Source organism: Mirounga leonina, unplaced genomic scaffold, assembly GCF_011800145.1.
Source record: "Mirounga leonina isolate KUSES-001 unplaced genomic scaffold, KU_Mleo_1.0 Mir_357, whole genome shotgun sequence".
Classification (NCBI taxonomy): domain Eukaryota; kingdom Metazoa; phylum Chordata; class Mammalia; order Carnivora; family Phocidae; genus Mirounga; species Mirounga leonina.
The window spans coordinates 6,801,083-6,945,261 of record NW_023270702.1 but is presented as its reverse complement, the minus strand read 5'-3'; the positions used below and the strand labels follow the sequence as shown (position 1 = coordinate 6,945,261).

The 144,179-nt window shown below is 40.5% G+C and overlaps 2 protein-coding genes across 4 annotated transcripts; both read left to right on the top strand.

Moving 5' to 3' along the window:
- The first annotated feature begins 34,798 nt into the window (after nt 1-34,798).
- LOC118027017 (ribosome biogenesis protein NSA2 homolog) lies at nt 34,799-35,872 on the top strand. The gene has a single exon (XM_035030140.1). The coding sequence runs from the start codon at nt 34,911-34,913 to the stop codon at nt 35,691-35,693; it is 783 nt and encodes a 260-aa protein (XP_034886031.1). The 5' UTR covers nt 34,799-34,910; the 3' UTR covers nt 35,694-35,872.
- Nucleotides 35,873-43,822: 7,950 nt separating this feature from the next.
- On the top strand, nt 43,823-142,931 carry PAPSS1 (3'-phosphoadenosine 5'-phosphosulfate synthase 1). 3 transcript variants are annotated; one of them, XM_035030240.1, is made up of 12 exons: nt 43,823-44,107; nt 55,775-55,889; nt 61,047-61,282; nt 67,194-67,332; nt 72,070-72,188; nt 86,202-86,315; nt 88,846-88,957; nt 90,607-90,812; nt 98,279-98,414; nt 112,838-113,106; nt 129,112-129,341; nt 142,198-142,931. In XM_035030240.1, exons 1-12 carry the CDS (start codon nt 44,048-44,050, stop codon nt 142,334-142,336), a joined length of 1,875 nt encoding a protein of 624 aa, XP_034886131.1. In that variant the 5' UTR covers nt 43,823-44,047; the 3' UTR covers nt 142,337-142,931. The 3 variants fall into 3 exon arrangements, with proteins under 3 accessions (XP_034886131.1, XP_034886133.1, XP_034886134.1); XM_035030242.1 differs by lacking the exon at nt 43,823-44,107 and adding an exon at nt 44,404-44,509 and having other exon boundaries at nt 142,198-142,690; XM_035030243.1 differs by lacking the exons at nt 43,823-44,107; nt 55,775-55,889 and adding an exon at nt 58,563-58,582 and having other exon boundaries at nt 142,198-142,475.
- Nucleotides 142,932-144,179: the final 1,248 nt, after the last annotated feature.

Here is a 144,179-nt window from a genome sequence, read left to right as displayed (position 1 = left end):
AGTCCCTCACTGATGGACCTGTAAGTGGTTTCTAATTTTTCTCAATTACAAACACTGGGCTACAAATAGCCTTGTGCATACTTTTGTATTTCAGTAGGTCTAAAGAAAACGTCTCTCGAAATGAAACTGCTGATTAAAGATTCATTATATTTTACATTCCTACAGCTATTTCCAAAATGCCCTTCAAAGAAGTCACAGCAATCTATACTCCTGAAATTTGTGTTTCAGAAATATTGACCCAAGAAGAAAGGCCCTGGGAAGGCAGTTATAAGCTATGTCTCTGTGTCTGTGTGTGCTGATTAGAGATGAAAGCATCCTTCATTAGATACCTCTTGAACTCAGCCTGGCATGCTGTCCATTCTCAGAGATCTGGGTTGATGGCAACTTTTATCTCTACACTCAGACTTGAGACATGGTTTCCGGGTGATTTGTTATATTGGTTTGTGTGTTTTGAAGAAATGCTTGGTTTGTCTGGTCATTTGGGTTTTGCTGCTTTTGCCAGTTTTTTTTTTTTTAAGATTTTATTTATTCATTTGAGAGACAGAGAGACAGAGAGCACATGCAGGGGGAGAGGCAGAGGGAGAGAGAGAAGCAGACTCCCCCCTGAGCTGGGAGCTTGACGCGGGGCTCGATCCCAGGACCTGGAGATCATGACCTGAGTTGAAGGCAGCCGCTTAACAGTCTGAACCACCCAGGCATCCCTTCCCAGTTGTTTGTTTGTTTGTTTGTTTGTTTGTTTTTGACAAGGGGAAGACAGGGCAGAGAGAATGATAATCATGGGGGAGGTAGGGAAGGAGATGTAACTCCTTTGCTTTTGTGTGTACTTCTACCTAGAGCATTAGGTATGGGGTGCAGAGAATGACCAGAGAACCGCTAAAGGGGCAGATTTTGAGCCCACGAAGAAGGAAGCACAGCAGGGTTGCCGAGCTCAGCACTTGAGGTCACAGGCACTGCTGGACAGGTACCACAAAACGATGGGGAGGAAACATGCAGAAAATCCTTGTACAGTTATCTTTCACGGCTATGCCTTTTCATTCTTGCCGAATATTTTAGGATTTTCCTACAGTGTGCATGTGTTATTGGGATGTATTAGATTTCCAAACTGGAAAAGAAACAGGAAAAGGAAAGGAAAACTGAAGAAGTTGGGTTTTAGTTCTGTTACATCCTAATTCTGTAACCTTGGGCAAATTTTAAAATCTTGGGTAGCCACAGTCCTCTCATTCTTAAAATATGAATAAATAAGTTAATCGTGAGGATTAAATGAGGTAATATAGAAAATGCTTAGTATGGACAAAGGACCTGGTATACAATAGGGTCCAATGAATGGTCTCATCATCAAAATCTCTATTATTACTAGCAGTGGGCATGGTAGTAAACATACATAGAAGTAGTGGACTATTCTAAAGATATCAGTTGATAAGAACTCCTTCAGATAACTCATAATTGAAAAAGCATTGCGATTCTCAGGAAATGAAGTACAAGGTGAGTAAAGATAAATTCTACAGTTTTCTCAAGAAAAAATGCTTTCTTACAGGTGGCTTTTGCATAGAGGTTAACTTTAAATCTGAGGAAAACTTGATGTATTTTTAATCAATATCTTCTAACAGGTGATATGTACTCACCAGATTTTCCTCATGAAACACAATTATTAGCTCTCACCTTGGAATCAGACCAATATATGTTACGCAGGTCATAATGCTTGCATTGATATTTATTGTTTGGGTGTTCAAATAAAGCCCAAGATATTGTTTATGCCTTTTAAGGTCACACTCTCAGCTTTTATGAAAGTGCCCCTTTATGGATCAAATTAAGGTTCTTAATTCATTTATTAATAATCTGCAGGTAATGTCACTTAACTTTGGAGTATCTTTTGCCTTTACAGTTGGATACGGATTGTTATGGGTTCCTTAGAATTTCTATACCAAGAAAAATAAAGCCACATTAAATTTCTGGTTGAGGAAGTTGGGCACTTTTCCTTAATTTTAATTGTCCCAAGTCATCTCATCACTTCAATTTTTCTCCTGATGGTAGGCAGCCTCCTCTCTCTACCAAAAAGCACTAGCCTGAATTGGTTTCTTTGCATTTTCTTGCTTTTCAGCATTTGTGATTTCCATTTCCTTTGTCTTCTGAGAGGTCTCTTGGCTTATTCATAGTTAAATGATGGACATTTTTACTGTCCGGATTTTTCATTAAAACCTGATTGTGTATAAATCTGAGAGGAGGTTTTTGGCCATCTACTTTCTACTCAGAACTCTAGTGATGACCCGAATCTTAGAGCCTCGTTTCTTATTAGTATATATTTTAGCTGTTATTGCCATTTATGTTCTTACTTTTCAAAGTCTTTCATTTTCAAATATTCTTGGATTCTTAGAGTCTAACACAGTGCCTGGCATGTGCAGGCCTTTTGTGAACATTTATTGGTGCTAAAGCAACCAGTTCCTTTGGTTAAAAATCTACCCAAGTATTTAATTGGTTAGATGTAGATCTGTGCTATCAGCCCTCTTGCACATTAAAACCATCTCGGTGATTTGAAAAATGCCAGTGCGTAGGCCCCATTGTAGGACAATTTAGTCAAAACCCCAGAGGGGTGGGACCCAGGCATTTCATCGTATTTAAAAGATTTCCAGGTGATTCTAATAGGTACTGGGGCTGAGAACCACTCATGCAGGTCACATTGTTTTTTTGCAATTTATTTTAATGTTTACCTGATTACATTTTTCCTTTTGCAGTCATTACGTTAATATCCAATAATCTAGATTTCCTATGAGATTTAATGTAGGCATTTGCCCAGCCTTTTATAAGCCAAGAAGAAAATCATTTTTCCACCTTCTCCTCCTTTCCACTTTTATTTAGTACATTTAAAAATTCAATGTGAGAAGGGCACCTGGGTGGTGCAGTCAGCTGAGTGTCCAACTCTTGGTTTCGGCCCAGCTTGTGAATTTTTTTTTTTTTAAAGATTTTTTAAATTTATTTTTTAGAGAGCGAGCGAGAGAGAAACAGCATGAGAGGGGAGAGGGTCAGAGGGAGAAGCAGGGTCCCCGCTGAGCCGGGAGCCCGATGTGGGACTCGATCCCAGGACCCTGGGATCATGACCTGAGCCGAAGGCAGTCGCTTAACCAACTGAGCCACCCAGGCGCCCCCCAGCTTTTGATCTTAAGGTTGTGATCTCAGGGTGGTAAGATGGAGCCCCATGCACTCAGTACACGGGATCTGCTTAAGACTTTCTCTCCCTCTCCCTCTGCCCCTCCCTCTGCCCCCCCCCCCAATCTGCGCTCTCTTTCTCCCCTCCTCAAATACATAAATAAATCTTTTTTAAAAAATTCAACATGAGAAAGATAGAGATCTTGAAAGCAACAGGGTTGCTCTCATAGCCTTTGTTCTATCCACTGGTGTATTATGTCCTCCCCCTTTGGTCACTAGGATGGAAATAAGCTCTAGAAATGGTATTTGGTAGGTACACATACATGGTGAGGGGCATCCCTTACAAATGTTGCTTGTAATCCAACAAATAGTGACTTTGGGACTTGAAAGCTTCAATGAGAGACTAGAGTTAACATCTAAAAACCACTTAGAGTTCAAGGAGTTTTTGCCTTCAAAGGCAAAGCAAAGTTAAATTAAGGGGTTTGAAACCATAGTTCTGAGTGTGACGTTTTTAAAAGACTTATTTTTTTGTAGCTAGTTTAGGGCATAGTTTTGTCTACGATTATAAACACTGCCTTCTAATCTTTTTTTCCTCCATAAGCCTAGGCTGTTTTTATGACACAGGGGCAAGAAGTTCCAGAATTAAAGGGCTTTTTGGTGTCCTTTTGTAGTAAAACACGGTATTCTTTCCATAATAAATGAAGCAGCCACAAAAATTATGATCCCACTCATAAGATAAATATTTGGATAATTAGAGTGGTTTTAAAAATAACTATCCCACACAAGAATATAAACAAGAAAATGTTTATTTAGTGAATAAAAATATTCTATCAGGAGAGCACAAAATAGAAGGTATTTGTTCTATAGGAATTAGCATTTTTGGAAAATCATGAAAAATAGGTCACTTCAAATTATAAACAAGTACCTTTGTACTAAGTTTACCAGCTACAAAGTGAAGAGAAAAATTGACTATTAAGGGAAAATTTAGGAGACCAAACTAGATCACTTAGATCATCCAAATTCATTCTAATTGAATTTAGTTACATTAGGCGGATAATGACCAGTTTTTAATGTATTTTTACATTTTATTTTATTTTTTAAAGATTTTATTTATTTGACAGAGAGAGAGAACAGGAGTGGGGTGGGAAGGGGTAGAGGGAGAGGGAGAAGTAGACTTCCTGCTGAGCAGGGATCCCAATGTGGGGCTCCATCCCAGGACCCCAAGATCATGACCTGAGCTGGAGGCAGACGCTTAACTGACTGAGCCACCCAGGTGCCTCAATATTTTTACATTTTATAAAATTATTGTCATTCATTTTAATTACTGTGTAGGATTATAATTTCACTACCCAGTAAATAACTGATTTCCAAAATTTTTTAAACATCTCAAACAGTACAACAACCTTATTATTTCTTTTAAGATTATAAAACTTCTAAATTAACAAATCAAACTACCTAATTGTTTGGTCAATACCTACCCATGGAAATGCTTTGAAGTAAGCAAGTCTAAAAACTAAACTGAATTAGCCTGTATACATGAATTGGTGCTTCATTCTATGTGTTCCCTCGTATTTTTCATTGTTTGTATGTGAACTAAATGGATTCAATATTTTAAAAGTTTTGGAAAGCTAACCAGAAAGCATACCTGTAATGTAGTCAAACCATTGTGATTGTACATATATATCAAAAGTATTAAATAAGTAGATTTGGAAGAACAATTAAGTTCTGTGAAACAAATAGGAGACTTCTACCCGCGAACATGAAGTTGTGGCATATTATGATTTTTTAAAAGATTTATTTATTTGAGAGAGAGAACATGCACAGAAGTGGGGGGGGGGCAGAGGGAGAGGGAGAGAGAGGATCCTCAAGCAGACTCCCCGCTGAGTGCAGAGCCTGACACGGGCTCCATCCCAGGACCCTGAGATCATGACCTGAGCGGAAATTAAGAGCTGGCTACTTAACTGAGCCACCCAGGCACCCCCATTGAGTTCCGTTTTGAAACTCCAGAGATTCCATACTAGAGTGCAAGAGAAATGAGCACTTCTCAGCTGTGAACATGGCTCAAAGGTGAAAGGGTAAAATTCAGATTACCATTTAGAGCCCAAGTGATTCCCAAAGTTTATACCATAATTTAGTTGTTAGAAAATTAATTTTTCTTTACAGTTACTTAGTTTTCAAGAAACTTAAGGACCCATTTAGGTAACATGCTAATATTTTAAGGAATGATTCCTAAAAGAGTTGGTCCAATGATTTATTTATTTATTTATTTATTTATTTATTTATTTATTTATTTATTTATTTTAAAGACTTTTTTTTTATTTATTTGACACAGAGAGAGTGAGAGAGATAGAGCACAAGCAGGGGGAGTAGCAGGCAGGCAGACGGAGAAGTTTGTTAATGTCTACAAAATAACTTTCAGGGCTTTTGATTGAGATTGCACTGAATCTATAGTTCAAATTGGGAAGAACTGACATCTTGACAATAGTGAGTCTTCTTAATGCATGTATGTGGAACATCTCTCCATTTATTTAGTTCCTTGATATCTTTCATCAGAGTTTTGTAGTTTTCCTCACATAGATCTCGTACATATTTTGTTAGATTTATTTCATTTTTGGGGTGCTAATGTAAATGGTAATGTGTTTTAAATTCAAAATCCCACTTATTCATTTCTGGCTGATCTAATTAAGCCCCTCTGATATTTAGGGTGATAACACATCAAAATACAAAGTTGATTTTCATTACCTAATGAACATACTGATGATCCAAAATGAGTTCAACTCATTTTTAGGTAGAGAGGACTGACCAGTTTTGCCAAGCCTCCTTCCTTCTGGAGCAGTTAAAAAGAGCTGCTGGAGTGGACCGTCTATGAAAATAAAGTAATAATTCCCTAATGAGTATTATTTAGATAATTTATATTTTATTTTTCAAAAATAACAAAAGTAATACATGTTTGTGGTAATTCAAATAATAGTGAAGGTTATAAAAAAAAGTAATAGTTTGTTACATAGTCTATATTAAGAGTTTGTTACATTGTCTCTATCTATTTCTTATGTATGTGCAAACATCTATGTATATCTTTATTATAAATACACCCATACAACATTTTTCCCAAAACAATGAGCTCCAACTATTTACCTAAACTCCTTTCCCACCCTCACCCCACTATTCATCAGTTTATCAACCCAAGTCAACCCAAACAGATCTAACTCATTATTTTTAAACACCATATAATATGTTATATACAGGTATACCAAAATTTATTTAGCTATTACACTATTGTGGATCATTTAGATCATCTCCAGTTTTTGCTATTAGATAATGCAGTGAATAGCACATTTATGTTTGCACACTTTTATAATTATTTCTCAAGGATTGATTCCACAAGGTAGATTTATTAGGTTAGAGGATATGCACATTTTAAATTTGATAAGTATTTTCATTGCATACGATTGCCTATTTGCTCACAGCCTACTGAAAAAAACCGGAAAGAATTATAAATGATTAATGATAGAGACACAAATAACTATGGTATTGCAATAGATAAATTCTTATATGGATATTAATACATGGATTATTGTATTAACACTAAAACGTGAAGTGCAAAGAAGGATTTACAACATGAAAATGTTTACAATGCCAAGGGTAAAAAATAGAATGCTTTGTATGTAAAATTACGTATGCATGGGGTTGAGAAATGGAAGAGTACATGAACAAGTGAAAACAGATTGAGCGATGGAAGTAGAGATAATTTTTTCCTTTCTTGTTCTTTGGTATTATTATGTTGTTTGTACAATAAATGCAATAAAAATGAGAACATTTAAATAATTAATGGAAAAGATCAATATAAAATTTTTTTGTCAGATTTATTGGCTTTTCTCAATCTAGCCTTAATTTGCTATTTATCCCTTCCAACAATGACAAATTATATGTGTGTTCATGTTGTTGGGACTGGGTGCTTTAAAAAGATGATCTTTCCTTCATATGCCATAGAATGGCATAATGCTGAAAAAAATCACTGGCACATCACATTTTGAAAATTACTGGTATGTGCCAACCCAATAGATTGAGCACAATCTCTTGAATTTGGACAAGTGTTCATTTGTTTAAATTTTCTTTTGGCCCAAGTAGGTCATAAAAGGTATCTTTCATTCAGTTTTTTTCTTCTGTAAGTTTTAATGATAAAAACCAAAGTTTCAAAGATGATAAAATAGTAGAATTATGATAAGAAATGTCTTTGCTCCTCTTGAAGCAGGTTTTGAAGGACAGGAAAACCTTGGCCAGGTCCAGAAGAGATGGGCCTAAGTATTCAAGCAAGTGCTTGACCTAAAAGATGAAAGCAAGCATGGCCCAGGGTATGTATGCCTGGTTCTGAGAGAGCCATCCAACTTTATAGGAGTTGCCCATTGTGATGTAATGGAAAATAAGGTTAGGTAGGTAGAGGGCAGGGAAGGAGAAGAACAGGCATGGAAAGCCAGAGAGAAAAGAGTTTGTATTGAATGCATTAAATTTGATTGATTGAAATAAGGAGACACTAAGATCCTTAGCCAGGAAACGAGAAAAAGTGAACAGTTGTTATCTTTGCAAGGATGGAGAGGCATGTTCTTATTTAATTCTGGAGTAGGGGCAAGAGGGGTTCAGTTTGTTGGCAAAATAGCATTTTGTCTCATTGCTTTAAATTGTTTTTAGTCACGGGCGCCTGGGTGGCTCAGTTGGTTAAGCGACTGCCTTCGGCTCAGGTCATGATCCCAGGGTCCTGGGATCGAGTCCCACATCGGGCTCCCGGCTCAGCGGGAAGCCTGCTTCTCCTTCTCCCCCTCACCCTGCTTGTGTTCCTGCTCTTGCTGTCTCTGTCTCTGTCAAATAAATAAATAAAATCTTTAAAAAAAAATTGTTTTTAGTCACAAAGTTTGTTGTATTCTAATCTCCAAATAATATTGAAAGAATACATGGATTTGGTGGTTGTTTTTTGTTTATCAGATGGAATCATAGGTTAAATTATGTTGAGAAACACAGAATGTAAGTCCATGTATTAGTACTTTTCACTAATATAATTAAAATAAGGGAATATAACAGTTTATAAGTTTTTTTGACAGTTATAATTTTTCAAAAATGACCCACCTCTCCCTGTGCCTAGTCTCACCCATCAATTTCTGATCTTTACCCTATGTCTTCCACTATTTATTTTTCTACATAAGAATTCTATATTATGATGCTATATCTTGATGTAGGCATTTTATATGTGATCGACTGATCTTTTTACATTGGTAAATAAAGATTTAGCTCTTATACAACCATTCTGCTTCCCCTCCTTCCAACTTCCCAATATAATTAAACCACAGATTTGTCTGAGTTTTATCCCATATTTACATTATTTTGACTGTCTACATATTTTTCCCTGCTGAACCTAGTAGTGTACCATGATTACACTACCTTCTTTTTCCCTGGTGTTAATAACTGTGTCAATTATTCATTTGGTAGTTATCTAAATAAGTTTACATATAACCCAATACTTGTCAGATAATCTGAATTTCATTTTTAATTTATTTACAGAAATTTTGCTCTGCTGCTCCAATCTTGACTGATTGTTTTCTAACCCCATTTTATGATTTGTCATTCTTCACTTTCTTTTGCCGTTATCCTGGGAAATTCCCCCACCCTCTTCTCTGTTGGATCCTTTGTTTTGAGAATCATGTTTTCTTCTTTACAGGTTTTCTCCCTATTTGTTTGAGACTCTGAGTGCCTAAGAATGGCTTTGAGTCTGCACAGAATGGCCATTCAGTTTCTGCACAGAAAGAGACTCAAGTCTTGTGCCTGGCTGCAGGTGTTTGGGGACCTGGATAGGGAAAGAGGGCCGGTGATGGGTGAGGATGTGTTTCTCTGATAAATACATGGACTTCTACTTAATTTACCTATTTTTTAGCCCCTCAGCTCCCCTGGAGCTTTCTGTACCTACTGTCTTTAAGCTCAGAATCTTTTTTTTTTCCTTTTCTTTTAATTTTTTATTGTTATGTTAATCCCCATACATTACATCATTAGTTTTAGATGTAGTGTTCCATGATTCATTATTTGTGCATAGCACCCAGTGCTCCATGCAGAACGTGCCCTCCTCAATACCCATCACCAGGCTAACCCATCCTCCCACCACCCTCCCCTCTAGAACCCTCAGTTTGTTTTTCAGAGTCCATCGTCTCAAGCTTAGAATCTTTTTGATTCATGCTCTATGGGAATCAATCTTAAGTCTGAGAATTTGGGAGGGAAAGTCACCAGGCTCTTTGAGATCTAAATGTCTCTTAGGCAGACTTTCAAATGATTCTCTTAATCCCAGATCTGCACCTCACATCCCCTTCTGCAAAACCCCATTCTCGAGCTTTTGCAGCTTGGTTCTCTTTCCTTTTGCTGAAGACATTCAGGTTCAGCTTCTCCTACTCTCCTAAGTCAACAGCTTTCTACCCTCCAAGGCATGTTGATATTTTCTACCCTCTATGTCTTCGCTCTGTTTTTTTTTTTTAAATCTTTTAGACCTATATATTTTAAACATGATTATTGTCATTTTAATGGGCTTTCAGGAGAGAATGGAAGTGATGCATTCTGTTCACCATATTGAATCAGAAATTCCCATTTCTATTTAAAAACGTGATAGCACGTTATTTTCTTTCTTTATCTTTCATTATGAAATTTGTTTTTCAATGATAATTTTCGCAGAAATATAAGTAATGAATTGAGTCATCCTTTTTCTGATCATGAGGATTAAAATAAGAATAACATTATCATTCTTTGAGCTGCCTTTGAAAATGTGATTTTTAGTTGTTTAGTTTTATCTGTCTCGAAAATCTTTTCCTTTCCCCAGTGCCTCCCCATGATCAGTTTATCACATGGATTCAAATAGAACATTCTTAAGTCTTAATCCCTCCCCATATTCTCCAGTTCCTCTAAAATTGCATTTCTCAGTATGTTTACATTAGTTATTGTAACTTCTCTCCTTAATTATATTTCTGGAGAATACAGTGGCTGATATAAAACTGTCAAAGTAAAAACAAGACAATGGTTGGATTACTAATTCTAGTACATGTAACTCTAAGAATTTTATAATGAATTTCTTTTAAAATCCCCAACTTTAATATTACATATGCCTGCTTTCATCTCTGGAATTATCTGTGTATTTATAGTATATAAAGCAAGGAAAGGAGAAATCATGGCTAAAACTGTGTTAATGAATATGTGTTATATCTATAAAAATAAGGTGGTAATAGTTGATATATAATTTAAATAATTAACATTTAAGAAATTAAACACCAAAGCAAGTAACCAAAAGCATCTCCTAGGTACCAGCAGCTAGGATAGTCATTCTTTGGCAATATCTCTAGTGACTTAGGGTAACAGATTATCTCTATATGCTATCTAAATGGAAAAACAGTTGGGGTTTGAGATGGCCAACAATTGATACTATTGATTTCTTCACTGAATTGACTGTTAGGAATATATAAACATTATCAATTTTGATCTACAGTTCACACTTTATGATAAATGTTACATGTGTGATGAGCTTAAGTTAGCTGTGTGTATATACATATACTCATTTTTATAAAGCCATTAATACTGAAAAATTAAAATTTAAATCAACTGTGGACTGGCTTATAACAGCTCCTCTATGATATCCCTTACAATAGAGCTATCCTTAAATGAAGTGGCTGCTCAATACATATTTGCTTGCTTTTTTGTTGTTTTTTGCAATTTGTTCAAGGTTTTTGGTATATAAAAAGTAGCTAAGCCATAAGGGAATTTGTCCAAACAGGGTGTACATATATTATGTAAGAATTATTTTTTTATGTGCTACAAAAAAAGGCAGGAATGGACTAACTTATTCTGCACTGGGAGAAGCATTTTTCTGCTAGGTGTGCTTTCATACAGAGCCTCTAATTAATCTACTAAATTATCAGCTCACTTTATATCTTCCACCTCCTATAAATAGGCTCCTTTCTCAGAATTTTAGATAAAAGAAAGCGTACTGCTTGGGCAGGATGCCCTGACCAGTTAAACCTGCCCTACTCTCAGCAGACTCTTCTGCTTCACTGACCTTCCTCTAGACCATCCAACATAAATACCTGGTTTTTTCCAAGTCTTACTTCCAGATAATGGAGGCAGTTTGGAAAAAGATACACAAAACTCATTGGCTCTGTAATTATTTGGGGCATTTCCAACATGAGCTCAGCTTTATTCCCTAGATACCCTCCTTCCCAATTGGCCATATAGATGATGCGAAACCACTATCACTTTAACCAAGCTTACGGCTATAGGTATACTCCCCCTATCTCTGCCCTATCAGAGAAAATGAAAAAGCACCTGCCACTTAATGAGCACTGACTGCCAAGCACTTTCTTTTTCTTTTTCTTTTTCTTTTTTTTTTAAAGATTTTATTTATTTGACAGAGAGAGAGAGAGAAGAGCAGGGGGAGAGGGAGAAGCAGGCTCCCCGCAAAGCAGAGAGCCCGATGCGGGACTCGATCCCAGGACCCCAGGACCATGACCTGAGCCGAAGGCAGACGCCCAACTGACTGAGCCACCCAGGCACCCCTCTTTTTCTTTTTTTTAAAGATTTTATTTATTTGAGAAAGAGAGAATGAGAGACAGAGAGCACGAGAGGGAAGAGGGCAGAGGGGGAAGCAGACCCCCCGCTGAGCAGGGAGCCTGATGCGGGACTCGATCCCAGGACTCCAGGATCATGACCTGAGCTGAAGGCAGTCGCTTAACCAACTGAGCCACCCAGGCGTCCGACTGCCAAGCACTTTCAATCAAACTGCACAGTGGGTCTTTTATTCCCTTTTTGTAGGTGAGGAAAGTGAACTTCAGGGAGGAAAAGAAGCATGCTCAAGGGCATGTGGGTCATACATACACAAAGCTCACCAGATACCTCTGATTCATGTCTTATGTTTTTTCTTTGTTTTCCCTTTTATTATCTTCTAAAAGATATTATTTGATCTGGACAAAAATATATACTATATATCATTGTTAAAGCTAAATAATAATATGAATGTCCATGACCCCATTGTTTAATTTAGGAACGGAACATAGTCAGTACTGCTGCATCTACTTGGGTTCCTCACTCCTCCTTCCCCCACTCCCTGGCCTCCCCTCCCTCCCTTCCCTTGCTGTTTTTTAGCTTTTTATTTCAAAACAATTTAAAGCACAGAAAAGTTTTAAAAATCTTACAAAAAATTCCTGTGTAACCTTCAGCAGATTCAGCAGCAATCGTTTTGCCATATTTGTTTTCTCGTTCTCTTTCTCTTACGCATATTGTTATCTCTGAAGCATTTGAGAATAAATTGCAGATAGCATGCCCCTTTGCCTCTAAGTACTTGAGTGTATGTTTTCTAAACACGAGGATTAAAAACATTCAGTTATCAAAATCGGAAAATTTAACACTGCTTACATTACTCTATAATCTACAGTCCACTTTCACATTTCACCGGTTCCCCTGATAAAATATACTTTATGCTCCACCCATCCCGTCCCTCAGCCCACACCTCCACCACACGATCCCGTCCAGGGTCACATATTACGTTGAGTTGTCTCTAGTCTCACTTGATCTGGAACAGTTCCTCAGTCTTGGTGATTTTTGACCTTCACATTTTTTAACAGTTCAGGCCAATGATTTTGTGACTGTCCCTCAGTGTGGGTTTTCTTCATAGAATGTTTCTTCATAATTAGATTTAGGTTGTGGATTTTTGGCAGGATCACTATGTAAGTGAGGTCGTGTCCTTTTCAGTGCAACACTCAGGAAGCCCATATGTCATTTTTCTCCATTTTTTTGGCAATGGCGACTTGGATCAGTTGGTTAAGATGATGTCTTCCAGGTTTATCCACTTTAAAAGCACTATTTTCCCCTTTGTAAGTAATAAGTAATTTGTGGAGAGATCTTGGAGACTGTGTAACTATCCTGTTCTTCATCAAATTTCAATTCAATAGTTTTGGCTTCCATTGACAATTTTGTCTGAGTCAATTATTACTACAGTGCTTGCCAAATGGGGATTTTCTACCTCCATCATTCCTTCTGCATGAGATTCTACTATAAGGGAAAGCTTTTCCCTCTTCTCTGTTTATTTATTTATTATCAGTAGAAACTCATCGGTTTATTTAATCTAAGCTTGAACTTTCATCACTGATCAGCATGGCCACGTCTGTCATATATCAACTTCCCATGTGTTCTTGGATCTTTCTGGGCTCTCTTGTTCAATTGGTCATTCGGTCTTCTCTTTGCCAAAGCAACACTATCAATTATCATGACTTCACCATTAGTTTCAGTGTCTGGTTGGCCAAGTTCCCTCTTTTTATTAAGGAGTGCCTTGGATATTTCCCATTGCCATATAAAATATCAGCTGTCATGTTTCACAAAAACCTCTGTTGATATTTGGAACTATGTTAGCTCTGCAGGTCAATTTGGGGAGAATTGTATTATTTATATTTACATAAATATTAATAATATTTATCATTATATTTGACCCCAAAATCACCCAGTAAGTACATTTTTGTAATTTAAGTTTTGTTGTGAGCATCTTCCATTGTCAACACTTATTTAATACATCTAATTTAATATATTTACCTATGAAACTGAATACATTTATGTATTTAATTGACTTAATTTAATATATTCCACCATATAGAATACACCATATCCCCCTCAATAAATCACCTTCTAGTAGATATTTCAGGTAGGTTTTTTGTTTTGTTATTTTGTTTATTGCTGCATTCTAAGCAATGCTTCAGTGGTAATTCTTGCTAAATTTTGTGGACCTCCTTATTATGTCCACGTGAAGAAACTGGCTCCTCAGATTTAAGTGACCCACAAACTGCTGGTGGCTGGAAAAGCAAGAAGTAGCTGAATCGGGACCTATCCTGGGTCTGTGCTTGGCAGAGTGGGAGGCGCAGGGCCCCGGGGCCTTCCAGTCCCACCTCCACAGCTCAGCGATGTGGGGCTCAGGGTAAGCTACTTCACCTCGGGTTCCTCATCTGCACAACAGGGTAGCACCTGTATCAGAGGGATGTGTTGAAGACCACAGGGTCTAATGTAATAACATATTTGGCCCTGACCATAGCACATAATTTTTTTTAATTTAAATTTTAGTTAGTGAACATACAGTGCAATATTGGTTTCTGGAGTAGAATTCAGTGATTCATCACTTACATACAATACCCTGTGCCCAGTCACAGATGCCCTCTTTAACACCCATCTAGCCCATCCCCAACCTACCTCCCTCCATCAACTCTGGGTTTATTCTCTATGATTAAGAGTCTCTTATGGTTTGTTTCTCTCTCTCCTTTTTTTCTTCTCCCCCTTTCCGTATGTTCATCTGTTTTCTTTTTTAAACTCCACATATGAGTGATATCATATGGTATTTATCTTTCTCTGACTCACTTATTTCTTAGCATAATACATTCTAGCTCTATTCACATTGTTGCAAATGGCAAGATTTCATTCTTTTTTGGTGGCTGAGTAATATTCCATTGTATATGTATACACCACCTCTTCTTTATCCATTCATCAGTCAATGGACATTTGTGCTCTTCTCCAGAGTTCAGCTATTGTTGATAATGCTGCTGTAACATTGTGGTGCATGTAGGCCTTCAAATCTGTATTTTTGTACCCTTTGGGTAAACACCCAGTAGTGCAACTGCTGGGTCATAGTGTAGCTCTATTTTTAACTTTCTGAGCAACTGCCATACTGTTCTCCAGAGTGGCTACACCAGTTTGCATCCCCACCAACAGCGTAAGAGAGTTCCTCTTTCTCTGCATCCTCATCAACATCTGTTGTTTCTTGCCTTTTTAATTTTAGCCATTCTGACAAGTGTGAGGTGGTATCTCATCATGGTTTTGATTTGTATTTCCCTGGTGCCGAGTGATGTTGAGCATTTTTTCATGTGTCTGTTGGCCATTTGTATGTCTTCTTTGGAAAAATGTCTATTTGTGTCTTCTGCCCATTTCTTAACTGGATTATTTGTTTTTTGGATGTTGAGTTTGATAAGTTCTTTATAGATTTTAGATACTAATCCTTTATCAGATATGTCATTTGCAAATATCTTCTCCCATTCCGTAGACTGCCTTTTAGTTTTGTTGATTGTTTCCTTCACTGTGCAGAAGCTTTTTATCCTGATGAAGTCCCAATAGTTCATTTTTGCTTTTGTTTCCCTTGCCTTTGGAGATGTGTCTAGCAAGATGTTGCTGTGGCTGAGCTCAAAGAGGTTTCTGCTTGTGTTCGCCTCTAGGATTTTGATGGATTCCTGTTTCACATTTAGGTCTTTCATCCATTTTGAATTTATTTTTGTGTATGGTGTGAGAAAGTGGTCCAGTTTCATTCTCCTGCATGTTGCTGTTCTAATTTTCCCCACACCATTTGTTGAAGAGATTGTCTTTTTTCCACTGGATATTCTTTCCTGCTTTGTTGAAGATTAGCTGACTGTATAGTTGTGGGTCCATTTCTTCTCGGTTTTCTATTCTGTTCCATTGATCTATGTGGCTGTTTTTGTGGCAGTACCATACTGTCTTGATGACTACAGCTTTGTAATATATCTTGAAGTCCAGAATCGTAATGCTTCCCACTTTGCTTTTCTTTTTCAGGATTTCTTTGGCTATTCAGGGTCTTTTGTGGTTCCATAAGAATTTTAGGATTGTTTGTTCTAGCTCTGAAAAATGCTGTTGATAGGGACTGCATTAAATGTGTAGATTGCTTTGGGTAGTATAGACATTTTTAAAATATTTGTTCTTCCAATCCATGAGCATGGAATTTTTTCCCCTTTCTTTGTATCCTCTTCAATTTCTTTCATAAGTGTTCTATACTTTTCAGAGTATGGATCTTTTACCTCTTGGTTAGGTTTACTCCTAGGTATCTTATTGTTTGGTGCAGTTGCAAATTGGATCAATTCCTTGAGTTCTTTTTCTGCTGCTTTGTTATTGGTGTATAGAAATGCAACAGATTTCTGCACATTGATGAAACTTCACTTTTTAAAAAAAGTTGAACTTTCTTTTCCACAAACACAGCATATTTCTCCATTTACTTAGGTCTTCCAAGTGTCTTTTTATAATATTTCATAATTTTTTTTCTGTACAGTTCTTATATATCTTTTATTAGATAGAATTTTAAACATCTTATATTTGAGCTGTTTAAATGGAATATCTTTTTATGTTTTTTATGTAATTGTTGTTATAGAAATGTTTGCTGAGTACTTACCAGATTTTATAGAAATGCAACTGAGTTTTGCATATTGATCTCCTGGTAAACTCGTGTTATTGCTAGTAAGTTGTCTTTTGGATTTTTATGGAGACTATCATATCATTTGTGAAATAATGAAGTCCTTTGTCTTCTTTTCCAAACTTTTGTCTTTGATTTATTTTCTCCTTGTCTTTCAGTGTAAGATTAATAAAATGAGTAGGAGAACCTGCTCAGTCCTGGGGCTTTAGCTTCACTATTCACATCCATCCTGGTCCCCACTGCAGTTTGGCACCATCTGGTGGTGATTATCCACTCCAGTTTACGCATTGATGGGAGCGACTCCAGGTCTGTAGCTGACTGGACTTGAGGAAAACATCAATGATTCCAGGAAATTCCTGGCTCCAACATGCCAGTTTTTTGGGTCCACTTTGGGAATAATGAGTTGGGAGATTACTGAGTAAGTAGGATTCAAACTCCACCTCCCCTCTGGGTTTCATGTTATTTTTCTGCTTGGCTCCCCCCACTCTACCTGTCCCAATCTCAGAAGGTAAGAATACCATTTCCCAATCTCAGAAGGTAAGAACTTTATCCTGTCCCAATCTCAGAAGGTAAGAGTACCATTTCCCAATCTCAGAAGGTAAGAACTTTATCCTCCTTCCTCCCTTTGTTCTATCTGTGGGGTTGGGTGGTAGATGGGAGCAAATATTCCATTTTATAATCTCAGAATTCATGAAATTTAGTGTATATTTTTACAAGGTTTTACTGTATTTATTTGTATATTTTGCTCTCTCCTTTCATTATAAAATAAGCTACAAAAGCTTGAGGATTTTTTTGTTTTATTCATAGCCATGTCACCAGTGAGTAGGACTTCCTAGCAGGTAGACACTCAAACGTATTTACTGAATAAAATGAATGGATGGATATTGAAATCTTTGATTACATGGTAGATTTGTTAATATCTTCCTGTAAGTCTATTACTTATTGCTCTATATTTTTAAGCCTGTCTTATCAGATGCATACAAAATTAAAAGTATTATATCTTCTTGATGAACTCAATCTTCCTTAATAATGTTTTGGGTTTTTTGATTTCCATTTGGTTATAAAATCTATTTCAATGCTAACATGCCACCAAGCTTTCCTTTGGCTAGTACTTGCCAAGTATGTCTTTTCACTTACTTTTACTTTTTTTTTTTAAAGATTATTTATTAATTTATGTGAGAGAGAGAATGAGATAGAGAGAGAGAGCACGAGCAGGGGGAGGGTCAGAGGGAGAAGCAGACTCCCTGCCGAGCAGGGAGCCCGATGCGGGACTCTATCCTGGGACTCCAGGATCATGACCTGAGCCGAAGGCAGCCGCTTAACCAACTGAGCCACCCAGGCGCCCCTTCACTTACTTTTACTTTTAACTTTTATATGTCCTTATGTTTTATGTCCCTCTCTTCTAAACAGTATTTGGCTGGATTTTTATTTTATTTATTTATTTGTTTATTTGTTTATTTATTTATTTATTTATTAAGATTTTTATTTATTTATTCATGAGAGACAGGGAGAGAGAGAAAGAGAGGCGGAGGCAGGGAGAAGCAGGCTCCCTGCTGAGCAGGGAGCCTGATGCGGGACTCGATCCCAGGACCCTGGGATCATGACTTGAGCCGAAAGCAGACGCTTAACCATCTGAGCCACCCAGGCGCCCTTGGCTGGATTTTTAAATACAATTGAACAATCCATCATTTAACTGGTGAGTTTAGTTCATTTATGTTTATGATGATTAATGATGTCTCTGAATTTATTTCTTTGTGTCTTAAAACCTGTTTAATTTGCTTATAGACTTTTTTCTAATTTTATTTTATTTTTTAAAATATTTTATTTATTTATTTGACAGAGAGAGACACAGCGAGAGAGGGAACACAAGCAGGGGGAATGGGAGAGGGAGAAGCAGGCTTCCCTCTGAGCAGGGAGCCAGGACCCTGGGATCATGACCTGAGCCAAAGGCAGATGCTTAACGACTGAGCCACCCAGGTGCCCCGACTTTTTTCTAATTTTAACATTACATTTCTAGAAATACTTTGCTTCTTTTTCAGGTCAGATTATTCCTGTTAGTCTTGTTTTGCCTGCTTATCTTTAATTTCATTGTTTAATTCCATTGTAATTTAAATAATTTCATTTTTTATTTCAATATTTTAAAAAAAGATTTTATTTATTTATTTGTCAGAGAGACACAGCAAGAGAGGGAACACAAGCAGGGGGAGCGGGAGAGGGAGAAGCAGGCTTCCCGATGAGCAGGGAGCCCGGAACGGGGCTCATCCCAGGACCTAGGGATCATGACCTGAGCGAAGGCAGACGCTTAACGACTGAGCCACCCAGCCGCCCCTCTTTAAAAAAATTTTAGGGGCACCTGGGTGGCTCAGTCGTTAAATGTCTGCCTTCAGCTCAGGTCATGATCCCAGGGGACTGGGATCGAGCCCTGCATCGGGCTCCCTGCTCCACGGGAGGCCTGCTTCTCCCTCTCCCACTCTCCCTGCTTGTGTTCCCTCTCTCACTGTGTCTCTCTCTGTCAAATAAATAAATAAAATCTTAAAAAAAATTTTTTTTAATAACATTTTATTTAAGCCTGTATCCCCAAAGTATTATTTCAATGAAATACTCTGTTAAGAACTTTATTTAAATGAACTCATTTAACCCTCATTTTCCTGATTAATCCTCTTTCACAGATCAGGAAATTGCAACAACGAGGTCAAAAAATTTCATCCAGGTCACATAGCAGGCAGATTCTGAACTGGGATTTAAACTCGAGCTGTCACTATATTCTAATACTCAGTATAAGAGGGAGGAAACAAAACATTCTTTTTAGATAAAGAAAATTTTACTTTTGCTTTTTTTAATGCTTGTGGTTTTCAACTTTCTTCATGTGGTAGTTGACATTTTGCATTTCTTCTTTAGTTCACTATTCATATCCATTTTTTCCTGGAGTCCTAAATGAACTTCATATTAAAAGCTCCTTTCCTTTAAAAACAATAAATGTATTTTTATTTAATAAATTTTACATTTTACAAGAGATGAAATCCCAGTTAATGTTTTAATTTCCTAAGGAAAATTAGAAGATTTATGTAATAATATCCTTTTTTTTTTAAAAGATTTTATTTATTTATTTGACAGAGAGACACAGCGAGAGAGGGAACACAAGCAGGGGGAGTGGGAGAGGGAGAAGCAGGCTTCCAGCTGAGCAGGGAGCCCGATGCAGGGCTCCATCCCAGGACCTGGGATCATGACCTGAGCCGAACGCAGACGCTTAAGTTTGCTTAACGACTGAGCCACCCAGGTGCCCCAGTAATTCCCTTTTCAAAGAAAATGTACCTCTGCTCTCTCTCATCCTCACTATGAGGAAATTCACAGCTATTGTTTTCCCATCCCGAAGCTCAACGCTCCATAAGAAAAACATAAAAAATGGAGAAAAATGTGTGTATCCTTCTGTTATGTCTATCATGTAAAATATTATTTCTGGATGCCTGTGAGATTAAATAAAAATCTACTAGTATGTCAAAGAACTAAATTTACCTAAAATTCCACAAACAGAATATGACATAACTAAAAAAATAGATACAACTTATATTTCTGTTATTTTAAGGAAAAAACCAAGCAAGATTCAAACTTTTTTTAAAAGGTAAAAATTAGTGATCATACAAGGTATAAATAGGAATAATTAATTCTCAAGAATGAGCCACTAGAGTTCCTTTATTGAGATATCCAAAGGCTTATTCTAGTTTTAAATTAGAGCCAAAATATTTAAGAAATTAAGAATTATACACTCCCATTTTGAGGCTTCGGAAACCAAGCCTTAGGAAAACAGCACAATTTAGGAATGTTGCCATCTAGTGTTCAGTTTTTGAATTGGCACCATAAAATTAGTGTAATCTGGACAGATTATTTCAAAATGTTAAGATCTTGACTCTTTGACATTGGAACCAGAGATCAAGAGAGAGTTTCCTGAGGTAACTGAGCAGTTTTTAAAATTAAGAAAGGAGGAGGTTACTAAAGATGTGTGTATTACATACATGTGAGGACAGCAACGAATGAGGATAGACAATGGGAGGAGAAAATGGCAAATACACAGGATCCTTTAGGGAGAATAAAAAAACGTGAGGAGAAGGTTGAGGGTCAAATCTTTGAAGTGGCAGGAAAATAGTGCAATTGGCCATTGAAATATATTGGATGGGAAATTAAAAAATAAAATGTATTTTATGTTTATAACTTTTGAGGGATTTTTTAGATAATAAAAGCTCCCACTTGTTGAGTGTTTAGTGAGTGCCAGCTATTCTAAGTGCTTTGCATGTAATACATATTTGACTTCTATATTTACTCTGTTAGTAATCCCCACTTAAAGATGAAAAAATTGAGGTACAAGCTGTGCTTTGTCTAAACCAACGGGCTGGCTCCAATGTCCATGCTTTTAATCCATTTGCTATTCTTCCTTTTAAAATAATTACAGGGATGCCTGGGTGGCTCAGTTGGTTAAGCAGTTGCCTTTGGCCTGGGTCATGATCCCAGGGTCCTGGGATCGAGTCCCACATCGGGCTCATTGCTCAGCAGGGAGCCTGCTTCTCCCTCTCTCTCCCTCTGCTTGTGCTCTCTCTGTCAAATAAATAAAAATTTTAAAAAATTAAATAAAATAACTACAGAACTTAGGCTGAAGTCACTATATAACATTAGATAGAAAGTTAAGTCAAATATCTAAATAATTTTGACAAAATTTTATTATTTTTATTATCTGGATCTGGGGTTAGCACTGGTAAACTCATCCAACAAGTGCTCAATTTTTCCTTTTACATCTGTTATGCTCTCAACAAACTTTAGTACATATATATGTCTTTAGTACATATATATGTTACAATGGGACACCTGGGTGGCTTAGTCGGTTGAGCATCTGCCTTCGGCTCAGGTCATGATCCCAGGGTCCTGGGATGGAGTCCTGTGTCAGGCTCCCTGCTCAGCGGGGAGCCTGCTTCTCCCTCTCCCTCTGCTTGCTGCTCCCCCTGCTTGTGCTCCCTCTTTCTGACATATTTCTGATATTTTAAAATCTTTAAAATATAAAATAAAATAAAAATGTTATAGTACTCTACTCTTGTTTGTAAAGTATGTATATTGGCTTCTTCTTTAGTAGCAGTGGTAAATTTCTTCTCAACTCGATCCTCTTTCTGATCACCAGCCCACTATGGTGACTATGATGAGTTGAGTTGTGTCCCAACCCCAATTCATGTATTGAAGTCCTAACCCCCAATACCTCAGCAGGTGATTATATTTGGAGATAAGGTCTTTAAAGAGGTAATTAAGTTAATATGAGGTCATTCGGGTGGCCCTAATCCAGTATGACTGGTGTCCTCTTTTTTTTTTTTTGAAGATTTTATTTATTTATTTGACAGAGAGAGACACAACAAGAGGGGGAACACAAGCAGGGGGAGTGGGAGAGGGAGAAGCAGGCTTCCCTTGGAGCAGGGAGCCCAACGCGGGGCTCGATCCCAGGACCCCAGGATCATTACCTGAGCCGAAGGCAGTCGCTTAACCAACTGAGCCACCCAGGTGCCCCAGAAAAGAGGCATTTCTCAAGGAAAAGTAGATGGCTCAGAGAATCTTTAGAGGACTAGAGAGCCAGGTTTGGAGGCTAGGCACTTCAGAAAAATAATGTCTAAATCACATTGTGAGATTGTGCCAGTAACCACTCCATGAAACCAGATGCTATAATGCATGCCACTCACTCTAGACATGAGATGCCAGAACATCTACCTTCTGATCATGATGTAATCAGGGCCCAAGGGTGCAAGAGCACCTGGCTCCGGGTGTCCCAAACAGACCAGGTTAGACTACTTGCAGCTGACAAAATACAAAGGCTCTGTTGTGATGGAACAAGAAAGGGATCATTTCCGTGAGGACAGCACCAGGAAGACAGGGGACAAATGTCTCAAAGACTGTCTTCAAATACTTCTAAATTTATATAAGGAAAATGTGGGTCAAATGTTGGTGGGTACATGCAGGTGGCCATGAAGGTCAGGTAGATCATTATTGGTCTTGGGGTCAATTCTGCAGAGTCTTACAAGGCAGTCATTATTACTTGAGGGGTAGTTTGGGTTCCCATCAGAGGATGCTTTGCCCATGAGGTCTTTTGACTCAGTTAAAACATAAGCTGGGAAGAAGAACTTACTCAGTTAAAAAGTACAGACTGAGGTCAAAATGAAGGTAGTTAAAGGTAGGTAAAGTCCTCTTTCAGTGAAAGATGACATCTAAGCTGTCACCTTGGCAAAAACAAATAAACAACAACAAAGGATTTCCTGCAGTCCTTGCCTTGTCATGTAGCTCATTTCTGGTTTGATGTCCCACATGGGGGTGTGTGATTGAGGAACCTAGGTTCCATGCCTGCAACCGAGCTGTGAGTTGAGTGTGGGAGAGTATTCTGGCTTCTGCCTTGGAGAAGTGGATCAAAAGGCAGGAAATTGCCCAGACAGAGAAAGGGTTCTCAAAGGGTGGTGGTATGCCAGAAAAGGCTCACAAAGGGAATCAACTTCAAAACCTCAGTGGTACGATTCTTTGACCAGCTGCTCAGGTGGCACATTTCTCTGAGACCTAGTTGTCATTTCCATAGTCCTTAACCTTTTCTTGAATCTATTTTTATTGTCACTGGCAAAACGCTCCCTGGTCTAGAATTCAAATTACTATTAAGCACACATAGCTGGACCCCTTACCCCCCCACCTGTTACGTACCTTTGTAAGAAAGAAAAAATCAGGCAGGTTAATATGAAGATGTTGGTGGCCAAGTGTTCATTCATTCCTCCTTACATTGGTAAAAGAACCCCCAACTTCCCTCAGTAAGTCATTCCTTCCCCCTGTCTTTCCCTGTGGTTTTTGTGGGATAACATCCCTACTCTGCTACTCCTGCCCAAGTTCCAGAAGACTTATGACTGAGTTTGGCCACAGAACGTACCATATAGCATCCCTCCTCCCAAGCCCTGTGATTAATTTAGAATAGGTAGGCACATTGTCCAGGACAGAAGAATGAGACTCAGTCCCAGGACACTTCCTAGGACTTCTCTCGGGCTCTCTGGCATCTCTCTGGTTCTTCTCTTTCATCTGTGGTTGCTAGGCTAGGACATCAGCTTTGAGTCGCTGCTGATCAAACTGCTATTTCTTTTTTTTTTTTTTTTAAGATTTTATTTACTTATTTGAGAGAGAGAGAATGAGAGACAGAGAGCACGAGAGGGAAGAGGATCAGAGGGAGAAGCAGACCCCCTGCTGAGCAGGGAGCCCAATGTGGGACTCGATCCCGGGACTCCAGGATCATGACCTGAGCTGAAGGCAGTCACTTAACCAACTGAGCCACCCAGGCTCCCCAAACTGATATTTCTTTTCTTTTCTTTTTTTTTTTTTTTTAAAGATTTTATTTATTTATTCATGAGAGACAGAGAGAAACAGAGGGAGAAGCAGGCTCCCAAGGAGCGGGAAGCCCGATGCGGGACTCGATCCCAGGACCCTGGAATCATGACCTGAGCCGAAGGCAGACACTTAACCATCTGAGCCACCCAGGCGCCCCAAACTGATATTTCTTGATAAAGACTTTCTTGGGTGTAAAGCTGGCACAGAGGGAAGTAGAGCCAAGGGATAGACAGAAACAGTCCACACACCCTTGAGCACCTAGAACCAGCTGTGCCAACAGTCATTTTCAGCTTAAATCCATTTAGATGATTTTAGTCGCTTTCAACCAAAAGACTTGACTAGTTTTGTTGATTAAAGAAAATAGTTAATTGGTAAGCACAGATTTTTCCTTAAAAATTCTGCTTTAACAAACATTTATATGTCCAAATGAAAAAACTTGGCCTTGTTTTTATACAGTATGTATATACCAGCCCCATCTCCCACCTCCACACCTCCCACCACACTCCAGTGTGTGAGCTCACGCACGCACACACACACACAGTAAAGGAAAATGGAGTAAATATATCAAAGATTTTATTCATCTTGGTTTCCTTCTCTTCAGATAAAATGACCTTTTTAGGATTTGATGAGAAATAAAACGTACTTACATATATTTCTCTGTAATTTTTGCTTTATCTGGGTTTACTCTTGAATGTGACACAGAATTATTTTTCTCTTTCTTGCAGCCCAGTGTTTGGATGTCAGCATAGTGTTAACTGCATGTATTTTGTTTCTTTTTAGCGTATGTGACTTCATTCTCTTCAGGTTTGACCTTTCAGTCTTTTTCCTACATTTTACTATTCCAAGGTAAATGCTGGGGTGTAAACACATATTTAATAGAGGAATATTACAATTTCGGGCAGAATTTCATCTCTTTATCTCCGGTAAGATTTCATGAGTTCTGTCAAGTAACAATAGTACCCTACTGTACTTTGTTTCATCTTTTAGCTTGCGGTACCTGGTTTAATTGTCCTTTGTCTTCTTTTCTTTTTCTTTCTTTTTTTTTTTAAGTAGCCTCCATGCCCAGCGTGGAACCCAGCCTGGGGCTTGAACTCACAACCATGACATTGACACCCGAGCTGAGATCAAGAGTCGGATGCTTAACTGAGCCACCCCGGTGTCCCATTGTCCTTTGTCTTCTAATCATAAATCAGATCCTACTATACTAATCTTAAGAGAAACCTTTGTATTGAAGGAAACAGATCACTATCACCAATTTATATCTTTATAGGAAATATTTCATTAAAGGAACTATACCTGAATATTTATGGACTCTGGTTCTTGAGTTGTGTTTCTGCATAAATTACACCCTGAGACATAAATGAGTGCCGTGGAGAAACAATAGAAATAAGCACTGTCTTAGTCCATTTGCACTGCTATAACAAAATACCACATACTGGGTGACTTATAAGCAATAGACATTTATTTCTCACAGTTCTGGAGACTGTAAGTCTAAGATCAAGTCACCCGCATGGTTTCCTTCTGGTGAGGGCCATGTGACTGGCTCATAGTTGGTGCTTTCTTGCTGTGCACTCACGTGTTGGAAAGGGCTAGGGATCTCTGTGGGGTCTTTTTTATAAGGTACTAATCCCATTTATGAGGGCTCTACTCTCATAACCTCAGCCCCCAAGGGCCCCACCTCCTAACACCATCACCTTTGGAGTTTAGGATTCAATATGAGAATTTTGGGAAGACACAAACATAGAAAGGACTATGAAACATTAGTTTGAAGAGCTTTGTCTCTGATGCTCCACAATGCCTTCCTTTCTTCCAGTTTTTCCTTTAACAACATTAACTTTGTGTTTTATTGGACATGCTGTTATTTAGTGTGTCTTTTCATATTATCTTGAAATGTGCTTCTGTAATTCCAAAATAAAAACTTAACTCCTAAATATTTAAATTCTTATTCTACAACCCTGCTTTCGTGAATTTCATTTACTCAAATACCTATATGGAATACTTTCCATGTGAATATCTGGGAGCTGTGTCCAATAAAGTCAGCCAAGAATACAACTTTTATGTAAGGCGTGAAGAGCTCTGATATAGGATCCTATGTATTTTATGTTGCTACACTGCCCAACCTAGAAAGGGACAAATCCTAAAGTGGGGGATGATTTCTTGCTATTATAGTAACACCAGGTCTGGCCTTCTGAGCGGCTGGTTTGAAATGAATGCATGGGTTTCTCAGAATCTTACTTCAAAAACACTCAGGCTAGTGTGACCTACTCAGTATTCTGCACATTTAGGAAGAAAAGAATTAGGGATGAGGGGAAGGCAGAGCAGAAAGTAAGGGGAAAGGAGGAGGAGGAAAGAGGATTGTGTTTAACATTTTATCCTTTGTAAATAATTAGTAAGTAATTAGTATCCCCAAGCTTTAAATAAAGGATAATATTCCCTGACTGAAATTAGGATCTTGTTTTAATGTTAGGAATTTATAATTTCCTAATTGCTATTGATATTTGCAGGCTAAACGGAGCAGATGTGCTTTTAAATTAGATTTGCCAATTATAAACAAATGGATGCCTCAAGTTCAATTTTTTCTTAGTTCCTTATTGTATGAAGTATTTTAATTTTGTTTACTGCAAGAAGTATGCACAGTTAAATGGGCTTTTCTGTGATTAAATATTTCAAAACTTCCTTTATTTGATTTTTAATTTTTACTGATAAAGTGATTATTTCCAAAAATAAAAGGTCAGTGATAAATACCTATATAGGTAGGTCTATAAATAAATATAGATAGATATATAGATAAATACCTATATTTCCTCTAAAATGGGTCATTTCTGAAACAGACACATGTAATCATGAACATAATTTAGACAAAATATATTAAGTTCATGCAATAATTTCTTAAATTATTTTTTATATATTTTTGTTTACCTATTCCTTTCAAACGAACTATTTCAAAATAGTGGCTTAAAACAACCACCATTTAGGGGCACCTGGGTGGCTCAGTCGTTAAGCATCTGCTTTCGGCCCAGGTCGTGATCCCAGGGTCCTGGGATTGAGCTCCGCATCGGGCTCCCTGCTCTGCGGGAAGCCTGCTTCTCCCTCTCCCACTTCCCCTGCTGGTGTTCCCTCTCTCGCTGTCTCTCTCTGTCAAATAAATAAATAAAATCTTAAAAAAAAAAACAACCACCACCATTTATTATGCCTCACAGTTCTGTGGATTGGGATTTGGCCATGGCTTGTGGACCAGAATGTCCAGGATGGTTTCTTCACACACACATCCGCCATTTTAGTTAGGATGGATTGAACGATGAGGTTTGGCTGGTATAGTTCCCACTGGAGCCTGATATTTGGGGCTTTGGTCTTCCCTGTTGGTTGGATTCCTTGGTCTTTTCCATGTAGTATCAGAGCCTCTCTTTCTCCAGGTGGCTTCTTCATGTAGGACTTTGGGCGAGGTAGCCAGGTTTCTTAAACGGTCAGGCTTACGCCTGGAACTGACACAGTGACTTCTACTACAATGTGTTCGCTATAGGAAGTCATAGGGTCAGCCTAGATTCAGTGTGAGAGAGGATGACACAAGGCGGTGAATACCAGGAGGGGTGGTTCATTAGGGGAGGGGAGGTACCTTGTGAAGACCAGCTACTACAGCACATGTGTCCTTGCCAACATCACTTCCTGGAACCTCAGTCATACAATCAAGCATTTCTCAAGATGTATCTTCGATGTAATCTGAGGCCTAAGCAATGCTTCTCAGAAAAAAGAGAACCTGGTTTAAAAGATTTGGGAGACAGTGCAAACTATAGCCCTTCTCTTGAGCTTATAATGGCATGCTAAAAGAAGGATTTTGCACACAAAATTTATTTTGTTTAACCCACATTTCTCGCACATTTTTAAGTGCGTAGAACTGTGCCTGGCACTTTGTAATCGCTTATAAATATTTGTTGAATCAGATTTATCACGGGACCCTTTTCCACAAAACACACTTTGACATTACAAAGAATGGGTATTTCCAACAGAAGGAACTTTGGGAAAATAGGTCTATTTTGTGAGAGGAGAGTGTATGATTCTGAGTTTCTTCCAGACCTACAACCCTCATCTAGGTGCTTTCTAATGAATGAATTGCTGTACCTTAGACTACAGAACCCCATCTCCTGGTTGCAGGTGATTAGACTCCAGATGGACACCTGAGCTGGAGGCACATATCTGTAGGCTAGCCAGCAACTTAAAAGATGCTGGCATGAGAGCTTTTACCAGAAGGGGTAGCCTAAGTTGGATTGTGATAGGCAGATCAAATTAGATCCTGTCACTTGGGTAGTTTGTGAGAAAAATCAGTTAGTTGGTAGAGGTAGAACTAGTAGAAGCAGAAGTGAAGAATAAAGGAGTTTCCACTCTACAGAGAACTATGGTGCTATTTCTTTTTCTTTTTTTTTTAAAGATTTTATTTCTTTGAGAGAGAGAGAGAGAGAGAGAGAGAGAGAGAGCGTACGCATGGGTGGAGGCGGGGGAGAGGCAGAGGGAGAGGGAGAAGCAGGCTTCCTGCCGAGCGGGGAGCCCGATGCGGGGCTCGATCCCAGGACCCCGGGATCATGACCTGAGCTGAAGGCAGATGCTTAACCGACCGAGCCACCCACGTGCCCTTGGTGCTATTTCTTTATTATCTTATTTTGTGTGGCTGCTGAAAACTCCTCTTCTTTCCCTTTCTTCTCCCATCTTGAGAATAAAACCCCATTATCTAAGGTGGCCATCTGTGTTTCTATTTCTCACTATCTGAAAGAGTCTAATTAGTACATGATGTCAGGGAGTGAGACCTATGTTCTCTTATTCAGAATGAGAAAACATTCTATTCAATTGTATAGTCAGGGGAGTAGTGTCACTCTGACATGGGCCCTCGCGAGCATGCAAACACAATACGAGTACTACTAGTGGGCAAGACAGAGTCAGCTGGCAAATAAACTGCTCAGTGTTTTCAACTGTTGTAGGAAACTTTTTGAGCAATAGCTGCAGAAGAAACTGGCTATAGGTGAGGATGTTTCTTTAAAGGATCTCAGAAATATGTGATGAAAATTCTAGTTCTGGACGTGTTATTTTCCCCCACTGACCACCAGAAAAAAATATGAAAAAATTAATTATAGGAGGAAGGTGCAGGCAGACGGAAAGAGCACATGGACACCAGGGAAGCTGAAACTATGCAAATTTCACTACGTACTAAAGCAGAGCTCTTCTAGGGAACGGTGGGAAAGAAGGAGTAAAGGATTGCTGGCCTTTGGTCTAAGCCTATGGTGGAGTCAAAATGCAACCACTCCCTAGGGTATCTATTAGGTGAGGGTGGTGAGTGGTGAACAGCACCAGAAAACTCAGATTAAGTCCACAGAAATGCATGTCTAGAATGTCAGTGAGAAGAGACAGAGTATTGACATCCGAACACCAAGTCAAACAGTGGGCATCGCTGCAATTTTCAGGAGGGAGAATTGGGTTGAGAGGCCAGGAGTAAACAGAACTTGCCTGCTATTGTTCGGACAGGCTCAGTGGATGCGGACCATTTGGGGATTGAGCATTTGGTGTCAAGATTCCTTTTTTAAAAATAGTCTTTATTCTTTAAAAAAGTTTTATATTTACAGATGAATTAAGCAGATACCCCACACTCAGTTTTCCCTATTGTTAGCATTTACCTTTGTAAGAAACATTGTTACACTTAATGAATCAATACTGATACATTATTAACTAAAGTCTGGGGTTTATTTGGATTTCCTTAGTTTTTGAATTTCTACCTAATTTCTTTTTCTTTCCCAGGACGCCATCCAGGACACCACATTACATTTAGTTGTCATGTCTTCTTAGGCTCCTCTTGGCTGTGACAGTTTCTCAGACTTGCCTTGTTCTTGGTGACCTTGGCAGTTTTAAGGAATACTGGTGAGGTATTTTGTAGGTTATCTAATGGAATTTGTCTGATGTTTTCCTCATGATATGACTGGGCTTATGGGTTTTTGGAGGAAGATCACAGGGTAAAGTGTCATTTTCATCACATCATACCAAGACTACACACAATCAATGTGATTTATCACTGTTGATGTTGATCTTGCTTACCTGTCTGAGGTAGTATTTGTCAAGTTTCTTCACTGTGAAGTTATGGTTTGTTTTCCATTTCCATAATGTAGAGGAAGTGAGCACAGCCCATATTTAAGGAGTAGAAATTTATGCTCCCTCTCCTTGCGATTTGAGTATCTACATAAATTATTTGGAATCCTTCTGCATGGGATATTTGTCTCTTTTCCCCATTTGTACATTTATTCAGTCACTTATGTGTCAATATGGACTCAGATATTTATTTTATACTTGTGATAATTCTATACTACTTTATTTTGTTCCTCAAATTTTTTCCAGCTTTGGCCATTGTGAGCTCTTTCACTTGGCTTCTGTGCTCCTTTGTCAGACCTACAGGAATGCGGTGTTTTGTTGTTTTGTTGTTTTTGTTTTTTATTTTTTGTACTTCAAAAACACTTGGGCACTCCAAGATGTTCCAGGCTCATCTTGTATATTTCTTCACTAGTCCTAGAATCAGCCATTTCTCCCAAAACCCTGGTTCCTTTGATTGGAAGTGGTATTAGAAACCAAGATCTGGACTCAATCTACTGGGGTGCTATTTCCTTTGAGTCCCCTCAGCAAACAGAGCAAAGAAACACGTATATCACTTACGTATATACACATATCTATAAATATTTCTGTACATAATCACCTGCATCTGTATTAAGCTAAACATGAGTTCTTACTAATGTGTCCAATTCAAATCCATTACCAAATCTATTACCTCTTCTCCCTGCCCTCCCCCCGCCCAGCTTATCTGACTCTCACTCCAATGGTGAGAAACTTGGCTCCTACTTTGTGCCATCCACTTACATAATTGTTTAATTCCATTACACTTGCATAGCAGTATCAGAATTGGTAAGCTGTCCCCTTATGGGAATGACTTTATCAACTAGCACAGCACTTACGTGCAGTTCCTTTTGCCTTTAGTTTCGGACTCCACCTATTTCCAAATTTACTTAGGTACACCCTACTCCCCTTTAGAGGCACTATAAGGAAATGAAAATGATGAAGAAGTACATATACAGATTAAAATCATTTTAAAGGGGGCACTTGGGTGGCTCAGTCAGTTAAGCACCTGACTTCGGCTCAGGTCATGATCTCAGGGTCCTGTGATCAAGCCTCACTCTGGGCTCCCTGTTCAGCGGGGAGTCTGCTTGTCCCTCTCCCTTCTCTCTCCCTCCCTGCTCATGTTCTCTCTTACGCTCACTCTCTCTCAAATAAATAAATAAAATCTTTCAAAAAATAAAATCATTTTAAGGACATAGCACACTTTTAAAATTGTCAAGACTAAATTATACCGTCTAGGGATATGAGTTAAATGGTGAAGCTTAAGAAAAAAAAGGAAAGAAGTTATTACTCTACAAGTAGCCACATAAAAAAAGCAACTTCTACTTCTGGGAATATAAAGTATCAGTGATTGGATGTAACCTCCCACCAGAAACAATGAACAAAGCCCACTGCAATAATAAATGAAACAATGGCTTCCCGACATTGGATACAAGGCAGTTCAGGCCAGTGACCCCTGAGAGACCAGGAAACAAGGAGGTAAGCCTTACAACTGCCTCAGCTTACTATCTGGAGAGAGTTTCCTGGCCACAGTGCAGGGAGGGGAACCCAGGCAGAAATCTGTGGTCCTGTGGAGTGAAGAAGTTGAAGCTGGGACTCAGGGAAATAGAGGATAGAGTACTTGAGCTACCACAGAGAAAGCTCCAGAGAGGCAGAAAGTACACTGGGGGAAAGGCAAATGAGGAAACTAATGTAGGACAGAGAAAAATACCATCCAAAAGGAGCAAGGTGGGGGGGCACCTGGGTGGCTCAGTCGTTAAGGGTCTGCCTTAGGCTCAGCTTATGGTCCCAGGGTCCTGGAATTGAGCCCCACATCGGGCTCCCTGCTCGGCGGGAAGCCTGCTTCTCCCTCTCCCACTCCCCCTTCTTGTGATCCCTCTCTCACTATGTGTCTCTCTGTCAAATAAATAAAATCTTAAAAACAAAAAACCCAAAAAACAAAAGGAACAAAGGGGAAAATACCCTGAGCTCACAACCAGCAGAAAATAGGTCGTGTTCCCACTAGCCAGAGTGGAAAACTGTGGCTTTGGGCAAAGTACTCAAAATGGTATTCTGAGTGGTGGGGCACAATTAGTCATAGGCTGAGGCCTTGAAAGGACCAAACTATCTCTGAGTAACTTAACTGTAACCCAGAATAAAGCTGAAAAATATTTATAGGACTACAAAAATATGCAATATGCAACAAGGTAAAATTCACAATATCAGGGGTCTGGTAAGGAGAAGGAAAGGGGCAGGGAAAGAGGAAGATATAACCTAGACTGAGAAAAATGAATTAATACAAAGAGATGTAAACACAGAAAACAGAATTAGTAGATAAGGACATTAACATGGTTATTTTACATATATTTAAACAGGTAGGAGAAAGATTGCTCATGTGAAATGGAGGCATGGAAGACACATTTTTAAAAAGAGGCCCATGTTGGGACACCTGGGAGGCTCAGCTGGTTAAGGGCCCGGCTCTCTATTTATTTCTGCTCAGGTCATGATTTCCAGGTCATGAGATTGAGCCCTGTGTCGGGCTCTGCACTGGACGTGGAGCCTGCTTGTGATTCTTTCTCTCCCTCTCCCTCTGTCTTTCCCACCCTCCCTCAAAAAATAAAAAAAAATAATAAAATAAAATAAAATAAAAGGAGACCTATGTTGAACTTCTAGAGATGAAAAATAAAATGTTTGAGATGGAATATATACAGAATTTTCAAAACTCAGTTATAAGAGAACAAACTATTCAATGAGAAAATGAGCAAAAGATCTGATCAGACCCTTAACCAAAGAAGCTATACAGATAGCAAATAAGCACATGAAAAGATGTTTAACATCATTAGTCATTAGGGAAGTGCAAATTAAAACTATAATGAGATACCATTGCATACTGTTACAATGACTAAATTAAAAAAGACCAACCATACCAACCTGTTGGCAAGAACGTGGAGCAACTACAATTCTCATACACTGCTAGCAGGAGTATAAAATTGTACCACCACTTTGGAAAATGGCTTCGGCTGTTTTTCAAAAAATTAAACATAGCCTACCATATGGTGCAGTCATTCCCCTGATATTGATATGCCTAGATTTTTTTCCCCTGGGGGTTGGGGAGGGGGGAGTGGGGAAGAAAACATATACTCACACGAAGACTTGTATATGAATGTTCATGGCAATTTTATTTGCAAGTGCCCCAAACTGAAATTACCTCAATATCCTTCAGTAGATGAATAAACAAATCATGGCATATGGACATGTTTTGAGTTCAACTAAACCACTCCACAGTATTGCTGCCTTGGCCTCTATTTTGTTTGGCCAAGGGACCTGCAGGGACCTTACACTGACACCAGCCCCTCATGCAAGCACATACCCTAGATAACAGCCCATGGAGTCACACGCAAATGGAAATTCCTGATATGACTTCCCCAACTGCCCTTGTGGTCAACAGTCTCCCCTGCCTTCCAGGACTTTCCCCTATGTGCCCCTTAGATGAGACCCCCACAGGGGCGCCTGGGTGACTCAGTCAGTTAAGCGTCTGCCTTCCACTCATGTCCTGATCCTAGGGTCCTGGGATCGAGCCCTTCTTTGGGCTCCCTGCTCAGGAGGGAGCCTGCTTTTCCCTCTTCCTCTGCCCCTCCCCCTGCTTGTACTCTCTCTCATGAATAAATAAAATCTTAAAAAAAAAAAAAAAAGATGAGACCCCTGCAGAGCATATGAGAAATCCTGCTCTCTTTGATTTTAATTAATAAATCTGGCCTTAGCCGGGGAACCCCAGAGGATTCCGCCTTGGGATCCTAATAAAGGCATTTGCCCCAGGTCCTGCCTCTTTCTCTGCCTGCACCCTGCCTTGTGTGGCCCCTCAAAGTGTGCCATGTACTTCCTCAAAGACCTATGAGTAAAAAACTTCTTTTTTTTTTTTTTAAAGATTTTATTTATTTATTTGACAGAGAGAGAGGGAACATAAGCAGGGAGAGTGGGAGAGGCAGAAGCAGGAGCCTGACGTGGGGCTTGATCCCAGGACCCTGGGATCATGACCTGAGCCAAAGGCAGACGCTTAACGACTGAGCCACCCAGGTGCCCCCATTAGTTGTTTTTTTTTTTTAAATAAGATAGTAGTCCAATTGTGTTTATTCACCCTCCCCTGCAGGCCAGTGCTATTTGGTTTGGGGATGTTAGGTTGGAAATCAGTCTGTACTGCAGTGATGGGAGGCTTCCACACTCTCAGCCCATGGCAAGAGTGGTCAGAGGGGACCAGGTAACTCTGAAAACACTTTTGAGCCAATTCAGCATGTGTTGTCCCCATAGTAAACTTCTCTGGCTCCAGATAATATCTACCTAGTCCTTCAGGTTAATATAATACTTTACTTTTTTTTTTTTTTTTAAGATTTTATTTATTTATTTGACAGAGAGAGAGGGAACACAAGCAGGGAGAGTGGGAGAGGCAGAAGCAGGAGCCTGACGTGGGGCTTGATCCCAGGACCCTGGGATCATGACCTGAGCCAAAGGCAGATGCTTAACAACTGAGCCACCCAGGAGCCCCTAAACTTCTTTATTTCTTTTGTGTTCTGTTGTTGAGCCACAATTTACCATCCAGCACCTGTGCTCTACTTAACAAATGTTAATTTAACAAAATCCTAACACCGTACAACAGGATACTAGTCATCAACAAAACAGAATAAACTATTGATATACACAACAACATGGATGAGTTCCATCATAATTATGCTGAAAGAACCTAGGGAAAAGAATATATGCTGTGTTGGGTGTTGCTTCCCATTACTTATTACTCAGCTACTTTAACATACAGAAATTATCAACACAATGTTTTACCCAGTAAGGTGCTTAAAGATAATTTGTGGGTTTGATTAAATTCTTGTTTTCAGGTACAGGTGACACCTAAATTAAGAACCTAGAATAATTTTAGCTCTTTCCCGTCGCGGCTTGCGTGGCGTCAGTTCACGGGTCTAGGAGACCCGAAAATTGAGAGCTTCTTGGCTCCCAGGCAGCTGCACCCAATGCCTCTGCGGCCATCACCATGCCACAAAATGAATATATTGAGTTACACCGGAAGCGATATGGCTATCGCTTGGATTACCATGAGAAAAAAAGAAAGAAAGAAGGTCGAGAGGCTCATGAACGTTCAAAGAAGGCAAAAAAGATGATTGGTCTGAAAGCTAAGCTCTACCATAAACAGCGCCACGCTGAGAAAATACAAATGAAAAAGACTATCAAGATGCATGAAAAGAGAAACACCAAACAAAAGAATGATGAAAAGACTCCACAAGGAGCAGTACCTGCGTATCTACTGGACAGAGAGGGACAGTCTCGAGCCAAAGTACTTTCCAATATGATTAAACAAAAACGAAAAGAGAAAGCGGGAAAATGGGAAGTTCCTTTACCCAAAGTTCGTGCCCAGGGAGAAACAGAAGTATTAAAAGTTAGTAGAACAGGAAAGAGAAAGAAGAAAGCATGGAAGAGGATGGTCACTAAAGTCTGCTTTGTTGGAGACGGCTTTACTCAAAAACTACCTAAATATGAAAGATTCATTAGACCAATGGGCTTACGTTTCAAAAAGGCCCATGTAACACATCCTGAATTGAAAGTCACCTTTTGCCTGCCAATACTTGGTGTAAAAAAGAATCCTTCATCTCCACTATATACAACTTTGGGTGTTATTACCAAAGGCACTGTAATTGAGGTGAACGTGAGTGAGTTGGGCCTTGTGACACAAGGAGGCAAAGTTATTTGGGGCAAATATGCCCAGGTTACCAACAACCCTGAAAATGATGGATGCATAAATGCAGTCCTGCTGGTTTGACAGCAGTTTCAGAGAAGTAACTCCTTATAATTACTTAAGATTACACACCGATCAGGAAGACCACCATTACTGTGGTGATTCTGAATACTACCAAACAGCCTTACGTATCTGCAGTCATCAAGAGAAGTATTTATTCTGTTGTGAAAAACATTAAAATAGACATTTATTAAAAAAAAAAACCTAGAATGATTTTAGAACTGAAAAAATTCCTTGAGATAAATTTATCCAACCGATGCCCCCACTTCACCCCAGAAGTTATATGATTTACCCAAAGTCTTTTAATTAGTAGAAAACCTAGAATTCTAGCAAGTTATTTCTACTCACTGTGAAAAAGATCTCCTTTGAATTATGAACAAACCATAATTCTAAAACATAACAATTTTTAGTAAACTGTCTTCTGAAATTCACTATTTGGGGGCTTTTTTTCTAAGGTAAAAAATGGCAATAACCACCACAGAAATGCTTCAGATGAAATTGGTGATGTTTCAAGGATTTTTTTTCAGTCCTATTTCTCTTGTTCTTTATTCAATCAAATCCCCCTGCTGGAGAAAATATATCTTTAGATACCCTCATGTATTTTCTCCACATAGCAAAATGTGAAGAAATGGAACTGCCTTGACTAGAGGGTGATTTTCTCTACAAACCAGCTTCTGGCAGGCCCAGAGACTTGAAGTGAGTAGGAGGAAGGGAATTTTCCAGAATCTTCAGTGATTCCTTCCAGAGGGAAATAAAATATCCCTGCTTGCCTCCAAGTCATCCCACCAGTTTCTCAGTTGGTGGGGCTTGAACTAACAATAGGGAGGGTAGAGGGTGAATGGGATCCTCGTACACATTACCTCTGGCTTGTGCAGCAACTTTTAAGTTCTGTCCATCCCAGACCATCTTCTGAGACTGATGCTCTGCTACTACCCAGGTGAGTGACTTACGATATGATATTACCAAGCTTTTACATAACTATCACCCTCTTCCCGAGAATACCTGTGTTCCTGAAAGGGTTAAGATACACTTTGCTCTGGGTTACCTAATTTTTTTTTTTTTTTAAGATTTTATTTATTTATCAGAGAGAGAGAGACAGAGGCAGGCAGAGGGAGAAGCAGGCTCCTTGCTCAGCAAGGAGCCCGATGTGGGACTCAATCCCAGGACCCTGGGATCATGACCTGAGCTGAAGGCAGACGCTTAACCGACTGAGCCACCCAGGCGTCCCTGGGTTTCCTAATTTTTATAGCTCCTTGGTTTAGCTTAAAATATTTAATTTGCTCTTTTCAGTTGTGATGACTGTTGGAATGTACAGTATGTTATGAGAGTAAGTTTCTCAGATATCTAGAGACGCCCATTCATTATTTAGAGCAGTAGTTCTCAAAGTATGGTCCTCTCTCATTAATGGCTTTGCCTCATACTTACATGAGAAAATAAAGATCCTCAGTAGAAAGTCTCTCATTTTCCCACCTCCTATATAAATGGGCTGGCATCTGTGCCTATCTTCTCTTTTCACTTTATTTTGCAGGGATTACCTACTCCGTGTCAAAGGCCCACCTTCACTTGTGCCTTGGATTCCAACCCTCAAGGACCTCCATCCATCAGTTAATTACCTTTGCTTTCTGTTGGGTCATTCTCATCAGCATATAATTTGCTCTAGTTTATCCTTTCTTTTTCAAATATCCTACCTTGATTCTGTATTGTTCTTCAGCTCTGTCTCATTTCTCTGCTCTTTTTTTCAGCCAACATCTTTTTTTTTAAGATTTTATTTATTTATTTGAGACAGAGACAGAGAGAGAGAGCACAGGCAGGGGGAGCAGCAGAGGGAGAGGGAGAAGCAGGCTTCCTGCTGAGCAAGGAGTCCAATGTGGGACTCGATTCCAGGACCCTGGGATCATGACCTGAGCAGAAGGCAGATGCCCAACTGACTGAGCCACCCAGGCGCCCCTAAGCCAAACATCTTAAGGGTTGTTCCCACATGCTCACTTCATTTGACCTTAATTCAGTCTTTTAAAAAAGTTTTTTGTATGTACGTGTCAAAATTATATATCCAAATAGTTTAGACTCAAATGATTCTATAAGGAATTTTAAGACAAAGAGCAAATCCCTGGTCATTTTCATCTCCTCCCCCAGTTTTCCCTCCCTAGAGGCAAGCACTCTAAAGTCTTTCAGGTAAATCTCTTGGTACATATCTCCATATCTTGAACTAATAGGTGTATCGTTACTCTTGGTCTTTATGTTTTAGGCAATATCTATTGGTTTCTCACCTTGGAAAATGAAGATTTATCCCTCTTTCTTCTTCTGTCACCACCATACACATGCGTGCATGTGTTTACATTACTATGACCAAGTATGTGTGATTTAGAGCTGAGCCATGTAGTAAAACTATTACCATCCTTCCTTTCCACCATGATAGTTTTACCCTGAAGATAGTTTCTTTTTTTTCTTTCTTTTCTTTCCTTATATGTGTGTGTGGTTTTCTTTGTGGAGTTCTTTATTGTTTTTACTCTTCTTAAAAATAAGAAACTTCTTATGTAAAAAAAGAAAGAGTAGAGACATATGCCCTTGCTTTTTTTTTTTTTGTCTTCTAAAGAATACTTCGTAAGTGGTTATAGCCAACACTTCTGGCGCTGCATGCACATCCTCTCAGCCTTTACTATTGTGGAACATACCATCCTGACTTCCACTTGTGAATAAACCTCCATTTCTTTGCATGAATGCTTTCTTTGGGACCAGTGCCCTCTCTACTTACGTGCAATGCAATCCAAAATTACCAGGGAATGAACATTCCACTTCCTAGGAGTAGTCCTTGAAGAATGATGGAAGGGAGTGGTAATAATACACCAGCTCTCTCCTCTCAGGTAATATATTTTGAAGCACGTATTCAACACCGTTTCTCGGAGTTACTCAGTGGGATTAAGCTCCAGTTACCCACAGTGGCTGCTTTATTGACTGCCTTCATGTTCCTATATCATGTTCCCCCTTTACTAATGGTGCTTCCTGGGCTCACCTCCTATATAAATGACTTGTACTCAAATCCTCCTTTCCATGCCCTGCTTCTTGAACAACACAAATTAAGACAATTAGTGCTGACTATTTCTTATTATATCACATTTTAGGGTACATGATATCTGGTGTCCCAGTTTTAGAAGATGCTAAAATTGATTAAGTGGGTGCAGGTGGTATCAGCCTGATCCCTCCATTATAAAATTCCCTTTCCTACCTATATTAGAGTTTTCCAGAGAAACAGAACCAATAGTATAGAAAGATGGGGATTTATTATAAGGAAATAGCTCACGTGATCATGGAGGCTGAGAAGTCTCAAGATCTGTAGTCAGCAAGCTGGAGACCCAGCAGAGCAGATGGTACAGTTCCACTCCAAGTCCCAAAGCCTGAGAATCAGAAGAGCTGATGGCCTAAGTTCCAGTCTGAAAGATAGCAGGCATGACCCCCAAGAGACCAATGTTTCAGTTCAAGTCTGAAGGCAGTAAAAGACCAACGTCTTAGCTCAAAGAAGTAAAGGAGGAGTTCCCTCTTACTTGCAGAAGAGTCATCTTTTTGTTCTAATTACATCTTCAACTGACTGGATGAGGCCCACCCACATTAGAGAGAGAGCAATCTACTTAGTCTACTGATTCAAATGTTAATCTCATCCAGCAGCACCCTCACAGACTTACCCAATATAATGTTTAACCAAATATCTGGGCACCCTGTCACCTATTCATGTTGATCCACAAAGTTAACCATCACACTATCTTTCACTGAATACTTTTAGCAGACACTAATGATTATTGCCTATATTAATTACCTCATCAGGTGTTTAAAATGGTGATTTTTATTTCTTTTTTCTTTTCTTTTCTCTTTCTTTCATAATTTAAATTTTAGGTAGTTAACATAAAGTGCAAGATTGGTTTCTGCAGTAGAATTCAATGATTCATCACTTACATACAACACCCAGTGCTTATAATAACAAGTGCCCTCCTTACTACCCATCAAAAATGGTGGTTTTAAAATGCTAATGTTCCTTCTGCATTTATTAGTTAAATTTTATCAGTATAAACTGTTCTTCATCAACTATTTGATTACCCTGAAATAGTTTGTGTGGAAAGGGTTTGATAGGGATGCCTGGTTGGCTCAGTCAGTTGAATGTCTGCCTTCAGCTCAGGTCATGATCCCAGGGTCCTGGGATCGAGGCCCGCATTGGGCTCCTTGTGCAGCGGGGAGCCTGCTTTTCCCCCTGCCTGCTGTTCTCTCCGACAAATAAATAGATAAAATCTAAGGGGAAAAAAAGGGTGTGATAAATGTGTCCTTTTTGATGACTTACATTTCTAAGTAGTTATCACTAATATACCCCCAAACTCCTTTTCAGTTGTCTGAATCATTTTCAGTATGATCATTTCCATCAGAAGCTCTATTAATTTTGTCTTCCTAAACAAGGCTCTCCAAGGGCCTTCCGACTCCTTGGAGAGCCTTCTGACTGAGTATCCTCTAGACCCAGTACATGGCTAACATCCCCGGATCTTCCTTCACCATCAACCTGGGAATTCCCTTTGGGCAGTCTCCTGTGTGGAAACTTCTGTTCTCTGAATGCCATGTCTCCCTTTTTCCATTTAAGTGGAGCATATCTTCCACTATTTCCTTGAGAAAGGGTGTATAACTCCAAATTCTAGGTTGGAAATTATTTTCTTTCAGAACTCTGAAGGTATTGTTCTATTTGTCTTCTAGCTCTCAGTGTTTTTCTTGGTACCCTCAATTCATTTTCATTCCTGATTCTTTGTTTTTGAACTCTCCTTTTCCTTGGAAGCTTGTAGGGTTTCCAAACAACGGTGCTATGCTTTGTATGTTCAATTTTTATCCATTGAGCTGGACAGTCAGTGAAAGACTCAAGTCTTTCACTTCTAGGATATTTTGTTGAATAATTTCCTTGGTTATTTCTTCCTGTGATTTTTCTCTTTCTGGAATTCCTAATATTTGGATGTTGGATTTCCTGGACTGTTCTTTCTTTTAAAAATTCTATTTCTATTTTAGAGGATTTTTGCTCTGCATTCTGCGAGATATCTTCACCTTTTCTTCCACTCCTGCTATCTTGTGTTTAATTTCCAAGAGCCCCATTTTGGTTCTGAAAACTTATGGCATTGCCATTTTATCTATAAATCCTTCAATATGTAGCTTTAAAATTACTCCTTAAAAAATATAACAACAAAGCTATTATCACCAAAAAATGTAAGCTTTAATATCAAGAATCCAGGGACTCTTCAAATTTCCTCTCTTGCTATATACATTAAAAATTTTTCTCTATCTGAGTCAGTGGTCAAATAAATTCCATTTATTTTATTTAATTATATAATTAATTATTTTTTAAGATTTTTATTTATTTGAGAGAGACAGAGAGAGTGACAGATATAGCAAGAGAGAGCATGAGCGAGGAGGAGAGGGAGAAGCAGGCTCCCCACTGAGCAGAGAGCCCAACTTGGGGCTCAATCCCAGGACCCTGGGATCATGACCTGAGCCGAAGGCAGATGCTTAACTGAGCCACCCAGGCACCCCAAATTCCATATATTTTAATTGCTTAATAGTAATCTTAGGTTTTCTTTTAATCTTCAGTTCTTTATTTGTTTTTTTTTCCCCCTTTAATTGAACTATTTAAGAATCAGGTCATTATGATGTAGGGTTTTCCACAGTTTGGATTTGGTTGCTTGCATTTATGGTGATTTTACATCTTCCTCTTTCCTCTGCATTAACTGTAAACTGGTGATTAGGCCTGAAAGCTTGATTAGGATCAGGTTTGATTGCAAGGGGGCATTAATACTACAGGAGGCAAAAAAATCATCAGGAGGCAAAAAAGTTCTGATGTTCTTTATTTTCATGATGTTAACAGCCATGAACATCATTGTCTTTATCCATTATTTCATTAGAAGGTAAAAATGGTGATATCATAATCTCTTTCCTTCTTCATTTATTAGCTATATTTCTACAAGGAGAACTTCCTCTCATCAATGTTCTAAAAAGATTTATCTATTTTAGAGAGAGAGAGAGTGCATGAAGGGCAGAGGGAGATGGAGACAGAATCTCAAGTGACTCCATGCTCAGCACAGAGCCTGACATAGGGCTTGATTTCAAGACCCTAAGATCACGACCCAAGCTGAAACCAAGAGTTAGATGCTTAACCGACTGCACCACCCAGGTGCCCCTCTCATCAATTTTTTCATTACCTGACTTACAGTTAATGCAGAGAAGGCAGGGTAAATGTTTAATTCTTTCCCTTTATTTATCAATTTTCAAAATAATGAGTTGGTTTCCTAGCATCCTCCAAAGATGACAATGGGTTCTCTTTTAATTATAATCATTATCAGCATATCAACATCTACATTTAAACATATTTTGTGTCAATACCTTATAGTTATTATCCCTTTGTTGCTCTAATTATGCCATCTTTGACTTGAGAAAACTTCTTGAAGTTGGCTTCTGAGTCCTTTTGACATAATCCTGTGGTTTTTGTTGTTGTTGTTTGTTTAATTCTAGTGTTTTTTGATAATTTCCTTGTTTCCAGTTTAACAAGATGTTACAGGCTCATTTGCATGACTGATGCTTGGAATCATGAATTTGAACTGAGACTATCAAAGTAAACTCATAATATATTTTAACCCTAAAAATGTCTTTCATTGGAAAATCTCAGAAATATGGACTGAGAAGCAATAAGCACAACTAGAAGCCCAGATTGCGATGTCTTTATATCATTTCCCTCTAAATATCATTTCGTAGGACTTGCTGGAAAAATGGCTGATTCCACATGTGGTGCTGTGTTCTCATTTGAACTTCCAAGTTCATTCCTGTTACTGGCAGAATTGAGAATTATATTGAAATTCAGTTCTATATACAGACTTCAAATTGAACATCCCCTAGAAAAAGCTATAGGGAACCACTGACATTTTACATGGTCAAGTAAACAAAGTCAGATTTCCATTTTAGAAGTACCACTCGGACAGCAATTCAAGAATGGTGTGTGTGACAGGGGTGTGGCCAGCAGCTGCACAGGTGGGAGGATGCCTAGTTAAGGGTACTAGTTGTGATTCGTCTTGGACATGGGCAAGGCCTAATAAAAGACAGTAACAGTGGGGGAAATAGAGAACTGATTTGCTAGCTATTAAGAAGCAATAGCTTCAGGTCTTAGTGATTGAAGATGGTGTGTGGGGAGGGGGGGGCCGGGAGCCTGGAGGATGGGAGGTGGAGAGTACTGGGTTACCGAGAACTTCAAACAACTGTTTTTGTGCCAGGGGTAAGCTGTGGGAAAAGTCCTTAAGAGTAATGGGAGGGGGGCAAGAACTCGTGGAGGAAGCCCCCACATACCCCAGCTTTTTCCTATGAACTAGCCTTGTAATAATTAGCTAAATTTGAAAATGTCCTGCACAGGTGGGCATTCTAACCTGTGGTAACCAGCAGCCTTCAATAAGCCTGGGTTTCAGTCCTCTAAGAATTTCCGGAAAAGCTAATAATATAGGGGCCCTTTTGGCCTACCCGGTGAGAATTACTGGACAGAAATCTCCTGATATGAAGAGAGGTCTCCCAAGTGGGGAAGGAGGCACCTTGCAGATAACCACGAATCCCAGTCAAGATACTAATCATTGATGACCAAGGATGGGGCATTGACTGTTTTTTGAAGTTGTGCGCCGCCGAGCAGAATTTTAAAGCCACCAAGAACGTGTGGCCAATGAGCCGTCCGGTAAATCATTTCTTCCCTTTGCGAGGCTGTAAAATCCCTTTTTTAAATGTGGCCAGGTGGGTAAAGGGGGGCCAGGGTGACAAGGATACAGATTGGGCAGACACGAGACCGGTGGCCAGGATTAAGGAGGAAAAGCCACAGGGGCAAGAGACTACATCAATGTCTTCTCCCAACCAGCATCAGCTGCAAGGGAGCCAAGCACGCTAAATGCCGAGAGCCAGGTATCTCCCTTGCCCTTTCGTAGGCGGCACGCGCCTGGGACTCGTTTCCAGCCTCAGCGCCTGCGCAGCACAAGACGTCGAGCCGGGGAGAAGCCAGGAAACTTCCACGACTACCTTCTCAGGCCCCGCCCCCTCCTCAGAATCAAGAGGGAGGAGCGTCGCGCGCGTTCCGAGCGCCAAAGCCCCGCCCCCAACTCCGGCCTAAGGTTCGCGCCCGCCGCTTCGCCCCTCCCCACATACCTCTGCTCCAGACCCATTTCGGAGGCGCGGCCGACGCGCCACGCAGGAGGCACGAGCACGAGCGCGTGCGTACGTAAGCGCGTGCCGACCCCAGCGCGAGGAGGCCCGCCTTCCCGCCCCGCCCCCTCCGGCCTCTCCTCTTCTCCTGTTACCCTCCTGGAGCTGAGGATCCCCGCACCCGAGCGCACTCTGCGGCTATGGAGGTCCCTGGGAGCCTGTGCAAGAAAGTCAAGCTGAGCAATAATGCGCAGAACTGGGTGAGTCGGAGCAGAGGAGCGAAGGAGGCTCTGGGAGGCTGTGGCTGCAGCTCATTCCGGAGCCGCTGCTTCCCTCCCGCCTCCTCTGCATCCTTCCTGGAGCTCGGGGATGGTACCCGAGGCCGTGGCGCCTCCCAGCTGGGGCGGTGTTGCGGGGGCTGGGGGTGCCAGACGGGCTGGCGCGGCTGGGGTCTCTGGCTGGGCGTGGTGTGCGGTCCGACCCACCTTCTGGGGGGGAAGAATGCCCTCTTCCCCAGCTCCTCGGCTCAGAAGAGACCTGGAAGAGAATCTTTTGGGAGTGAGCTGGCGGCTGCTGAAGCGTGCACCCCCGACGGGGGATGCTGCCCGCACCCCTTGAAGTGGCCTGAAGGTCTGCGGAGGAGGCGAAGGCGGGCGCATTCGGTGCGTTCTAGTTTTTCTTGGCTCTGCCAGTGCACTTAGCCCACGTTTGGATCCATCTCCACGTCTTTCCGTTTCTGAGTTTCAGTGTGAAGGGAGAGTACCCAACAATGTGGCCATTCATGAGTTGAGACTGCTCTGAACTGAGGTTCTTTGTGGCTCGGTATTAAATTGGAATGTCTAACAAATAACATGGAGTCTTAAGGACTCGATTTCCGGAGACAGTAAGGTATGGGAAGACTAATGGTTTATAACGTTTAGCAGGAACTGCCAGTTGCGGGCGCCTGGGTGGCTCAGTTGGTTAAGCGACTGCCTTCGGCTCAGGTCATGATCCTGGAGTCCCAGGATCGAGTCCCGCATCGGGCTCCCTGCTCGGCAGGGAGTCTGTTTCTCCCTCTAACCCTCCTCCCTCTCATGCTGTCTCTCATTCTCTCTCTCAAAAAAAAAAAAAAAAAAGAACTGCCAGTTAGATTTGATGGTCAAGTGCTGTGCTCTCAGAAGGTTGCTTCCTTCCTTAATTCTTTGATGATCAACGGCCTTAAGATTTTGTAAGTATAGAGCAGATTGCAGGGGGGAGAGGGGGAGGGGGGTGTCCAACTTCGGAGTCAGGAAAGGAAACGGTTTTAAGTTTAGATGGGTTTTTATTTCACAGTACAATACGATCACGAGGTTTAATTTTAAATGCAACCTTGCAAATCATCATTACCCTTGATGAGTCAAAGAAAAAAAAGCCATTTTAGGCAAATGTTCATTTGAAGTCGTGAATTTACCGTATCTCTTGTTACCAACGATTCTCATGTGATTCCTTTCTCCTTTTAACCTTATGTGATAAGGAGGGAAAGGAGATAAAAGGTGAATTACAACATTGGAAAGAGCACTGGACTACTGGCATGGTCGCTGGTTCCAGCTTTGCCATTTAGTAGCTGAGTGCTCTTGAGGAAAAACACTCTATGTCTTTAAACCTTAGCCGACTTAACAAGGGTGTAATAGTGTGCATTTCACTGGGCTGTTTTGAGGAGTAACGAAGATAATGAATTTGAAGGTGCGGTGAAACCAGTACCATGTAACTTAGTATTGTTCCTGTACCTTGAAGTATTTCCTAGTTAGGGAAATAGGTTGGCTAAATTAGGGTATTTACAGATAATTTCAGTTATAACATCCATAATTTATTTATTAACTTTTGCCAAATAGATGTGTGTTCTTTGTAGAGACTTGTGCTGCTCTTGGAGAAGATGAAAAATGAGGGACTCCGTGCTTGCCTTCCAGTTGCTCATGGCCTGGTTGGGCTTGTAGGTGGCATTTGCCAGGTGATGAATATCACACCACAGTGAGTGGTGTAAGACGCATTTTATTGCAATTTAGTGCAGAGGTTAGTTTATCCTGGGTGTTTGGAGAGGGTTTATGGAGGAGAAATGTGCTCAGATTTGTGAGTCAGAGAGGGACTGAAGGAATAAGGGGGCTGGGAATAAGAATTAATATTATTTTTACTCCAGGAACAATGAAGAAACCTGTTTAACTACTCGGGAGATTTTTTTTTTTTTTTTTAAGATTTTTATTTATTTATTTGAGAGAGACGGGGAGAGGTCCAGGGAGAGCGAGTGGGGGGGAGGGGCAGAGGGAGAGACTCTTCAAGCAGACTTCCTGCTGAACATGCCACCCACCGCAGGACTCAATCTCCTCACCCTGAGATCATGACCTTGGCTGAAACCAATAGTTGAACACTTAACCGACAGAGCCACCCAGGCGCTCCTACTCTGGAGAATTTTTATTGAGGAGTGGAAATAAGTTTGAATGGGTAGGGTGGGGCTAGGTTGTGCAGTTGTTAACGTTTGGTTGCTGAGTTAAGACTTAATTCCATAGGAGATTTTTGAGGATGCTAGAATTTTTAATTTTATGGGCCTTAGAAGTCTTTTTTTTGCCCCAATAGAGATGGGGCAAAAATCCCTCGTATTTCCCTTTCACATACGTAAGTTAACTAATGGACACTAGTGTGAAGAACCCATACGCCTTTAAAGTTTCCATCACATGACGAAATTGGATTTCCAGGAAGACTGGGCTACTGAGGAAATTAAATACTGCTAGAGTCCAGATGTCAAAGTCCTGGAGAACAGACAGGGTTATAGTGAGGTTTCAATGAATTAATAGATTTGAAGCATGCCTCGTGCATGAGCACTATTTAAGTTATTCTTGGTATGAATTCAAGTGTGAGGGTACAAAGGGCTGGGCTAATGTGGTAGTGGGAATAGTGGAATAGGTGCATTAAAAACATTCAAAGAAGAGTAAGAAGGAGCTGACCGGAATTAGGGGATGAAAGAGGGAGGCGGGTTAAAAGTTGATACTGAGGATTTAATCCCGGGACATGGGGAGAAAGGTAGTGACATGCTGGGAAATGGGGAAGTGATTGGGGCTAGGGTAACAGGGATGATAGTTAAACACTGAAGGAGAGTTTACTCCTCATGGTTTTACACAAGCCCTTTCCTTCTGCCTGGGATGCCTGGTAACCTTTATCACTTACTAAAATCTTCAGAGCTGTGGGCTGCTTTACCATACGGCGCGGCCTTCTGTGTGCACATACTCTTGCACGTTGCCGAATTGTTTGTGCACCCTGTATCATGTTGCACGCTGCTGTTACCATGTATTATGTAGTGAGATTTCATTACGGATGTTCTGTGTCTACACGCAGCTCATACAGCAGGATGGGGGTAAGGAGTGTGCTACAGAGTAAGCTTCGGTGCTTCCGATATTAAAAGCCTAGATAACATAAGTATCTCTGTACCGCTTAAGTTAGAGAATAAACTCCATATGTGGTAGGATTCAAATTACAGTTTTGTCATTTACCACCTGTGGGATCTTGGGCACATTACCTAACGCCTCTCTGCCTCACTGTCCTCAAAGGTAATAATGTAGTTAATAAAACATAGCTTATAGTGGAGATAATAGTGCTTACCTTCCTAGGGTTATAGTAAGGTTTAAATAAGTCACTATATTTGAAGCACGACGGTGGTGCGTGGCACATGAGCACTATTTAAGGTGTTCTTGTTATTATTTATTAATCAAAAATATTTAACACCAACTTTGTGCAAGCCTTTGTTTAGGTGCTAGGGATGCAGTGGTAAAAAGACAGAGCCCTACCTGCTCTCGTGGATATTGCATTCTGTCTGGGAAAGAGTTAATTAAAAGGCAAACAAATGAATAAGATAATTTTCCCTTTTACCAGTTCTCCGTTTTTGAGCAGTTTGTTCCTTATACTGCTAGATGCCTTTCATAGAAGGCCAGTAGCCCACTCTGGATTTTGGGGAAGACCGAGGTGGAACAGAATAGAAACAAGCATTTAGAAATGGAACATACAGCTGATGAAAAGCTGAGGAAGAGGCCAGCATATTCATTCTTCAGAACATTGGCCTGTGTTCAGGGGCAGGTATTGATCTTCCAGGGAGATGCTGCTGGAAAAATTGCCCGAAGAAGAGGGAAAGCTGGACTTCTACTAAGAATGGACTCTTAATGTTGACTAACAGTAATAACAAGAAGAGTGATGGCAAGGTCTGGATCTGTGTTGTCTAATCTGATAGCTGCCAGACACCTGTGGCAATTGAAATTTAGCTAAAACTAAGTAAAATAAAAAATTCGTTTCCTTTGCTGCATGTTCTGCACTGCCATATGTAGTTAGTGGCCAGTGGAGTATAGAACATTTTCAGGGTCTTAGAGCACTGTATTGGACAGGGCAGGTCTAGAAAGTTCCTTTGGGATAGCCGCCAACACTTTTTCCTACTCTCTATGTATTTATGGATTCATTTTTACTTTCTTTCGGGGCAAGGAAATTTCGAGAGATAGTGGCTTCTTTGGAATCATGCTTCTGGGCGATTCTGCAGACCTGGCTTCTGGCAGGGTACCAGCAGTGTTAGCCTTCCCTTAGCAGAGTTGTGTCTCTAAATGTGAATTGTGAAATAAGCTTTGCCTGGCTCTGTTACATTTGAGTTTTGAGGGGTAGTTCTCTACTCCAACGGTTCTCAACCAGGTAAAATTTTGCCACTCCGAGGGGGGTGTTTGACAATGTCTGGAGACATTTTTGATTGTTAACGTGTGCGCACGCATGCACTGTGGGGCTTTTGGCATCTGTTGGATAGAAGATGCTGCTAAACATCCCACGGTACACAGAACAGCTCCCACAACAGAATTACCTGGTTCTAGAAGTTATTAATGCTGAAATTGAGAAACACTATTTTATTCTTTGCTTTGAGTAAGAAAAAGGGAAAAAACTGCATAACTGTGAAATGCAAAATTAGTAATTTCAAGTAAAATCTAGTTGATAATACCATTTTCTCATCCACCAGCCTGGAAGTCACCGTCTTTTGCTCTGAGACAGATCAATTATTTATAGCATACCAGTGACGGAATAGTCAAACCCCAACCCTGAATTGTTTTGAAAGCAAGTTACTAAGTAAATTAAGTGAAGAGAATAATTCTTCTTTTTGGTATTTACTTAAGTGGTAATTATTTCTGTGAAATATCGTTTAAGGGTACAGTTCTTTACCAAGTGAGTTTTAACAATAAAAATAGTGGGAATATTAGACATTATCTATAGAAGTCCAGTTTCTAATTTTTAGATGAATGTAGCCATTATTCAGTCTCTTCTCTCTAGTTTTTTTCATGCTTGCATCCCTTCCCTGTGCCTTTATTTCTCATATGTTTAAGTGTACAGTTCATTGTTTTTTAGTATATTCATAGAGTTGTACAGCCATCACCAATATCTAATTTTAGAACATTTTCATTGCCCCGAAAAGAAATCCCATACCCATGAGCAGTCATTCCCCTTCCTCCCCCTTCCTCCCCCTTCCTCCTCTGTAGCTCCTGACAACCAGTAGTCTACATTCTGTCTCTGGATTTCTCTTCCAGACTTTCCTATAAATGGAATCATAAAATGTATGGCCTGTTGTGTCTGGCTTTTTAAACTTAGCATGATGTTTTCAAGGTTCCTCCATGTTGTAGCATGTTATCAAACTTCATTCCTTTAGATGGTTGGATAATATTCCACTTTATGGATATATGCTATATTTTGTTTATCCATTCGTCACTTGATGGACGTTTGAGTTATTTCTCTTCCTTGGCTATTATGGGTAATGTTGCCGTGAACATTCGTGTACACATTTTTGTATGTACTCACCTATGGTTTTAGTAGTTAATTTCAACTTCGAGGTAGATGTTAGTGTATTTCTTCTTGCCCCCCCCCCCAAAAAAAAAATTTTTTTTAAGATTTTATTTATTCATTTGATAGACACAGCGAGAGAAGGAAGTGGGAGAGGGAGAGGGAGAAGCAGGCTTCCCAAGGAGCAGGGAGCCCGATGTGCGGCTCAGTCCCAGGACCTTGGGATCGTAACCTGAGCCGAAGGCAGACGCTTAATGACTGAGCCACCCAGGTGCCCCATTCCCTGAAATGTTTATTTTATTTTATTTTATTGTATCTAAAAGGGCTCGATCACCAGATAGTCTTAGGAATCTTCTAGGAATCTCTTAGAGCTGGGTTTTCCACCTGGAGGTCATCCAGGGGCCCTTCCATTAAAGGTATTGACAATTTAAAAAATCTCCATTAATGTTTAAAGGTTACTTAATATTTAAAACAGACCCGTTGGAGAGCCGTCATGTATATACAGAGCACATGCATGATAGTTGACAGCAATTAGGAAAGCCTGCCAGTAACTTAGTTTTGATTCAGGAGGCCTGGGGTAGATTCACTTTCTGACCAGAAACATCCTTCCAGTGTTGGTGTGCAACGTGTTTCGCAGTAGCAAGTTTTTAAGTATAGCATTTTCAGATTTTCTCAGCCTCCAGGAATGTATGATCTTCTCTTTTGCTGTTCGTCTTTAGCTTGTTCAAAAGGTTAACTTCAGTTATCAGTAACTGAACTAATTGGTCAGTAACTCTGTGAAGTAAAGGCTGCTTCTCTTTGTACTTGACCATCTCTTCAACTTATTCACAGGATACTCTGCCATCTCTCCATAGTCTGTGTTGAGACATAAAAGAAACATGACTGTTAATCATTTCAGAGATTCTCTTGGAGGAGCAAACTGTTTAGCAGTCAGTTTAAGGTGGGTGGTGGGGTGGGTGATGGGTGTTGAGTCCAGAATTATGCTTGATATTTGGTGTATGCTCTGTGCTTTTACAGATTTCACTTAAGAAGGCAGAGTTGTTCATCAAATCATAGTGAACTCACAAGGCATTACAATTCTTTAAAAGACATCATAGGAGAAGTTAATTTCTCCCATAGGGAAGTGGATAAAATAAAACCACCCATGTGGAAATTAAGGTGGGTCAAAAAGGCACACAGGGCCACTTGTGTGCGTCATGACAGAAGTGTGTAGAATGTGTAGAAAATGTGCACCACAAATATCAGAGGCCTGGTGATGTTAGCCTAGTAACAGGACTGATGGTTGTTTAACCCCAAGCGTAGAAAGTGAGTAAATTCTCTTGAAATGAATTGTCCCGCTTCTGCTAAACTTAAGGTTTCTGAATGTCAGTCATCATTTCATTTGCAAGTTATACAGAGAAAACAAATCATGCTTTAAAATAAATGCCTCAGATCTAACTTTTACTGAGCACTGACTAGCACAAGGAAAGAGGTTGGGCGCTGGGGAAGACAGAACTGTAACTCAAGTGCTTGACCTACCTTCCCAAGGAAGTCAAAATATATATACATAGAAAGACAGCTGAAAGTATAAAACAGTCCCTAAAGAACAAATCATATAGGCAGTAAGTTATTACAGGGACTGCCTGGGTGTACGTACCAAGCCACATAAATATTTCTACAACCCACCCAGCCTCTTAGGAAAGAAATTGTAAGCCTGATTTCTCCATCTTGTGGAAAGAAGCTAGGCCATTGAAGACCGAGAGTAGGAGTGTGGAATTGGAAGGAAATAACTCACTCGCCCTTCAGTGACTCACTAATGTCCTTTCTTTCAGGCGGAATTATAGGAAGGATTTGGCTAGCATGGGTGGAAAAGAAGGGAAGGGGGACTGAAAGAAGATTGCTTGTGGAAGTGGCCTTTAGATTCTCAGTAAAGTTCAGGCATAATCCCACCACTTTGCCTTTCCAGTAGTTTTAAAAAATGCTCTTTGATTTATTCTGAGAAACTGGGAGGTGGGAGGTTGTAGAAAATCTTTTTTTTTTTTTTTTAAGATTGTTTTTTAATATGAAAAATCTCAAACACGCACAAACAATAAGCCTCCTTAGATTGCCATATCTGCTACCAGAGTTTTTTAAAGGTAGGATGCAAGGAACCCTGAGGTAGCATTCTTTTCTTGTGGTTAAAACAACCTGTGCTTATCTTGTATTTTCTCCAAACCACATCCTCAGCCATTTATAGCTTCTCAGATAATTTTATGCATTCTACTCAGTTTAAAAAGAAAAACAGGAGCTATTTTACAGGGCCAGAATGAATTAAAATTCATTAGATGCATGTTTCTTCTTGCCCCAAAGCAGAATAACTTGGAATAAATCCCAAAGCAAAATGACCCCAGTCAAACAGGTTCTGTCAGTGTAGGCAGCTAACTATCCAGCACCCTCCTCAAAACCACTCCCTCAACCCCCCCCTTCAGACTCCACTCCCTTCTACCCAGGCACCTGGGCTGGGAGCTGAAACTAGTGACCCATGGGAAGAGGTGTCCCTGATTCCCAAGAGGTGAGGATTTCCATGTGTGGAACCTTGTTTTTGTTTAAGATCTTGGAAATGTAGAGCTGGAAAGTAATGTTTGCTTCATTAGTTCATCGAAAAGAAATAGCTAGGGAGACCCGCGTTACAATTTTTCAGAAATGATTATTGAACATGTAGAGCATAATTTTATTGGAAATGCATTTGTTAATGCGATGATTAGTGGAGGAGGGGTACAGCTTTTGTGGTGCACCTATTCAAAGAATTGTCAGATTACCCTTTGGCCCCAGAGGATTTTCTGCAATGAGAGATAGTAGGACTCAGAAGGGCAGAGATGCTTTGTCCTGTACACTAGGAGGATCAGGGAAGGAGAGGTGGGCAAAGAGATCTGGCACCTCAGGCAGACCATTTTTAGAAAGGAGTACCATCCAGAAGTTGAAGATCTGGATAGAAATACATTCCTTTATAAAGTTCATACTTCTAAAACAAAACACCCCCCCCCCAACCCCCCCCCCTCCACAGTTCATGCTTCTATAGCTGCAAGGCTGTTTATTCCCCATTTTGAAGACCCTTGGGCCAGACTACAGCTCTAGTTGGATCCACTCCAATTGCTCCTGCTTCATTTTGTGTCCCTGATGCGGCTGCGGAAAACATGGTCCTGGTGACTGGTTTTGCTTTGAATTGATGATTGTTGGCTTCACGTGAGTCGTTACGACTGCCCAGCAACCATTCTAGATTTCCCTAGTCACTTTTTCACTCTTGTGCTCATTCTGCACACTGTGTGGAGATGCTTCCCCCAGAAGTCATCACAGGTGTTAAGTGTCCTCTTTTTTGGTGAAGCCTTGCCTGGCCACCCTGTCTGAACGTCACTTCTCTGAAATTTCTTCACAGTTTTGCTTTATTGACTTTTTCTCTTTTTGATACTTATTCCTGCCTTAACTTATTCATCTTTTCCCCCAGCTCTCCCATTAATCCAGTGGCTTTCAAACTCGAGCTTGCTTCATAATCGATTGGAGGGCTTTTTTTTTTTTTTAAGATTTTATTTATTTATTTGACAGAGAGAGAGCGCGCACAGGTAGGCAGAGAGGCAGGCAGTGGGAGAGGGAGAAGCAGGCTCTCCACTGAGCAGGGAGCTCGACGCGGGGCTCGATCCGAGGACTCTGGGATCATGACTTGAGCCGAAGGCAGATGCTTAACGACTGAGCCACCCAGGCGCCCCACGATTGGAGGGCTTTCAAATACAGAGTGTTGGGGCCTACCCCAGAGTTTCTGATTCCCTTGGCCTGGGGGCAGGACCTGATAATTTGCATTTGTAACTGTTCCCTGGAGATGCAAAAGCTGCTTCTGCAGGGGCCACACCTTGAGAACCACTGCACTAGGCGGGAGGACTAGGTAAGTCCCATGAGGACAGTGATTTTTATTGGTACTGTTCACTCTTGTTTCATCAGCACCTAGAATAATTTCAGGCATGTAGTATGCATTCAGTAAATAGTTTTGAATGAATGTTGAATAAGATAAGCAGTATCAAATACAAACACCTTTCAAAAAAATGCTGTCACATATCTATTTTATAAAGACATGCTGCTAAAAAGAACCTAAATTAGGGGCGCCTGGGTGGCTCAGTCGGTTAGGTGTCGGACTCTTGATTTTTGTTTAGGTCATAATCTTGGGATTGTGGGATAGAGCCCCATGTGGAGCTTGGTGCTCAGTGGGAGTCTGCTTGAGATTCTCTCCCTCTGCCCCCCCAACCCCCTGCCCCTGCCATATGCACGGGTGTATGCTCTCTCAAATAAATAAATAAATAAATGAATAAATATAAAAAAAGAACCTGAATTACGTTTTTCCTCCATAGGAAGATAAAATAGAGACTCTAATTCATTTTTTTGTTTTTTGTAGAAAACAGCTTTATTGAGATATAATTTGCATACATTCATCTGCTTCAAGTGTATGGTTTAAATGGTTTTTAGTATATTTACAGAGTTGTGCAGTTGTCATCACAAACAATTTTAGAGCATTTCTGTCACCCCATAAAAGATCCCTGTACCCATTAGCAGTTACTCCCCCTGCCCCTTGGCCCCTAGTCTCCCAGCCTGAGGCGATTACTAATCTGCTTTCTGTCTCTAGATTTTCCTGTTTTGGACAGTTCAAATAAATGGAATTATACCATATGTGGTCTTGGTGACTGACTTCTTTCACTTAGCTTAATGTTTTTGAGGGTCATCCAAATTGTAATGAGTTTGAGAAATTCATTCCTTTTTACAGCCAGATAATATTCCATTGAATGGATATATAAATTTTAAAGTATTTTATCTAATTTTCAATTGATGGACAATTGGGTTGTTTCCACTTTTTGGCTTTTATGAATAATGCTGCTGTGAACTTGGTATATATGTTTTATGTGGATGTGTTTTCATTTCTTGTGAGTATACATCTGTGAGTTTAATTATTTGGTCATATGGTAACTGTATATTTAACATTTTGCGAAAGTGCTGTTTTCCAAAGTGGCTCTATTATTTTACATTTTCACCAGCAAATGTATGAGGATTCTAAATTCTCAGCATTGTCACTAGCACTTGTTACTGTCTTTTTGATTATAGCCATTCTAGTGGTTTGTAGAGGTATCTCCTTGTGGTTTTGATTTGATGTGCCGTTTTCTGATGGCTAATGATACTGAAATTTTTTTTTTTTTTTTTGAGAGAGAATGGGGGTCAGAGGAGAGAGAATTCCAAGCAGGCTCCATACATCTAGTGTGGAGACCCATGTGGGGCTCAATCTCACAACCCTGAGATCGTGACCTGAGCTCAAATCAAGAGTCAGATGCTCAACTGATTGAGCCACCCAAGTGCCCCTGAACATCTTTTAATCTGCCTAATTTGTCATTTGTATTTTTTCTTTGGAGAAATGGCTATTCAGATTCTTTGAGGCCTGTGTAAATTTATGTTCTTTTTGTTTAAGAAGATAATTTGGAAGAAAAATTGCATTCCACTTTTTTTGTGGAATAACCACAAATAAACAATGCATCTCTTTTTTTTTTCCCATCGTGCATTTCATGATACCTACAGACCTTCCATACTTTGTTCAGGAGTCTGCTTAGATGCTACCTTCTTGGAGGCCTTTGTTGATCAGCCTGTCTAAAGAGGCACTCCTCCCTGATCCCTCTTTCCAGTCATACCCTGTTTTATTTTCTGTGATGCACTAGTTACTCTTTGATATTACAATAAAGTTTTATTGCTTTGTCTCCCCAGTGGAATGTAAGCTCAGTGAGGGCAGGGACCCTGTGTTTAGTTCACTTGGTAAACTGGTAGGGCCTCAGTAAATACTGGTTGAATGAATGATTCAGTGAGTGGAAGACTGGGCTCTGGAGAGCCTTCCCTTGTTATGGGAACTTCGGTCAAGCCATTTAACTTTTCTCAGGTTTAATATCTTCATTTGTAAAACCACAGGTTAAATTCAGTGGTGTATGTAAAGCATCAAAGGCCATACTAGGTACTACAAAGAAAAGAAAGCTGTTAGCTTTAATCTTTTTCTTTGCTTATGGCATGTTATACAGAACAGTGACAGCGAAGAATATGTGTTTACTTTTTAAAGGACTCAGGTGAATCAGAATTTTGTTTCTTTTTTCCAGGGGATGCAGAGAGCAACTAATGTCACCTATCAAGCTCATCATGTCAGCAGGAACAAGAGAGGTCAGGTCGTGGGGACCCGAGGTGGTTTTCGTGGTTGCACAGTTTGGCTGACAGGTACGGTCAAGAGAGAGAAATTAGTTAATTTCAAAAGTAGCCTTGAACCAGGATGAAGCGTATTTATTTAAATTCTGAGCTGTTCTTGTATTTGGAACATCACTACATGTAACTAACAATGTTGCTTAATTGTAACATATTTCCTTTTGGTAATTCCTTTTGTTCTTTACAGAATTGCTGTTGAAATAAAGGGAAAAACCCGAATGCATCTTATTTATTTATTTATTTTTTAAAGATTTTATTTATTTATTTGACAGAGAGAGACACAGCGAGAGAGGGAACACAAGCAGGGGGAGTGGGAGAGGGAGAAGCAGGCTTCCCGCAGAGCAGGGAGCCCGATGTGGAGCTTGATCCCAGGACCCTGGGATCATGACCTGAGCCGAAGGCAGACGCTTAACGACTGAGCCACCCAAGCACCCCCGTAACACATTCTTAAATTTTCATAATTCTTAATCTTAAATTTAAAATTTTCATAATTGTTTGTGTTTGAGTTCTGTAAGTAAATTGATTCTATATCCATCAACTCACCATTAGTTCTTTTATTATGGCGTTGTTCAATCATGAGCTCTTTCTCTGGGTCCAGTTTTAAGTGTTTATATTTCATCATTAAATTGTTTTTGTAAGATAGTGCTCACTGGATTTTGAATTCTCTGAGTTTTTATATTTGAGAATGTCTGCCTGTCTTTTACGACGATTTGACTGGGTAAAATATATATTTGATTTGTACTTCATACTTTTTTTGTCTTGAAGTTCTTAAAACATTATTCCACTGTCTTCTGGTATTAAATGATGTGAAGAGGTGTGAGACTAATTTGATTTTTTTTTTTTTTTTCCTTTTTAGGAGCTTTCCTTTTTTCATCTGGGTCCCAGAAAAATTGTTTCTTTTCCTTTATTTAGAAGTTTTACCTTTCTTATTTAGGCCCTTTATCAATCTGTAGTTGATTTTTGTATGTATGTGAGGGAGGGATCTATTTTCTTTTTTTTCCATGTGGATAATCGTTTGTCTCGAGCATATATTGATGAGGTCATCCTTTTTTTTGTGCAATGCCAGGTGTCATGTCACATTTCCACTTATGTGTGGATTTGTTTCTGGGCTCTCTGATCTATCCTACTGGTCGATTCCTCTTTTATTGCCACATTGTCTTACTATATATTTATAAGTCTTGAAATCCAGTGAAGTAAGTCCTCTTACCTTATTCTTCATCAGGAATATCTTAACCTTTGGCGGGGGGGGCTCTTTGCATTATTGTGTAAATTTTGTAATTGGTTTAACCAGTTCCTCGAAAATCTGGTAGGGATTTAGTTTGGGATTACATTGTATCTAAAGGTCAATTTTGTGGGCACCTGGGTGGCTCAGATGGTTAAGCGTCTGCCTTCGGCTCAGGTCATGATCCCAGGGTCCTGGGATTGAGTCCCGCATTGGGCTCTCTGCTCCTTGGGAGCCTGCTTCTCCCTCTGCCTCTCTCTCTCTCTGTCTCTCATGAATAAATAAATAAACATCTTTAAAAAAAAAAAAAATAAAGGTCAATTTTGGGGAAAATTGATCTTTACAATATTGGGTAATCCTTTCCTTGAACATGGTTTATTCCATTGATCTGACCACTTGTGATGCTTATAAATACTGTTTTTCAGATTTTTTGGTGCTTGTTTTATGATCTCGTAGATAATCAGTTTTCGTAAATACATATTTGAAAAGAACATCTATTCCCTGACATGTGCAATGTTCTACATATGTTCCTTAGATCAAGTTTGTTAATTATGTTATCAAATCTTCCGTAGCCTTTGTTGATCTTTTTTTTTTTTTTTTTTTTAAAGATTTTATTTATTTATTTGAGAGAGAGCACATGAGAGGGGGGGAGGGTCAGAGGCAGAAGCAGGCTCCCCGCCGAGCAGGGAGCCCGATGCGGGACTCTATCCCGGGACTCGAGGATCATGACCTGAGCCGAAGGCAGTCGCTTAACCAACTGAGCCACCCAGGCGCCCCTTTTTTTTTTTTGACAATATTGTTGGAAATGGAAGTAAAGATTTCTTCCCTTTTCTTGCAATTCAGTAGCTTAACCAGGATCCGTCAAGCTGTTTTGAGTTGTTTGCCATTTTCTTGGAATGCAGTTTGCTTTTTCTCAGATTTTTATTTCAGATGAACTTTCCTTTATATCTTTACATGTACTAGTGTCCCAGGGCTGCTGTAACAAACTATTTTACACAGCGGTGTGGCTTCAAACACCAGAGATTTATTCTCTTACAGTTCTGGAGGCTGGGAGTCTGAAATGACGGTTTTGGTGGGGTTAGTTCCTTCTGTAAGCTCTGAGGGAGAATCTGCTGCTGCAGGCTGCTTGCCTAGCTCCTGGAGGTTGTTAGCAGTCCTGTGTGCTCCCTGGGTTTGTAGATGTCGTGCTCCAGTCCCTGCTTTCTTTTCTTTTCTTTTTTTTTTTTTAAAGATTTTATTTATTTATTTGACAGAGACACAGCGAGAGCAGGAACACAAGCAGGGGGAGTGGGAGAGGGAGAAACAGGCCTCCCGCCGAGCAGGGAGCCCGATGCGGGACTCGATCCCAGGACCGTGGGACCATGACCTGAGCTGAAGGCAGTCGCTTAACCAACTGAGCCACCCAGGCGCCCTCCAGTCCCTGCTTTCATCCTCACATGGCCTGGTAGTGATACCCATCGCTGGATTTAGTGCCCATCCTAGTACTGTATGACCTCATTTTAATTTAACTAATTACATCCGCAAAGACCCTGTTTACAACTAAGGCCACATTCTGAGGTTCCCGGTGTGTATGAATTTGGGGGGGTGGGGAATTAGTCAGTCCAGTACATTTGGTTCCTTTTCTTCAGGTACACTGATTTTCCTTATCTAGTTTTGGATTTTCTCTCTTGTAATTGTGTATTAATTTCCTCTGCTTTAATTTCTTTGCCTTTTTGTCTGTGTTCCCTGTAATCATCATCAATGAAACTTCCTGTGTCAGTAATTAAATTTTCAGCAGTCTCTTTTTTTTTTTGTTTCTCTCTTTACTTTGTTTCAAACTAAATATATACATAAAATGAGTATATATATACACGTATGTATAAATAGGTACTTTTATTATCATTTAGGTTGTCTTGTATAAAGTCTAAGAGTTCAGGTTTCAGGATTGTTGTTTTTTTTTTTCCTTCTTCTCATACTTAGTGCTCAGCTGCTGGTTAAAAACAACAAAAGACAGAACCCCCTGCCTCCATCTGTTTGTTCAGTTATTGTTGCTGTGTAACAAATCACCCAGAACCTAGTGGTGTAAACCAACCGTTTTAATTTGCTTACCATGTTGTGGGTAAGGAATTCAGGAGGGCTCAGCGGGGTGATTTTCCCTGATGTCTAAAGGCTCACCTGCTGGAGTCGGTGATCACTAACTCGCTTGATGCTACCTGTCAGCTGGGGGCTTAGCTGGCTGAACCACCTAGTCGTGATCTTGCTAGCATGGTGGCCTCGGTATATTTAATAGCGGGCTTCTCTCAAATGGAGGGTCCAAAGAGAAACTGCGTAACAGCTTTTTCTGACCCTGCCTTGGAAGTCACACATTGTCATTTTCACTGCATTTTTTTCATGATAGGTGAATCCTAAGGCCAGCCCAGATTCAAGGGCAGGGAATTAGACTCTACCTCTTGATGTCACAGTGGCGATGTTACATGGTCAAAGAGGTTGCAGGGTGGGAAATTCTGTTGCAGCCATCTTTGGAAAATAAGATCCGCTATACAAGGTTTTTTATTTTTTATTTTTATTTTTTAGATTTAAAGAGCATGAGTGGGAGGGGCAGAGAGAGAGGGAGAGAGAAGCTCAAGCAGACCCCACACTGAGTGACCATGAGATCCTGACCTGAGTGGAAACCAAGAGTCAGATGCTCGACCTACTGTACCACCCAGGCTCCCCAACATACAAGTTTTTAATGTATAAAGCAGTTAATACTATTGATCCTCCTAACACATAATCCACTTTTTTTTTTTAAGTTAGCCTTCTACCATCATGACTTCTTTCAAAGGAATCAGTACGTGAGACTTCCGTTTTTATCTCTTGCCTCATCACTACCTTAGTTGTGAATTCTGTGCTTGCATACTCATCGAGATGGCATGTTCTAGTGCATACATACATGCTTTCCTTTTCCTTGTTGTTTAGTGAGTAAACGTCATTGGTAGAGGAAGGTGAGTTGAGGTAAGGATGTTCTTTCAAGGTTAATTATATTATAAATTGGACTCCCAGGTACTTTTATCATGGTAGTCTGTGGAATGTATTGATTCTGGGATATAGAAATAACTTTATAATGTTTATTTTTACTTACTTTTGTCCTTTTTCTTACCTCCCTAGAAATAATTTGGGCATACTACTCTGTTTTTACTTTGGCATGTAGCATTGGAATAGTGGTAATGAGAACAAAGTGAATACCCTCTGAAACTGAGTAATTTCTAGAATACCTTTGGGCATAGACAGGAGTTATTAAAAACATAAATGCTTGAGTAGGCAACGCTGTAGTCTTGGGTCAAAGTGGCGAACAGGCCTTGCAGCAACAAGCTGGTGGCTAGAGGGTATTCAGAAATGGTATCACAATGCTGGAGTTAATGCAAGATGATACAGTATATGAGAATGATGATGTGAAAGAGGCCATAAGGCTTCCTGAGAACCTGTATAACCACAGGGTGTTTCACACTGAGAGAGCACTGGATCTGACCACGAGGCAGCAGATCTTGCGTAATGAGCAGTGGACAAAATATGAGCAGGATCAATTCTACCTTGAACCCCATCTGAACGAAGTTGCTCGGCAAAGAAAATAGAGGAGTAGGCGAAGAAGTAATCATGGAGTTGAAATCTGTCGTTGCAGCTCTCCTCAAATATTTTTAAGTTGGGTAAACCTGAAATGTGCAGTTTCGAACTATTTGAGCTGCAAATGTATTACTTTAAATAAATGTCTGTTGTAATTTAGAAAACCCAAAAAACATAAATGCTTATTTTATTTGAACTACAGATGTTTTTCTAGCTAAGATGTAAATCTTATAGAGAAATGTGGGAAAAGTGTTACTGAGAGATGGCTATGAATAATGAATGTAATTAAAGCTGTGATTTAAATTCTTTATTACTATGTGGTTATCCTTCTAATGCTGCATCTGAACTGTGCTTGGACTGTTCACTTTCAGGCTTATCTGGAGCAGGAAAGACCACAGTGAGCATGGCTTTAGAGGAGTACTTGGTGTGCCATGGTATCCCATGCTACACTTTGGATGGTGACAACATTCGTCAGGGTCTCAATAAGAATCTTGGCTTCAGTCCTGAAGACAGAGAGGAGAATGTTCGACGCATTGCAGAAGTTGCTAAGCTGTTTGCAGATGCTGGCTTAGTATGCATCACGAGTTTTATATCACCTTATACTCAGGTATGTGGCTTTTGTGCTCTTGCTGTTCTCATGTCATTGAGAGTATGCTATCAGGTAGAACGAACAGTTTAAAACTGACCTGTGCTTTGAAGCTCAATGCAAATACTTTATTTTATTTTAATTATTTTAAATTAACCTACGGCATTTCTGTGCTGTGACTTTCTGAGTAAATTCAGTTTTGATAAAACCTGCTGTGACCCCTCCCTTCCCAGTATAAGCAGACTTGTTGACCTCAAGCCAGTGGCCAAATTATTTCAAGCTTGACTTTTCAATTCAGTAAACACATAGTAAATACTCAACATGTGTCCGACACCAGGGAAAGTCTTCAGTTTTTTCACATGTGCCTGACTATGGCTACTTTGCTTCTAGATCTTCGGTCTCCTCTTTTATTACATTCTTCCTCTTATTTTAGCACCATTTCACTTTTTTCGTATTTCTCTTAAAAAACCATGTTGTTTCTCACCGTGAGATTTTTTTGTTCCCCTGCCTGAAAGGCACTCTTCTTCTTCCACCGATCCTTCTCCACATCACTTGACTCCTGTTTGTGCTTTGAGACTCAGGGTAGGTGTCTCCTCCTCCTGAGTACCTTCCCTTTGTCCTTTGGGCTTTGTGGGACACCTGTCTTTGGTGCCCTTATAATTGTGCCATAATGCATTGTTTCCCTGTAACACACCATCATTCTCATATGGTATCGTTGATTGGTGGTGCTAATACAGCAGCAATAGTAGTAGTAGTGATAAAAATCATAGCAGCTAACCTTTATTGAACACCAGCTGTATACTATGAATTAACTCCTTTAGTGCTCACAGCCAGTGAAGAAGGCAGAGGTGGGGCGCCTGGGTGGCTCAGTCGGTTAAGCGTCTGACGCTTGGTTTTGTCTGAGGTCATGGTCTCAGGGTCCTGAGATTGAGTCCTGCGTCGGGTTCTGCACTTAGTGTGGAGTGTGCTTGAGATTCTCTTTTCCTCTCCCTCCCCCTCTGCCCCGCCCCCTGTTCACTCTCTCTTTCAAATAAATAAAATCTTAAAAAAAAAAAAAAAAGGCAGTGGTGAGGAGACAGGTGTAAATTACCCAGGATCACATACTGTACATGGTAGAGCAAGGATTTGCACCCAGACAGTGTCACTGGAATCCATGCTCTCACCCACCATGCCTCATAACCTCTAAAATCCACTGGCTCCTCGAAGGCTGAAACTACATCTTATTTGTCTTTATAATCTTGATGCCAGGTCCAGCTCCTGGAACACAGTAGATATTTAGTGTTTATTAAATGACAGCATAACTCAGATGTGAAAGAACAGGTGAATTACTATGTGGTTAAAGGCAGGGGCTTTGGGGCCAGAAACAGTGGGTTGGAATTCAGCTCTGCCAGTTGTTGTTATGACCTTGGCCAGTTGACTTGACTTTCATAAGCTCAGACAATGCCTACCTCATAGGGTTGCTCTGAGGATTAGGTAAATCATGCATCCAAAGCTCTCAGCGCAGTGCCTGGTGTGTGGTAAGTATTCAGTAAATATAACAAATAATAGCACAGTTCTAGTACTGTATTGTGAATTTGGATGGTTACGTAGACTTTTTTAAAAGCAACACCAAAATATGAGCTGTTAGAGTTATAGGTAAGTATCAGATGGAGTGTTAATTACAAAGATTCACTTAATTGAACCATGGCAGGAGTCCTGAAAGGTCCTGTGAGGACTAGTTACTTTTCATTTTCCTGAAACATTGGGAACAATGTTAGTATATCAGTTTAAAGTGTACTAGATAATGAAGTGTAGAAGAGAATGATAGTTTGAGTTCTTGAATCCTTGGATATGAAGTTTTCATAGTAATATAATAACTGATATTCTTGCACTTTTGGGACTTTGTGCAACTCTTGGAAGAGGAGAGAGTAACACGGGATTTGGAGAGCTGTCAGCTGGGTCTCTAAAGTACATGCTGATCTGCTTTTTGGCTCCCTTGTTTCCATAGTATGAAGTAAAATTTTGTTGATCTCATCTCTCAAAGCACTAAGAATGGGGTTTGGACTATGCTTAGGATGTGTCAAAATCTGTGATATTTGCATCAAACCATATAATAGAGGATATGTGTATTATTCCATGTCACCATTGAACTAGGGCATCTTGGTTCGCAAGGTAAACCTGATAGTTCCTAGCTAGTCTGGTGGGAACATAGAGGTGTGAACAGTTACAGTACGTTGCAGCTGGCAATGAGGTAAGTATCTATGAAAGATGCCGTGGAAGACTCACAGAGGAGGTGCTGCTTGAACTGAGTTGTGGGGAGGAATCAGAGCATACCAGTGAGAGAGGAGGGAGAAAGCTATTTCGACAGAGGAGACGGTACAGGGTCTGCAGCAGCATGGAAATGTGAGGGAATTCGATCTTTCGGGGGACTGTAGGTAGATGTAATGACTGCGGTGCAGGATGAATGTGAGGGGAGATGAAGGTAGAGCGATTTACAGAGGTTCCGATGATAAACCTTCACTGCTCAGAACTTTGCCCCACAGGGGACTAAACAGTTTGAAATTGTACTAGGGAATGCTGTCTCTGGGTTTGCATTTCAGTAAGGCCCCCTTTGAAGCCCGGAATAAGAGTGGCCTGGAGATAGGAGATGAGTGAAGAGGCTTTTGGAGTGAATTCAAGCAACAACAACGGGAATGGAAAAGAGAGGGTGCATTTGAGGGCTCTTGAGCCCGTAGCATCAGTAGGATGTGGTGCCTGGTTGATTGCTGAATTTGGGGTGAACATGAAGGACGGTGCTTTCTGAATAGAAGATGGAATGATTGAGGTAGAAAATACAGGATGGGAAGGGAGGAGATGACTATTTCTTTTTAGGTGGGTTAGGTTTGAAATCCTAGTGGCGTATCTAAGTGGGTCATTGGAACATTGGTTCTGGAGCTCAGGAGAGCTGTGTAGAATTGAGATAGATTTAGGAATCATTAACTGTAAATTGAAACCTAGTTGAAGTTGAGTATATGGAGGAGTTGTATAGAATGAGAAGAGAGCCATGGCTAGAAACTTGGAAACCCCTTCATTTAAAAGGACAGCTGGAATCAGTTAATAAGGTCACTACTTAGTCATTCTGCTACATGCTGTGGCTAATGAAAAGAGAATCAGAGTATCAGAATAAGATCTATGACAGGTATATAGTGGGTTCTCCCAGAAGCCAGAGGAAGCAAGGGCCCTCCATCATTCTGGGGATGCAGGGTGAGCTTCCTAGAGGACTGCACCACGGATCGGTGCTGTGAGATGCATATTGCTTTAGGCAGAAGAGAGGAGTGGAGGGTTTCTGGCAGGGGAGATGGCTAAGGCATAAGGCCCAAACAGCCTTTAATTACTAATAGAACATCAAGTGCAAGACTGAGAATGGTGGGGCCAGGTATAGAAGGCCTGAAGCCTCCCACTAAGAAGTTTGTGTTTTACCCTGACGGTGGTGGGGAATCTCTGTAAAGTTAGTGACATGGTTGAATTTGCATCGTCTGTCATTCAGGGGACAGTGTTAGAGTATGGCTTTGAGTAGATCAAAGCTAGAAGCCAACAGACTTTTAAAAGGGTGTAGCAATTGACCAGATGAGGAATGAGGTGAACTAGGGAGCAGGGAAGCAATGCAAACTGGGTTGGTATAATATTTAGAGGCAAAATCTGAAGGACTTTGTGACGGAATGCCAGGGGGTGGGGCTGTGGGGCAAAGGGAAGGAACCAGAACAGCTCTTGGGATTCTGGGTGAATAGTGTTGTCATCTTTGATTTGGTTGGTATAGGCGGGATTCCAGCTTGGGGGAAGAGAGAATGGACTCAATTATGGACATGCTAAGTTTGAGGTAGCTGTGGGATCTCCAGGTGGGTATATTTAGGAGGAAGCTGGAAACGTGTTTAATTTCAGGAGAGAGGGCAGGGCTCAGGCTTAAGTGTTGGTGTATATGTTGTAGTTGACATCGTGAAGGCAGCTGAGAAAAGTGCTCAAGGACTTAATGTGAGCAGTGGGTTCCTGATGGACTGTGGGCAACAGCAGTATTGGAGGGATGGGAAAGTAGGACGAGCCCAGGGGAGCATGCATTAGGAATGGTCAGGGGGTAGCATCGTCGGCATACATAGGGTTAGTAGTGTGAGATACAGCAGAAAGTCCTGTCATTTAAGGGCTGAAGAGTACCCGTGATTAAGGGATTTTGTGTGATTTGTTAGTTCTCTTGTTTTTCATGGATGAGTGACTTGTACTTGTTTGTTGCCCCGGGGAAAAAAGCTGGCCGAGAGGGCAGAGGCTGAAGATTTCAGATGGAGTAGGGATAACGGGTTGAGCAAGATCAGGGGATGGGGCTCTGGAATCTGAAGCGGGGAGTGGCAGGACTGAGCGAGACCAAGGTAGTGGGCATATAGACACGCTTATGTAGCGGAGAAGAGATGGGGCGTATTCGTGCTTCATTCGGAGCGATGAAGATGATTACTGGTTAGGGGCTTAGGGGCAGGGCAGAAAAGTAAAGTCTTGGGAATGCTTGAGATGAGAAGTGGCCACAGGAGCTTGTGTTTGGCAAGTGAATAAACCCCCCTCAGGGTTCTGAATGGTCTTCTTGGGAAGTGAAGTTGCTTTCAAGCCAGCTCAGGCTGAGGTTGAACGTGTTATGAGAGAGAGGCCTGATGCACTCCTGCATTCAGGCTGGGCTTTGGCTTTGGTTCCTCAAGAAATTTGGTGAAAAAAAATTTTTTTTTCTTAATTTTTTAAGATTTAATAATTTATTTTGTTTATTTGAGAGAGAGAGCTCACGTGAGAGAGAGCACAAGCAGGGGGCAGGGAGAGGGAGAAGCAGATTCCCCGTCAAGCAGGGAGCCTGATGTGGGGCTCGATCCCAGGACCCTGGGATCATGACCCGAGCCAAAGGGAGACGCTTAACCGACTGAGCCACCCAGGTGCCCCTTGGTGAAATTTTTTATGGGACATCTATTGTTTTCCCTCCTGGAACTCCCCAATATCTTGGATTTTTAGAATAGTATACCCTTTAAAAGAGTTACAAAGAATGGGTATATTAACCTTATAATTTCCTAGATTTAATTTTTATTCAGTTTATAGATATGTATATATTTAAAGAGTTTATTTATTAGAGCACAGCGAGGGGGGGTGCAGAGATAGAGTGAGAAGCAGACTCCTCGCTGAGCAGGGAGCCTGACTCGGGGCTCCATCCCAGGTCCCCCGGGACCATGACCCAAGCGGAAGGCAGATGCTTAACCAACTGAGCCACCCAGGCACCCTACATATATATACACACACACACACACACACACACACACACGTATATACATATATTTTTTAAATCTTTAGAGACACAGCGAGAGAGAGAACACAAGCAGGGGGAGTGGGAGAGGGAGAAGCAGGCTTCCTGGCAAGCAGGGAGCCCGATGCGGGGCTCTATCCCAGGACCTCTCTCAAATAAATTAATAAAATCTAAAAATATATATATGGGGGTGCCTGGGTGGCTCAGTCGTTAAGCGTCTGCCTTGGGCTCAGGTCATGATCCCAGGGTCCTGGGATCGAGCCCCGCATCAGGCTCCTTGCTCCGCGGGAAGCCTGTTTCTCCCTCTCCCACTCCCCCTGCTTGTGTTCCCTCTCTCGCTGTGTCTCTCTCTGTCAAATAAATAAAATCTTTAAAAAAAAAAAAATTTATTTGAGAGAGAGCTCAAGCGTGTGTGCACAAGTGGAGGGTGGGGCAGAGGGAGAGAGAGAGAGAATCCTCAAGCAGACTCCCTGCTGAGTGTGGAGCATGATGCTGGGCTTGATCCCAGGACCCCAAGATCATGACCTGAGTCAAAGTCGGTCAGAGGCTTAACTGACTGAGCCCCCAGGCGCCCCTCAGTTTATATTTTAAAATATAAATGGTTTTGTCTAGTATTTATTTTCCACTGACTCAGCTGTATGTCTTTTTTCTAAGGATCGCAACAATGCAAGGCAAATTCATGAGGGTGCAAGTTTACCTTTTTTTGAAGTATTTGTTGATGCTCCTCTGCACGTTTGTGAACAGAGGGATGTCAAGGGACTCTACAAAAAAGCACGGGCTGGAGAAATTAAAGGTAAGTACTATTTTTTTTCCAGTTCCTCTTTGCTTGCATTTTTTTTTTTTTTAAGATTCTATTTTTTAAGTAATCTCTACACCCAACGTGGGGCTTGAACTCAATCCTGAAATCAAGAGCTGCGTGTTCTGACTGAGCCAGCCAGCATAAAATATGCTTGCATATTTTAGCCTATCATATTTGAGACGGATCATCTTTACTAAGAGATTGGCAGTATTCAAACAACTTGGAGCTCCTTGAGAAGAAAAAGTGGGTCTTACTACACTCTTGTGTCTCTGAGGCCTACCGGCACTATCTGGCGCTGTGTGTACTCAGGTATTGTTGATCAGATTGGAATCCTACTCACAGGACAGAGTTTTAGAAGGTTGGGACCTCAGGGACTGCTGGAAACCTACTTGATATAATTAGGTGCCTAACTTTAGACTGAGTATCAGTTGCTAGCTGCTGTCCCTTCTGCTTTTTGTTCCAGTGAAAATGAAGGAAATTCCATAGCTAATGGGAAAAATGCCTGCATTAGAAACATCTTGAGAGCAAAGACAGTGTCTCGTTCTTATTTATATCGTGGTGCTTGGAATGGTCCCTTATTCGTTCTGTGTACAATTGTTGAATTAGGTTGAATTAATATATTGCTGATTCCATCAAAATAGAAGTACCTTGTTTTTTAGATTTTATGGTTTGCTTCTAGAGTTTCAACTGTGGTGAACATTTGGACATAAGAGACATTAAGAACCTGTCTGCTGTGGCCTTTGATACCAGTCGTATTTATCCTCAAGACATACTTGGATATTAATTCTGTTCTATTGTTTTGGTTTTTTTTTAAATTTTTTTTTTAAGATTTTATTTATTTGCGCGAGAGAGAATGAGAGACAGCATGAGAGGGAGGAGGGTCAGAGGGAGAAGCAGATTCCCTGCTGAGCAGGGAGCCTGATGCGGGACTCGATCCCGGGACTCCGGGATCATGACCCGAGCCGAAGGCAGTTGCTTAACCAACTGAGCCACCCAGGCGCCCTAATTCTGTTCTATTGTTAACAGAGGAAATGCCAGCATTAAAAAAAAAATCAAGGACCGATTACCCAGTCAGCACTGTGTAGGGATCAATGATTCATGCAGGTAACTTTGATGTGTTCCCAATAGAGGGAGTATGATAGCCTGGGACGATCATAGGAGCTCCCCGGGGCTCTGCGAATTCGAGATTTTGTCACTCAGCTTCTGGCCCTGCATAAGAAAAGGTGGAACAGGAAGGGCAATTCTTTTTATTCTGGGCTCTTCTCTAGTTGGACCTGGGGACACATTAGCGGTTGGGGCGAGTGCCACCTGCTGTGTGAAATCTGGTTCCTTAGGCCAGCCTGACATCCAGTTGTGCCACCATGGAGATGCAGTTTCACCCATTAAGGCTGCAGTTTTTGACTCAACAGGTTGTCTGACCTGAATAATTTACGACATGGGGAGGGAAACCAGTTTAGCTCTTTTTATCATCTGTATCACCCTCTGTTTGTTGATGGCCAGTTTTCACTTCAGTTTTTCATAGTAAAGATTTGGCAAAGAGAAACGAAGTGATGTGTCTGGGATCCTGAAGTCTAAATCTTATTTTAATTGTAGTTGATTTTGTTGTTTTTGCAAGGATGGACTGGTGAGAGAGGTAGATTTGTCTCTCTCGCTCTGGAGTAAGCTACTGTGGACAGGGGTAACATCTTTTTTTTTTTTTTTTTTTTTTAAAGATTTTATTTTATTTATTTGACAGACAGAATGAGAGAGAGAGCACATGAGAGGGGGGAGGGTCAGAGGGAGAAGCAGACTCCCTGCCGAGCAGGGAGCCCGATGCGGGACTTGATCCCGGGACTCCAGGATCATGACCTGAGCCGAAGGCAGTCGCTTAACCAACTGAGCCACCCAGGCGCCCCAACAGGGGTAACATCTTGACTGTTTTTCTATCATTAAGAGTTTAGCCCAGTGTGAGGCCCAAAGCCTAATGCCTGACACACACATAGTAAATGCTTGTTGGATAGATTAGAAGGAGTGGAAATTGGATGTTCAACACACACTGATCAGTGCTTTCCATTTCTGAGGTATATATTTGGTGCTGGGATGCAAAGATGAATAAGGTCACATGCAAAATACCTTGAGTCATTTACAATTTGCATTCTCTTTTTGGGAGTGTGATTGTATTAGCTTAGTTTTCTCTGTGTTACTTGTTTATTTTCCTGAGTGTTTTTAAATTCCTCTGACTAGGGACACCTGGGTGGCTTAGTCAGTAAGCATCTGAATCTTGGTTTTGGCCCAGGTCATGATCTCAGGGTCCTGGGATTGAGCCCCGTGGTTGGGCTCCATGCTCAGTGGGAGTTGGCTAGGGGATTCTTTCCCTCTTCCTCTGTCCCTACCCCTGCTGTGCGCGTGCACGCACGATTTCTCTCTCTCAAATAAATCTTAAAAAACAAAATCCTCTGAGTAGACATTGATAAAATGTTCCTTAGGTTAATATATATATGTGTGCCTGTGTACAAACATTATCTTTGCCATGGTGTTAGAGTTTCTGATTGTAGAGTTGTTTGTTTTTAAAAATCGTTTACTCATTGTCAGAATAGTGCTTGAAAGTTCCCTGTCAATGCAGTCTCAGAGCTGTGGTGGTAAATGTTTGAGGACAGAAGAGATTGCATACATTCAGCGGACCTCGGCTTTTGTATGCCTTTATGTGACATTTACTAAACTGTAAATGTATCCCTGTGTCAACCATTCTTTTTTTTTTTTTTTTTAAGATTTTATTTATTCATGAGAGAGAGAGAGAGAGAGAGAGGCAGAGGCAGAGGGAGAAGCAGGCTCCCCACGGAGAACGGAGCCCGATGCGGGACTCGATCCCAGGACCCGGGGATCATGACCTGAGCCGAAGGCAGACGCTTAACCGACTGAGCCACCCAGGCATCCCGTGTCAGCCATTCTAATGCTAGATTATTTTCATGATTACTACTCATAGTTATTATCTGCTTAAATATAAATGTTCTTACGTGTACATTTATTATAATCGCAGGATAAATTAGCTAGGAAGGGAATTCCTGGACTTCTAAAATGCTAAGCCAGGTCTTCCAACACAGTGGTTTTCAAGGTTTGCTGCACATTAGCATTACCTGGGGAAACGTTTAAAAATCCGATGCCAAAGCTATACCAGTGAAATTGGAATCTCATGGGGGTGGGACCTGGCGATTCCATTGTGTGCATTTGAGAACTGAAGCTTAAGAACTAGTGTTCTAGGGGCACCTGGGTGGCTCAGTCAGTTAAGTGTCCAAGTCTTGATTTCGGCTCAGGTCATGATCGCAGGGTTGTGAGATCAAGCCTTGCATTGGGCTCTGCACTGGGCGTGGAGACTGCTTAAGATTCTCTCTCTCCCTCTGCCTCTCCCCCCTAGACACACACTCTCTCTTAAAAAACAAACAAACAACTAGTGTTTTGTTTTGATCAGAATTATTTTTCCCCAACTATTTTACTGTGACTCTTTTAGGAATATTGGTAATGCAGACATCTCCTTCTTGGATTCAGGACTTCATGTGATACTTAGAAATATGAAATAGAAAAAAATAAGTGGGCTGTAGACTTGTAGTATATATTTTAGAACTCTCTTGGTGACTGTTCCTCTGAATAGTAATGATTTTAAATTAATGTTTACCATTCTATCCCAAGGTTGACCTAAGCACTGCAAGGCAGACTGGCCTTAAGTGACTTATGTATGAGGTGATGGAACAGCATATGTTCAGCTCAGCTAGCCCATTCTTGAGAAACATCATGCATTCTTTCTTGGCAGTTCCTTGGTAACGCATATTTAAAGGGAAAATCTAAATAGGGGTTAATATCTAAACTAATTATGTTTGGTTGTGGAGTATATTTCGTGATACAACAGGATTACCGTTCTTATTTATGTTTTGCTAAAGCTAGTAGTAGTTAATTTGTCTTGCCTGAACACTTAATCCTGGTGGCAGAAGCAGCCTGCAGAGCTTCAATTTGGCCATAGATAATCCCTGTGAATATAATGGACAGATAAACTTTGGTGTCAGTTTTTGCATGGAGAGGAAGAAAACCTTGTTGAGTTTGGCTTATGCCCAGGGGTTAAGTACTATAATATCCTATATTCCCCTGGAGAAATTGAGATGCTCTGGATCCCTTGGTATTCATTCCTATTTCTCCATTGGCAGTTTAGGCATTTAGGCGCAGAAGAAGAAGAATCAGTCCTCATCCTTTGGAGAGTCCATACTTGCAAGTTTTTCTACTCACTAAAGTTTTTTAACCCCCACATCAGTACTCACGGTGCTTTGGCAGTCACTTGTGGACACATGCAGAGTGGCAAAAGTTTTAGCCACCCCAAGTATGTGTTCCCAGCGGAGGTTGAACAAAATGACACTCGGCCTTCGTGTTTCAGCTTTCGTACCACAAAGAAGGGTCAAAAAATTTTATGATGACTGAAGCTTGCAGGAACCTAACCCCATGTTTCCCCTAGGAGCCCGTGATTCAGGATTCACTAATTTAGTGTTTGTGAAACATTATTGAACTGCGAATGGGAATCGACTATATGTGTTTAAAGGCGAAATGAAAGTTTAATCAGAAATCTTCTCCCAAGAAAGAAGTTTCAGTACCATAACCCTGTAACTCAGAAGGGACAGCATAAATACAAACTTTGACGGAGCAGAGACTTGCAATGAAGAAATAAGCCTGTCTCAATTTCCACCCCCCTCTCGCACCTGGTTCCTTTCATAGGTTTCACTGGAATCGATTCTGAGTATGAAAAGCCAGAGGCTCCTGAATTGGTGCTGAAGACAGACTCTTGTGATGTGAACGACTGTGTCCAGCAGGTGGTGGAACTTCTACAAGAACGGGTAGGTCAAAGAGGGAATCCTCAATAAATGTATTTGTCTTGTACTCTTTCGCCTGCCAAAAAAACAGGTGGTGTTGATACGGAGTACCGTTTGTGTTTCAGGTTCTTTATGGTGCTGACAGTTTTCTGAGTGTGTGTATGTCCCTGTGTTAGGTGTTGTGGGGGCACCACTGTATACAACATGTGCAATATCCTGGTCAGCATGAACCACAGGACGCTTGAGGGCCAGACGCTCTTTTATCTCTTCTGCCAGTAATTTTACCACGCAGATACCTAATACATTCAGCCGTGATTATTTAGCTCTACAACTTGACGTTATTATATTTTTTTAAGTTGAGGTACATAATGTAGCTAACTTTTTCTCGACTCTAAGAGAGTGCCCGGATTTTCCTTGTGCAACATGATGATAAGGATGGTTGAGTTTTAGGAAGGGAAAGGTTCCAGGACATAAAGATCTTTCTCTGGTGCCTTCCTGAGCATATATAAACATAAAGAGGCTGGCTGTTTTCCCGAGCACTCAGGCCTCCGTGAGGTCCATGGTTCTCTTAGAGTTTAGTCCAGTTACAGTTTTTAGAAATTGTTTTTCTTTTCTTCCCTGCTCCTATCTTCACACTTCCCTGGTCCCAGCGGAGGGCCATGCAGTTTACTTAGTTGGGGAGGATCTGGCCTTTGTGTGTCAGTATCACTCCCTTCCCCTGGATGTCCTCACCTTTGCCGCCTAGTGTTGTGCAGGGACTCCTGACGTGGTACACGGTGATGCGTCATTGTGTTCCATTCTGTCCTCTAACTGTGGCCTAGGCATCTGAACACCCTCTTGATTTTTTTTTTAAAGATTTTATTTATTTATTTGACAGAGACACAGCGAGGGAGGGAGCACAGGCAGGGGGAGTGGGAGAGGGAGAAGATTTTATTTATTTGACAGAGAGAGACACAGCAAGGGAGGGAGCACAGGCAGGGGGAGTGGGAGAAGGAGAAGATTTTATTTATTTATTTGACAGAGACAGCGAGGGAGGGAGCACAGGCAGGGGGAGTGGGAGAGGGAGAAGATTTTATTTATTTATTTGACAGAGAGAGATATACTCCAGGGAGGGAACACAAGCAGGGGGAGCGGGAGAGGGAGAAGCAGGCTTCCCGCATAGCAGGGAGCCCGATGCGGGGCTCGATCCCAGGACCTTGGAATCATGACCTGAGCTGAAGGCAGAGGCTTAATGACTGAGTCACCCAGGCGCCCCTGCCCTCTTGATTTTTGAAATCCTATTACCATAAACCTCTTTCATCTAGTATTTCTTACTGGATATATTAGACATACAACTTAAAAAAATTACCTGTGTCTGGATATATTAAAAATGTTTAGCCTTAGAATTTTTTTCATATTGTAAAATACCTGCCAGGTAGTTAACCTGGGACTCACCTTCTTAATGTGAGTCCTCCCTTATCCAAACATTGTAGCTGAGTAAGTGAAATGATGTGCTTGTGAGTGAGTATAGAACTCCTGGTGACGGGTTCCCAGGTATGTGAACCTGTCACACTAGTCCTCACTCAGCCTTGAAGAGTGCTAAAAACACTTAGCTGTTTTTTTCTTTCCTGCTTTTATTGCAGCCACTTCTTCCTCCCATGCGCACCTGAAGGGCATGTTCATAGGTCTTGTCTTTTCTTGCTGGGACTTGTCACTCTTTGGAAGCAGTTCTTGGTACTGCTCAGCTCTGTAGCACCTCAGCTCTGTGATGGGTTCAGGAACGTTTACGATTTCATAGATTAGCTGGCCTTTCCTCTTGTTACGTGATGTTCTATCCTGGAATCTCTGTTTAATTTTCAGCAAACCGTCTATTCTTGCTCTGCTTTTACTCTTCGGGGTTGTCTGTGTTTCCAGTATTTTTCCTTTTTATTTGGATTGTAATTTTGTTTGCAGTTTTTGTACATTGAGCCTATCCTTTTTTTTTTTTTTAAAGCTGGAGATTTGTCTTATCAATGTTGGGAAGCTATACAGAATTTTACTTTCTGTTAGTTTGGGTTCTCTAGTTTTCATATCTAATTAGTGATTTTTAAGTGTTTTATAGAACCTCAGGAAAATATACAGATACTCTCATATATAGCATAGGGGGCTCAGGAATCTCTGAAGCCATTTTAGGAACTACAGCTAATTCCAGGTGCTCAGACACTTATATGGGGTTATTAAACATAATGTGTGGTGGGTGCTTCACGTAGCTCCTTCTGTTACATCTTCCCTTTCATTCCCAACCACTTCTTTGGGGCCTGGGGTAGAATAGCGTCCTTTGGGTTTGATACTTCACCTATATAGAGTGTTTTTTTTTTTTTTTTGTAGTGAGCAGATGATTTTGCTGTTCTTGTTTTAAAAAACTATTTTGAAAAAATTTCGCAACTCTTCTGTAAGTCTAATAATAGTACAGAGAGTGCCTGTATATCCTTCACCCGGCTTCCTCTTACTTTAATGTTTCACATGACCGTAGAACATTTCTCAAAACTAAGAAATGAACCCCAGGAAGATACTGTAAACTAAAGCACACACTTATGTGGCTTTCACAAGTTTTTCCTGTCCTGTATTAGGATTTGACCCAGGATCCCACACTGTATTTAGTCAGAAATTGGGTTTTAACCATGATTCTGTGAAATGAAAATACAGACTTCACATAGTGTCTGTCGTGCCTTGGACTTTGCAGTTCCCCCTCCCCCCAGTGCTTAAAACTTGAGGGCAAACTGTCCCTGTACAATTTTAGGCTCACACTACCTGATATTCCCTTAACTGGCTACCCTGCTTCCAGTTCCATATGCCTTTTATGCCATCCTGTATTGTTCAGAGAACCCTCTTTCTCAAGTGTAGTCTAGTTGTTTTGGTTTTTGTATTTTTTTTTACTCTAAAGAATTTATTGATTTTCCCATGGTTTATAGAATTAAGGTGATTTGTGTTCAGGGTTCCCCATAGTTTGGCTCCAAGCTGCATATTTTCATATTATTGTCCTTAATTTATTCTGCCACTTTATTTATTCATTCATTCATTCTGTTGCTTTCCTTAGTCTCTGTAACTTTATTTTTTAAATTTTTATTTTTTAAAAAATATTTATTTATTTGACAGAGAGAGAGAGCACAAGCAGGGGAAGCGGCAGGTAGAGGGAGAGGGAGAAGCAGGCTCTCTGTGGAGCAAGGACCCTGATGCGGGGCTCGATCCCAGGACCCTGGGATCATGACCTGAGCCCAAGGCAGACGCTTAACGACTGAGCCACCCAGGCGCCCCTGACTCTGTGACTTTAATTAAAGCCTTGCTTCTGATGTTTGCCCCTAATTAATGATTATACTAATTGCTTTTTTATATGGATGTACTCTATATTATGCCTGCTACAGTCTGATAATTGGACAGTTTCCTTCAAGGTTTGAAAAAGAGGGATAGATGAAAAAACTAACATTTACTGAGTACTTACTATAAAGGTCATATATGTGGAGCCTTGTGGCTTTTAAAATATTTGTTTTGATTGTTAGAATCTGAGGGCAAGTGGCCTTTCTCCTAATTTAGCTTCTAACCACTTCTCACTCTAATTACTGTGACAGGTTCCAAGTGGTCTTTGTGCTGAGTACTTTATATGTGTTTTCTGATTTTATTCACAGAGTAAACCTCTGAAGTATTTTAGAGATATTAAGTAACTTGCTCATGGACATACTGGATTCTATACCTAGGATTCCAGGTGTATGATTTCCTAGGATTCATTTCCAAATGCGTCTGGCTTTTACTTTGAACAGTGTTCTCATTAGACCTAAAGTGCAATGTAATTAAATCTACAACCAGAAAGGTGTTCTGGTTATATTTGTTTAAGGTGGAGAAATTTTCTTTTGAAAAATTATTTATTTTTATCGTAAAGCTCGATGGTGACAGAAGAGATGCAAATGGCTCCTTAATGCAGTTGCTTTTTTGTTTTGAGAGAGAGAAAAGGGGCAGAGGGGGACGGTGAGGGAGAGAGAGAATCTCAAGCAGACTCCATGCCCAGAGTGTAGCCTGATATGGGGCTTGATCATACGACCCTGAGATCATGACCTAAGCCGATATCAAGAGTCAGATCCTTAAGTAACTGAGCCACCCAGGCACCCCTTTTTCTTTTCTTTCTTCCTTCGTTTTTTGTTTTTTGTTTTTTTTTTTTTTTTTAGTGAGAGGAGGGGCAGAATGCAATTGCTTTCTTTTGGTACCACCCTCCTTTGGGGTTTTCCCATTGAAAGTATGTATTTCTGTGTTTTACTTGGTTGATTCCCTTAGTTAATTTAACAAATACTTAGTGCCTTACATGCTAGGTACTGTTGTAAAACACTGGGGATGTGGCAGTGAATTAAACAGTAAAAATTCCTGCATCATGGACCTTAATTTTTGGTCCTTATCACCATTATTTATCGTTGTAGACTCGAATGACAGTATAAATTAATCCAATTTTTTCTTTTAAAGCATGAAAAAAAATTTAGGAACACAGTTGAAAGAAGACCTACATACACACAGCCATTGTAAAGAACATTAAAAACATATTTTTCCTGGACAGTGAAACTTAGAGTAAAGAACACGGCTACTCCTGTTCTGGCATTTATTCTCCTTTGATTGTTGAGAGTTGAATCTCACATGAGCATTACGGCATGTAGGTAAGCCAGTGAATACCTGACATTCAGCTCGGAGTTGATGGTTAGCTGGTGATACAAGGGGTCTTTGCCCGCCGCACCCTGATCACAAGGGAACTTAGTGCAGTGTGCACCTTCCGAAGCAGCCTGTCCCTGGTGACCCAGGGTGGCACATACTGTGCAACTTCATTGTCATCACAGAGACATTTGTGAGGCTTTCCAAAGGTGGGTTATGGGAGCTCATGGAGTAGAGCTAAGCTCACAAAGCTAGATGCGGAGGTGAAGGGGCTAACGATGCAGAGTGCAGGGGTGAAAGCGAGGAGTGAGGATATGAAGGTTAGAGGTCCTGCCCTAACCAGCATTACATGTAAGACTATAATTGTGTGCGCTAGAAGATAATGTCGCGGGCAGAGATGGAAACCAACAAGAACTCCCACAGAGGCAAGGCCTTTAGTAGCTGTTTTAGTAGCATTCCTACATGTAGTGTGTTAAAATACTCTGAAAAGTAGTTACAGTTGTCCTCAGGTTACTGATGGGAGATGACTCAGAGAGGTGAAGTTGTGTGTCCCAGGACAGCGCCGTGGGGGTAGAGTCGGATTTGAACACAGCGAGACGGATGCTGCGGCTCACTCTCTCCTACACTGCCCTTCCTTATACCTGGATTCCTTCCATTTCCAGTTTGTTTATGAAACCTCAGTCTTTCCTGTGGCTCTCTTGCGCATGCCTTGACCATTTTTTTCCGAAGTGTAGTTGGGATTGAGAACTTGAGAGTATTGGGTCTTAGAAGGAGTTAATATTTTTAGAATACTTTCAAAGGGCTTCAGAGCAGTTCAGGCAGCACCGTCTGGGTGGGAAGGAATGTTGACCTTGTAAAGAAGTAAACTGCCTGTGCCTGTCTCCGGTCAGTGTGAAATGTTTGTTCTGTGTAGTGCGAAGTAGGAAGTGATTGTCGGTTACCTGATATACCTTGCAGAGCTGGGGCCCGTCGTGCCAGATGGATTAATCTACTTAGGTCCTGAAACCTAAATCTAAATGGTAAATGCGTGCCTTGGGTTATTAAGCCATATAAAACAAAATCTTATTTTAAGTACATTTTATTTCCTTCTTGGGCTCCATTTGTTAGACTTTTGAGGGTTTTTTTTTTTTTTTTCCAACTGTCTGATCCTCTGATGCTAACTGGTTCAGCAATTTGATTCTGTGCTGACACCAAGTGTCCACAGTTAGCTCGGACACTGCAGATTAGGGCTCAGTCTCACGGGATTGCTTCTACGTCAGATGCCCACTGTGAGTAGGGTGCCCAGATACCTGCATTTCTGCCTGGCTGGCTGCCCATTCACGGGCGACCCAGACCCCCCACAGCCTGGTTCAATAATTTGACTCACAGAACTCACGAAAGCACTTTACTTACCATTACCAGTTTATTGTAAAAGATACAACTCAGGAACAGGCAAATGGACGAGGCATATAGGACAAGGTAATGGGGCAGGGAGAGCCATGATGCCTGCTGCAGTCTGTGGGCACTGTCACCAACTCAGAAGCTCTCTGAACTTGTCCTTTAGGGGTTTCTACAGAGGTTCCATCACAGAGGCATGATTAAGTCTTTGGCCATTGGTGACTGAACTCCGTTTCCAGCTTCTACCCCAGCCCAGAGTTCTGGGGATGGAGTTGAAAGTTCCAACCTTCTCACCTAAGTATGGTGTGGTCTTTTTTGAGGAGCCCCTTAGCCTGGAGTCATCACATCATCACACCAAACACCCCCTTAACCACTCAGGAGATTCCAAGGGTTTTAAGAGCTCTGTGCCAGGAACCAGGGACAAAGACTAAATCTGTATTTCCCATTGTAATATATGGGAAACTTTTTTTTTTTTTTTTTAAATAGGAAACTTTTTAAGCAGAGAGGGTAGCCTGGTTTCGGGCTTTCTAGAGAACACAGATGTTTGAGAAGTGCTGTGTCCATGATAGGCAAGGAATTTTTCTATCTGATGCTTTGGTATTGCTTTGGAGAGACTCTCCTGAAATGAATTCTACCAGGTATTGCTTTTTTAATGTTCTTTACTCTAAGTTTCACTGTCCAAGAAAAATATGTTTTTAATGTTCTGTACAATGGGTATTTTGGGATGATGGGTATTTTGGTTAGTGTAATGTTATGTATCCTCAGTCATCTTTGCATTGTCTGTCTTCTCGTTCGATCTGGCCTGTGTAATATAATTGGGATAAGGAAATGTGTTTGTTTATATAAATACTTAATTTCTCAGTGTTTGGTCAGAGTATCTTCATTTTCTTAACGTGCTTCAGTTGGCATATTTTTGTATTTTTATTCAAGAAAATAGAAGACACTGAAAAATATTGAGGATTTTTGGATTTAAGTTTTTTCCCCGAACCCTTAGATGGTCACTAGATGGCCTGCTGGTATTGCATTTTAACTTGGTGTGTTTTGACATAAGGACATAGGCTTCTTGCTGCTGGTTTTAATCTAAAGTGATATTTTAAATACTGTTTTTAAATCTACTAAGAACTTGAGATTTACTAGTGCTATAAATTATTTAAAGGTTTGTCTTTTTATGAAATGGTGCTCTAAATGGATTTTATACTGCACATAAAAACCTGACTTCGCAGCTCAGTTTTAAAGTGTTGCCAGAATGTCGTTTGGTGTTCATGCTTTGGATGCACGTAGTTTAGATAATAGAAATTTAATAGTTACATAAAATATGAATGAGCTCTAGCCTTCAAATCTGGTGAGCAGATTTGGCTCAGGAAAAAAGTGCAGAAAAATACTTAAAGGCAAAACTTAGAATGTGAAATCATCGTGTTTATTAACATGTTCACAGTTCTTTAGGAAGATTCAAAAGGGAAGACAAGAACATTATTATTTTCAGGTAGTGAATGTTTGTTCCATCTGTGGGTTTCCAGATAAAAACTAACAACTGTCCTTTTGAACAAAGATTACAGATAACAGTATATGTTAGCTCTTAGGTTGTGTTTCATCAGTCAAGCAAAAAAAATTTTTGAGTACCTACGTAACATTTTAGAATTAATATTTACACATTCATAATATCTAAATATTTCTTGACCTCCGTGATTAATGGTAGCATGTGAATTGTTTACTGGCCCCCGACTCAGGAGCCCCCCTGTATTCCTTTCACCCATAAATGCTGGGTGACTGCAGTGCTCTCAAGATTGGTGGTGAGGGGTTTAGGTATATAAACACTTGCTCCAGGCCTGGCTTGTGGTCTATTTTTGCTTTAAAGGAAATTCTGTGAAATAAAAGGTTTTATATGTACACGTTGAAGAAGAACACATTGTTTTCTAATAGCTGACTGTGTCTCTGGAAATCTTAATGAATCCCAAATAAAATGGACCGCTCATGTGGCTGGGACTTCACATTATGTTGTCCAGATATCTTGTCTCACTTTGAGGTGGTTTTGCTCCTTTTAGATGCTTAATAGTGGTTTTGGGAACTGAAAGATTTGTCGGTAGAATGTGCTAGAAACTGGCTGTGTGTACATTTAAAAAGTTCTTTTTTTGTATTCCTGATAGAGAGTTCTCTTCTCTCTACACTAGAATCTATATAGAACTCCTTCCCTTTGAGCAAATGTTCTGTGTGCCTCTTGATTCATGCTGTTATGTCCCTTGATGTATTTTTTTTTTTTAGAAGAGAAACAGTAGCAACCTCTTGAACTTTAGTTTTGACTTTAGTTAGGCATCAGAAGAATTTTGTATTTAAGTTTTGAGGCTAAAATTCATTTAAAAATATTGCTGGATTTGAATTTTGAAAAGGGAACAATTGTGTGTAATGCTTATAATGAAAAAATTATTTTGACTCAAAATAAAAAAATTCACCCTTTCTTGAAAGGGAAGTGATTATAGCCTCTACGTTCATGCATATAAAGCAGCACATTAACTAAAAATGTCTTCATCCCAGATGGGTTCATGGCTTATATGAGTGCACAAAACAGAAAAATATTTTGGTTGAACTCATGGTATAGATAATATTCTTTCTTGTTCAAACTGGTCCTCTTGGAGACACAGATTTGCTCACAAATTATTTGTGTATTTGTTTTCTTAACTTAGGATATGGTTGGAAGGAAGAGATGATATATAGAAACATTTGTTAGTTCTCCGTTCTTACTTCGAACATGTCTTCAGGGGGAGTAGGTTGACATACCTGGGTGTACACTCCAATGTGGTTCTGGAGAGGGGTGATTCCAGGGTAGAGACAAGGAGCACAGCCCCAGCCATGTGCCTGGAGCATCATAGTGGGCCGTGGTCCCTGCTGCTGTCGATCAGTATTTGTGAGCTGAATCTAGTGGTGCCGGCTTAGGAAACCCGCTAAAAATGCCCTGTTGTATCCAAGAAAGATCAAAAGATTAGTCTGTCAGATGCTCTCCTCTGGCCCTCCGAAACTGTTGACAATGATCAGCGGTAAATGTAGTGGAAGAGGAGAATAGTCAACCCCTACAACATAAAAAAGATCTCTTATCCTTACAGTAACGTAGGCTCCAGGGATGGCAAAGAAAACTTTATGTAGAATTGTTGGTGTCAGTGAAATTCTTATCTTCCCTGGAGTCCCTCTTTCATTTGTTACCCGGCTTTGGATTCTGGATTTTGAAGTTCTGAGGGGTCCAACATAGTGGAAATGGAGGTTTTCAATGTATTTACAATGATGAGGTTTGAAAAGTTGTTTGAAAATCGCTCACTTACCCTTCCTAGAAATGTGTAGGCCTAATTGCAATATTGAGTATCTTTACTTTTTGTCAGCCTCCCTGGTGGTCTAGTGGTTAGGATTCGGCGCTCTCTTTACTTTTTGTCTAGAACCTTATCAACACACAAAGATCACATACCAACAACCCTGGGAATTGTAAATGTTTAATAGAATCATGAAGATAAACTAAGGACAATTTGTGTGACAAAATGTGTCATAGCTTGTTTTCATGGGAGAAACAGTAATGGTTATTTTTTATTTTTTTGGAGGAGAATAGTATTGGGACCTCAGTTGGAATCCCAGCTCTAACATTTATCAATTAACTACGTGACCTTGGAAAAAAATACCGAATTTCTCTGGCTTCAGTTCTCTTGTATGTGCGATGGGAAGTAATAATAGTGCCTGTCTTAGAATTTTACTGAGGATTCTCTGAGTTAATATATGTAGAGTGCTTAGAACAGCTCCTGGAATGTGGCACATGTGCTGTATTGAGTATTTATTGTGTGTTAAGTGCATTGGAAGACAGAATAGCAGGGATTCAGGGCCAGTTATTAACCTCTTCTGAGCCTCAATTTCCAAATCTGTTCAAGGAAAATACTTCTATCTTCCTAGGTAGGATTGTATGAAGATTAAATGAATTCGTTCCTAGGAAGCCCTTGGGACAACGCTGGTTTTGTCATTAAGCATCCAGCTAATGTTAGTCCCTGCAGTTCAGGAATTTTAATTTCCTGAATTTCACAACAGACCTGTAACGTATGTGCATATATATCTGTTTTAATCAGCTGAGAAAGAGATCGGTTCAGAGATGTGGTAACCTGATCAAGGTTGCAGTGGTAGAGTTTGAACTCAAATCTTAGGTGTAAACATCAGAAATAACTAACCTATAGACACCTGTTGCTTTCTCTTGCCCTGTTTTAGTTGAAGATGTGCCCCTAATGTTTTGTGATTAATGATTTTAAGTCTGTTTTGTGGAACTTTATCACACTCTTCCTCATGAAAGTCCTAATAATGTCTGACTTTTTGTGTAATTTAACTTTAGCCTTTGTTCCAAGTGTGGAGGATTTCAGTTCTTTATTTTACAGCTGGAAAGATGGGTATGTCTCAAGATGTCTTTGAGCGCTTTACATATCCAAGAAGCTAATTGAACAGATAGGGTGCGTTCAGTTCTCTTAATGCATGTCCTATTGTTCTTGTAGGAAGAGTTGATTCTGAATTTTTATTTTCAAGTCGATGAAATAATAGGTTTTGTACGGACTCTTGAAACCCCTGTAATGGGAAGGGAATATATAGAAATGACAATGATAACCATATGTGGGATGATTTGTTTTTCTCAATTCAAAATTCTCTTTACTCCTCTAATTTAAAATAAGTGTATTAACAACCATTCCTGGAATTGTTCCTTGTTATTGCACAGAATGGACTACCTTAAGCTATTTCTTTTGCTAGATTATAAGAAGAGTCTTTTTTTCTTTCCAGTTTTATTGAGATAAAAGTGACATACAAAGAAAACAAGGGATTTTTCTATATGTGATTTCCTCTTCAGGTACACAGTGAAATCAAGCATTGTGTATAAATTGTGTATATATATTTACCACTTCTTTGAGTCTGTTGGCAAATTGAAGACATGACCTCTTTAGCCTGGCGTTACTAGAAATAATGTGCCTCGGGGTGCCTGGGTAGTTTAGTCGGTTGAGCGTCTCACTCTTGGTTTAGGTTCAGTTCATGATCTCAGGGTCCTGAGATCAAGCCTTGCGTTGGGCTCTGCGTTCAGCAGGGAGAGGAAACGAAAAAGGGAGTAATCTACCTCATTAATACAAAGTTGTATAGTATTTATATCTACAGGAAGAGGAAATAGAGGCAGCTGGTGGAAGGGGTCATTCTTCCTTCACCATTGTCTTGAATACCCTCATGTAGTATTTGCCCTGTAAACACAATGGATACCCTTCAGTTGCGGGTGCCTGCTGGAAGCTTCACTGCAGAAAGCAGGGAAGGTATATGAAGTGCCGTGCATGGTTTATGTTTTAGACACTCCCTTTTCCACTTTCCTCCTCCTGTGAGCAGTGGAATGCTCGAGGGACAAAGGGGGCCCCCAGAAAGTACCCTTCATGTCTGTACACCAGAACAATTAGCTAAACTTAGTATTGTAGCAAGCAGTGTTTCTTTCCTGTATTTAAGTTTTATTAGTTCTTTTCTCTTTTCCTTCATGTTTACTCTCTTTATTCTTGGGTTTATCATGATCAGAAGCCTTGAATTTACCAATGGGAGCAGACTGATTTTGACACATGATTTAACTGATGCCGAACTGTGTCTCTTTTGTTCCAATTTGGAGGAGAAATGTGGGAGAATCAATCTTTCTAGATTTTCAGAACCCATAGGGGCTGCTTGAGTAGTGGCACCAGCCCCTTCATGAGATCATCTAGCTTTGATACACATATATTACTGCTTTTCCCCTCTAATATGAAGTAATTAATATAAGTCCAAATAGAAGTTGGAAGTTTCTTCTCACACTTGGGAAAATAGCAAGATGTGTCTTCGAAAATCTGGTTCTTCCATTGATACTCATTTTGAATTGCTTTTGTTGTTGTTTTGCATTTTTTTTTAAAGATTTTATTATTTGACAGAGAGAGACATAGCGAGAGAGGGAACACAAGCAGGGGGAGTGGGAGAGGGAGAAGCAGGCTTCCCGTGGAGCAGGGCGCCCGATGCGGGGCTCAATCCTAGGACCCTGGGATCATGACCTGAGCTGAAGGCAGACACTTAATGACTGAGCCGCCCAGGTGCCCCTGTTTTGCATTTTTTTAATGGACTATTTTTTAGAACAGTTTTAGGTTCACAGCACAACTGAGTGGAAAGTAGAGTGAGTTCCCATATACCCCCTGCTCCCCTCCCCCACAAGCACAGCCTTTCTTATCAACACCCGTCACCGGAGTGGTACATTTGTTACAGTGGATACACCTACTATGTCACATTGTCACCCCAAAATCATAGGTTACCGTAGGGTTGTACTTCTGTGGGTTTTGACGGATGTATAATGACATTTACCACTGTCGTAGTATTATATCGTTTCACTGCCCTAAAAATCCCCTCTTCCCTTTATTTCCCTGCAGCCCATCCTCGCCCGTAACTCCTGGCAACACTGATGTTTTTATTGTCTCCATAGTTTTTCCTTTTCCAGAACGTCATATAGTTGAATCATACAGTAGGTAGCCTTTTCAGATTGGCTTCTTTTACTTAGTAATATGCATTTAAGGTTCTTCCATGTCTTTTCATGGCTTGATAAATTTATTCCTTTTTAAAAGTGCATTCATTGTCTGGATGTACCAGTTTATCCCTTCATCTACTGAAGGACATCTGGGTTGTTTCCAAGTCTTGGCAATTATGAATAAGGCTGCTTTAAATATCTGTGCAGGTTTTTGTGCGGACATAGGTTTCAGCTCATTTGGGTAAATACCAAGGAACACAATTGCTGGATCGTATGGTGTGTGTTTAGTTTTGTAAGAAACTGCCAAACTGTCTTCCAAAATGTCTGTGCCATTTGCATTCCCATCAGCAGTGCGTGCGAGTTCCTGTTGCTCCACATCCTCACCTACATTTGGCATTGTCAGTATTTTGGATTTTAGCCATTCTAATAGGTGTGTCGTGGTATCTTGTTTTAATTTGCATTTCCCTGATGACATAATGTGGAGTATCATTTCATATGCTTATCGGTCATTTGTATATCTTCTTTGGTAAGGTTTCTGTTCAGGTCTTTGGCCCATTTTTTAAAAAAATCGGGCTGTTTGTTTTCTTATTGCTGAGTTAAGAGTTCTTCATGTGTTTTAGAGAACAGTCCTTTTTCAGATATGCCTTTTGCAAATACTTTCTCCCAGTCTGTGGCTTATCTATTCATTCCCTTGAGAATTACTTATTTTGAATAACAAAGTATTGCTTAGATGAGCCCTTAATCATTGCCAATTTTGTGTCCTTATAAAGGTGACCTAATAGATTTGGCTTAAAAAAAAGTTGAAGCAGTTAAACACATTATTCCTCGGGGTCTGACAAGTGTGAGCAAGCCTTGTAAAGATCACCTAAGGAGCTGTGTTGTGGTAATCAGAAATACATTCTTTCTTGTGTGTTCTTAGAGATAAGCACTGTCCCAGTGTTGTGTAAATGAGCACTCGGAGGTCAGATAAAAACTTCTAGACTGCATTTCACATAGGATCAAAAAGTGCTGTTTCTCAAACCACAGCAGTGGGAGTAAAGTTGACACATTCAGGAGTACCATGTGGCATGACTGAGAAGGTGGTGTTAGTGACAGTAGGGATAAAGACGCATACGAAAGCTGAACTAAAAGGGTTTTGTGACGTGTTAAAGATGAAAATGATTATATTTAGAGTGATTTTGTTTGTTCCCAAATTCTTTTTATTGGAGGTCATCTGTTCTTTGCAGTTGCTTGATTTTGACATATGTGGCACATTCTCGGAATTTATTCTTTGTTACTAGGTAATGGGACATGATGCTTAAGGACTTCTTGTACGTGGGATATTATGTGTTGAGAGTAGACCAACCGACATTAGGAAAGTTGACTGGGGAGGCACAGCATTCAGAGCCCTCTTTTATACTTCGTTTTTGAAGTCTCATTTTAAAATGTTAAATTTTTTCATTAAGACATCCTTTGGAGAACTTTAAATTGTTGAATCACTTAATTGTACTTTTTTTGTTGTATAGGATATTGTACCTGTGGATGCCTCTTATGAAGTAAAAGAATTATATGTGCCAGAAAATAAACTCCATCTGGCAAAAACAGATGCAGAGACATTACCAGCATTGCAGATTAATAAAGTAAGTGCTTTGTTGCTTTTCATACCAAGTGACTTAGCCTTATATATAGTCATTATCTGTAAATTTTGTTTGATAACTATGTTTGATGGTGTGGGTGGTGGGTGGTAGGGGGGATAGTTGTAGTTTATGTCACAATTTTCAGGGATGGGAAATGTATTTAATTTGTGAAGCCATATTTCCAAAATGTCATGGCTTTGATTTAGTTTCAGTCATAATATTTACCTTTTTTTTTTTTAAGTGGGGAGGGGAGGGAGAGGGAGAGCGAGAATCCTCAAGCAGGCTCCATGTCCAGCGTGTAGCCCGATGCCTGGCTCCATCTCACGACTCAGATCCTGACCTGACCCGAAATCAAGAGTTGGAAGCTTACCTGACTGAGACACCCAGATGCCCCAATAATTTTGAAATAGCAAAGACCAAAGATTGTGTAAAGTTTTCGGCTTATCAGAAAGAATGGGTTCTTAATGCTTCAAAATACTATAAATATAATAATTAAAATGAACATTTTTTCTCCTCCAAACAAGTTTCATAATCCTTTGCCAAAACGCTGAATTTCTTTCTTATTTTGGTAAGAGTAATTCTGTGTATGTCTTAGCTCTAGTATCATTGAGTGCCACCTCCAGAGGCCCCGCACCCCCCCCCCCAAAAAAACTACTGAGCTAAACTGGATATGGTGACAATGGAAACTATAATTTATCATTTTCAAATATTAGGGGATTTTAAACTGTATCATTTAGATGTACTTTAAAAATGCGGAGATTAAGGGCTAAGAACCTGGATCAGAAGTTGAATTTCCCAGCCTTTATTTTGGTTAGTAAAAATCCAGAACACCCAGGGAAGCGCCAAAATCTTAAAGTGGAAAAAAAAAAAACCAAAACAATGCCCACCAACAAACTTCTGGGCTTAGAGAAAGCCTCTTTAAGTAGTTATTCAAATCCCCCACGAGGAGTAGACTACTTGATGCACTCTGTGTGATTGGGTCTCTGACCAGAAGCTAAGACATGCTGGGGGAGCAGAGAGGGAGGGTCGGAGAGCAGAGCCACTCAGGAAGGTGATTGTTGCAAAGGAACAGATGTTGTTGCCGACATACTTTGCATGGAATGAACACACACACAGGGAGAGAGAGACTGTGAGAATGAGAATGAACGAATATGAATCCAGGTCAGTTGGACTCTACAACCCGGAAACACAGTAGCTCCTTTAATATAGTGGTTTGTTCTTTGCATGGCAGGATGGAAAGTAAGTAATTGCAAAATCCGTCTTAAGTCAGTAGAGTATTAGCCTGGTGTGCCATCACCAAGACGTTAGACCGGATGGGGTACGTTCTGGTCCTCTCACCGTTCTGGGGGTTGGAAAGTCTAAGATCCGGTTGCTGGCTGACGTGGTCGCTGGTGAGCCTGTCTTCCTGGCTTGCTGACAGCCCTCACTGCCTGTGTCCTCGCCGTCCTCGCCGAGTGGAGAGAGCGAGCCCTGGTGGCATCTCTTCCTCTACCTGTGAGGGCACCGGACCTGTTGGAGAAGGGCCCCAGCTTTAGGACTTCGTTTAACCGTATCCCGTCCCCGTGGGCCACGTCTCCAAATAGAGTCACACTGGGGACTAGGTCTTCAACATCGGACTTTGAGGGGGACACAGACATTCGGTTTGTAACACATACCATCTAGAATTGGATGTTGGTGGAGACAGATAATGGCCCCTGTCCGCGGTTTAGGAATAACTGATGAGAGGAAAGCTTGAAAGTAAGTGACACAATTGGGTCTGTGCAGATGATCTTTCCTGTGACTTGAAGGAGGTGGGGAATACCTGTTACTTGATTGTAAAGTGGGACACATTGACCAACATACTTTGGGAACAAAGAGTAAGCTACATCTTACTGCACACCGGTTGGCCAGTTGCTTTATCCTTTCTCATCTGAGAGCCACGGCTGTGTGCACGCGCGCACGCACACACACACACACACATACATGCGCACACACTCGGTTAAACGAGCATGTCCAGCTTACGTTAACGATACATAGTCCATCAGTTCCTCAACGTTCTGGTAGGAGATGCTAGAAATCTTAAAGAGCAAGGAAGCACTTGTTTTGATAAATATTTTTATGTAAAGTTAGTTTAAGGCAGCAGTTATCAAAGTCTAATTTCCAGACCATCACTGTTCGGATTTTCTGGGAACCTATTAAAAATACAAATTCTTGGGCCCCACAGCAAAGTGATTGAAATAGAATCTCGGGAGGTAGAACAATCTTTATTTTAATAAAGGCCTTCTGAGGGTTTCTTATAACATATTAAAGCTTGAGAACCACTAGTGGAGGAGATGCTGTCCTTATTAGAAATGCTTTGAAGCCTAATGTTATTTACATTTGTTAGGAGAAATGCACATTTTCCTAGTGCCCTTAATCTTTATTAGATTTGTATAATCTATAATCATTCTTGAGGTGTTTGTTTCCATTGTTTTCAAAATTAAACTCCTAAGGGTTATTATTGCTTTTGTTCCTAAGCATATGAAGTAGAAAACTTTCCTGTCTCGTTTACTAGGTGGATATGCAGTGGGTGCAGGTCTTGGCAGAAGGGTGGGCAACCCCACTGAATGGCTTTATGAGAGAGAGGGAGTATCTGCAGTGCCTTCATTTTGATTGTCTTCTGGATGGTAAGACCCCTTACTTCTATAGTATACATCGAGCATGGAAGAGAAATGACACAGATTTATCACTATTTATAAAAAATAGTGGTGATGTCTAATGGAGGTAGCATTTTAAGACTAAGTTATATCAGTACTAAATACTTTAAGCAAACCGTGAGATCTTTTCTTTCCCCTGCTTCGTTTTCCTGAATGTCATTTATTGAGAGAGAGAAGAAAAACCTGGGGTTGGGGCTGAAAATGGATTTAAAAAGCAAATATAGTTTCCCTATGCTATATCCACCTGAGCACCGTGGAAAGTCTGTCTCTGAAAAGTGCACATTTATACTGAATTTTGCTCTATTGAAATCCATGCTTGAGTGTTCTAATAAGGAATCAGGGAGTCCAAGTTAAGGAGTCCTGAAATGGTTAAAGGGATGGTTCTTCTTCCTCTTTTGAAACACTAAAAAAAGAACAGTTTGCCAAAGAAATTGTACATTGTAATGACAATTCAGCTATCTGAAACTTTATATACTGTTGAAATTAATTTATTACATTAAAGAAAATATTTTTAAATGTCACAGAGCCCTACTAAATTGCTACCATGTTCTTCTGTGTTGTGACTTCTTTTAATTAAGGAGTGAGGTCGATACTAGAAATTATAACTCCTAGTCATTTTTCTCAAACTTTATCACATAAAAGTGTTAAATACTGCTCTTTGATTTTTCTTCTTTGGAACCAGTGGTAAAGTCTTTGTGGACTGCCTCCTTAGTAATGATTTAGTCTGGGTTTGGTGCAAATCTACCTGTTAATTTTCCCTTTTAAACTGTACCTAGTGGTGGTAACTTTAAAGCAGCCAAGCAGTTATCGTTGATTTTGTTGACATCTTTTGTAAGAGGCATGCCATGATTTCCAAAAGAATATGCTTTTACTAGGTGTGTAAATAAGATCCACATATGAACTTGAGAGTGCATTTTATTTTTCTAACCTGGGCACAATGAACAGAAAAGAAAACGTTTAGAGCTTGAAAGGTTGGAAACTGAGAATGTGCTTTTTGTCTCACTGACCATACATTTTGGTTGAAATAGAGGCACTGATGACTTCCTTTGTTTCTTGGCCAGTAATTGCTGACATTGGTTCAATTCTGATTAAAAACCAAGAAATAAAAATACGTTTTGGGTGTTTTTGTCTTCCTATCTCAAGGAAACCCAAGTATCCCAAGTATACTCAAGTATACTTAACTTGCCACTCAAAATATAGTTATCAGAAAGGTTTCAATTTTCCTGGAAAGGCCCTGAAGCATTGTTCTTTGTCTTATTCATATATTGGAGGTGCTCATTGTATTTTGGGTGACATTAGGCGTAACCAGCTGAGTCTTCCTTGTTAAACAGTTTCTTCTGTGATTTTTATGCCCATTTTTTTTCTCCCCAAAGACAGTTTCATGAATTATTGTGAGAAGTATATTTCTACACAGTGTTGCTGCTCTTAATGTTTGCTGTTTTTTTTTTTTTTTTTTAACCTCTGGAGTTGTTTGTTCTCTCTCCTGATTTTCTGTGCCAGATACTGTCATTGGACTCAATAAATCTATTATTTGAAGAGTGTCCGCTGGAGTGTAAGGTGGATATGAGGCCTGTTGAGTAATCCAAGCTGTGTGCTTTATGTTCTTTTGTGCCCTGCAGGGGGTGTCATTAACTTGTCAGTGCCTATAGTTCTGCCGGCTACTCATGAAGATAAAGAGAGGCTGGACGGCTGTACAGCATTTGCTCTGATGTACGAGGGCCGCCGTGTGGCTATTCTTCGCAACCCGGAGTTTTTTGAGCACCGGAAGGAGGAACGCTGTGCCAGACAATGGGGAACAACATGCAAGAACCACCCCTACATCAAGGTTCTGAGCAAACCTTGCTGCATTTTATCTCGATGTGCCAATAATGTTTGTGCCGAAGTGTGGGCATTCATTACCTGTATGTTGACGATTCCACTGGAATTGTTAATATTTGGCAGAATGGACACTGGATCTTAGATTAGTGTGATGAACACATGATCTTGTCATTTTGGTCTGGATAATATTTGTTCAGTAAATCTTTTTTAGAGGTAAAAAGGGGGTGGCTGAGGGAGAGGGAGAGAAAATCCCAAGCAGGCTCCACGCCCAGCACGGAGTCCAACGTGGGGCTTGATCTCACTACCCTGAGATCATGACTTGAGCTGAAATCAAGAGCTGGATGCTTAACTGATTGAGCCACCCAGGTGCCCCTAGTAAATCTTTTTTAAACATCTTCTGTACATTAGGCACTGAGTTAGGTGCTGGCTCTGGGAATATAGGACTGATGTAACGGTGGGCACAGTCTTTGTATGGTTGGAGCTTACTGTCTGGTGGGGAGCAGACATCATGTACTAGGCTGTGAGGGCAGGGTGCTTTGGGAGCCTATGGCAGGGTGATTTTGTCTTGTCTGGGCCTTTAATTGAATGCTGTGTGTCTGGTATGAAAGCAGTGAAATCCAATTTGTCTTTCCAAAGGGCCTCATATATCTTATGTGTTGTATGTGAAATGTCATCACTGAAGTAAAATTTCTGTCACTTGTTTTAAAGTGTACTTTGAGCTTTAAAAGAAATTGAAATTTTAGTAGCTTTATCTAGAAAATATTTACGACATCTGTTTAGATCATGTCAATATGCTAAATCTCATCTCATAAAGGATAAAAAGTGATAAACTTTTTAAAATAGGGAGATATATTGTTTTAGAAAATAAGGAATTTGAATTAGTGATAGTGTCAGACATTCTTTCGACATTAAAATTCTACAGTTATTAATAACAAATAGTAGTTTACAAAACACGCTTATGTAAATTCTTTGAACCACAAAGCAAACCTATAAGGATGGGTGGCATTTCCATCCCACATATGGAGAAATTACAGGGGATAAATGTCTTAACCAAATTATACAGCTAAAGGGTGGGATGAGGGTTTGATTTGCACTTAGGACTTCGGGCTTCAAAGCCATCTTCGATAATCTGTAGCAGAGAGCAGTTATTGGTGTATGTGCTACTTTTATTTAGAGTAATCTGCAAAACTTCTTAGGATAGTTAGTACTTGGTATGCAACCTTGAGGAGCCAGTAGGATTTTGATAGGAGGAACTGTGAGAAACGGAATTTCAGTTTTAGGGAGCAGGAGGAGCAAAGACTCCATGCCTTTGAGAGATGACTGGTTGGTAAGCAGGAGAGAGGACCTTGAGAAGACAGAGGGGCTTAGCGTTCTACCCTGAGATATTAAAATCTTGTTTAGTCATAATAGGGGTTTACATGTATTTATGCTTTGTGCTTTTCCAACCACATTTCTGTCGTTTGGTCCTTAGTGATCCTTGGAGGTAGAATCCTGAGGAGTCTTAGGCTGGGTTCAACTTGCCCAGAGCTACAGAGGCACCTGTTAGGAGTCAGGGTTAGACTCTGTCTTAGGTCTTTTGTGCCTTGCTAGGAGTGGAGAGGTCACAGGCAGCCTTGGAGCAGGAGTGAGTCACAAACCAAGTGGCGCTTTAGGAAGCTTGGCCTGGTGGTCTTGTGCAGGATGTCCCCAGCCCACCTCCACTTGCACTGGTACTGGCCACGCTCTCCAGGTCTCCAGCCTAGGCGGTCACGGCCTGTAGTCTGCTTCCTCCATGTCCACTGCAGTCCTGGCTGTAGTCTGCTTCCTCCATGTCCATTGCAGTCTGTACTCCTCAGAACAGCCAGAGCGAGCCTTTATTTTTTTTATTTTTTATTTTTTCCTTTTGATCATGGAGTTATTTAATATATACCCCCCCATATATATCCAAAAAGGACAATTTTTGTTTGTTTTCTGAATATGTTTTCTTTCTTTCTTTTTTTTTTTTTTTTTACCAAATTAGCTTTATTTTTCATTAACATATCATGTATTATTTGTTTCAGGGGTACAGGTATGTGATTCATCAGTCTTACACAGTTCACAGTGCTCACCATAGTACATACCCCTCCTCAGTGTCCATCACGCAGCCACCCCATCCCTCCCACCCCCCTCCACTCCAGCAACCCTCAGTTTGTTTCCTGAGATTAAGAGTCTCTTATGGTTTGTCTCCCTCCCTGGTTTCGTCTTTTTACATTTTTCCCTCCCTTCCCCTATGATCCTGTGTCTTGTTTCTCAAATTCTTCATATCTGTGAGATCATATGATACTTGTCTTTCTCTGATTGACTTATTTCACTTAGCATAATACCCTCTAGTTCTATCCACATCGTTGCAAATGGCAAGATTTTGGGTTTTTTGATGGCTGCATAATATTCCATTGTGTATATATACACATCTTCTTTATCCATTCATCTTTCGATGGATATCTAGGCTCTTTCCATAGTTTGGCTATTGTGGACATTGCTGCTATAAACATTGAGGTGCATATGCTACTTCAGATCACTACATTTATATCTTTGGGGTAAATACCCAGTAGTGCAATTGCTGGGTCGTAGGGTAGCTCTATTTTCAACTTTTTGAGGAACCTCCATACTGTTTTCCAGAGTGGCTGCACCAGTTTGCATTCCCACCAACAGTGTAGGAGGGTTCCCCCTTTCTTGGCATCCTCGCCAACATCTGTCGTTTCCTGACTGACTAATTTTAGCCATTCCAACTGGTGTGAGGTGGTATCTCACTGAGATTTTGATTTGTATTTCCCTGATGCTGAGTGATGTTGAGCACTTTTTCATGTGTCTGTTGGCCATTTGGATGTCTTCTTTGCAGAAATGTCTGTTTATGTGTTCTGCCCATTTCTTGATTTTATTTTTTTTTCTTTGGGTGTTGAGTTTGATAAGTTCTTTATAGGTTTTGGATACTAGCCCTTAATATGATATGTCATTTGCAAATTTCTTCTCCCATTCTGTCAGTTGTCTTTTGGTTTTGTTGACTGTTTCCTTTGCTCTGCAGAAGCTTTTTATCTTGATGAAGTCCCAATAGTTCATTTTGCCCTTGCTTCCCATGCCTTTGGCGATGTGTCTAGGAAGAGGTTGCTGCGGCTGAGGTCGAAGAGGTTTTGCTGCCTGTGTTCTCCTCAAGGATTTTGATGGATTCCTGCCTCACATTTAGGTCTTTCATCCATTTTGAGTTTATCTTGTGTGTGGTGTAAGGAAATGGTTCAGTTTCATTCTTTGGTATGTGGCTGTCCAATTTTCCCAACAGCATTTGTTGAAGAGACTTTTTTCCATTGGACATTCTTTCCTGCTTTGTCGAAGATTAGTTGGCCATAAAGTTGGAGGTCCATTTCTGGGCTCTCTGTTCGATTCCATTGATCTATATGTCTGTTTTTGTGCCAGTCCCATACTGTCTTGATGATGACAGCTTTGTAATAGAGCTTGAAGTCCAGAATTGTGATGCCACCAGCTTTGCTTTTCTTTTTCAACATTCTTCTGGCTATTCGGGGTCTTTTCTGGTTCCATACAAATTTTAGGATTATTTGTTCCATTTCTGTGAAAAAAGTGGATGGTATTTTGATAGTGATTGCATTAAACGTGTAGATTGCTCTAGGTAGCATAGACATTTTCACAATATTTGTTCTTCCAATCCATGAGCATGGAACCGTTTTCCATTTCTTTGTGTCTTCCTCAATTTCTTTCACGAGTATTCTATAGTTTTCTGAGTATAGATTCAAGCCTCTTTGGTTAGATTTGTTCCTAGGTATCTTACGGTTTTGGGTGCAATTATAAATGGGATTGACTCCTTAATTTCTCTTTCTTCTATCTTGGTGTATAGAAATGCAACTGATTTCTGTGCATTGATTTTATATCAATTTACTGCCACTTTACTGAATTCCTGTATGAGTTCTAGCAGTTTTGGGGTGGAGTCTTTTGGGTTTTCCACATAAAGTATCATATCATCTGCAAAAAGTGAGAGTTTCACTTCTTTGCCAATTCGGGTGCCGTTCTTTTTGTTGTCTGCTGAGGCTAGGACTTCTAGTACTATGTTGAATAACAGTGGTGATAGTGGACATCCCTGCTGTGTTCCTGACCTTAAGGGAAAAGCTCTCAGTTTTCCCCCATTGAGAATGATATTCACTGTGGGTTTTTCATAGATGGCTTTTATGATATTGAGGTATCTTCTATCCCTATACTGTGAAGAGTTTTAATCAAGAAAGGATGCTGTACTTTGTCAAATGTTTTTTCTGCATCTATTGAGAGGATCATATGGTTCTTGTTCTTTCTCTTGTTAATGTATTGTATCACATTGATTTGTGGTTGTTGAACCAACCTTGCAGCCCAGGAATAAATCCCACTTGGGCGTGGTGAATAATCCTTAAATGTTGGGTCCTATTGGCTAGTATTTTGGTGAGAATTTTTGCATCCATGTTCATCAGGGGTATTGGTCTGTAATTCTCCTTTTTGATGGGGTCTTTGTCTGGTTTTGGGATCAAGGTAATGCTGGCCTCATAAAATGAGTTTGGAAGTTTTTCTTCCATTTCTATTCTTTGAAACAGCTTCAGAAGAATAGGTATTAATTCTTCTTTCAATGTTTGGTAGAATTCCCCTGGGAAGCCATCTGGCCCTGGGCTCTTGTTTTTGGGGAGATTTTTGATTCCTGCTTCAATTTCCTTGCTGGTTATGCGTCTGTTCAGGTTTTCTTTTTCTTCCTGGTTTAGTTTTGGTAGTTTATACGTCTCTAGGAATGCATCCATTTCTTCTAGATTGTCTAATTTGCTGGCATACAGTTGCTCATAATATGTTCTTTTTTTTTTTTAAAGATTTTATTTATTTGAGAGAGAGAATGAGAGAGAGCATGAGAGGGAAGAGGGTCAGAGGGAGAAGCAGACTCCCCGCTGAGCAGGGAGCCTGATGCAGGACTCGATCCAGGGACTCCAGGATCATGACCTGAGCCGAAGGCAGTCGCTTAACCAACTGAGCCACCCAGGCGCCCGCTCATAATATGTTCTTATAATTGTATTTCTTTGGTGTTGGTTGTGATCTCTCTTTCATTATGATTTTATTTATTTGGGTCCTTTCTCTCTTCTTTTTGATAAGTCTGGCCAGGGGTTTATCAGTCTTATTAATTCTTGCAGAGAACCAGCTCATAGTTTCGTTGATCTCGTCTACTGTTCTTTTGGTTTCTATTTCATTGATTTCTGCTCTGGTCTTTATTATTTCTCTTCTGCTGGGTATAGGCTTTATTTGCTGTTCTTTCTCCAGCTCCTTTAGGTGTAGGGTTAGGTTGTGTATTTGAGACCTTTCTCCTTTCTTGAGAAAGGCTTGTATTGCTATATACTTTCCTCTTAGAACTGCCTTTGCTGCATCCCAAAAATTTTGAACAGTTGTGTTTTCATTTTCATTTGTTTCCATGAATTTTTTTAATTCTTCTTTGATTTTCTGGTTGACCCATTCATTCTTTAGTAGGATGTTCCTTAGCCTCCATGTATTTGAGTTCTTGCCAACTTTCCTCTTGTGATTAAGTTTGAGTTTCAAAGCATTTTGGTCTGAAAATATGCAGGGAATAATCCCAATCTTTTGGTACCAGGTTGAGACCTGATTTGTGACCCAGGATGTGGTCTCTTCTGGAGAATGTTCCATGGGCACTAGAGAAGAATGTGTATTCTGTCGCTTTGGGATAGAATGTTCTGAATATATCGGTGAAGTCCATCTGGTCCAGTGTGTCCTTTAGAGCCCTTATGTCCTTGTTGATCTTTTGCTTAGATGATCTGTCCATTTCAGTGAGGGGGGTGTTCAAGTCCTCTACTATTTTTGTATTATTGTCGATGTGTTTCTTTGATTTTGTTATTAGTTGGCTTATATAATTGGCTGCTCCCATGTTAGGGGCATAAATATTTAAAATTGTCAGATCTTCTTGTTGGATAAACCCTTTAAGTATAGTGTCCTTCCTCATTAGAGCGAGCCTTTAAAAATCTGTATCTGAACATATCACACCACCTTTTGAAATTCTCCAATGGTTGCTCCTTGTAATTAGAATAAAACCCATGTGCCTGTGAGGCCCAGTGGGGTCCGGCCCTGGCCTTACTCGTGGTCTCTCTCGCTCTATCTCTACTCCTCCCCCTGCTCTGACTTTCCTGGCCTTGGGCCACATTCGCCTTCTTTCCACTCCTCAAGGACTTAAAGCTCCAGGACTTCGTTTCTGCTTCGGACTCTGTACTTGCGCTGCCCCTCTGCCTGAACTATTTGATCTCCATGGCTGGTTCCTTTTAGTCATCTCGGATTCAATGCGACCCTCCTCAGAGAGACCTTCACTGACTCCGTTCTCTGAAATGTCATTGAGTCTAATCCCTGGGAGCTGTGCTCCATTGCCCTGGTTGTTTTCTCTGTAACACTCTTCATTAGCCAACACTTGTGTGGTTTCTGCTCGGTCTGTCCCACTAGAATGCAAGCTCTGTTCGAGTGAGGCCTCTCTCTGTCCTGTTTGCTGCTGCATTCCGCAGTGCCTAGCTCACGTACCAGCGCACGTACCAGTTACTCGATGAATACTGAATGAATGAATGGTTTGATGGATGGGGAAGGACTTCCTAGCGAACAAGGCCAGGTAGGAAGGGACCATAGCAGTCTAGGTGCATTATTAGCCCATAAACTGAAGCGAGGGGGTGGGGGAGGAAGGGTGAGCTTTAGCTGTGCTGTGGAAATGGACAGGTCCCAGAGGTAGCATCCCTCCTCACAGATGGCAGGGAAAGAGCATGAGTGAAGCTGTGAGAAATTTGAGGTGGTGTGGAGATGGGAAGGTATGTGTTTGTGTCCAGCTCTATCATCATTACTTGGATTGCTCAAAAGTTTAGGATTGGAGAACACAGACGCTGGGGTGACCCAGGGTTACAAATGTTTCTGTTCATCAGCATGCAACAACAGTGAAGAGAATGTTTTTGTTACTTAACAAGTCATAATTACTCATTTTGGTTTTGTTGGCCTTTCATATGTAAATATCATAGTTGTGTCACAGAGCCCTCTGAGAAGTTATATAATACATTGTGATTTTATTTTTTATTTTATTTTTTAAACTTAAGATCTTTTTTTTTTTTTTTTAAGATTTTATTTATTTATTTGACAAGAGACACAGCGAGAGGGAACACAAGCAGGGGGAGTGGTAGAGGGAGAAGCAGGCTCCCTGCTGAGCACGGAGCCCGGTGCGGGGCTTGATCCCAGGACCCTGGGATCATGACCTGAGCCCAAGGCAGACACTTAACGACTGAGCCTCTCAGGCACCCCTACATTCTAATTTTAAAGCGTCTCTAATCCCAATTCAGTTGATACAGCAAACAGATTTACCATTGGCCTTAAGATGAAGGTAACTTGCAACTATATGTAGCTCGTGTGAGAAATGTTCTTACTTATTTTGATCTTGGTTTCTGTTTAAAAAATTTCTTTCTTTTCTATTAGATGGTTATGGAACAAGGAGATTGGCTGATTGGAGGAGATCTTCAAGTCTTGGACCGAATTTACTGGAATGATGGTCTTGATCAGTATCGTTTCACTCCTACTGAGCTAAAGCAGAAGTTTAAAGATATGAATGCTGGTAAGACATGGATCTCATTATCTAACATGGGACTACTTGAAGTCTCTGCCTGATGGGGAATTTCCAGAAGAATTTTTCCACTGCTTACTAAAGTGTAAAAGAGAATGTTTAGTAAAGATAAATGCAGGATGAAATATGTTGGAGAGGTAGTCTATCTAAACCTGCCTGGGTAGTTTTGTTATATTGGTGCAATTTGATCTAATGTTATTTTGTATACTGTATGGGAGATGGTTGCCAATAACAAATTGACCTTTTATTTGTGTATTATTTATTTATTTTTTTAAAGATTTTATTTATTTATTTGAGAGAGAGAATGAGAGACAGAGAGCACGAGAGGGAAGGGGGTCAGAGGGAGAAGCAGAGCCCCCGCTGAGCAGGGAGCCCGATGCAGGACTCGATCCCGGGACTCCAGGATCATGACCTGAGCCGAAGGCAGTTGCTCAACCAACTGAGCCACCCAGGCGCCCTTATTTGTGTATTATAAAACTTATATGCTAAAGCTGAATAGAACTGGCTGTTCATTCAGCAAATGTTTGTTATGCATCTTTATGCCAGGGTGCCAAGTGTTGGGGATCTATAAGTAAGTAAGACAGGAGCCTGTGGTGTAGAAGAGAAGGACTTTAAACGGATAACAGGAAAAGTTGTTGAAGAGTAGGTTAGTAGTGGTTTCAGAGTTCTGGATTAGCATGAAATGGAGTAGTAGGAGAAGAGTCTGTAGATGCTGTTCTTTATAAAGTACTCCAGGACAGGGATTTTTATACCTCACAGCTTGCGATTAGCAGGTCTTTTACACAGAGGTAGGTGAATGATGTGTTTATTCTGGTGCACCCATACTCACAAATCCAAGCTCCCATGTCAGGCACCCACATTACTTTAGAGCTTGGGAGGCTTTTTTAAGATCTGAAGAATTTGAAAGATCCACTACAGAAGAGGTTAAGCCCTAAACCTTGGTGCCGCTTTTTAAAAATATTTTCTGTGTAGAAAGGGAGTGGGCAGGGCTGAGAAAAGTTAATGTGGTGGCTTTTTAAGGAGCTAGCTGGCTACCCAGCCATATTTGTTAATCAGACGCCCTCTTTCGAGTGGCTACAGAAGCTGGGCAAGAGCACTTATTTCAGGAGTTGCGTCTAGCTTCTATGAACTCTGGTTCCTGCTTCACTTCCTAGAAGTCATGTGGTTGTGAAGAAATTACTCTCTTCTCCAAGTCTCACTTCCTTCGTTGTAAAGATGAGGACAGTAGTAGTACTTAATGCATAAGATTTTATTTTATTTTATTTATTTTTTTGAAAGATTTTATTTGTTTATTTGACAGAGCGAGAGAGCACAAGCAGTGGGGACAGTAGAGGGAGAGGGAGAAGCAGGCTCCCTGCCAAGCAGGGAGCCCGATGCAGGGCTCGATCCCAGGACCCTGGGATCATGACCCGAGCCGAAGGCAGACGCTTAACCATCTGAGCCGCCCAGGCGCCCCTGCATAACATTTTATTTTAAAAAGCAAAATGAGGGGCGCCCGGGTGGTTTAGTCGGTTAAGCATCTGTCTCTTGATTTCAGCTCATGATCTCAGGGTGGTGAGATTGAGCCCCATGTTGGGCTCTGTGCTGAGCATGGAGCCTGCTTAGGATTCTCTTCTCTCCCTCTCTCTCTTTGCTCCTTCCACCCCCATACTCACTGTCTTTCTCTCTCTCTGAAAAAAAAAAAAAGAAAAAAGAAAAAAGTGAAATGAGATCATTGTGTAAGGCACTGTAGATAGTACCTGGCCCGTGGTAAGAGGTTAACGTGTCATAATTTCTGAGTCTGAAGCTAGGCTGACCTGTATTTGTGTAAAGGTTAAAGAAAGAATATCTGTTTATTCTTAAACTCTCCTGTACTTTGCTGATATTTGAAATGAGAGCTTAAAATAGATCAGGAACTGGAGGCCACAAACTGTTCAGAGCTGTGCAGTTCCCACTCAGCCCGCCTGCTCGGCCCGCCTGTTTCATTCACAATTTCTGCTTGGCCCCTATACAGTGTCTGAGCATAGGACCCCAGGCCTCCTGCCCCTCCTTAACTTCACTATCTCTGGATTTGAAGCATGGCTTAAACTACTTGTGCAGGAGTTTCTCTGAATGCTACACTTGATGCCTGCCCATACTATAGTGTTTGCTTCTTTTTTGCTAACATGTTTTGGGCCCGGTCATAGGGGAATATATCGTGATTGCTCTAAGTCAGTGAGGGCACCTCATTCACTGAAAAGAGAATTTAAGGGTCCTTGTGTAAGTCTCTTCTGCCATTGAGATGGAAGAGCAAGGGGCTTCTAGAAAAGGGTTTTCTTCTTTTTTTTTTTTTTTAAAGATTTTATTTATGAGAGTGAGAGAGAGCGCGCTTGTGCGTGAGTGGGAAAGGGGCATAAGGAAAAGCAGACTTGCCTTTGAACGCAGAGCTGCCACCATGGGGCTCGATCCCAGGACCCGGAGACCGAAGGCAGATGCTTAACTGACTGAGCCACCCAGGCGCCCCAAGAGTTTTCTTCTTGATGAGAAACTGGCTTAGGACAAAAAGTCGTCTTTCCCTGTCTTTTCTCTTCCTGCTTCAGATGCTGTCAGGGAAGGGACAGTGTTTCGGGCTCTGGTAACTATTTTCTGTCTGTGAGAATCCATGAGAATCTTAGACTGTCTGAGTTTCTGATCCAGTCCTATTGTCCTCTGTATCCAGATTTCTAATTCAAAGACTTAATGTATGTTTGAATTATTTAAGATACTTCTAGTTGGATCTTCTTTCATTTGCAACCAGAATTATCTGAAGGTTTAGTACATACAGGCTTTTGCTTTTTTTTTCTGGTGAACAAGAATATGTTTAATGGAAGATGTGCTGAGCCCACCTCATTTACTTTAATTTTTTGCCAAAATTTGAATTCATAACTGTAATTCATGTTAGTAAATTAGTTGTTGGCACTGGTGAGGGGTCTTATCAAGGAATTATTCATAATTGGAGTCTTCAGTATTACATCTGTTTTTCACTCTTCTTTCGGAGCCAGACATTTTAAATCATTTAGAGAACTTGTTGCATAATGAGTGATTGCAACTTTGTTTAAAGTAGCTGAGAGCCAGTTATCCTTACATCAGACAACAAAGATTGTGGGTATTATTTTGTTTACTTTTCCATTTTGGACTAAGGCAAATAAGCAACAGACCCAGGAGTTTCCTTTGTAGTTCTTGTTCCCTCTTAAATTTGGGAGCCGTTAACAAGTCCTCTGCTGGGTGTCTGTGTCACGTACATAGTGCAAGGAGAGAAAACGGAATCTTTATTTTTTTCTTTTACCAGGGGTTTCTTTTCCCACCTCTTCCTCTTCTCCCCTCATCTTTGAAGAAGAATTTTGATATCGCACGTGGGCTGTTGTCTTGTGTTCATTAGTGTGATCGCTTTTGCTGTTCTGAGACCGTTCTGTAGCTGGAAGGTTCGAGTGGTCTTTGATAGCCACATCAGTGATTGGAAGGTGATGCTGTTCCAGAGGGCAGGTTCTTTGAATCACTGATGGTTGACCACTGTCCTGGAAAGGAAGAACGGATCTCACTTAAGCCAAGTAAGAGCCAGTTAGTGTTTATTGCACACAGAGTATTGCTCTCTTGCCGGATTACCAAGGGAGAAGTTGACCTAACTTCTTTCAGGCTAGTACTGGTATCACAGTGTTGAAGAAATCTTTGAGAAGGCTTTGTAGAGTTGTTGAACTTACAAACACATTTTATTTTTTATTTTATTTATTTTTTAAAGATTTTATTTATTAGAGAGAGAACACAAGCAAGGGGAATGGCAGGCAGAGGGAGAAGCAGGCTCCCCGCTGAGCAGGGAGCCCAATGTGGGCTCCATCCCAGGACCGTGGGATCATGACCTGAGCTGAAGGCAGACGCTTAACCGCCTGAGCCACCCAGGCGCCCCCAGACTAGTACTCTTACACCCCAAAGTATGGCAGCAATAAATTGTTTTCCATTCTCAAGCTTAGAAAAGCTTTCAAATTGTAGTAAAAAAAAAAAAAAGTTGAATATAAAGCTTTTTGTCAGCTGGGCTCTGTGCTTGCTTATTCTCCATTCCCTTTCCTGTCTGTTCTGTCTTGTGTCTGTGTGTTGGGGTTGGGGGGAGGTTCCCTGGGGGGGGGGGTGGACTGTATTCTGCCTCCATCGGGTGGGAAACATTAGCAGGTAACCAAAGAATACAGAAAGTTTGGGGGAGCTCTTGCCCCAGTAGCATCCTGCTTCAGCACTGTGATTCTGGCCATGCCTCCATGCCCCTACAGCCAGCTTCCAGTCACTGCCCCTCCTCACGGCTTCAGAAATACTGTCTCCTTCCAGTGCCCTCAGGAGTGGTAACAGGATGCAAAGCTGCTAGTCCCCAGAGGTCTCAGCAGTCCTTTTGGGTTCCCTTAACCCTGACCAGCACTCTTGAAATACTCGCTTTGTTAACTTATGTTGAGAGCCTCATCTGAGTATGCCTTGACCAGACTGATGGAGGCTCCCCACATTTTGGATTACAGTATCTCCAGCTCACTGCCATTTATGGTCAAGAAAGTCTAGTGCCTTCAGAGACTTTCTGCTTCTGCCTCAGCCTTCTCATGTATCATTCCCAGCTTTACCTAAAATATCCTTCTAATGTCTCCATCCATTCATTAAAATGTAGTTTGTTGGGATCGCCTGGGTGGTTCAGTCGGTTAAGCGTCTGACTCTTGATTTTGGCTCAGGTCCTGCATGAATCCAGGGGACTCTGCTCATCCTCTTCCCACCACCAGGAACAACTCGTGGTTGCCATTTCCTTCCGCTGTCCCAAATCAGCACATGCTCAAGAGAACCACCTTCTGTTCTTCTTCCCCTCCCATCTTCTGGAAAGAAAGAGATCAGACCATACTGGTTTCCGTAGTGTGTTGGCTGCTGGACTGGAGGGAAAGGGATAGAACCTGCTATCCCTGGGCTATCCCTTTCCTTAGACATGAAGTATAGAAGGGATAGGTTTTGGGGGTTAGACCTGCGTTTGGCTTGAGTAATGGTGAAGGTGGAAGGATTGAGGGAATGGGGACAGTAATGGGCAGTATATATTGAAATGCTTTCAGTCATAAGTTGCTCTAACTGATGAATTGGACCGTCTGGATTAGAGATGCAGCTAACAGAAGCCATCTGTGTGTGCACAGTAATTGAATCCAGGTGAACGGGTAAGTTTCCAGAGTGAGTCCATGAGGAACTTCATAGGACCTAGCAAATGAACCTATTGCTCCAAGAGGGACCACAAGATGTCAGAAACAGGTGATTGACCCAAAATGGCCAAGCAGAGTATAAAATGTCATACATATATGATTACAAGTGTGTAAAAACAAATATATGAGGAGAAAACTAGGAGATTGAGCAAAACAACCAGAAAAAGCTATATGAGGATGGTGCATTTATGGGTGATCCCCACCCCCTCCCAAATGTCTTCAGTGTTTCATAGTTTTTACTTAAAAGGATAAAGAAAAGGCTGGTGTCACAGTTAGCAGGCCCTGAGGCTATGAAGATGTGGGGTTGGGTGCATTGTCAGAGGCAGTGGGGAGGACAGGCAGGTGTCTCTTGGATTTGGCAGGGGTCTCATACTCATGAATTAACAGCAGGAAGGAATTGGTTGAGTGAATCCAGTCCTGTTCTTCCATCACTTGATCCTTCACCCTGTCACCAAACTTATCTTCTGAAAACAAAGATGCAGTCCTGTGCTGTTCGAGTTGAAGGACATATTTGCTTTTATCACACATTTATTCTCTGATTAGTGGATGCTTGCTTCTCTTCTCTGATTGGATTGTAAGCTCCTGGGCCCAGGACCAGTTTCACCGTTGTTACCTTAGGATGGCATATCTAGCACGGAATTTCCATTCTGTCCCAAACTGGTTTCTTCCCTGCCCCTGCCTGCTCTGGGGGCTGCATGGAGTCTGGGTGGAAGAGGTGATGAAGTTTGACGCAGGGATACAGGGATAGTAGAGCCCGTGTGGCTGAGATGCAGGGACAGGGTGATTCACTGCTCACGGAGGTTGAGGGAGGGAATGGACTCCGAGGCCCTGAGCTGGATAATGGTGCTGTGCTCTGCGAGCGGGGTGGAGGGGGCCTGGAGGCCCACAGGGAGGCCGGCAGGGCTGGAGACACAGGTGGCTGTGGTGTGCTAGGAGGCAGGTGGGGAGACCGTGTGGGGCTTAGGGGAGAGTTTTGGTCAGAGGACGCATATTGGAGCCACTAACAGAGCCGTGCTTGGTGACCTCAGGCGTGGGGAGCGTGGGATGGGGAGCGGTCTCAGGGAGGGGTACGCCTGTCTTCACTGTTGCCGCACTGTGACCCCCATTCACCAGCGTGTAGGTTGTGGTCCGTCCGATGAGCCTGTCTGTATCCTGGGGCGGGGAATAAATGAGTGTGTGGAATGGATGGTAGAGTTGGTGGAAGTTTTATTTTATGTGGAAACGTGGGAACATGTTCCTCAGCCACAGTCTTCCAATTTTGCTGTCTCTCTACTTGCTCTGCCCTCCCCCACGTCAATCCTGCACGGTCCTGTGCAGACTGATTTTCTGTAAAACATGACTGATTCGCTTATAGCCCCTGTTCGGTACACGGTATCCTTCCTTAAGCTGGCATTCAAATTTCTCCATAAGAATCTTGTGCCAGGTTTTGGATCCATCTTTGACAAAATGGATGATTCTCTGTTCCCCACATGCGTCTCTGCTTTCCTGTCTTCATGCTTTTGCTCACACCAATCTGCTTGGTTGCAGTGCTCTTTTGACTTCTATCAGCCACATTTCATTTGTCTTGCAGAGGTCAGTAAACAACAGCCTCCAAGCCAAATCTGGCCTGCTGCCAGTTTTTATGAATAAAGTTTTATTGGGAAAGGGCCAGTCTCACCGGTTATCCATTGTCTGTGGCTGTTTTTGCACCCCTACCGCAGGGTTGGTATAGTTGTAGCGGAAACCCCCATGGCCTGCAAAGCCTAAAATATTCACTCTGGCTCTTTATGGAGAAGGTTTGCTTTATACATGGTGTCAGCAGCTTTGCAGTGTACCCTCCAGAAGTCAAGATAATAGAATTCCTGGTCTTTTCCCAGGAACATGGGGACAGAGGGCCTAGAAAGAGATGGAGATCATAAATGTCAGTATTAAATTCCAGTCATCTTGTAGATCATCTCCCATATTCAAGCACAGTTGAAACCATGGACTTAGGTAGAACAGTCTTAAACTAAGCCTAAGGAATTATAAGTGGAAAGGCAAATATTTGATACCAAGAGTCATGTGACAATGTGGAAATCACCGTCCTTTAGAAAAAGAGGATGAGGATGTGAGGCTATAAGTATCAGTGGCCCCAGGTCCATTGTGACCCATAATTTTTTTTTCCATCCTTGATGGAAAATTGATGGACGAAAATTTAATAGTGATGCATATTGGGTTGTGTTAGTTGGGACAGCACCCTGGGAATGTAAGCTTCCAGTGGATCAGGTACTCTTATTACATCGTTCATCCACGTAGGTTCTCTAGTGGAGAAACCAGATGGTAGGGATGAAAATACAGTCTGGACCTAACAGACAGTTAAAACCATTTGTGCAATTCATTGATAAATAGTTAAAAGGGATTGAATAGAAGTTTAGGAAAGACCTGGTAATATTGGCAAGAAAAAAATGGGCAGACAGATCAAATGGTCATTGGATTTCTGAGTAGAACTGATATTAAGGAAATAATTCTACCTGGAAGAAATTTTGGCAGTAAAATCCTTTATATGCTGCTAATGTGAACTTTTCCTAAGTCATCCATCTTCACTTTATCTGTTAAATGTCCAGTGTGAAGCTAGATTAATTCTTTTTGGAAAGAAAGCCTACATAGATAAATTATTAGGATCTGTGAAATATGTGTATTTGAGACCATTTATTTTATATGTTTCCTTTTGCACATCCTGTCATATAAATAATCCTGCCAAATGGTGATTTTACAAAATCAGATTTGACCTGATTGAAGTCTAGGCATGTAGTCCTCATATACCTGAGATGTAACACCCAGGGGTCCTATGCAAAGATGGACGCCTGTTCCTGATTAAGGAGGACAAAAGCTAATGAGCACAGAGCTAATACGTCCTCACTTTGGAGACATTAGCTGAGAGTGTTAGTTTGTACCAGAGTGGACCTTCAGCCACTGGTAGAACAGTGGGTTTGGTTTCTTGCCAGGAATATTTAGATGTGTTTTTTTCTCTTTTCTTTTCCTTTTTCCTTTTTTTTTTTTTTAAGATTTTATTGATTTATTTGACAGAGAGAGACAGCGAGAACACAAGCAGAGGGAGTAGGAGAGGAAGAAGCAGGCTTCCTGCTGAGCAGGGAGCCCAATGTGGGGCTCGATCCCAGGACCCTGGAATCATGACCCGAGCTGAAGGCAGATGCTTAACAAATGAGCCACTTTTCTTTTCGCCCCTCTTTTCTTTTCTCTTCTTCTCTTTTCTTTTCTTTTTTTAAAGACTGAATTAAGGAACTTAGATTTACAAGGGACCGCAGCATGCATCTCACCATGCTGGGTACTTTATATTATTTTGTCTTCTTAACAATAACCTTAGTATCATCCCTATTTCAAAAATGTAGGAAGTGAAATTCAGTCCTTAAAGGCCACAGTCCATGGCTAGAAACTGGTGTACTTATGATATGAACCCATAAATAACCCTGTTCTAAAGTAATGCTTCTTTTGGTACCCTGCATATATCTTCTCTTTTAGAACTTGTTATGGAAAATTTCAAACTTAGCTACTTGTAAGTAGAGATCATAGTATAATGAATCCCTGTGTGCCTCTAGCCCCGCTTCAGTAGTTATCAACTCTCAACTAATCTTGTTGCATCTTTATCCCCCTCCCTACCTCACCCCTACATGTGATTCTGAAGCAGAGCTCATATCCCCTTTATTTCATGTTTGAGTACTTATCTCTTAAAGGTAAGGACTTTAAAAAGGACAGCCATGATACCACTTTTGCAGCTAAATAATAATAATAATATAATAATAATAGTTAATAGTCTTAATATAATCAAATATCCACTCAATGTTCAAATTTCTAATAATTTCATAGTAGTCACTTTTTTTAATTGTTTGAATCAGGATCTAAATAAGGACTCTGCATTGTATTGCTTCATATGTCTCTTGTCAAATTTTTTCACTTTGTTTTTTAACTTTTTATTTTGAAATAATTTTAAATTTACAGAAAAATTAGGATACAGAATAGGACCAAGAACTCCTATATATTCATACAGAATCCATAGTTACTAACATTATACTTCATTTGCTTTCTGGTTCTTACTCTCTTTGAAAGTTGTGGACATGATAGAATGCCTCATTATCCCTTAGTATGTCCACATGCATTTCCTAAAAATAACAGTCTCTTATCTAACCGTAGGATGCTCATCCACATCCAGAAAATAACATTGGTGTAGCACTGTCTAACCCCTATACTCCATTCAAATCATGCCATTGTCCTAATAAGGTCCAGTATAGCAAAACCAACAGCAATCAGGTTTTTTCTTTGCCACCTTTCCTTTCTGGTTTAGGACTCAGTCATGTCTCTTTATAGTCTGCTTCAGTTTGGAAGGGTCATTTCGTCTTTATTGTGTCTTTTACAACCTTGACATTTTTTAAGAGTACATATCATTTACTTTGTTGAATGTCTGTCAGTTTGGATTTATCTGCGGTTTCCTCACGATTAGGTTCAGATTACACATTTTGTCAGAGATACTATCAAAGCAGTTGTGAGTTGTCAGTGCATCATATTTGGTGGCTCACAATTTTGATTCATCCTGAACTTTTGTTTTAAGGTTAACTTCTTTAAAAAAGTTTACTTTTGGGCGCCTGGGTGGCTCAGTCGTTAAGCGTCTGCCTTCAGCTCAGGTCATGATCCCAGGGTCCTGGGATCGAGCCCTGCATCGGGCTCCCTGCTCGGCAGTAAGCCTGCTTCTCGCTCTCCCACTCCCCCTGCTTGTGTTCCTTCTCTCACTGTGTCTCTCTCTGTCAAATAAATAAATAAATAAAATCTTTAAAAAAAAAAAAAAGTTTACTTTTGGGGCACCTGAGTGGCTCAGTCAGTTAAGCGTCTGCCTTTGGCTCAGGCCATGATCCCAGTGTCCTGGGATTGAGCCCCTTATTGGGCTCCGTGCTCAGCGGGGAGCCTGCTTCTCCCTCTCCCTCTGCCTGCCTGTCTGCCTACTTGTGATCTCTCTCTCTCTCTCCCCCCCGTCAAATAAATAAATACAATCTTTAAAAAAAAAAAAGTTTACTTTTGTCTCTTGTTTAAGATTGTGTTTGCCAGAATTTTCTGCTATAAAGTTAACAAGTTATTTTGTACTTAATAACTAAAAAGTATTTTGGGGGGGAGATTTTGAAACTATAAATATCCTGTTGTTACCAAACTTTTACCCACTAGTTTTTTTAGCACATTACAAATATGGCCAAATGGTGATTTTTCTAATTGTCATTCTTCCTATGTTTATTAGTTGGCCTTCTACCGAAAGGTAGAGTTTCCCCTTCTCTCCATGGTTTATTGATTTATTTTATTCTTTATGGACTCACAGATTCCTATATTACTCAGTAGGTTACAATTCATTACTATTATTATTTATGTTGATGTTTAACTTGGCCTGGGTTGGCCGTTGGGGTTAGTCATTGGGTCAGACTGGTTTGCTATAAACTTTTGACATGTCCCCATCATTTTTCGAGCACTTCCTTTCTTTATGACACACAAGATGTCCCAGCTCATGTTGTAAATTCCTTGCCCTAGCCCTAGAATCAGCCATTTCGCCCTCGGTATTTAGAATGTAAGATTTGTGCTTTTGTTTGCTCATTGTCATTGGGTAGTGGTTGCTTATAGGACCTTTCAGTGGATAGAGCTAAGAAATGTACATTATGTATAGGCATACAGGCACTTAGGTACCAACACACATTTATATTTATTCCTGTCTCCTCAGTGTAACTGAAAACCGTGAGCTCGCGCTGATACTTTTAGTCTTAATCTGGCACCACATCGTCTATTCTAACCTTTCTCCTTTCTGTATTTATGCCTTCCATCTCCTGCAGTTGAGAATCCTGGCTCCCATTATCCTCGCTTACGTATTTGCTTTACCTCACTGTGTGTAAGTGGTCTCTCAAACAGGCTGTCTCCTGGGGCCCTGGGGCTTTCAGGCTTGTGCTGGGCCAGAGTCCTCTCTCTCCGGTGTGAGTCTGGAGTCTGTCCCCCACCCCCCATCAGTGCAGTGACTCACATTGGCTTAGGAGGAGGATACATTGATGCTCAGTAAGTGTGTCTATTGTGAGCAGACTGTTTATTTAAAGTATTTATTTTATTTTTGCGAGAGAGAATGAGAGAGAGAGGGAGAGAGAAAATGAGTGGGGGGGGAGGGGCAGAGAGAGAAGCAGGCTCCCCGATGAGCTGGGAGCCCGATGTGGGACTCCATCCCAGGACCTCAGGATCATGACCTGAGCTGAAGGCAGACGCTTAACCGACTGACCACCCAGGCGCCTGTGAGCAGGCTGTTTATAAAAAAATGGGTAGCATAACTCTGGAAAACAGTATGGAGGTTCCTCAAAAAGTTGAAAATAGAGCTACCATATGATCCAGCAATTGCACTACTGGGTATTTACCCCAAAGATACAAAAGTAGGGATCTGAAAGGGTACATGCACCCCGATGTTTATAGCAGCAGTGTCCACAATAGCCAAACTGTGGAAAGAGCCAAGATGTCCATCGACAGATGAATGGATAAAGAAGATGTGGTATATATACACAATGGAATATTATGCAGCCATCAAAAGGAATGAGATCTTGCCATTTGCAACAACGTGGATGGAACTGGAGGGTATTATGTTGAGCGAAATAAGTCAAAAAGAGAAAGACATGTATCATATGACCTCACTGATATGAGGAATTCTTAATTGCAGGAAACAAACTGAGGGTTGTTGGAGTGGGGGGTGGGGTGGGAGGGATGGGGTGACTAGGTGATAGACACTGGGGAGGGTATGTGCTCTGGTAAGCGCTGTGAATTGTGCAAGACTGTTGAATCTCAGATCTGTACCTCTGAAACAAATAATGCAATATATGTTAAGAAAAAAAAAGAAGAAGAAGGTAGCAGAAGGGGAAGAATGAAGCAGGGGAAATCGGAGGGGTAGACAAACCATGAGAGACGATGGACTCTGAAAAACAAACTGAGGGTTCTAGAGGGGAGAGGGGTGGGAGGATGGGTTAGCCTGGTGATGGGTATTGAGGAGGGCACATTCTGCATGGAGCACTGGGTATTATGCACAAACAATGAATCATGGAACACTACATCTAAAACTAATGATGTAATGTATGGGGATTAACATAAGAATAAAAAAAAAAAGAATAAAAAAAATGGGTAGCATAAAGTGAAGGGAAGAGAGGAGAGAGCTAAGTGAGTGACAAGACTTAGGCCAGAATCAGAGTGGGTAAGTAAGGTCAGGCAGTAATCTCCTAAATGGGGAATTATACCTTCTTCATTTGTACTTTTGTGAAGGACTGGAGTATATACAATAGAGTCAGGAAATAAAATTGCTTCTTGCTCCCAGGGGTGGGGGAGCTATGGAGTTTTACTTAAAGATCAAAAGGGATGTTTGAGGATTTTTTTTTTTTTTTCAAAGTAGACTCCATGCCCAGCGTGGAGCCCAGCACGGGTCTTGAACTCATGGCCCTGAGATCAAGACCTGAGCTGAGATTGAGAGTGGGATGCCCAACCAGCTGAGCTACCCAGGCACGCCCTGTTTGGGGATCTTTTTATATCCATATATAAAACAAAATTTGAAGTAAATTCAGGGTAGAAAAATTTTCAGGTTTGTACCCCTCTTCCCATCTCCTTAAAGCAGAATAATTTTTTTTTTTATTTTTATTTTTTATAGATTTTTATTTATTTATTTGACAGAGAGAGATAGTGAGAGCAGGAACACAAGCAGGGGGAGTGGGAGAGGGAGAAGCAGGCTTCCCGCTGAGCAGGGAGCCTGATGTGGGGCTCGATCCCAGGACCCTGGGATCATGACCTGAGCCGAAGGCAGACGCTTAACGACTGAGCCACCCAGGCGCCCTAAAGCAGAATAGTTTTAAATGCTCATATATTTGTATCAGGACTTTCTTTGTACCTTATATCAGCTATTTCTTGGGTGAAAACTAGCCTTGTTCGTGTTTAAAAGGTAACTTGAGAACTTCAAAGCATAACAGTAATGCTGTAAATCTTGGAATATCACAGGATGTGGTCCCCCCCCCCCAAGAAACCCCCAAACCCCTGGTCAAGTAGGGTGCTACAGATTTCCTCCTGTGGCCTTTTGTCATCATGATAGAAGAGGGTCAGAATTGACAACAGATTGGGGAAGACGTTTATCCTATTTGGCTTAAAATTGTTAGGGGAGGGGAAGATACTCTTCTCTCTGAGTCAGGCTTGGATCAGCATGGCTTGATGCTATACCAGATGTTGGCAGGGCAATAAAATACAGAGCTCTTCTAACTGGGTTACCGCTCTGTTCTGTGACATTCTCTGTGACCCCAAAGAACCATGCTTTCTAAGAATGTCTCCTGATAGCAGGCCCCATGCAGAGTAGAGCCAGGGTTGTAAGCAGAAGATACAGAGTTAACCAGTTTAATTCATCCAGCAGTTTTCATTGTTCGGGTAATAGCAGTGGGTCTTGTAAGGGATAGTGTTGTTGCTAAACTGTAACCCAAAATCCAGACCTGGCATCACAAAACAATGTCGGGTTCCAGTCAAACAAAGTAATCAGTATAAATGAGCATATTTGGATAGTAAGTAAATTTTTAAAACTATAAATATCTCTATCTTTCTGTCTTTTTTTTTTTTTTTTTTTAAGATTTATTTGAGAGAGAGAGAATGAGAGACAGAGAGCATGAGAGGGAGGAGGGTCAGAGGCAGAAGCAGGCTCCCCGCCGAGCAGGGAGCCCGACGCGGGACTCAATCCCAGGACTCCAGGATCATGACCTGAGCCGAAGGCAGTCACTTAACCAACTGAGCCACCCAGGCGCCCCATCTGTCTCCCTTTAATAAAGCAGTGTCTTAGATCCTATGGAGGGATTGGCCTGGTGTGTAATTAAGGCACAGATCAAACACTTACATCCATTGTAAGCACTTAAACCAGGAAGTTGGGACCAGAAAGTCTGGTGGTTATTCTCGCATGCCACGAATGCAGAAAACAGTTGTTGCAAATCTATGACCATTGTGTTAACACATCCTCAGGCATGTAAGATTTGTAAAGTAAAAACATGGCAGAAGGATAGGTCAAGTTGGCCTTGGAGTAAATGGTCAAAGCAGGACATGTTTTTTACCAGTCTCTGATTGTGGGCTCGTCTGTTTGCTTAATCCCATCAGACTTCAGGAAGAATTGCTTGTCCTCTGGAAGGTAAGACGTTATATTCTTGACTCTGAAAATTCTCTTTTCAGATGCTGTCTTTGCCTTTCAATTACGCAATCCAGTGCACAATGGACATGCTCTGTTAATGCAAGATACCCATAAGCAACTTCTAGAGAGGGGCTATCGGCGCCCTGTCCTTCTCCTTCACCCTCTTGGTGGCTGGACAAAGGATGATGATGTTCCTTTGATGTGGCGTATGAAGCAGCATGCCGCAGTGCTGGAGGAAGGAGTCCTGAATCCTGAAACAACAGTGGTGGCCATCTTCCCATCTCCCATGATGTATGCTGGGCCAACTGAGGTAGACTGCTTTTAAGATTTTCAGTGCAGCAGAAACCACATGTATTAACACAACTAGTGTTGATTCTCCTCTGACCTGTTGGTCTCTTCCAGACATTGAGCATGCCTGGAGTACTCTCATGCTCCTATCGGGAACGTTCTTTATTTATTTTATTTTATTTTTTAAAGATTTTATTTATTTGACAGAGAGACAGCGAGAGAGGGAACACAAGCAGGGGGAGTGGGAGAGGGAGAAGCAGACTCCCCACTGAGCAGGGAGCCTGATGCGGGGCTTGATTCCAGGACCCTGGGATCATGACCTGAGCCGAAGGCAGACACTTAACGACTGAGCCACCCAGGCGCCCCTCAGGAACATTCTTTAGAGGTGACCCCCCAAAAGCAGTCTTCTTGGGAACAGGAAGACAGGGAGAGGCTTCTCTTGCTGTTTTTGTGGTTCTTGGTCCCAGTTTTGTGAAGGAGGGAACGCTCCCTGCAGATAGAGGGCTGGGTGAACTTGGGAAGGTGTGACAGAGGCGCCTCTGAAAACTTTTGGCCCCGTTTACAGGCAGAGCTCTGGTAATACCCATCTCAGCTCTTTAAAGTACTGTCATTCTTCCCCAGAGACAGATTGGGTCTGATTTTTGCTGCTTCTGAATTTTGGAAGGGCCAAAGGTATTTCAGTGGGAAGGTAAGCATGGTACCCTTTAAAAAACATTCAGAAGACATTTTTCATCTTTTGTTTTGCGAGACTGGTGCATAATAGAGTCGGAAGTAAAATTACTTCTTGATACTGTGTGCGGAGAGGGTCCTGGAGTTCTATTTAGTGGTCAAAAAGAATGTTGTGAGATCTTTTTATGACCATACATATAGACAAGGACTTAATCAGGTTTTTGCTTCAAGGCCGAATAGGCATTCAAAAATGAATGACCTCAAAAACAGTGTGTGGGGAATTCCTAGCCAGCTTCTTGTTGAATTTTCAAGATAAAGAATGGAATGCACATTATTATTGCATTCTTTTTCAGCTCTTGAAGGGAGATGGATTTATTTAGATTATTTGGGAGGCAGACCCTCTTAAAGAGGATCTAAATAGTTTTTATATATTCTGTGATGTCTTTCTCGAAAAAAGTTTAGGAAATCCAAGCGTGTTTGGCTATTCTTTAGGCTCACGCCTAAAAATTTTCACTGGAGCTTAGTTGTGGGTTTGTATGCTCTTACTGTCTCTTTATCCAAGAAAAACAAAGAAAAGATAATAATAATAAAAAACCCTCAAAGATTAAAATGTATATGACTCTTCTCTTAGATCCAGTCTAAATAATGCATTGGAACTTCAGTAGGTCAAGCTCCTCATACTCTTCTTCCCTCTTTGTTGGTATCAAAGGTTCAGGAGAATTAGGCAGGGGATCACCCTTTAAGTTTCCTATACACCATCACGACTTCTTCAAAGAGGAACTACATTGTCCTGGAGATAAAGTGACAAATTTTCTTCCGGTAGTTCTCCAACCGTTCCTTTGGTGCTGTCTTCATCATCATCATCATTTTAAAGGAATCATTTGGTCTCAAATTCTCCAGAGTTATAGGATGAATGGTTTTTAAAGTGGGAGTGACCCAAGCAAGTTCAGGGTCAGGAATAGGCCACCTGGGAAAGGAAAGGGATTTACCTTCCCAATTCAGGACATATTTTGTCCCCTTTGTGTTTCGTTTCTTATTCCCTATCTAAAAGGGGAAGAGAGATGACATTTTAACTAAACTGAAAATTGTTTTCAGAAAGGCGAAGATGAGAGGATAGATAAATAATAAAAGTAGCCAAGCTGTGCTAAAACAGATTATTCTTTCCTGAGAGAACACCACAAAGAATTAAAGCATGCTGTCTTGTCTACATTGGAAAGATTCTCACGTCTTCTGATTTCAGAAGCAGGTGTGTTTCTTAAGAAAGATTCAAAGGTGAAGGTACACAAAGGTACCTTTGGGGTGCTGCTAGCATTTTGGCTTCCCTGAGAGCTGTGTTTTTTGCAAGCATAGCTGACTGGTCAGTGAGCTGGCTGCAGCAGGCCCTTCCGTGGCTCAGAGTTGCTGCCTGTTGCTTCCCACCAGGACGTGGTCTGGTGAAGACAGTCCAGTCCTGCCATCGAGGAGTGGCGGCATGGTTCTGGTTTGCCCCCAGATGGTTTGTAATCTCAGGCTAGGCTTCTTTAGACTTCTCTGGGTTATTTTTGAGTGCACCATAAATGGTTATTTAACTGGTGCACAAGGAGGTTGGACTAAATATTGTTGAAAGGTCTGTTCCAGGGCATTTTCTAGTTTGTCTCACTTTCTTTTAACTTCATATTTAAGTATAGTATACGTTGGAAACAGTACACATTTCATAGATGTACAGTGAAATGGATTTCTCCCATTTGAACAGTCATACAACCAGCATCCAGACTTTTAAAAAAAAGACTCTTATCTGCATCCTAGAAGCTGTCCTTCCTGTCTTTCTGTTCCCTCCCTGTTCTCCCCCAGTGGTCCCCAGTATCCTCATTTCTCACCTCATGGATCCAGTTTGCTTGTGCCAAAGCTTGGATACTCTGAGAGTGAGATTAGCCTTAGGGAAATTTATTGGCGAGAGCCTTGGGATCAACGCCTGTGAAGAGGAAAGAGAGGAAAGGAAGTGGGATTGGGCAGAGGGAAGAGTGAAGCTGTGGTTCAGCCTTAGTGGAAGCCTCAGTTGCCCATGTGGAGTTCTGGAAAGGCCCGCAGAGATGTTCCATGTTGCACAAGAACTAGGCATTCATGCCCTGGTGTGGAGCAGCGATTGGCCACCCAGGGAAGGGGTGTGCCCTCGGGCCCGGCTGCTGTCTGCGCGGAGGCCGTTTCTGAAGAGGGCTGACAGCTGCTGAGTGTGTGCTGGCCCCTCTCCCAGACGCTGGGGAATAGTCCTCTTTTACTCCGGGGGGTGGGGGGTGGGGTGGTGGGGGCGGACACCTGAGGGTTGCCTCAGTGTCCGGTCCAGCCTTTGTGTACCTGAAACCCTGCAGCATATACTTCTTTGTGTCTGGCTTCTTTCACTTTACATTGTGTTTCTCGAACTCAGCCTTCGTTGTGTATCGTTGGTTGTAGGTCGGTCGTTCTCAGTACTCGTCATGTGACTCCACCCAGTACTGTGGGTGGGCATGTGGGCAGTTTCCAGTGCTTTGCTAGTAAGAGTAGCGCTGGGATGGAGATTTTAGTGCATGTCTTCTAGTGGACGTTTATGTCGTTGTATACCGAGCGGTCGCATTGCTGGGTCGTGGGGTATGCGTTTGTTCAGCTTAGTAAATGCTCGCAGTGGATTTTCTAATGTGGTTGTGCCATTTTACTCTCCCAAACGAGAAAATAAGTATTTCCTCATACTTGATTATCTTTTTTTTTTTTTTTAAGGATTTATTTATTTATTTGAGAGAGGGAGGGAAAGTCGCAAGCCAACTCTCGGCCGAGCGCGGAGCCCAACCCTGGGCTGGATCTCACCGCCCCGAGATCACAACCTGAGCCGGAACCAAGAGTCGGACGCTTAACCAGCTGTGCCACCCAGGCGCCCTTTGATGATCTTTTTCGTTTTAGTTAGTTTATTCCTTTAGCCTGACTCTTCAGCCACACATTTTCTAATAATTTACTATTTCTTAAGCAGCCTCAAAAATGTTTTCATTGAACCGGCTTCACTGAAGAGGAAATGGAGAAGCAGTAAATGAGTTGTATTTATATATAGTGATTGAGAAATAGAATATAAAAATAGCTCATTTTCAGTGAGCTTTTACTGTATCTGCCTGGCAATATGTCAAGGGTTTTACTTGTATTAGCTAACTTAATCCTTACAATAACACTAAGACGGTAGGTATGATTATTATTCTCAGCTTACAGATGAGGAAGCAGAGGTAGAGCTGTTAAAAAACAGGGGCAGAGTGGGTGGTGGTGGTAGGGGGTGTTCAGTGGATTGAAAATCACCAAGAGGAAAACATCAGAAATTACAGGCAAGAGATGATTGTGGTTAAATAGACCTTGCAGGATTCTTGCTGAAAGCAAGCCAGCTGATCAAATATCACTTAGGGGGTGGTGGGGAAGAAGGATTTGAACACGTGTCGAGGATAGGGAGTTTCTGCTAGCAAGAGTTTTGCTAAAACTGGGTAACACAGGCCCTACATGGATGGACACTGAAGGTCGTCGGGCTTTGAGGGCTTGGAGGAATCTCACTAGAGTTAGGTCAAGCAGAGAGACCCTAGAGTCACTAAGCATGACTGCAGAGCTGGGACCGAAACTCAGGCCAGTCTAATTCCATGGCCTGCTGTTTTCTCCAGATCTCTCTGCCGCCTGGAAGTCTCTAAGGGGCCTGTGGTGGGTAGTGGGTGGGAGGGCAAAGAAGTCAGGTGTCTGCACAGAGCTCTCAGGTTTTCTAGAAGTGTGTGAAAGCACCTTAAAATTGCATCTGCCTATAGATCTCTATTTGGAGTTAGGAGCTAAGAGGTGTGGATCTTGTCAGGAAGCACTGGATCTGGTACCTGAGCAAAAGGCAGTTTTTAACTTCTGAACTTTTAAAGAGCAAACTAGAAACTCTAGTAAACCTCTCTGTATTTTAAACCCTTAAATGTTTTACTGATTTATGACCTGGCAGGATGTAAACGGTTAGATTGAGTGGCTTGTGAAAACTATCCATTTCTTTTTCTCAAGTGCCCCCCTTGAGTGTTTGACTTATTTGGCTTATTCACAGCCGTAAGTGAAGAATTTTTTTGTAATTAAAAAAACATTCATTTTTGTAGCTTTTCCAGTGACATCAGGAAAAAGTCTGCCAGTAATGCTTATTTGCCAACTAATAATAATAAAATAAAAACAATGACTCTCCTTTAATCATTTTCTGTAGGTCATTTAGAAGGCATTGGTACCAGATTTGTTTCCCTAGCACAAATGCTTTTCAGAGCAATGAGCAGCTGTGAAGCCTGTCTGGTTATCAACACGATGCCCCTGATTTTCCAGTCTGTAAAGATTTAATAGCTTTGATTCCTAAATTCCATTTTAGAAATTGGGTGGGTGGGGGGCAGCATGTGGAGGGAGAGTTACTTTTCTAATGCTGAAAAGGTGTTCTATGTGTGCATTTTTGTTTTTGTGAGGTATTCATCGACTGTAGGAGATTATGGTTGTCCTGTCTTGTAAAATGCTAAGTCCCTTTTTGTAAAGGATAAATAATGCGTGAACGTGCTGAAAGTATGATGCATTTTGGAATGTGCCTATGTGCCACTAAAAGCCTTATCCTTGGGTTAAGACATTTGAATAAGAATAACCCGTTGAACTTTGGAGGAAACATAGAGTTGGACGTAAGGATTTCTCTGCCGTGAAAGTTAGGCATGCATTAGTAAATGACTCCTTAATAGAAATTGTTTCTGTGCAGAGGAGCAGATGCCCTACACTGGGACAGTAGGAATATACTGCCCCCTGGATGATAGTGTATTTGTTTAATTAGTCTGTGCTTTATACCAGTATCTGTAGCTTAAATAGGATGTCTGTTAGGATTTAAATCTGTTCCTCCCTGTAAGCACTTCTAAGAGTTCCAGTGCCCTAAAGAGACATTTCTTCTGGAGATTTAAGCCTAATTGTAAGAGCCATAGACTCCCCAGTTTTAATTGTCAACTTTGGTCTTCTTTGGGGCCTTTGATAATTTTGTCTTCTCATTTATCTTATTCGTGTTTCTGGAGTCGTGCAACACAGGCCCTTCTCCAGGATCTTTGGGGTCATGTATTACCTGATTCTCCTGGGAGATAAAGCACATTAATATTTCTGTGGCACAGTGAATGATTTTTCACACCAAGTGGGATCAGTAGAGCCCACAACTAACTTCATGTCGGTCTTGATCAGGTTTTGCTGCTAAATTAGTTTTAAAAACTAGGTACATAGAGGTTTTTAAATTTCAGATGCATGTGTTACCTAATTGTGGTAAGTTCACAAAATGTACATAGATTTTGTTGTATACCTTAAACTCACACAAGGTCGTATGTCAATTATATCTGAAGAAAGCTGGAAAAAATTGGATTTCAGGTTTTTCAATAAGCAGTTGTGGGTCTGTACCACAAAAGCAGTTAGAGTCTGTTGATGTATTTTGAAAGTAATTTTGGGGGTCTGTGTAGTCTGACACAGACTTTTATATATTTTTATATTTTATATATTTTTAGTTTATATCTAGTTTCTTGATAACCGAAATTACTAATTTAATTCAGAGGCATTAGATTTAACAGATGTTTTAGGATGCTTTTCACGGGGGAAAATGCCCCTTTTTTCCTCCTGATTTTTCTATAGATTTTCTGCTCAGCATCTGTTCTTGTTTCTTAGTGAAGCAGCATCATGTTCCAATATTGTCTGTTAGTCTAGTTTTCCTGCAGTTAGGTAATCTATACTGTTCCTTCCCTAAGTGTAGTGCTAACCAGGATTTGTCCTCCTGATGTCCTGTCTTGCTGTAGGGCTTGACACAGCGTGAGGGGCTCAGTAAGAATAGGTATGCATGAATTTGGGGGTTGTAGATACCCAGGAATAATACTCTTTCAGTTGTTCATTTTGCACCTTAGACATGTTATTGAAACTTGCCAGGTCTCAGTTTTCTTATTTGTGAAATAGGAATAGTAACTGATAAATTTGCTGAAACCATTAAATGAGATAATATTTATAAAACACTTTCTACAGTGACTAGCATATTAGGAGCTCAGTCATTGGTACCTATTTTGATCTTCTCTCACCCTAGTAAAGAACTTCATGAAATGTTTTCTAATGCCTTACCACCTTTGGTTCCTTAAAATAATAACTGGTGAGAGGGTGGAGAGGCAGAACAAAATCAAGCACTTCTTTCTTTTATCAAAAGCAAATTTGGGGGCCCCTGGGCTTGAGAGGCAGGAGTGAGATGGGGGGCTGGGCCATGGTGGATTTATTCTCTTCCCCCTCGATCCTCCTAATCTGCAAAGCTGGGCTCAGCCAAGGAAGCATAGTTTATGAGAAAAAAATTAGTTTGGGTGCTGATGGTTCTGAACAAATACATCTCTTACATTTGAGTTGTGTTATTTCAAAGACTCAGACAGTTGAGATTTCTTGCACATAAAGGGAATCTTTGGGACAACTTGTAATTTGAATGTCACATCTCAATTTCTTGATTTGCAGAATGAAGGATTTAGGTTCCACAGTCTAAACTCCCTTTCAACTCTTAAGATTGTGTGATGAGAGTAATTGTAAATTGTAATTCTCTTCTACAAGCTGGAGAATGAAACATCTAAGTAGAATTTGTAATTTTTGCATTGCACATCATCAATGTGACTCTTATGAGGACTGAATACTGTTCGGTGCCCATACAGAGTAATAGAAATTGGTAGAAGCTAGTACTAGTTGCACAATTAAGATAGTACTAGTACTAGTACTAGTTGCACAATTAAGATAGAAAGCCATAAGGACCCAGAATCTAATGATGGGAAGGATGAACCTCCTTTTTCATTTGCCTCTCTAGATTTTCCCAGTCACTTGAAGAGTGTAAAGTGATTCCTACTGTTGAGACATCAGGAGACAGGCCATTATGATTTGGGAATTTCAGGAAAATAGATTAATATTAGAAGGATGTGATAGTGTACAAAGAAGAGAGAGGGGTATTTTAACATGGAATTTGTGAGATGAATGAAGGTATAGATTTTTTACCCAACAAAAATAGGTCATGGATTTGACTTTGTGAAGAATTTTTGTACCATTAAAATAAGTACACTTTTGATAGTTTGGAAAGGAAATCTTGCACATTTATGTAAGAAAATAGTTTCTGTGCCTAAATTCTTTTATAAATCAGTTATTTGAGTTTTGCCATATGGAATGTTGAATTTAATAAAATTTACTACACTTACATAAAAGCAAATTTCAGAGTGAATATATAAAGAAATAGGTCACCTAAGCTGGACTTAAATTGTTCTATTTATTATCCTCAGTTTTTCTTTCTTTCTTTCTTTCTTTCGTTCGTTCTTTCTTTCGTTCTTTCGTTCTTTCTTTCGTTCTTTCGTTCTTTCTTTCGTTCTTTCTTTCGTTCTTTCTTTTCTTTCTAGCGTGCAAGGGGAGGGGGGAGGAGGTAGGGGCAGAGGGAAAGAGAGAATCCCAAGCAGGCTCCATGCAGCCCCAACATGGGGCTCAATCTCATGACCTTGAGATCATGACCCAAGCCGAAATTGAGAGTTGGAAGCCTAACCAACTGAGCCACCCAGGTGCCCCCCTCAATATTTGTAATTAAGAAAAATTGAGGCTATATACTTACTCTGCCAGGCTTCTGGGATAGTGGAATTTCTCAATTGGAGCAGGAGAAGATGGTGTAGTAGTCACAGTATTTTATGTAAGTAGTATAGTCCAGTTATATGTTTTTGTAATATAATTTTAAATTTGGAAAGTTTGTTCATTTTTTGTTTCAGAAACTGTTGAAAATAAAATTTACCAAAATCTTTGGGAGTAGGGGGATAGATGATGGATACCATTTTTCTAATGGAGTCAGGGAGCAAATGAGACTTTATGTTTATCAAAAGAGATGTCAATTAAAAATAGGTAAGAGGAAAAAAAATGAGTAAGAGACACTCTTCTAGGTAAGATGGCCATATTGGGACAAATCAAGAGCAATTCTAATCCTAAGGAATTTACATTTTAAATATTGTGTATGGAGATGTATAATTTGGGTTCCTAACAGTAATCTTTTGGTTCAGTAGTCACACAGTATCTTAATAAATCTGTGATGGGTGGTAGGGAGTAGGCATTATAGGATTAATATTTGCATAGATAAATTACATTTCTTTAAGAGTTAATTATAATTTGAATTATAAACTACTTCTCTATTATTACTATTGGACAGCAAAACTTAAGTAAATCTGATTTGTATTACAATATGGAAATAAGAGATTTGAATAAACCTTAGCCCCCAAAATGTACTTTGGGAAGAAATTCTAAACAAATATCTATTTTAACTCAAGTTACTGATTCTAAGTAGTCCATATTCTGTGTAACATTTTGATAAGACAGTTCTCAAACCTTATTTGAAAGTGAGGTAATTGTTGAACCTCCATTTTAGTTAGAATTTAAACAGGGGAAGTTTAAAGAATTACTAATCTTCAAAAGGAGAGTGATTATAAAAATGTAAAGTGAACTCTAATCTAAAGATTACCCTAGGGTTGAGGGAGATTACCAAAGGAAAGATAAACTTGGAAAAGGGATCCCCCTCCCTAAGACTGGGCTGCAGACCTCATTGGAAAAGACAGTTTCCTCCCACCAGATGGTGGAGAAATTCAGTGGACTGTCTGGACCACAAGTGGGCTCACAGAAACCAGAAAGCAGGAAATACCCTCTGGTGAACAGGCTAGCTGAGGCTGACAGACTGGTGCTTAGAGTGGGTGGGGGCATTGGGAGGGAGCCTGCTTGCTGCCAGAGCAGTTCACAGTGTGATACCTGTATTGAGGTGGATGCAAGAAACAACCCTCTGGGACATAGGTGAGCACGGGCTGGTGGGTGGGTGAGCTGTGGGAATCAGGGAGCTGCTGCTGGTGGGAGGCTTGGAATGCACCAGCATCTGCACTAGAAGGGAGCAGTGGGGTGGGCCTTGCGCTCAGGCTTAGGCTTTGGGGTCATTGAAGGCTTGTGTACTTTGGGCTTGTCCATGGACCAGAGTGCCACTCAATATCACCATACACAGGGACCTTTGACACCCCCTTCCTCCTACAATGTCCCTATGATGCCCTCTACTGATAAAACTTAACACTGCGCTCACTGTAAAGGGAGAAATACTTAAAGAGTTCAATTCATTATCTCAGAGCGAGTACTAAAGGGTGAATTTGGAGTTAAGGGACAATAGATTGATAATTGGCACAAAAAGCTATAGAATTATGGGGTACCTGGGTGGCTCAGTCAGTTAAATGTTGGACTCTTGGTTTCAGCTTGGGTTGTGATCATGGGGTCATTGGGGTAGAGCCCCACATGGGGCTCTGCCCTCAGTGGGGCGCTGCGTTCAGCAGGGAGTCTGCTTGGGATCCTCTCCCTCTCCCCCTCCCCACACTTGTGCTCTTGCTCGCTCTCAAATAAATATCTTTTTTTTTTTTTAAAGATTTTATTCTTTTATTTGACAGAGACATAGCGAGGGAGGGAACACAAGCAGGGGGAGTGGGAGAAGGAGAAGCAGGCTTCCTGCCAAGCAGGGAGCCCGATGCGGGGCTTGATCCCAGGACCCTGGGATCATGACCTGAGCTGAAGGCAGATGCTTAATGATTGAGCCACCCAGGTGCTCCTCAAATATCTTAAAAAAAAAAAAAATGCTAGAGTGACATCCCCAACAAGGAAGAAATAAACCTCAAAAAAAAAAAAAAAAAAAGGTGCCAATAAATTACCTGCCAGCTAGAATGAAGCTGTTGACACTAAAGGAAAACAACACAATTCAGACTCCTTAGAAGAAATCATGCACAGGTCCAGTATACAGTAACAATGAATAATTACAAATATGAAGAAGCAGGAAAGTGTGATCAATAATCCAGAATGAAAGCTGTCACAAGAAACATACCTTGAGATGATGCTGATGTAGGAATTAGCAATTAAGAGCATTAAAGCTTCTTAAAAGCAAATATGGTCTTATGGATGAGGAATCTCAAAAATATGGAAACTATTTGAGAAAGTGTGCAAGCAGGAGGTGGGGGGGGCAATCAAATGGAAAGTCAAGGACTAAAAAAGTAGATCTGAAATGAAAACATTTATTGGATGGATGTAAATGCAGACTAGAGTTAGTAGAAGAAAAGGTCAGTGAGAGAGAAGTCAGATCAATCAAAGTAACTTGAAAAGGAAAATAGATGGGAAAATGAGCAGAGCCTCAGTGACCTGTGGGCAGTATCAGGCCATCTAACATATATTTAATTGGAGTTCTGAAAAGAGGAGAGGGGGAAAAAATGTGGCAGAAAAGGTTTTTGAAAAAATGGTTAAAAGTTTTCCAAGTCAACCTACAAATTCAAGAAACCTAATAAATCTTAGAATAAATTCAAAGAAAACTACACTTAGGCATAGTCAGTCTCCTGAAATTTCATGATATAAAGAGGACCCTTAAAAGCAAAGCTATAGGGGTTCCTGGGTGGCTCAGTTGGTTAAGTGGGGGTTAAGGGTCTGACTCTTGGTTTCAGCTCAGGTCATGAGATCTCAGGGTCATGAGATCGAGCCCCCTGTCTGGCTCCATGCTCAGTGGGGGAGTCTGCTGCCTCCCCCCCCCCCGTTCCCCGCTTGCACACTTTCTCAAATAAAATCTTAAAAAAAAAAAAAAGGCAAAGCAGGGAGGGAGGAAGAGGAAACAGTAGGGAAATAGGAATGATGGCTGACTTCTCAGGAGCAATACAAACCAGAAACATGGAGTAACATCTTTAAGAGAAAAACAAAAAGAAATGTCTGTTAATCTAGAATTCTATATTCAAGCAAAAATAAAGGTGAAGTAAAGACATTTTCAGATAAATGAGAGTTGAGAATTTTATTAGGGAAAAGGTTTTCCGGATTCTTCCAGCAGACTTCCTCAGAGGTCCCATTATTTGCTCAGATCCCCACACTGTATGGCCGTATGGCTGTACAGCAGGGAAGACTGCAAAAACAAGGACCTGACATTTTCATCTTCTAGACTGTGGTTTCTTTCATCAAGAAATAGATCAGGGCAAAGAAAAATCAGTTGTTTGTATAGGCAACCAACACTATTTGCCACATAGGAGTTAAATTACTTTTGTAATCAGAAAAAAAGCCAATCTGTTATTTGGCACGCAGATGCAAGTAAAGTAGAAAATAAGTCACTTGTTAGGTTGGCCATTTACAGATTCTTAGAAGACGTTATAGGAAAGCTGTGGACATCACTGTATTCCTTCTTCATATGCATTCAGTATTCCAAACCTGCTTGCCACTGGGCATAAAAAGATAGTACATCTTGACCTCATGTGCTGGAGAGAGAAACAGGCAGCGCTCACAGGGTTTTAGTGACCACCTTCTAGGCAGCATGTCATCTTTTTCATAGAGCAAATGAATCTTCTTTAGAAACACTGGCTAGGAAGCAATTAAATGCAACCGGAATTGTCATGGACTGTTTCACAGAGTAATAGTAACAGTGGCAGTGTTTGTGACTGTCCTTTGTTGAGGGCTAAGTGCTGTCTTGAGTGTTTTGAAATCTCCCACCAGTCTGATGTGTTAAACATTACCTTTGCCATTTTATAAATTTGGAAACCGAGGCTTCAGTTTCAAGTCCAAACTTGACTAAGGGCATTCTGACATTAAAGTGCAAAACCAGGATTTAAATCTAGGACAGTCTGATTCAAAAGCCTGTGTTCCTAAACCAGATACGGGGGATGGCTATGGGCTGACTTGCATTTCTTTTGATTAAAGCATATTATCTTTTCAGTGGGTTGTAAGTTGATTCACACCAGGCATTCTTGGAAGAGCTACATGTGATTTGCTTATTCCTGGTTGTTCCAGTTTTAAAAAGTATTCTCATAGGGAAACCATTTCCTAGAATGTAAATTAAAATTATTCAGTCACTTGCAGGAGAATGTTGACTCTGTCCATGTTTGTTGTGTTTACCTTTAATTTACTCATTTAACCTCTAGAAGAAATTAAAGAGGCAATTAAATTTCCTGGCTATTTTATAAGCCAAAGTTAGAACTGGCCACTGCCAGTTGCTTTGTGATCCTGTAAGGTACTAATTTTTCTGGCTTTGGTTTCCTCTCCTTTTAAAAGGGCAGAGAGGGTTGGATTAAATGATCTGAGCTTCCTTCCATGTTCAAATTAAGCCATACATCCTTGGTTCATTGACCATTTGGTACTTGAATGAATTAAGTATATAGATATAAATATTTAATGAGCATAATAAGTTCACCTAAATTCAGAGAACTTCGATTGCCCTTTTTAATTTAACTCTGAAAGCAGCAGCTAATTTGCATGAGGCTGAAATGATTTTCCACTTAAGTGAAGCTGCAAAGTAGTTAATTGATGATTGATTTTGACTGACCCTTTGATAAAAATTCTGAGTCTGGACTAGCAAAGGTCTTGTGTGTCTACAGTGAAGGGGCAGAGGGGAATGAGCAGAATTTTCATGAAGCGCTGAATCTGAAGGTGGTTGGAGGAAGAGGTGGCATATATGAGGAACAAAGATCTTCTACCATTGTGTTTTGCCATCTTGTTCATACAGAACTATTAGAGCTCATTGCAAACAGTGGTAATGCTGCATAGTAGAAAACATAGAGTGACAGGACCTTGGGGTCCTCTTTATTTAGCTAACATATGGGGAAAGAGAACTAGGATAGTACTCAGGAGGTTTTTAAATGTTCCATGTTTGGAACTGGCAAATATCATTTGGGCTGTCATTCTTTTGGCCAAAACTCTGCCACATGGCTACACTGCAAGGAGTAATAGGGATTATATTAAATTGTGTTCTCAGGAAGAAAGGTAGTATAAGGTCCTTAGAAATACAGGTATATGGAAAAACAGGTGAGTGAAAAAAAAAGTCAAGACAATTATTAACTCTAGGAAGAACAAACAGTTGTACAAGGAGGGGAATAAAGTAAAGATGGTAATGGCTGACATTTTTTATGTACTTTATACCAAGTACTATTCTAAGCCCTTACATTTCATATTAATTTTCTTACAAATTTTATGAGATAAATACAATTGTAATTCCCCTTTTACAGACAAGTGTTGATTTCACCAACAGTGGTGATATCACTGTATTTATTGGATAAATGGGATAGGGAACGAGGAGAATGGAGTAAGAGTCAAGCATCTTCATACTAGGAAATATAAATAATGTAGAAGTAATATAATATCTAAAATTAAATAGTCAAATCAGCAGTATACACATGCCATTTAGAAACACAGGGGCGCCTGACTGGCTCAGTCAGTGGAGCACAGAACTCTTGATCTCGGGGTTGTGAGTTCAAGCCCCATGTTGGGTGCAGAGATTACTTAAAAATAAAATCTTAAAAACACACACACACACACACACACACACAGGTAAATATCACTAGAAACAACTGAAAAAGCTGCAACTCCTCAGGGTGATCAGTTTGAGTGTGGGGTCTGGGATTGTCCTTATGCTCTTGCACTTTCTAAACTATGTCAATAAAAATATGTCTTGGTATAAGACAAACTGTCAAGAGAGAGCAAATGACAATGGTGTGTGGGTGGTCATCATTTATATCTTATTTTCACCTAGACCAGAAATGGTTTTGTAGGTTACTAAGTGGTAGAGCTTAACACTGAAAGGGAGGTGAGGCCAGATTTCTAGACCTGGGTTTCCTCTACACTTTCTTGACGAAGTCGCTTAACCTTTGGGCGATCAGTTTCTTCATGTTAATGAGAATGATGATCTCTGTACGGTTACTTTAACTTCTAAAGTACTACAATTCTGGATGTTAAATGAGTAATTTTTTAAAAATTTTCAACAAGTGCTAGTGTGACTGCATCAGCTTCAGAGCTAGTTTTGGATGCAGCGTAGCTGCGGAGTCACGACCAACACCCGGTTTTCTTCTTACCGGGTATCTTGGGTAGGAGTCACTTAGCTATAGGGTTTTCTCAGTGCCAATGTATGTAAGGATTCATAAAACTGAAATCCTTTTCCTCCGGTAGCTTTTTTTTTTTTAATCTATTCAAATATAGCATAGAGAAGAGTGTGTACCTTACAAGTTTATGTACAGTTCAGTGAATTTTTATAGTGAACATACTCTAATTACCAGCACCCAGATCCTGGATCGAGAAACAGAACATTACCAGGGACTCTTAGAGGTAACATCAAAATGGATTAGGTACAAGCTCTTACTTGTTGAAGTTTGTCGAAGGATCCATCTTGTAATTTTCAATTCAAAGCATAGTTTTCAATTATAAGGAGTAAGTTCTGAGGGTCGAGTGTTGCACTTGGTGATTATAGTTAATAATACTATATTATATGCTTGAAATTTGCTGAGAGTAGATCCTAATTGTTCTCACCACACACATACACACAAAGGTAACTGTGAGGTGATAGATGTGTTAATTAACTTAATTGTGGTGAATATTTAACAATATATATCTATCAAATCATGTTGTACGCTTCAGATATATATTGTTTTATTTGTCAATTATACTCAGTAAATCTGGGGGGCAAAAAAGAACATTACCATCATCCTGGAAGCACCTTCCAATTGCTTCCCTCAAAGGATCAACTGCTAGCCTGACTTCTAATAGACTAGATTTTGAACTATATATAAATGACATGTGGTTACGTACAATCATACATATAGACACATGTACATTTACATATCTCTTAAAGAGCCAAAAATATTTATAAATACATATACATAAACATCTATACACATTTATGCTTTTAGATTTTGGTGGGGTGGGCTTGCCAGTTTTGTGTCTAGCTTCCCAAGATGACATATTTAAACTTGTTGAGATTTCGTACTGATATTCATTCTATAAGTAGTCCAGGTCCTTCTCAACGTATGATGATGTTATGTCCTGATAAACCCATCATAAGTTGAAAATACATTAAGTCAAAAATGCAATTAATACACCTAACCTACCAAACATCTAGCTTAGCCTAGCTTACCTTAAATGTGCTCAGAACACTCATGTTAGCGCAGTTGGGCAAATTGACCTAACACAAAGCCTATTTTATGGTGAAGTGTTAAATAATTCATATAATTCATTGAATGCTGTATTGAGTGTGAAAAAACAGAGTGGTCGTGAAAAACAGATCGTATGGGTGCAGAATGGTTGTAAGTGTGTGGGTTGTTTACCCTCGTGATTGTGTGGCTGATCGGGAGCTGTGGCTCACCGTCCCTGCCCAGCATCATCAGAGAGGATTCTACTGCATATTGCTAGCCTGGGAAAACAGCAGAATTTGAAGTTAGAGGTATGGTTTCTACTGAATGTGTGTATTACTTTTGCACCATCATAAAGTTGGGGGCCGTCTGTATGCATGCATTTATTATCCATTTACTACTTCTAAGTACTGACATAAAAGCATAGTTATCAAATATGAAAACTTTTATTCTAGGTCCAGTGGCATTGCCGAGCACGGATGGTTGCAGGAGCCAATTTTTACATTGTTGGACGAGACCCTGCTGGCATGCCTCATCCAGAAACAGGGAAGGATCTTTATGAGCCAACTCATGGTGCCAAAGTGCTGACAATGGCCCCTGGCCTAATCACCTTGGAAATAGTTCCCTTCCGAGTTGCAGCTTACAACAAGAAAAAGAAGCGTATGGACTACTATGACTCTGAACAGTAAGTTTTATATTCACAGAAATGTGAAACACCTTGTGCTCTAAGCTGCTCCCAGGGCATATTGTCTCAGCTTTATAGTAACTTGACTGATGGCAGGCTTTGTTGTACCCATTTCATAGAAAGGCCAAACCTAGGAAACTAACTTCTCAATATGCTAGCAGTTAGAAGTAGAAATAAAAATTGAATCTGGTTTCATGATTCATGATTTCAGGAATTTTGTCGTGGAGCTCTTCGGGGCAGTATGGACATTTCTGTGTCTGCCGTATCTACGTATCTATGTATTGTGTACAGAGCACATAAAAGGAGTCCAGGGACTTAGTGATGATTACTCCGGTAAGCCCAGAAAAATCTATGTAGTGAGAGAGAATTTCATATTTGTGGAATCCCTATGTGACAGGCACTGTCCTAATTGCTTTATAGGTATCAAATTATTCCTCACAATATCCTATGGTATTGTTATTATCCCTGTTTTATAGATTAGTAGGAAGCTGAGGCATACAGAATTCAAATACCTTGTATAAGGCCACAGAGTAGTAAATGGCAGCCCAGCAGTTGAACCCAAGGAGAGTGTTTCTGGAGCCTGGTGCTCTTGACCGCTAAGAGCGCAACCTCTTTCTTCAAAAATCTTAGGAGGGGCAAAAAACTAACAAACTTTTAGTACAGGTTATTGGTAGTGTCAAACATGTATCTATGGCCCTTCTGTATTAATCTTTATCTGTAGACAATGTCAATCTAAATGTAGAGTGGCAGTGTAAGGCTCTAGAATAGGAAGTTAGGGGTTCTAGCCCTGTCCTCGACTGGTGACTTGAGAGTCCTGTGCCTGTCTAGCCTTGTTTCTTCTCTAAAATGTTGGCAGCGGATGAGTTGATTCCATCTTAGCTTAAAATCTGTACTTCTGGGCGCCTGGGTGGCTCAGTTGGTTAAGCGACTGCCTTTGGCTCAGGTCATGATCCTGGAGTCCCGGGATCGAGTCCCGCATAGGGCTCCCTGCTCGGCGGGGAGTCTGCTTCTCCCTCTGACCCTCCCCCCTCTCATGTGTTCTCTCTCAAATAAATAAATAAAATCTTTAAAAAATAAATAAATAAATAAAATAAAATCTGTACTTCTTTCCATGATCTGTAGCACCTAGTTATTTTTACATTTTAGCAGATACTTGTTTTGTTGATTGATACTTACTTAGTACAAATTACATCTCCTTATGTAGTATACCTACTTTTATTTAGCACAAATTACAATTCATGTTCAGCAAGTAGAACAGGTATTTTTATATATGTTTTCTTACATTTACTTCTACTGACAGGTACTAACTGAAAATTGACCGTGGTCTAATGACCTTTAATCTGAGAGCCCTCATCCTTTCTTCTATGATACTTTACAGTTAATTCTGTATTCAGGAATAATGCTGATCTTGACCCTGTGTCCTCATTTGGTGTGGCCCATTTTGTAATGATGGGGACAAGAAAGAAAAACCTTTTATAGATCAAAAAATTTTCTTGTTTCTAAAAGCAACATAAAGTTCGGTGTCATTGAATTTCTTTGTGATAAATGATAGATTGTCTGGGTAAAGAAATACTATTATTTACAGTAGACTTCAAGGGATTTTTTTGGCTTCTTGTTTAATGGTCTAAATAATTCTGGAGAAAAACAAATGCACAATTTTAGGTGATTGCAGGCTTTTCAGAGTGGATGAACTATAGCTAAAATATGGGAAAATCTTAGGAGTCCATGAACAGAAGAGGCTTATATAACTGCAGGCAACTCCTAACTGTACCTGTGGCCTAGATGTGGACTTCAAGACAGGAGCTCTTCTAGACTATTCTTTTCTGAAGATCTGAAATATGGCCCACATTCCAGTGTACTTCTGAACCACACGAAGAGAAGAATTTACAATAATCCAGACCATTTTTACTTTTATAAAAGACCAGCATTTGTCAACACATAGAAATAGTTCTAAATCGTGGCCATGTTGTGCTTTGTTTTGTTTTAAGAATATATATGTTTGTGTATGTTGTTTGTATGTGTATATATATGAGTGTGTACATACACTTACATGCACACACACGGTGCAATTTCACAGTCTTACAAACAATGCAGCTATAAGAGGGGTGTGCTGAGAGTTGCAAATGGGCCTTTTCTTCCAAAGGGATGCCTCGGAAGCTTTAACAAGAGAATTTTAAGAAAAATAAAAGCAATTTTAGTAAACCTTGGACTATATTATCACAAAAGGTGATTGAAACTAAAAATATAAATTAAATATTAAGGAAAGTAAAAAAAAAAAGTTTCTAATATAGTCCTGTCCTTTTGTGGTTAAAATTATATAGGGTCATCATCAGAGATTCTCATTTACTTATTCTGGGGAGAGGCCTACACACCGGCAGTTTTTTTGAAAGACTCCCCAGCCGAGAACCCTTGATGGAGGGTAGCATTGCTTTCTACAAATTTATAACATATAGAGTGTCCGAGGTGAAACGCTGGGCTGGGAAACCTTTGACTTCTCATCCAGCATGCAGTTGATCAGTTTGTGTACAAGACGTTATGAACACAATCTTGTTCTGAAAGTAATGATTAATTACAGAGTGAGAAAAGAGAAATAGAATCATTCTGCTAGTGGCCAAGTAGTTAAAACTTAGGTGAGTTTCCATGCTGATGAGTTAAGGAAACAAAACTAACTAGAGTTGAGCTTTTCTTTTACACTTCTTGTTTTGATGTCTCATGACTGTGGTTTCTTTCCATGCATGATCAGGTGATTCAGTCACCTGCAAGACCCAGAGCCCATCTGTGTGTCATTGACTGATGTGCTGGGAAGCCCTTGATAACTTTCGTGTTTTGTTAAATCTGTGTAGTATTGCTTTAAATCTCTCTTTTAATCATTCAAAAGCTAAATAATTACATCAGTTCTCATAAGATTTTCCAGTGATGAATTCTATATTAGTTGCGTGAGTGGCTCATTTTCTTGGAATTTTTTTGAGTTACCAAATCTTAATAAATTGTAACTTGGGAAGCCTTAAAACTGCCTTAGTTTTCTTATTTTTTTATATTTGTGTTCAAATATAATTAAGTTGATGGGAATATGTTGGGAAGTGATTAAAATTTTGTGGAAAGGCGATAGTCTTTGATGTAGTGAGAAAACAGTTATTAATTATGCACATATGAGGTTGTCTTATGTTTGATTAATGGATGTTATTCAATGCCAGCTTTTATGTAATTAATGATTTTGTAGCTTTTGATTTAATTAATACTAGTGTAAAACAAGGCTTAGGGAGAAAAAAACTTCATGAAGATTTCAAGCAAGATATTGATAGGAATTATGATAAAAATCATCTGTTTTTACTTAGGAAGTTAATTGGGTTCATATTTGCTATAATAGTGACTCAAGGAAATTCAATTTTTTAGGACTACAAAATTAAACCCCATTCTTTCAGATATTACAAACAAACTTTAAGAATTCAGTTTTTTATTTTTATTTATTTATTTATTTAAGATTTTATTTATTTATTTGACAGAGAGAGAGACAGCAAGAGAGGGAACACAAGCAGGGGGAGTGGGAGAGGGAGAAGCAGGCCTCCCACTGAGCAGGGAGCCTGATGGGGGGCTCGATCCCAGGACCCTGGGATCATGACCTGGGATCATGACCCGAGCCCAAGGCAGACACTTAATGACTGAGCCACCCAGGCGCCCCAAGAATTCAGTTATTTGTAATGTTTTCTCCTTTATGCAGTAAATCTTTGTATGTGGGTAGAAAAATGCAAAATTATGTTTCAGTTATTGCAATAGCGATTCAACAAAAAGAGCACACATGAGTGAGAGTGTCTTGTGGAAGTGGGTAAATGAAGAGACAGGTGGATGAAAGTGTTTGCGGTCTGGTTATTTTCACATTATCAATAGAGTATTTTCATAGTTTTAATGCTGGAGTAGATCTTAATCCATATATTATCGGTATTATTTAAAAAAATACTCTTAATTGTAGGCGTCTCTCAAGGCTTTTTCATACAGCCTTCTCTTTTGTATGCCTTCCACAGGAAAGCTCATCTTTTCTAGTGGTTTCTGTGTGATTACGCTTACTTCAGTGTTTCCAAGTTGCTAATTGTGTTAGCTTTCTAATGCTGCATAACACATGGCCGCAAATTTAGTGGCTTAGAAGTCTGGGTGGATTACATTGGATTCTTTGGCCAGGCTGGGCTCTTATCTGAAAGTTCTGGAAAGAATCTACTTCCAAGATGATCCTTGTTGGCAGAATTCAGTTCCTTGCAGCTGTGGGGCTGAGGTGCCCATCTTCTTACTGGCTATTGGCTAAGGATTGCTCTCTGCTCCTAGAAGCCATTTTAGGTCCTTTGTTGTGGACACCTCCATCCCAGCAAGAGAACCTCCTTCATGGTGAATCTTTCTCATACTTCAAATCTCTCTGACTTTCCCTTCTGCTATCAGCTGAGAAAAGTCTTTGCTTTCAAAAGGCTTCAGTAATTAGGTTAGATCCACTCAGATAATTTCACTATTTTAGATCATTTGATTAGTGTAACTCATTGCATCTGCAAAATCCCTTTTGTGGTACAAATGACCTCTAATGGTAGTAACATTATTTGTCTTCATTTTTTCATAGACCCCTCTTTGGAAAACATTCTGGAGAAGTGAGAAGCTTATGTTTTCTAGAAGTAAAATAAAAGTAATTTTTTTCTCTCATTGTTAATACTAGGAATAAATAGAATATCCTAAGGAGATGTTGTGGTATTTTCATTATAAAACCCAATAGTACTCATGTCCTGCTTTTAATCAGTTGTAACCTCTGAAAGAGAGAAGAGGTAGGGGCAAGGAGAGAGAGCCACGCATGGAAGGGTAACCAACAATGTAAGGTCCCAATGAGAACTCTGCTGTGCTGGAATAGACTATATGAAAGATTTATTTTTTTTTAATGCCAGGGACACCAAAGTAGCCTTGAACCAAAAAAGGCCAAAGATCTGCTCCTTCTCTCTACCCCAAAGCCCTGACCAGTTTTGACTACTCTTAGGAGATAAATGGACATAACTATAAGTACTAGAGAAAAAGTAGGAAGAGCAAATGGGACAGACCTTGGGAAAGTATTTCCCTTAGTGCTTAGGATAGAGTAATCTGGGTTTCCCAGTAGAGCAATACAAGGTGCTCTTAATACCCCAGCCTGGTGGAAGGAAAATAGGCTCCAGTCACGTGTGCTCACTTTTTCAAACCTTTGTTCCTAGAAAGTTGCTTCTTTCTGGGTGAGTGGGGTACCCTGATTTTGACGCATTTTTGGGTGGTAACAAATGAAAAGGATGAGTTCCCGCAGTGGTCAACCAATTAAAAACACCAAACAGACCCATGTTTCTTTAAAAAAATTATAAAAGCATTTAAAAGGAGAAGAAAACAATATTAACAATTTAAAAATAACACTCATGGCATCACTGGTTTTTTTTCCTGTGCTTTGATTTTACTCTTTTTCTGTGCATTCATTTAACATAGTTGAGTTTATAACATAGAATTTTTTTTATCCTGCTTTTAATTATTTACTTTTCATGAGCATCTTTTCACGCGATTAGAAGCTCTCTGTACACATTGCAGTGGCTCCTTACTGTTCATTCTGGTACCAGACTGAACCACAAGTCCGCGTGGTTGTGTGCACAGCACAGGGCTGAGCGAGGAAGTGCCGAAGGCCCCTCTCTGCTGCAGAGCAAGATTGGCCTAGAGGCTTCCTCATAGCTCACTCGTGTCCTTAGGTAGCATCTTCTTGTCGTACCTGGTCCCACCTCTTGCACCCGTTGTCCAGCGCACATGGAGTATAGTGTTTCTACATCTGGACCTTCAGACGTTGCACTGTTGAGGCCTGGCTGTGATCTCCCCTTAGACTGTAGAGCGGTGCCGTGTTGTCCCTGATCTCTCTTACTGCAAGGAGTTCCGGGAGGAAAGAGCCACAAGTATTGTGTTTAGTGTCTTGATTTTTTTTTTTTCCATCTGCTTTTCTTTTTCCTGTGACTTCGGGATCTTCTCATTTTTCTTATGTTTTCTGCCTTTTTGGAGGTAGGACTGAGATTTCCTTATTATAACAATATCAAATCAGTTTCTTTCCTAACCACATGCCGTTTAGCAGGCTTTCTTAATCTTGGCATTAGTGACATATGGGGCCAGGTAATTTGTTGGTTGGGTGGGGGGGTCTGGTGCATTCTAGGATGCTTGCCCTGGGGAGGGAGAGGTGAGGTTGCAAAATTACCTCTGTTGAGAATCAAAGATTTGTAATAATATCGGCATATTTGGGTGCTTATTTTCTTTTTAATTATTTCATCATTAGTCACAAGTCCAAAATACGCTCCTTTTTTTTTTTTTTAATCTCTCCAGACTTTTTACTTTCATATTTGGAGCTGATCTGGATGTTTTGAGTGTAATAGAAGTCCTGGTTTCTAAATAAATGAGGATAGTCACATGTGTCTCAAAAGTAGAAAGCAAATCACAAGACAAAGTGACAAGTATAAAGGAAATTATTTAATATGGTCAAAGCACTGTCCTTACTATCTCGCAGTGTCCTGGGTTTACCTGATTTTCTGGTTAACTCATGGATGCTTAAGCTGTTTAGGTCACTAATTTTGAAAAACCCCTTGAAAATGTATTACTTCTCTCTCTGTAACCTCCTACAACTAAGTAGGCTATATACTGGAAGCAGGACCCAGGGACATCAATGTGCTGCTCAGAAGAGGCCGGGGCAGTCTGCTGAAAGGAAGTTTTCGTATAACCAGAGTTCAGCCATGTACTTCATACCAGATAAGTTCATTTGGATGATGGGTATCTGAGAGCGTCTGAGTTTAGCTCTCTGAAAATTGGAATCCACTGTTGAGTAATCAGAGGCTTCTTTCAGAAGCAGGTGAAAATGGATATGCTCTTGTTCCCAGTTGAAAGCACAGAAACCCCATTTTGCCCATTAAGGTATTTTTGGGTCCTTTTGAAACCTGTCCTTTGGCACTCAGTTAAAGACCTCCATTTGCCTTCTGTGGTAGATTATAGGTTTCATGACCGTCTTTGGTAACGAAAACTGAGTTGACTTCAGTACACTTTTTAGGACAATCTTGGAAATTTGTTATTTGACTCAATGTCTGATAGGAGCTGTTCTCTAGCTTTTACTTATAAGATAGTGGTGCTGGGAGGAAAACATGATGAATTAAGGATTTTGGTATAAGTAGGTTCTAGATAATTAAATTTTTTGTGTTTCAGTTGGTCTTTGGTTTGAAACTAAAAATTGTTAAATTTGTCACGCACTATGCTAGCCGGTACTTTTTAGTTCCTGGAAAGAAAGCCATAAGTAACTTTATCTGGTTTTGAAGAGATGACTTTTGACCTCATGCCTAAGAATTCTTAGTGTTTTGATCTACATAGTATCATATATGAGCTGCTTTCAAGTTGGATGAAAAGTTAATTAGACCCAGAATAGTTCTTAGATTCACTTGTAAGTTACCACTATTATTTTTAGTTCTATCAGAGAAGAAATTCCCCTTTGCTTCTCTGCTTATTGTCCAGTTAGCATTTTTTAAAAAGCCGATCTAATTGAATATGAACCTTCAGAAGATACACTTGATGGGCCGTCTGCTGACCCCAGCTCTTGTCCGTTTGAGCAACTCGTGCTGGTGGCTCTGATGGCCACATATGTGGACTGAGAGACAGCAGATGGTTGTAAAGATAAAATCTTCAACAAGTGGCCAAGAGTCATTGTACTTTGCAGTTAGTCAAGATGCTGGCCACATGTGGTTAGTACATCCCACGTGGGACAAGAGGCTGGTCCGACCCACAGGGTCCCACGTAGCTTGCTAGATGGTGTGCTTTTCCCCCCCTCCCTGCCATTCGAACCCGTTTGTTTCTTGAAGAGCTGTGGATTGTAAGAATCTATGACCAAGTGGTTTTGAGAGGGAAAAAAATCCAACATACTTGTGTTTTCCTTTTTCAGGTGCCATGGGAGATTGGTTAACTAGTGTAATTAGAATTGCTTTGTAGTGAAAGCCCCGGCCGGGGTCATTTATTTAGTAGCCTTTTCTGCTTCTGGCAGATTCCTGATTACTCACAGGTAAAGTGGAGAGCTAATTTTAGATTATTCCCCAGATATCTGAGTTTTTACTTGACTTAATTATTTCTGTAAGGTGATGTCTAATTAAAGATGAACTGTGAAAAATACCATTTGATTATGGGTAATGTGACTCTTGTGCCAAGTCCTTGCACCTGACTTCTGGTAAAAAGCAAAATCCTTCTGTGACAGTACAAGTGTGAGGCGGAGGAAAAGAAATGTGTTTTCTGTAGCCAGGGTGGAGTGGAACCACCACCCTGTGGGAGCAGAAACTCCTATTTCATGTGATGAAGAAATGTTTGTGGCATGCAGGGCAGATGGAGTGTGAAAGAGTGTCCGGGAAAGAGGTACCCAGGGACCTTGGTTTTAAAATGCAATTTCAGAAGGAATGCAAACAAACTTCTGGATTCCAGACAGTTTGGCATTGGGGGGGTGCGGGGGGGGGGGGGAAGAAAGGGCTGTAATTGGTCTGGCTTTTTTCCTTTCATCAAATAGTCAGGACAGAGTCATCCCGCAAGCTGAGTCCTCACTTCTTTATCATTGCCTTCCAGAACGAGCACTTGAGGCATGGGACACAAGGTTTCCTTTGTTGAAATCAAACTTTAAAATTTACGTGGCCATAAAGCTCTAGGGTCATAATTTTCCTCAGCGAAGCTCTTTTAGGGTGCTGATAAGTGAACCTCCGGAGCTAAACGAACTGATTTGACATCTGGTTGGAGTGAGGATGTTTAGATACAGTTGGATAGCTCTCTGCACCGCTCTACCCTCTTGGCTTCCTCTCTGATCTGGGCTTTGCTAAGCCCTGCCCTCAGGGGTAACCTGGCTGGCCTGGAGTCAAAGTCAGGAGTGTTGATGGACTCTATTATTATTCCATTCCCACACAGCTTCTTGTTACCCTTGAAGGCAGTCTTCACAGCTTTATTGAGAAGGTTAAGACCATCCTGCATTAACTGCCTCATCTTTTTCTAACCCCACATCATCACTGTTTCTTCTTTCCTTCATTCCTGATGCTCCTCCTTGTCAAAGCCCCCCTTCCTATGTCCTTCATGCCAGACTTCCTTCTCCATCTTTCATATCTCTCCTGGCTTTCATCCTCCCTTTTCTCAGTCTTTTTCCCACCTGTATACTTGCTTAAAGCCCCCCTTTTCCTTTAAAAAAAAAAAAACAAAAAACAGGTCTCCTCTTTTTTCCACTCTGTATCTCTGCCAATTTACTACTCTGTCTCTCTTCTTCACCATCTACTAAAACTCTTCATTTAAGATTTAAATTCTGATTTGTAAGTCCAGTAGGGTTTTTTTCCTCATGGTCATTTTTCTCATCCTCTCTGTGGCCTTAACACTTTAGAACTTCTCTTCTTCTGTGACCTCCGTATCATCTTGGTTTTCCTCCTACTCCTTTGACAAATGCTTTTCCTTTTGCTGAGTCTTTCTTTGGAGAGCTTACCTAACGTTTTCTCCAACTCAGTTTTCATTTTAGTGTTGATAAATTTACAGATTGTTTCTAACCCCAACCTTACTGAATGTTTTGAAATCTCCTCTCGCAGTCTTGCTTCTTTTCTAGGCCCATCTCACATACAGTCAATTTTTTTTCTCCCCTTAGGTTGTCATTTGTATAAGAGAAAGATGTTGGCTTACTTCCCATGTCAGCTGGGGGAACCAGCCATCTGCCTGGGCCCGCATGTTATAAAAGATCTGACTTGTCTTGCACATTGAACAGATGAGAGAAGTGAGAGATAGTCCCTAGATTGAAACTGTTTGGATCCATCTTTTAAGCAATATCTGTTAACCTTTCATTTTTATTGAACATCACTGAAAATTTATATAACATTTGAGAGAGGTTTTAGTTTTACTTAAGCAGATGAGAGCTGTTGAAATGTTGAGCTGAATGCATATGTATATCTTCCTATCCTTTTGGTAGTTGAGGATTTGACTAGGAAGAGCAGGCAGGGTGACTAGGGGAAGATGTTGCATGCCTAAATTTAAGTACGACTTTTCTGCTTAATGGTAAGAGATGATTCTCCTGTGACTGATGAAATGAGTCACACTATTTTGTATTCCTATCCTCCATGTATAGTATTCCAGAATAAAATTTTCAGATATGTTTCAAAGAGGGTTGGGGCATTCACTAAAGTCAGGTATCTCACTGGGGAGTGGGGCCAACAGCGAATCGAAGAGGTAGAACTTGATTCAGGACCAGGAGTCATGTGGATCTTAGGAACTAACAGTTGTGGGCAGGCATAGGGCCAGGCCAGATGAAAGAGGTACACAGAGCCCGGTGGTAATACCACCAGTTGCAAGGTTTAGAAGCCCCACGAGCAGTGGGGTCATTGAGCACACAGACAAAATCAGAAAAGCAGAAAGAGCGACCGGAGACCGGTACACAGTTTGGATCATGAGGAAATCACAGTACTTGGTCTTTCTTGGTTTGGAGACCACAGTCTGAGAGCTCCTGGGTAGAGTAAATGAACCAGGTTAGGAAGGTGGTATGTGGGTTCCCCTGCTTAAAGTGGAGGTGAGCAAGGTCGGAGAGAAGACAGATCTGGAGATGATTATGGAAGAGCTCATTATGAAGGTCACGTGGAAGTCGCTACCGTGAGTAATCTAGATTTAGATAAAAGGGAATATACAAGTAGCTCAGATTCACCACAGCAATAAAAAATCCTGTATTCCCCCCTTTTTTTTGCCAGAAGATGAAGAATAGTGACTCATTTAAGACTGTATGTGGTTCTGTATTGAACCACATAGAATTTTTCTATACATACACCTTTTCATTCTTTTATATTTTACCAAATATTTATTGAGTTCCTGAAGTGAAAGCTAATAAAGTATCCGAGCACTGGTTAGTAAATATTTCTTTGTCCTTCGCACCATTCAGATATACTCTTTACTGTTAATCAATGCCTGCTGTGTAAGTATGGATTAATAGCCATTATAACTACTGTGAGACCAGAATAGGAAGCATAATGCTATAGCAGCAGCTCATGTAGCTGCTTTCTTCAGGGGCAGTATTCCAAATGATGGAATTCCAAATGATGGATGGTTTCAGGTTGATTAAGGTTGAATTTTTAAAAATTATTTGAAGTCACTTTGGGGAGAGATTTTTTGAAAATAAACTTTAAAAAATAAAACTCATTATAAAATTTCTGATATTTTATATTTTTTATTTAATTTTGATATTGATAATTGATAAAAATCATTGTAGAAAACTACAGAAAACATGAGCAAAATTACAAGCACTTGTGATAATACTATACAGAAATAACCACTATTTGGGTGTATTTCTTTGTAGCCTTCTCTCCACACACTCTATTTTAACAAAATTGCATTTGTATTGCACATAAAGTTTTGTGTCCCGATTATTTTACTCAGCGCTGTACCATAATTTATTTAGAACCTTCAACCTTCAGGTCATTTACAATATTTTACTATCCCGAAACAACTTACAGATAGCTCCCTTTATGCATAACATTGATGTGCATCTGGTTATTTCCTTAGTGTAGATTCCTGGCAGTGTGATTATTAGTTAAAAAAACATACTTGGCATCCGTCTAGAAGCATGTGGCAGTTTATGATTTACGATCCCCAGGTTAACTCCACAAATAATGAAGTGGGGAAGGAACATAGAGCTCCTAACTAGGAGTAAACACAGCCTGTGATCTGGTAACCTAAGTGATCCAGAGCTCTTGATGGGTTCTGGTCTGCTGTGTAGGTTGGTTCTCCTTGTTTGAAGGAAGAGGATGAAATTACTGGTAGACAGTATGTGCCATGGCCATAGGTGCTCAGTGCTTACTGGTTTAAGGGCCTTTGTGTATTTTTTTTTTTTTTTTTTTAATTTATTTGACACAGCGAGAGCAGGAACACAAGCAGGGGGAGTGGGAGAGGGAGAAGCTGGGATGCGGGGCTTGGTCCCAGAACTCTGGGATCATGACCTGAGCCAAAGGCAGATCATGACTTAATGATCTGAACCACCCAGGTGCCCCCTTTGTGTGTTTTTGAATATAAGAAGATGAGAAAAACTAACACAACTTTTATGGTATCTTACCAGTGGGATAGTATCCATTATTGCTACTTAACTTGCTTTTGCTGTAAAACAATTATAATTTTTCTCTTAATGTCCCATTATGCATTTAACCTTTCAGATTCAAATTTCCTAAAAAGTTTTCAATCTGTGATAGCTAAATTGGATTTAATACCTTTTTGTTTTTGTGAATTTCTAGTTCTAAGTTAGTAGTTGGCATGGGCTGGGGAGGAGGACGTAAGCGGGGAGAGGTGGGTATGGCTATAAAAGGGCAAGCCAAGGGATGGTCATGGTTTTGGAATTGTTAATACATCTTGACTATGGTGGATACATGAACCAACATATGTGATAAAATTGTATAGAACTAAATACACAGAGCACAGATAGAACTAGAGAAGTCTGAATCAGATTGGTAGGTTGTGTCCATACTGATAACCTGATTGTGATATTATGCTATAGTTTTGCAAGGTATGCTACCGTTGGGGAAACTGGGTAAAGGATACATGAGCTCTCACTGTGAATATTGCATGTGAATATACAATGATCTCAGTAAAAATTTCAATTAAAATTTGTCTCCTAGTTCAAAAAATGGGTAATTTTTGAGAACATGTTGTTTTTTGTTCAGTGGCAAATCTGAAATCAGATCGATCATTCATTTTACAAGTACTATGTTTTATTCAGATTTTTTTTTCCATTAAGCTTATCTACCATGAACAGAAGAACAAAAGCTTTTTAAAGTTTCACTAAGATTCTAAAAATGGGAAATCATTTTCTTTTTTTTTCCTCTTTCAGCCATGAAGACTATGAATTTATTTCAGGAACACGAATGCGCAAACTTGCACGAGAAGGCCAGAAACCTCCAGAAGGTTTCATGGCTCCCAAAGCCTGGACTGTGCTGATGGAATACTACAAATCCTTGGAGAAAGCTTAAGCTGTTGACCCAGTCACTCTACCTTTGACACTTCACTGAGTAACAAGAGGGGACCATGTAATTACTGTTGGCATTTCTTTGTGGTGGTTTCTGTCTGGATACACTTCCTAAAAACAGACCACTTTCCTTAACTAGCATCAGTTTTGGTCTGCCTTATGAGTTTTGTTTTGAACTAGTGTTAACAGTAAAAACTGCTGGTTTTAATGTACTTTTCCACTTATTATAGTTAATATTCCTACAGTACAATTTTAAAATCTTGTCTTTTTATATTATATTTATGCTTCTGTCTTATGATTTTTTCAAGCTGTTATATTAGTTGTAACCAATAGTATACACATTGAATCTCATTTTTCATCCCTTGAAAAAAGGAAAAAAAAATCCACTAAACAATAACCTTGGCTAGACTTTGTTTTGGGAATTTTACAAGACATCTGTAGCAATTAGATTTTCTTTTTCTACATTGAAAATATAAACGGCTTTCTTCTTTCCTTCCAATAAGCTATTGATCTCTCAGCTGTTGTAATCTATTCTTACGATCTGTGTAAGCCCTGAATGAACTTTCTTTATTCAGAAACATTAAACTTTTGGCTTCTTATTTATGTGATACTTTTTGTTTTGTTTACATATAACCTTTCCTTCTTGTGAAATGTTTCTGATGGAGGAGGGAAAATACAGGCATCCTTATTATTATTATTATTATTATTATTATTATTATTATTTGACAGAGAACAAAGCAGAGGGAGCAGCAGGCTTCACAACGAGCAGGGAGCCTGATGTAGGGCTCGATCCCAGGACCCTGAGATCATGACCTGAGCCGAAGGCAGACATTTAACGGATTGAGCCACCCAGGTGCCCCAATACAGGCATCTTTCATTACTGGAATCTAATAGTTTCTACACTGTGTTTCATAGTGAATTTTTAAGTGGGAAAATGATAATGCATTCTCAGTCTATCCAGAAACTCAACCAGTTTTCCCAAATAGCTCTCATATTCTTAAACACCTAATGTGGTGGTACCAGTAATAGAGACCTGATAGAGGGAGCTAGGGGGATGATAGTCCATTTGGGGAGGGGGCAGCATATCAAGTTTGCTTTTGCAGAATATCCTCAAGTAGACTATTCAAGTGGAGATGTTTATTGAGGAGCAGGATATACAATTTTGGTTGGGATGCCAGCATTTTTTTTTTTTTTTTAAAGATTTTATTTATTTATTTGAGACAGAGAGAATGGGAGAGAGAGAGCACATGAGAGGGGGGAGGGTCAGAGGCAGAAGCAGGCTCCCTGCCGAGCAGGGAGCCCGATGCGGGACTCGATCCAGGGACTCCAGGATCATGACCTGAGCCGAAGGCAGTTGCTTAACCAACTGAGCCACCCAGGCGCCCCAGCATTTTTTTTTTTTTTTTTTTTTTTTTTAGGTAGCATGGAGCCCAATGCAGGGCTTGAACTCATGACCCTGAGATCACGAGTTGGACATTTAACTGACTGAGCCACCCAGGCACCCTGGGGATGCCAGTATTTTTTATTTTTAATCATACTTTCTATGAAATAATCATGATCTGGTCTTAAAAATTTAGCATTAAAAAGAGATGGCAGAGTATACATGGAGATAGTATATTGTCATTAAGGTGAATGGGGGTAAAATACCACTAGGCAAAGAAATAGAAGGAAAAATGCAAAAAAAAGTAAAAATGGATTACACAGGGATTCAGTTAGTGAGAAAGTTGATAAATAGAATGGATACCATGAGTAGATATTTTCTAGTGAATAGGTTTGTTCACTTGTGGATACTGAATAAAAATATTCATTAGTGGGTGATGTAGAGGATATGGATGGATATGTTTATG

Coding starts and splice junctions, on each gene's coding strand:
- LOC118027017 (XM_035030140.1), top strand. CDS start 34,911: ATGCCACAAAATGAATATATTGAGTTACACCGGAAGCGATATGGCTAT.
- PAPSS1 (XM_035030240.1), top strand. CDS start 44,048: ATGGAGGTCCCTGGGAGCCTGTGCAAGAAAGTCAAGCTGAGCAATAAT. Junction 55,890..61,046: donor TTGCACAGTTTGGCTGACAG/GTACGGTCAAGA, acceptor GTTCACTTTCAG/GCTTATCTGGAGCAGGAAAG. Junction 67,333..72,069: donor ACGGGCTGGAGAAATTAAAG/GTAAGTACTATT, acceptor TTCCTTTCATAG/GTTTCACTGGAATCGATTCT.